We start from the raw sequence: 144,179 nt of genomic DNA on the forward strand, positions 1-144,179 counted from the left end.
CACCACACACACATACACACACACACACACAGGCATGCACACACACACATGCACACACACACATGCACACACACACTGCCACCCCAGCAGCAGGTAGATCAGATGCTCGATCTTCAAATTCAGAGTCAAAGGCATAGACAGGAGCTGAGGGTAGGGTCAGGAGGAGGAGCATGCACCGTCTCTACCAAGGTATCTAAAGTGCAGCCGTCAAGAAATTTGGAAAGAGTGACTTTAATTTTAAAAGATGAGCATTCTCAATCATTCTCCAAAGGACGGACTGTTCTGATCTAGTGCGGGATAGGAAAGTTGTCTAAATGTGTCGAACCTCTAAGGCTCTTAATTCAGAGCCGACGGTTTATAAAGTCAAGTGTCCGCTGTGCGATCATGTCCTACGGCTGCCACTGGCACTTGGAGTGACTAACTCATCAGTTACTCACAGACTCATCTGCGTATCTGAAGGAATATAACCAAAATCACAAGGCACTTAGCCCTTCTCCTAACTCCTCTCCCCGAGTACTGAACCCCTCACTGTTAGAGTGTGCTTCCTTGCCCCACCCATGATAGAGGCCTTTGTTGGAAAGAAAGTGTGGAGCTCCCAGGATAAAGCAGATGCCCTCTTGTGGCCAAAACGTGATGCACTCAGAATGCATCTGAGTGCTTTTGTGCCTTTCTCTATGCTCCAGATTAAGTCCACAGGCTGTAATATCTCAGTTTGCTATACACACACACACACAGATAATTTGACACATATCCTGTAAAGCCAACAAAGACACAGTTTTTGAGGAATACACAGAATAATTGCAACTGGATTGCAGAGAAAATAAAACATACATAGTACTACTGTAAAAGCAAAAGCAAATGTTTTATTCTATTTCCTGAAGAAGTGGCAGCCATAAGTTACCACACTCCACCTGTATCTCCTCACTTTGGAAACACCAGGAGATGGAGGAGAGAAGCCTTGGTCTCATACAGTTTGGGTCATTGGAAGCAAACAAAATTGCTGGTTACAATGTAACTAACAAGTTATCCAATATTTGTAAACTTTAGGACAGAGTCTAAAGGTTTTTCCCCCCTCTGGAAGACAGATTTAAACTTTAACAGTGAAGAAAAAAAGCTGAATTTTGAAGAAAAAAAAACTTTCCATATATATTTATATAGGAATATTGAAATTATATTATAATTGAGTTCTTTGTGCTAAGAATAAACAATAAGCAATATGTATTTGGTAACCGTACACATCAGTCACTCTTAGCACACCAATTTTTATTCTCAGTCAAATATATTTCAGGCATTTTACAAAATTCCCCAAGTGACTTAATTCTTCATAACTAAAAAAGAAAAAGAAAAAAGAAAGAGAAAGGAACGTGAACCATCCTTTTTTAAGTTGTTAAGTATAATGAAAATGATGTGTTTCCCTTCAGCCCACCCCTTTATTTTTAGAAAATAATCATCTACAGTTTGTCAACACAGTAAATCCGTTTTAGCATCCCAAGTGAATAGACTCACCTCCTCTTTCCCACTGTTTGGTACTTTGCAGTACACTTCCCCTGTCGACGGATCATAAGAATCTATATACGAGTTACAGGGTAAAAATTTTCCACCTATAAAGTTCTCCAACATCAAAAGTTCCCTTTTTCCGGCCATGTTAGGAGAATGCTCTCAGCCTGTACTCAGCTCACTGTGACTGCCCTCGGGACTTTGTTTGGACACCTCCTTCCCTGGCCCAGTGTCCTCATTTGCATATCAGGCACTGGGAGGAGACCTGATGCTCTCCAGAACATTCCTGATTCCACACTCTCCACAGTTCTTGAAGGCAACTGTTGGCCCATTCTGAGAAATGGGTACTGTGTTAGACTAGCATCAAGTTACATACACACAACATCTTCAGATTGCCCTCTCATATCAACCATGTGTGCAGATGATTTCATCAGTGACACAACGTACATGTCCACTGTTTAAACAAAGTGCAAAGCATAAAGTTGGTTCCACAGAATAATTCCCCAGGAAGCAAGTATCCTTACTTCCCTTTCTAGAGAAGGAATTGAGCCTCTGGGAGGGAAGGCAATGTGTTTAAGGTCACATGAGCAAGGGATTGACATTCTCATCAGTGCCTCACCGCCTTGAACCCGGGGCAGATGGAGGACAGAGAGATTCTGCTCATCAGTCTGCCTTCATCTCGGCGGCCTCCTCCCTGAAATGTGTCCTCCGTCTCCAGATGAGGGCTGCAATGATAACTTCCCTGTTGTAGATATGCCAAGAAAATGAAGATGCAAACCAAAATGCATCTGACATGTACAGCAAAACCTAGACCCTTCTCAGTTCTGCAAACTGATAAATGAATCTGGGGGAAGGGATGGGTCTGTAACGAGAGCCATGTATCTGAGAGGACAGTTGGCCGTGAATGCATTAACAGATGTTGGGCTAATTGTAAATCAAGAAAAGGGGCTCACAGAAAGGTTCTGCATTGGCTCACTGGACGAGAGAGTATTTTACACTTTAATATCGGTCTGGGAATGTGAAAGGAACACATGCTGGCAGGATACACAAAACACTTCTTGAAGCAACTTGTCATTGTCAACACATTAACACACCTACTTTGGGTCTAGTGATTTCCCTTCCACAGATCTCTCCTTTAAGAAACATTTGTTCATGGACAGGAAGATGAATTCTATGACATTATTATAATACTGAATACTGAAGCTAAGGGCACACTCTGTATCCATCCCAGCCCATGGAAGCCACGTCAGGCTTCTCAAGGTTGAAGACAAGGAAGTGTCTGCACGGGTGCATAGGCATTGGAGATCAGAAAGGGCTCCCAGACGGCTATCATGATTTCTTGGTCTGTTTTCTGTGTGGCATGATAGTCAAAAACGTCTTATCTGTAAGAAAAGTAAGTAGAATGTCCCATAAATAATTAGACAAACACATGCATGGAATACCGCGCAGCAAAATCAGAAAACATGCTAACTTGGATGGATCTCAAGGACATTCTATTTGATTACCAAGCACAACAGTGGTCATGAAGTGGAGCCGACGTGACCCTATGAGACAATCTGTGTGAGTTGTGAATGGCACAGGTCAGAGTGGAACTGGCTGTCCAGGCCCTTTGGCACCTGGAGGCCGGTGTTGGATCCTCTGTCAAGCACTGAACTTCATACAGTTGAACTTTGGTTCTTCCCTCTGGGGAAGAAATTACTTGTTCGTTTTATAGAAGCCCACAGTTGACACTTGGCACTTTTAAAGGGACTTTGGAGTTGTAGAGAGATGTTGGTGATTTTAGAGAACCTGGATTTTTTACAGACTTGGACATTTGTAATGTTTTATATTGATATTAGTGTCGCCTTGGGGACAAATGAGATAGGAAAGTTTCTAGCTGAAAAGTGGTGCTGTGCGTCAAGTTGAACAAGGGGTCAGTTGTGCTGGCTAGTCTTATGTCAACTTGACACAGCTAGAGTGACCTGAGGGGAGGAAACCTCAATTGGGAAAATGCCCCCACAAGATTGGGATGTAGGCAAGACTAAAGGGCATTTTCTAAATTAGCAGTGGATGTGTGAGGGCCCTGGGTGCTGTAAGAAAGCAGCTGAGCAAACCCGTGAGGAACAAACCAGTAAGCAGCACTCCTCCATGGAGTGGCCCCAGTTCCTGCCTCAGGGTTCCTGCCCTGACTTCCTTTGATGATGGGGTACCCACGTGGAGCTGTAAGATTGAAATAAGCCCTTTCCTCCCCAAGTTGCTTATGGGTGTGGTGTTTTATCACAGCATAGAAACTGCATCCCTGGTATCCCCGAATCCACTCTTCTTTCTGGGGATCTAATGTAGGTCAGGAGGCTTGGTGGGAAGCACTTTTCCCACTGAGACATGCTACCTGTCCTGAGAGTGTTATTTTTGTTTTCCAGTTGTCCCATCTACAGCTTTATTTCAGGTATTATTATTATGTTATCATTGTAAGTAGTATCTCACTGCAGTTCGAGTCTACCACTAACAGCTTACATCGCATAGGTTTGCCAACACTGAGACCTTATTAACAAAACCAGTGCACTCACACTTCCTTAGTTTTTAACCTCGTTCCTTCTCCTGCAGGACACCATTCCTGACCCCACGTGACATTTGCTGTGTTTGGCAATGAGTTTGATTTTTCTTGTCCGATGACCTCAGTTTTGGTGTCAAGGATTTCATACAACAGCCTTCTAACAGAACTTGATGTTTTCCTCAAGATTAGACTGGTATCATGGCTTTCTGAGGGGAAGACCACAGTGGTCATCATCACATGCAGTGGTACCCGTGATTTCACTAAACCTAAACATTTCACGGGTGTTGACCCTGACCACCTGGCTAACGTAGTACTTAACAGGTTTCTCCAGCCAGAAGTATTATTTTTAAACCATTTTCCAAGAATGTATTCATTAGAAAACGGTTGCAAGCTTAGCCAGTGGTGAGGACTGAGGAGATGTCTCATTGGCAAAATGCTAGCCTGAGTTTGGATACCCAGAGCCTACGGACAACTCAGAGCACACGCTGTGTGCACACACTGGACCCCCGGTGCCTGGAAGCCTACCAGGCTAACCAAATCAGGGAGCCCTTACTAAAGGAGATGCCTCGAATAAGGAAGAGGAGAGTAAGGACAGATGACACCAACCTCCGGCCTTCACGGGCACCTGTACACACACAGAAAAGGGAGGAGCCATGCTCTAGGCTCCTTGAGGGAAGAACACCAACACTAATGACTTGGAGTGTTGCTTCCCACCCTGCCCAGCTTTGCCCCTCAGCCTGTCTCTATAGCAGGACACAGGATGTTGTTTCCTGAGAAAGTGATTTGCTTTTCTAATTTTTAAGAGGAAATGTTTATTTAGCTGATTTTTTTTCTTTTTGTCAAATTAAGGCTATACTTTCTACTATAGACAAATGTCATACACACATGCATGTACACTATATGTGTACACAATTTAAATATATAATACAGGCAACATACATGGATTGCTACATGCATGTTCTGATGGTTTATACTTTTGCATTCCACAAGTAACCTGGGGTGACATTCTTAGTGCAAAGCACAAACACAGCAAGTTGTAAGCGATAAGGATATGGAACAGAATATAAAAGGCCAACAAGAGAAAGTCAGAGAGCAGTCATTTGTAAAATTCTGGTTTGAGAGCTGAGCATATGAATTTGGCGTGAGCAGCCCAAGAAGCCATGAGTCGTAGCAGGTGCTAGGGGAGCCTGTTTCTACCTAAATGTTCTATTGCAGAGAAATGTTCTAATGGCCAACCTGACTTATCTCACCTAACACTAAGTCCGGCAGAGTCAACACCACTGGCTTGGCTGCTTGACCTTGTAAAGCCTCACAAACAGAAGAGCCCCAGGGCCTCCCACGGGGCTTCACAGACAGTGGGTTCCTGGCAGTCACAATCAAGTAAGCAAACCCAATTCTAATGCCAGACCCCGATGTCATCACTGCAGCTATGGAGGTTCCAGCACCAGTAAACTCGACTGCTGTGTCAATGTCCCAGAAGACAGCGCTGGTCAGGAACTTCCATCCCGACCTGGAGAGTGGAGCTGCTGCAGGATGGCTGTGGAAGCAGGAGGCAGGCATGGGCTGGCTGAGATCCCAGAACAGGAGCTGACTGCAGATGGAGAGTGAACAGTGCTTCCATGGATGCTCCTCTTCAATCTGCAACCAACTCCTCCAAGGCCCTGCTCAGCCCACGGCGCTCAGTTATTTCAGAGTTTGCATTGTTACGGTAACCATTCTTCTCTTACATAGAACCTGTGGAGATTAAGCTGTCTATAACCCAAGGTTTCCTTCATCACTGATGATATAGTGCTCCTTTACAAACACACATTTAGGTGTGTCAGAAGATAAACCTAATCTCAGATGACAATGTCGGTGTGTGGGTCGCCCATAAGGCATCCATAATGTGCCCCAGGGTTACTCACTCTGTTGAGATTAACCACCTTATTTGCACAGAGGTCTGATACTATCAGTGCACCAACAGGCCTATTTAACAAGTATGTGAAATAGCTGTTTTAATGTTAATTTCCCTACCTGCTTATGAGATATGAGAATTAGGAATCTCAGCCTAGAACGCTCCCTTATCTGGCCAAGTTATAATTATGACATTAAACTTGGAGAGTAAATATGCAAAGTCTCCACACTGGCACTTCTGGTCTCACTTTAGGTAGAACAACGCAGGAAGCTCAGAGATAACAAAACACTGAAACACTGACAGCGAAGAAGAGACCTGAGCTACATTAATACCTAACAGCATCTGAGTCCATCTCAGCAGGACACATTGGTGTCCTTGTAGGGACTGGCCACGGGAGCTGTTCTTCTCCACCTGGAGATGCTGTGGTTCAAATGTGGTTCAGAATTCAGGTTCAAGTTTACGCTCCAGTGGCGGTATTGAGCGGGCGCTCCTGGAGCTGAGTAGGGTGCTGCTCCTGGCCTCGCCAATGCCCTTGCAATGTTGTCTGTGCCTTCTGCCACCAGAGCACAGTTGCTCGGCCTGGTATGGAGGTGGCAAGAGACAACTGGAGGCAGGGATTATTTACCATACACCATCTCCTGGCACCAACATCGTGGTCTTCCCGGACTCTACAGCAAGAATTCTGCTCTTTCAAGTGACCTAACTTCAGTTATTCTGTCGCAGCTGAACAGACCAGCACAGCGCCCGAGTGGACAGGACATGCCACAGTTCACTCTGCAGAGGCTCCGTGATAGCCAAACTCTCTTGTGCATCACGACTTTTGTTTGTAAGTTAACCCTCTGAAGATATTCTGTTCTCCACGTTGCTACCTCCCGTCCCTTCATGTACTTCATGTCTCTGCCCAACTGAAGGCTGCTCTCTTTGGTGTCCTGGTTCTGCCACAGTGCATCTGGTAAGGATTTGGGACAGGCTGCCTTCCACTACTGACTTGAGTCCTTCACCTGCTGTGGGGATGCTTGGCTGCTCTAACTCTGTATTCCTGTGTGACCATTCTCTGTATTTCTACTTCCTAGACCATTTAAAATGTAAACAGAGCTTCTTCAATTTCATACTGACCATGAATCCCCACCCTCTCTGTCTCTTTCTCTGTCTCTCTCTCTCTCTCTCTCTCTCTCTCTCTCTCTCTCTCTCTCTCTCTCTCACACACACACACACACACACACACACACACACACACACACACCTGTCTGGGTAGGTTTTCTGATCTCTATTTCAGGTTCTGATGTCCGTGTTCACCTAACCTGTTTAAACAGCAATATTATAGTTTTAATTATGTAACTTAGCCCTCTAGAAGAGCAGTTTTCAACCTGTGGGTCGCCCTACCTTTGGGGTTCAAATGGCCCTTTCATGGGGGTCACATAAGACCATCAGAAAACATAGATACTTACATTACAATTCACAACAGTAGCAAACTTACTGTTTGAAGTAGCAATGAAGTAATTCTGTGGTTTGGGGTCACCACCACAGGATTAAAGGATATGAGCAGTAGGAAAGCTGAGAACTGCTGCTCCAGAAAATAACTTTGTAAATCACGCCTGGCCTTATTTTAATAGCTTCTTGCTTGCAGCTCTGCCTTGTGAATGAATACAGGTTTATGGCATTTTGACCAGTTACCTAACTCTTCAGCCAACACTTCCACATCTGCAGTAAGTGAGGAGGCCTAAAACCTACTGGAGGCATTTCAAAGCTTAATTTTTCTTGCAAGTCTACTGGACCAGAGTTGGTACTGTAGCATTTAACTCCTTGCTACTCCTGGTTCTGACTCACCAGAACCAGGTTTTTGCTTTTATCGGTGTGCTTTCTACTTGGATAAGAGATTCCTCTACAAACTTTATTTACATGATTTGTAAGGCAGTATGAGAACTTAAGCAGCCTTAATTATATTACTTAATAATTTTTCATTATGGGGCTGGAGAGATGGCTCAGCGGTTAAGAGCACCCGACTGCTCTTCCAGAGGTCCTGAGTTCAATTCCCAGCAACCACATGGTGGCTCACAACCACCTGTAAAGAGATCCGATGCCCTCTTCTGGTGTATCTGAAGACAGCTACAGTGTACTTATATATAATAAATGAATAAATAAATAAATAAATAAATAAATAAATAAATAAAAAAAAAGAAAGTTAAGCTACTCCTTTAAAAAAAAAGGGGGGGGGGTTGGGGATTTAGCTCAGTGGTAGAGCGCTTGCCTAGGAAGCGCAAGGCCCTGGGTTCGGTCCCCAGCTCCGAAAAAAAAAAAATAATTTTTCATTATGCATTTTTGAGGGGGAAATAAGCGTTGGGCTATAATTTAAACCAGTCTTAATTCATGATCTTTTGTGAGTCTCACTAAATTTGATTGCTTTTTGATTAATTAATTCAATTAGAGATTACCCCAAATCATCATGCTATGGGTGTCAGAATAAACTTAGTCCTGTGGTCACAATGTTCCCCATCTGGAATCAGCTTACTCATTTCAGTCATGGCCTTTTAAGCTGTATTTTACAACTATGATTACATCACTAGTCACATCTTAAGGTAGTCTCCCTAGGAGAGGATGAGGCATCTTACAGGCAAGAGCTGGCCTGGTGCTTGCCACAGACTGGAGTTTTGGTGAATACTTAGAATTCTCAAAAAAAGGAAAGTCATTAGGCCCCTTCATTTTGCTACTTATGCTAAATTCTTAATTTAAAATGTTAACTTTGTTTCTATATAATATACATATAAGTATACCAAACCACTATTTAGTAGAACCCTGAATTTCAGCACCCTACAATTCTCAGCTCTGCCCTTAGCTATATTCACTTCACACTGCTATGAACATGACCCAGGGAAAACCCCAATCACTGGCAGTGAGTGGATGGGTTGGGGATTCCCCCATACGCCCTCCTCTTCTGTCCCTGCTGAGAATACAGCCTACAACCACCATGTTCTGTCTGCAGCCTGTCACTACAGAAGAGTCTACAGATCTCAGAGGCGAATGATCAACCACTAGAGCAGGGCAGGCAGGACGAGCAAGGCAGGCAGCATAGGGATAACCTCTTATGCAGTGTGTAGAAGCACCACCTGTCAATAAAAAGCTGATGACCAATGAGGTCAGGCAGGATTAGAAGGTGGGACATCCGGTAGTGATTGGAACTCTGGGAGTTAAAGTGGGAAGATTTCCCCTGGAACTGAGGAGACAAACACATGAAACAGACGTAACCAGCCGTGGGGCACACACAGAATAAGTAACTGTAAGCTACGGTTGGTCAGGGAACAAGCCTAAGCTTATGGCACACTCATTTATTCATAAATAGTTCTCAGAAGGAACTGGAATGTGGATAGAAAAGACTTGGTTACAAATGGCTCACTGAATGTTGACTAGAAATCCAAGCTTAGAGACTGAGAACTCCCAGGTGGAAGATGGTTTCTTAGCTAAGTAGCAGAAAACTGCAGAGAGGCAAAGCAAAAAGGCAACTTTTTGTTTTGTTTTGTTTTGTTTTGTTTTTTTAAAGCCGCTGCTGAATAGAAAAGCTGGCTCTTCTACCAGGGCCTCAAGGCACAGTAGCTGTGGCTTCTCCCAACAGCACGGTTCCAGAAAAGGGTTGGAAAGGGAGCTAGAGAGAGCTAGGTGTCCCACGGGAAAACTGCAGCCCAATTCAGCTTCACCCAGAGAAGGGGACCAACCCAAGAAGGGCACAGCCAGGGCAACATGTGGCCTGAGGAGCCTGCAGACGCACAGAACAGCCGGAAAGACATTTTCGTGGTGCTGCCTTACGACTGAGGGGCTCCAGACTTCTAAATTGGTAATGTATGAGTTTGAAAACAGTAAGAGAGAAACAAATATTTAGTTTCAAAAAAAATAAAATAAAATGAAGTCCATAGAGAATTAAATAATATTAAAAAGAATTCCCCAGAGGAAAGAATATAGATGAAATATAGAAAAAATATTAAATTTAGAAAACATTAAAAGAGAAATAAATACACATAGCAAACAGTCTCCAAAGAAAGGAGAGAAAAAATAAAAAATAAAGCCTCATTTTTTCCATTTTTGTGAAGAGACACCATGACCAAGGCAACTCTTACAAAGGTCAACATTTAACTGGGGCCGGCTTACAGGTTCAGAGGCTCAGTCCTTATCATCATGGCAGGAAGCATGGCAGCGTCCAGGCAGGCATGGTGTAAAAGGAGCTGAGAGGTCTACACCTTCATCTGAGGCAGCCAGGAGGAGGCTCGCTCTTCCACACTGGGTAGAGCTTGAGCACAGGAGACCTCGAAGCTTGTCTACACAGTGACGCACTTCCTCCAACAGGGCCACACCTCCTAATACTGCCACTTTCCATGGGCCAAGCATATGCAAACCCCCACAGCCTCCAAAGGAGGGTAGGAAAATAAGTCTCCAAAGGACAGGGCACTCGAGCAGAATGGAAAAATTATAGAAGGCATTTGGAGCCCAGGGTTTGGTTTTGACCATCAGTATAAAAACAATTATATATTCGGTAATGATTACGATGTTATAGATCCTCTCTAAGATTGGAATAAAGCAGACTGAGATAAGGGCAGGATTGAAAGATGGATCCTAGCTTAAGCAGACCTTAAGAGGATTATTTTAATCAGAATAGACAATCTTCAGAAGAATCCAATCTGAAACCAAACGGCAGATGAGAAAATGCACGAAGGCTTGAGGAATTAGAATGGCAATCTGTAGAGATGGTATATTCCAAGTTACGAATCCAGATCTGCTCAATGCTACCTTAGAGCAATGTCACACAGTAGCCTGTGTTCTATGTTATGGAGTTTGGAGAATTAAGATATGTACATATGTTAATACATCATCAATTGATACTCAAGATTTCAATATTCCTGCCATGAGTTCTGAAAAGGCTGATTCTGAGACTGTACACTTATTAGAGGTGATGGCTATCTTGGAGATGCCTTGAATTTTTTTGAATGCTAATAATAAAAACCAACTGCTGCTGAGAAACACTGGATTATGGGAAAACTGCTCAACTAAAAATCAACTTGTCTATATTGAGAATGTCTTAAGCTCAGAACGGAAGGCAGGGGATGGACTGTGTTGGGGAAGAGAATACTCTCGTGTTTTAGCAGGAGAAGACAAACTATGGATTCATCAAAATCAATAAAAATGAGATTTGACCAGGGGAGAACTCCTGAAAACTCTGACTACAGCAGGAAGAATGAAATCCAGAAGATCAACAAAGCAGGTAACTTACATTGCTGATCCCCTACATGACAACAGCTCTGAGAGCAGCTGAGACATTTTCGTTTTCTCTGTGCACAGCCAATAAATCATGTTGGGTACAGAATCTTCAAGACTTACGCCATCATTTCAAACGGCATGGATGGAAATCTATATTGCTGTTTGGTCGTACGGTCCAAGTGAACTTATAAATTGATCCTGTTGGAACTAGAGCAGAGAATTATCTTTCTGTGAGTCGGGCACACTGCATGCAGCATGTACATGCTAACGCAGAGATGCATTACCTTTGAACGCTTACACGTTTGGAAAGTAAAGGACATTGAAAGAGACAGGCAGCCCAGATGACTCAAACTCACAGATTGCCTCAATCACTGCTTCTTGCATGAAACAATTATGATCTCTACTTCTGGGAAAGCGTCTATAAGGCTGACCAAGCCTCCAACTGAAACAACTGATGCTCTCCACTTCCGGGAAAGCTTCTATAAGGCTGACCAAGTCATCCAACATCACAGCTCCAGCCAGGACATCAGGCTAGCCCTGCACCTTCCCATGACACAGAGGCTAGGTAACAAATGAGGCAATCACCTAGCTTTCTCAGGGTCCCCAAAAGAGAATGACGTCCCAGACAGGAGGAAGTAACCTTAGGGAACACCCCGTTGCCAGGACGTGGTAATGGATGGTTGTTGTGATCTGGGGGGTTGGTAAGGGAACAAGGTGTTAACCACCTTTGTCAGGGAGGAAACAAAGTGAGGAGCTTAGATTCAGGGATCTCTTTTTCTCTTGCTTTTTCTTTTCTCTATCCTTCTTTTTCTCCTATGTGTATTACAGGGAAAGAAGGGAGAAAGGATAAAAGGAAAAAGAGGGTGTAGGAATGATATAGGCGTAATAGGATAAAAGAGTAGATTACTGAAATCTACATTTAGACCAAAGAACAAAATCAAGCCAAATAATTTTACATTGGTAAATACCTAGGATCACAGGAGAGGCCACATCTGCCCCAAGGATCCAGAGATGCAGGAACCCCTTGCTCAGCCAGTGACATGGGATCCTTCCAGTCTGAACCTGTGCCCTGAGTGAACCATGGCCGTTGGCTCTACAACCAGCCCTACAACCCCACAAGGAAGACCAACTCCCAGGTACTCTAAGACGCCCAGGACCACAGTTTGAACCTGCACCCGGAGTAGACCCGGGGTGCTGGCTCTGCATCCACTCTTAAACACCCAGAGCAAGCCTGACTGCCAGGTGTTCTGAAACACCCAGGATAACAGGACCAGAGGATCACAGAGGAAGCTCAGGAGATTGGACATACCCAGGAGCACTGGAGCTCTGACACACTCAAGATAAAAATTGAGGCCACAACATGTTTCCCAACAATGACCCTGTGACCCCCACAGGAACCATGGGAACACAATCCCTGCCAGCCAGAGGCACAGGTTCCTTCCAGCTTGTACCTGTGCCTGGAACAAACCCAGAGCTCAGGCTCCCCATCCACTCCTGCATCACCCAGTGGTAGCTTGACTCCCAGGAGCTCTAACATACCCAGGCTCTCAGAATCACAGGATCACAGAGACAGCTAGACTCTGAGAAGTTCTGACACAGCTAGGATCCCAGGAGGGACAGGCTCCAATCAGTGACAGCCAGGGCAGGAGCACGAGACAGAATCAAATGTCAAAAGGCTAAGCCCAAGAACACCAGCAACAGAAACCAAGGCCACATGGCCTCATCAGAACCCAGTTCTCCACCACAGCAAGTACTGGAAAAACAAGTTACTGGTTTAAAATCACATCTCAAGATGATGTTAGAGGACTTTAAGAAGGACATAAATAACTATCTTAAAGAAGTAAAGGACAACACAGATAAACAGATAGAAGCCCTTAAGGAGGAAACACAAAAATCCCTTAAAGAGTTACAGGAGAAAAAAAAAGTTACAGGAAAACACAAGCAAACAGGTGAAGGAATGGAACAAAACCATCCAGGATTTAAAATTGGAAATAGAAACAATAAAGAAAGCACAAAGGGAGACAACCCTGGAGATAGAAAACCTAGGGAAAAGATCAGGAGTCATAGATGTGAGCATCACCAACAGAATACAAGAGATAGAAGAGAGAATCTCAGGAGCAGAAGATACCATAGAAAACATTGACAAAATCATCAAAGATAATGTAAAACGGAAAAGCTCCTAACCCGAAACATGCAAGAAATCCAGGACACAATGAGAAGATCAAACCTAAGGATAATAGGTATAGAAGAGAGGGAAGACTCCCAACTTAGAGGGCCAGTAAGTATCTTCAACAAAATTATAGAAGGAAACTTCCCTAACCTAAAGAAAGAGATGCCCATAAACATACAAGAAGACTACAGAACTGCAAATAGATTGGACCAGAAAAGAAACTCCTCCCATCACATAATAGTCAAAACACCAAATGCACAAAACAAAGAAAGAATATTAAAAGCAGTAAGGGAAAAAGGTCAAGTGACATATAAAGGCAGACCTATCAGAATCACACCAGACTTCTCACCAGAGATTATAAAAGCCAGAAGATCCTGGACAGATGTCATACAGACCCGAAGAGAACACAAATGCCGCCCAGGTTACTGTATCCTGCAAATCTCTCAATTAACATATATGGAGAAACCAAGATACTCCATGAGAAGACCAAATTAACACATATTTTTCCACAAATCCAGGCCTACAAAGGATAATAGACGGAAAACTCCAACACAACAAGGGAAACTACACCCTAGAAAAAAGCAAGAAAATAATCTTCTGTCAACTAATGCAAAGGAAGATAGTCACACAAACAATTCCACCTCTAACAACAAAAATAACAGGAAGCAACAATCACTATTCCTTAATATCTCTCAACATCAGTGAACTCAATTCCCCAATAAAAAGACATAGACTAACAGCCTAGATACGTAAAGAGGACCCAGCACTTTGCTGCATGCAGGAAAGACAGTTCAGAGACAAAGACCTCAGAGTAAAAAGCTGGAAAAAAATTTTTTTTCCGAGCAATTGGTCCCAAGAAACAAGCTAGAGTAGCCATTCTAATGTAGAATAAAATTGACTTTCAACCAAAAGTTATCAAAAAAGATAAGGACACTTCATATTCATCAAAAGAAAAAAATCTACCAAGATAAGGGCACCCACATTCATTAAAGACACTTTACTAAAGCTCAAAGCATGCATTGCACCTCACACAATAATAGTGGGAGACCTCAACACCCCACTCTCATCAATGGACAGATCATGGAAACAGAACTGAACAGAGACACAGTGAAACCAACAGAAGTTATGAACCAAATGGACTTAACAGATGTCTATAGAACATTTCATCCTAAAAGAAAATACTACTATCTTCTTCTCAGCACCTCATGGCACCTAATTGGTCATAAACTAGGCCTCGACAGATACAAGAAGACTGAAATAACGCCATCCATCCTGTCAGATCACCACAGACTAAAGCTGGTACACGGGTGGAAAAGGCTGTGGTTACAATCAGAGCAAAGGTCATGAACGTTTTTCCCTCCCAGACTAACTCAAAGGTAGGATAAACTCAGCTTCGACTGAGTCAAAATGTTTTGATACCTAAGTCAACTTAAGGTTGTTTTCTATGAGATCTATAAAGTTTCTGAGTAACCTAGGAATAGAATGTTCTTAGCAAGTTTCACCTCAGCTGACAGCCACACAGTGCTTCTGATTAAAGGATCATGGTATGAGAGCTATCACGGGGCCGTGCACCCCGCAGAACATTCAGGGTCTATTCAGCAGACTGCGAGGCTGGGATTCTTCAGCAGGGCAGCAGGGGAGGAGGTGCGCACCTGCAATCCCGGGGTCTGGAGGACTTTGCTACACGGCAAGTTCAAGGCCAGCCTCAGCTATACAGCGAAACCCTAAAAAATGAATCAAGGAAAAGAGCCAGAAAAGAGGGTCTATGAAATGTGGGAAGTCCTGCCTTTTCTAACTTCTAAAATGTCTGAAGTCCTTCAGTCCCAGCTCGGCTAAGGCATCAGATAACCTAAATGTCTTTGACTTGAGAAATGGCCCAATGAATCATCATTAAATCAATAACACTTTCAAGTCTGTTGTTGACACTTTGAAGGAAATTGGAGTCTTATTCATAAAAGAGTACAGCCTGTCTGTATAGAAGACATGGTCAATAATCAATTCCAAAGGAATGAAAACCCAAGGTGGGTTAGAAGTGGCTAAGACTAAACTTGGCTCACCATTAGCATAAAAAGCAAAACAATTCTCACTACTGAGAAAACTCTTGGGTGAAAAGGTCCCCCAGTGTCCAAGGCTCATCTGCTGATGGGGCAGAGACCCCCTCATAGATGTTTAAGAAATGAGACACATTTTTGCAAGGCATTCAAACTAAGGCATTTTATTAGCTGGCTTTTCAACTTAAATAGTATCTTTGTGACCTAAGAACAGGTGTCCGTCACTTCCCATCACACTCCAGAAGGCAGACTAGATGGACGGTTTCATTTTCAGCACAAAATAGCTTTACTCTGTTACCTTCACTAAATCTTTTCTTAGTGTTAACCAAAAAAAGCACCAGGTCACAGATGGACTCTCCCAGCCCCAGTAAGAGAGGCTTCCTTAGAACACACAGCAGGAGAGAAAACAGAGGCTTCTGGTTTTGGCTTGGCTGGAGGTTGAGTCCACTGAGTTAAGTGTCTTCTGATCTTCACAGTCTCAGCACAACAAACGCATTTACTGCCACCGCAAAAGGAAGGAACGAGAGTCCAACGCTGGCAGCCTGGAAGCCGTGCGGGAGTGATCGTTAATACTGGTGGGCAGCTACCTGAACTTTAGTTTCTCTCATCTACACAATCATGACTGCATGCCGTTTCCTTAGCTGCACCACTGAGTGCCTCAGGGGCTGTCTCATCTGGAAACGTGGGGAGGACTGGACCGTCACTCTTTTATCTGTAAAATGAAGAAGAAGAAAATAATGCCGCTAGCATTTGACTCTTTACAACAACTGCGTGAGCCATTCCTCCCCTCACAAGTTCTCCCCACCGCTGGCCTGATACTTAGGCTTTTTTATTTTAAGATAAAATATTCATATTGCTTATGAGAATGTAGAAAAAATTCCAACTACTGAAACTTCATGGTTTAGTTCTGGCTATCGACTTCAAATGTCACTGCATTTGTCATATACAAGAGACATGTTTCAGAAAATGTTTATAGCTACATTAATTCAGTTCTTTTGGATGAATTATTTAAAATCACTGGAAGCCAGTAATTTAAAGAAATATGGCTTCTACTAAGTAAAATCGGGACTCCATTCATCTGCCTGTAATGAGAAAAGCATTTGATACTTTTCTCCTCTTATCATTTAAAAACTATTTTAGTATAAATTTTAATTCCTTGTTCCAATATCGTATATTCCCTTAAGCCATAAAACACCTCAGCAATGACCTTTGCAAGGTGAAACAGACAGAGATAACTGGACACAGCAGATACCTCAGTGACAACGCCAGCAGCTACCGTGGAGCCACCATAACGCAGCATAAACCGCCCCAGTTCCTTGAAGTCTTTGTAGAGCTCGAGAGCCACTGGTCTTTGTGTCTGCAGCTCTACCAAGGCATTCTGGCCCTTGGTCAACAACCTGTTAGGAGTACAGGGGAAAAGAAGGGACAGATGAGCACTGGAAAGGTGAGCAGTTCACACTCAGTCTTCCAAATCCAGGAGAAAAAGTTGCATACGTGTATGTTTTAAAAGGCAAGCATATGCCTTTGAATTTTTCTGGGGTAAAAGGAACTAAAGTAATTCTAGATTTAAGAACCATTAGGGAGGCTGGGGACTTAGCTCAGTGGTAGAGCGCTTTCCTAGAAAGCGCAAGGCCCTGGGTTCGATCCCCAGCTCCAAAAAAAAAAAAAGAACCATTAGGTAGATCTCAGGGGTGTGTGTGTGTGTGTGTGTGTGTGTGTGTGTGTGTGTGTGTGTGTGTGTGTGTGTGTGTAAGCCAATCTTAAAATACACCTCTCTCCCCTCTTCAGGCCCACTATATCCTATCCCCATAATGCTCGAACACCCATCTCAATCCAAGCTACGTTACCATTCCCTGGGGAAATCTAGAAGTTTAGCTGTCTAATAAAGTAAGTGATACCAGTTTAATATCAGGATGCTAACACTTAATCCTTTTTATAAATGTACTATTTAATTTTGCAGTTTGGGGATTCACCCATGGGCTTCACACATGCTAAGTGTATTGTACTAGACCTTGTAGCAGATATAGGGGAAAACTCAAGAGTAGACACATGAGCCAACATCGACTAAAAAGACCTCCACATACTTGTCTGGGTCACACAGGCCAGACACAACCGCACATGCAAGAGCCTATGTGTCACTGCGTCAGGTAAGAATCCTACTTCAGAGCCCAGCATGGCTGTCCTTTAGGGGCTCTTCCCAGCAGCTGACTCAGAGGACTGCAGAGACTCACAGCCAAACAGTGCAAGGAGCGTGGGACTCTTATGGAAGACCAGGGGGAAGGACTGCAGGCCCTGAGGGACATAGGAACTCCACAGGAAGACGGACAGAGTCAACTAACCTGGACCCTTGGGGCTCTCAGAGACTGAGCCACCAACCAAAGAACACACCCACGCTGGACCTTGGCCTCCCTGCACATAGCAGGCGTGTACTCTGGTTTTCATGAGAGTCCTGAACAACCGGAGTGAGAGCTGCCCTACAGTTATTGCCTGTCTGGGGGATATGTGCTCCCAGCCGTGCTGCCTTGTCTGGTCTCAGTGGGAGAGGAAGCGCCTAGCCCTGCAGAGACCTGATGTGGGAGGGCCAGGGGAGGACACCCAGGGGGCCTCCACCCTCAGAGGACAAGGGGAGGGAGGAGGAAAGGAAGGATTGTTGGAGGGGGAGACTGGGAGGAGCAGTGAGCAGGATATAAAGTGAATAAAGAAAAAGAAAATATGGCACAGTTGCCATTAAAAGAAAAAGGAAAAAGGAAAAAGGAAAAAGGAAAGAATCCTGTCTCTGTGCCTTGTAAGGCGTGTCACTTCCCTGCTTCGTGTGGTGCTGAGGATATAACACGCAGAAGACACTCACGACAGCCTAGAAAACACGGATCTTCTGGTGTAGTGCTTCCCAGGTCACTGGCGTGAGAAGCTAAGGACTCCTTCAGGAGAGAGGCGGAGCAGCCCTTCCCTCTCCTCCTGAGTGTGGAGACTGTCTCCACAGGCGGCCAGCACGGTACCAGGCCTTGCACAGGTGCAGAAGGTGAGAGAGGAAGGGGATTTTGGGTGGGATTCCCCATGGGCTCAAGATGAGGGAAACTCCAAATTGCAGGCAGCCAAGCAAACTGGGATGGTCTGAACTTGTACCAAGTAAGAGTCTGTATTCTGCAATATGTACTCGCATTTATTTTATTTTTATTACAGTTGGCTTAGTTTCTCAGAAAGTACTTCCTGTGTCAGTCAAAGAACTGTGCAGCCTCAGACTAGACACTAGGCAATAATCTGAAAACCGACATGGAGGTGATCACTGCAGTGGAAGGGTATGTGGACCGGGGCAAACTTCCTCCCAGGGTGGAAAAGGAAGGTGCTAGGGACATGCAGAGACCCTTCTCTTACACTAGGGGACAAGCTCACAGCGCAGCTGACAGAGGCAAGGGAAGCACAAGACTGAAATCTAAAACAAGGGGCAACAAAGTGAAATTCATCTTTAAGAACGTAGGACTTGGGGGTGCAGAGACGGCTCGGTGGTTAAGGACCAGACTCGGGTCCCCGTCCTTACACAGCAAGCGCACAGTACATCAGCTGAGCCATCGCTGGTCCCTGAGAGAGTTATTTATGTATATTTTTTAATCAGTCACTAAAAGTGACCAGTAGAAAAGGTGATTTGGACCCCACTTACCCCAGCACACACTCAGCGTCCCTGTAAGGAAGTGCTTACACGTTAGTGTCTGTCTACGGTTTCTGCATTAGAACACTCACTTGGGCTTCTTCTTTGTGACTTCACCGGTACTTTTGTTTAGGACACTAATCAATCGCTTAATAACAGCAGGCTCACTGACGGTTTGGTAGTGTAACAGCACCTAAAACAGACAGACAGACAGAATGGGAATACTGAAGACTTGCTATAGCAGTTCCAGCCTTTGGAACTCACCAGTCACCACAGCTCCGTCAAGTCCTACGCTAGTGAGGGGCTCCTTCCCATCTCTAGCCTGCACCCAGAGTGAACTTCAGTGGGCTATACAGATAGCCTTGCTGCCCCCTTCCCTCGGGATAGCTGAAGAGGACAGGACCTGGGGATCATGGGAAAGGTGAAGAGCGGCTGCTGTTTCTAACACTCACCACCATGGTGGCATCACAAGGAGCCGCAGGTAAAGGCTCTAAGAGGCTAAGCTTTCCTTCCCATCTGTCTGCAGCCCAGTTCCCCTGGCCTGTGCTTTCACAGCACTGGGACAGGGTGAGAGGAGGGGCTTAGAAAGAAGCACAGATGTTTAGCAACTGAACTGCTTCATCGCGGGCTCCGAGGGAGGGAGGAGGAGCCATCATGTTCAGCACTGATCACTACACCATTCTTGGGCAACAAGAATAAAATACCCCATATGCAGACACAATGAAGGAGAGCATCCCTGAGTACCAAGCACCGTGGGACAGAATGTATAGGCAATGGTTTTATTTATATAGGAGATTAGACAGGGTTTAAAGTGTAACAAACGAGGGTTCATCACTTTCACCTGGACAAAGTCCCTTAGTTTATCCACTTAAGGTTCCACACACTGAAATGAAGACGCTCGGACGTCACGTGGCATCAAGAGCAGCCAGCACAGGGGAATGCCCACATCCAGGAGACCATCTCTGACCACCCGCCCTGTCAGCTGACCTTAGATGATGACATCACACACTGACTATTGCGGACTGCGTTTTAACATGAAGGGAAACAGCAGAACCTGGTCAGTTACTTGGCTATGGAACTTATGTCGCCTGAAGCAGCTGAAGCTACGAGCCCCTGGCTCTTCCCACGTTGGCTCACTGAGAGTCCTACAGAAATAACATGGGCACAATCCTCTATTCTATAAAGAAACTTTTACGAAGGAAAAAAGAGGAAGCTTTGGCAGTCAAAGTCAAAACACAGGTGACTATCCTTCCTCAAATAACCTGCTTTGAGTGTTAGCAGCCTGCCTAACGTCTGAGAACAGTGCAGACCACATTCTCAGAAAACAGCAAAGCCACCACACTTTAAATGCTTTCTGAGCATCATTTGGGCCATTCGGTTTGGGGAAGCAGACATGTTACATCTGGAATTTCCGAACCACAATGGTGTGCATTTGTGGAAAGGAGAAGCCAGCCAGAGACGCAGCTGGCGGTAGAGGGCTTGCACACCGTGCACTAGGCATTGGGTCCCTCCCCCATCCTGGAAGAAGAGTGAATAAAGGAGATAACAACTGTGAGGGGTGTGGATGTCAAGCCTAGACTTTGGGAATCTTCTATAAGTCATATCAAGAGCAGTAATGGCACCGAAACTCTAGTACTCCAAAAAGGTAAAACACCTTTCTTCCTTAATGGTACTGCATGATGTGAGGTGCAAAGAGTGCAAAGGAAGTAATTCCTCAGCAGGCAGATGGCAGCCACATGCTGCAAAGAGGAGGTCGATTCCAAGAATTCAATGGCTATAGGTCTTAACGTGTACACTGAGAGGTAAGTGCAAGATCTCTTCAGGACCAAAGAGTCCCCACTAGCCTCACACAGGACTAGGTCTTCATGGCCTCCCCAACAGCAGAGAAAAGACACATGTGACCTCCCTCCCACCACCTGCTGAGCTGTATGTGGGTCCTAGAGTAACCCCAGGACTGACCAACGGGCTGTGAACAGACGGGCTTGGGTTCCATGTTTCCGTCTTTCTCTACAGCATCGTGTATTATCTAAGACGGAAACCTGTCAGACATAGCTGAGATATCTATTTGCAAACAAGAGAATTTACTGTATATCACTTTGATGTATAAATATCATGTATAAGAGCAAGCTCATTCATAATGCAGGAGTTCACAATCTGCAGCACTGTGTTAATGGGAAAGTGCATCGTGTCTCATGGTGAAAGACGATAGCCTGGGTCCTGGTCACCCAGTGACAACCAAACATGAGTCTCTACTTTGTCTGTAAATATGGACAATGCTAACACAGGTGCAGAATCTCTACTCAATTCTCAGAGCCCCCAAATCTGAAAACTGCAAAGTCCTTCTCCTAAATCTACTACAAACCTATTCATGCAATTAGGTGCAGGGTGTTTCATGTGTAACTGACATTAGTAAGTTACAACAGAAGCAGTATGTTTCAGACACGGTGTTGGGTGTTGCCTCATGTTGTCTCTTCCTATGAAGAGTTCTAAACAGCATGTGTGCATTCAGTGTTCTGATAAAATCCTTAGTATTTCTGAATTCTGAAAGACTGGCCTGAGAGCGTCAGGGATTGACCTTTGCTTCATCCGTGATTATGTCGCCTGCTTTACTATGTGCTTTACTATGCTTTTATGTTAGGCAACAAAATAAATAATCTTCCTCAAGTAGCCTTTAAAAAAAACAATCAGCAAATATATGCTCATCTGATATTGCACAAAGGTGCGGACATTGTTCACTGGGGAACTAACAAGTTGTTTTCTTTTCTTTTTCTTTGAACAGATGCTGCTAGGAAACTGCATGAGCGAACTGAAAGAACTGAGTGGCAGTGCAGCTCTGCTCAGCAGCACACGACCAACCACAAAGGGACCTTGGCCTAACGCACAAGACAAACCACAGCGCTGGTAAAGAAAACCCAGGCAAAGGCTTCGTGATGCTGCCTTCGTGATGGTGGCTTTGACACTGAGCTCATGGACTTGCCACCAAAGGGCACAGCTGAGAAAAAGAAACGATTTCTTCAAAACTAAAAGTGTATCACACTGCAGACACTAAGAGAGTGAGAAGACAACTGCTTACTAGAATATCCTCCAGAACTATGCTCAGGCTTTGCACCAAGATGGCGCCAAGATGGAGGAAGGAAGCTCCTGCCCCTCCTGAAGCCGAAGCCAAAGCAAAGGCCTTGAAATCTAAGAAAGCAGAGCTGAAAGACGTCCAGGGCCACAAAAAGAAGATCCGAACGTCACCCACTTTCCAGCAGCCCAAGACCCTGCGGCTCAGAGGCAGCCAAAATATCCTTGAAAGGGTGCACCCAGGAGAAACACGCTTGACCACCATGCTATCATCAAATCCCCCTGACCACCGAGTCAGCCATGAAGACAGGGCACAACAACACGCTTGTGCTCATTGTGGATGTCAAGGCCAACAAACACCAGATCACATAGGCCATGAAGAGACTCTGACATTGATGTGGCCAAAGTCAACACCCTGATACGGCCTGACAGAGAGAAGGAGGTGCCACTTGACTCCTGGTTATGATGCTCTACATGGTGCTAATAAGACTGGAATCATCATCCGGACAGACGGCCTCCCAGTTCCTGAGACGCATGACTCCACCGCTGGCCTTCTCTTCCCCAGCTGGAGAATGCAGGCCTTCTATTTGCTGCCCTCACGGAGAGCTGAAACCCAGCCCCAAGAAGCGAGTTCAGGCCTGAGACTACAGGTAAGACCAACTTTTCTGCTCCAAGTGATCTGCCTGGTGGACTCAGAACACACAAAGGCAAAATTCCTCTGGGACCAGACACTTCCGGTTTCTAGCTGGCGCCTGAAGCTCGCTGATCCTGGCCCACAGCTCCTGAACCCTGTGGGAGAGAGAACTCATTGGCCAGGTGTGTGGGCAATCCTGAGACTGCAGGCCTGGAGTGACCGCCACTTCTGCCCACCTTTGCCCACATCCCTGGCCCAAGAGGAAACTGTATAGGGCCTCTGGGAACAGAAAGATAGGGGCAGTCACGCTGCAGGAGCCCTGCAGTCCAGACTGCGCCCAGATCTGAACTGACCCAGTCAAACAGCTCCCTGCACCCAAATCCCATGGGAGGGAGAGTTAAATCTTCAGAGGGGCAGACATGGCTAGAAAACCAGAAGAGACTACTCCCTATCCACATTTCTGACTGTAGAGGAAAACACCTAACGCCATCGGCTCCCCATCCCCACCCCCCACCCCCCACCCCCATGCTCAGGACCCAGAAGTAGAGGCAGGCCCTTCTGGTTATTGCCCTCATGGAGAGCTAAAACCCAGCCCCAAGGAGCAACTTCAGGCCCAAGATCAGAGGTAAGACCAACTTTTCTGCTCCAAGTGACCTGCCCGGTAGACTCAGGACACATGCTCATAGGAACAGCTGAAGACCGGTAGACAGGAAAGACTACACACCTGAAAGCAGAACACTCTGTTGCCATAACTGGCTGAAAGAAAACAGGAAAACAGGTCAACAGCACTCCTGACACACAGTCCTATAGGACAGTCTAGCCACTGTCAGAAATAACAGAACAAGGTAACACCAGAGACAACCTTTTGGCGAGAGACAAGCACAGGAACCCAAGCAACAGAAACCAAGACTACATGGCATCATCAGAGCCCAATTCTCCCACCAAAGCAAACACTGAACATCCAAACACACCAGAAAAGCAAGATCTAGATTTAAAATCACATTTGATCATGATGGTGGAGGACTTTAAGAAGGACATAAAGAACTCCCTTAGAGAAATGCAGGAAAACACAAGTAAACAAGTAGAAGCCCTTAGAGAGGAAAAACAAACATCCCTGAAAGAATTCCAGGAAAACATAATCAAATAGATGAAGGAATTGAAAATGTAATTAGAAACAATAAAGAAAGCACAAAGGGAGACAACCCTGGATACAGAAAACCAAATGAAAAGATAAGGAGCCATTGATACAAGCATCACCAACAGAATACAAGAGATAGAAGAGAGAATCTCAGGGGCAGAAGATTCTATAGAAATCATCGACACAATTGTCAAAGATAATGTAAAACAGAAAAAGCTCCTAACCCAAAACATGCAAGAAATCCTGGACACAATGAGAAGATCAAACCTAAGGATAATAGGTATAGAAGAGAGGGAAGACTCCCAACTTAGAGGGCCAGTAAATATCTTCAACAAAATTATAGAAGGAAACTTCCCTAACCTAAAGAAAGAGATGCCCATAAACATACAAGAAGCCTACAGAACTGCAAACAGATTGGACCAGAAAAGAAACTCCTCCCATCACATAATAGTCAAAACACCAAATGCACAAAACAAAGAAAGAATATTAAAAGCAGTAAGGGAAAAAGGACAAGTAACATATAAAGGCAGACCTATCAGAATCACACCAGACTTCTCACCAGAGACTATGAAAGGCCAGAAGATCCTGGACTGATGTCATACAGACCCTAAGAGAACACAAACGCCAGCACAGGTTACTGTATCCTGCAAAACTCGCAATTAACAGAGATGGAGAAACCAAGATGTTCCATGAAAAAACCAAATTTATACAATATCTTTCTACAAATCCAGCATTACAAAGGATAATAAATGGTAAAGCCCAACACAAGGAGGCAAGCTATACACTAGAAAAAACAAGAAACTAATCGTGTTCCTTTCCTTGCAACAAAACAAAGAGAAGAGAAGCACACAAACATAATCTCACATCCAAATACGATGATAACAGGAAGCAACAATCACTATTCCTTAATATCTCTCAACATCAATAAACTCAATTCCCCAATAAAAAGACACAGATTAACAAACTGGATACATAATGACGACCCAGCATTTTGTTGCCAAGAGGAAACTCACCTCAGAAACTATCTCAGAGAAAGGCTGGAAAACACCTTTCCAAGCAAATGGTCTGAAGAAGCAAGCTGGAGTAGTGAGTCTAATATTTAATAAAATCAATTTTCAGCCAAAAGTCACCAAAAAAGATAAGGAAGGACACTTCATATTCACAAAAAAAATAATAATAATAATAAAAAAATCCACCAAGATGAACTCTCAATCCTAAATATCTATGCTCCAAATACAAGGGCGCCTACATACATAAAAGAAACCTTACTAAAGTTCAAAGCACACACTGCACCTCACACAATAATAGTAGATTTCAACACCCCACTCTCATCAATGGACAGTTCATGGAAACAGAAATTAAACAGAGACATAGACAGACTAAGAGAAGTCATGAACCAAATGGACTTAACAGATATTTATAGAACATTCTATCCTAAAACAAAAGGATATACCTTCTTCTCACCACCTCATGGTACTTTCTCCAAAATTGCCCATATAATCAGGCACAAAACAGGCCTGAACAGATACAGAAAGATAGAAATAATCCTATGCGTCCTATCAGACCACATGGGCTAAAGCTGGTCTTCAATAACAATAAGGGAAAAACGCCCACATATACATGGAAGTTGAACAATGCTCTACTCAATGATAACCTGGTCAAGGAAGAAATAAAGAAAGAAAGTAAAGACTTCCTAGAATTTTAGAAAATGAGGGTACAACATACCCAAACTTATGGGACACAATGAAAGCTGTGCTCAGAGGAAAACTCATAGCTCTGAGTCCTTGCAAAAAGTAACAGGAGAGAGCATACATCAGCAGCTTGACAGCACACCTAAAAGCTCTAGAACAAAAAGAAGCAAATAAACCCAGGAGGAGTAGAAGGCAGGAAATAATCAAACTCAGAGCTGAAATCAACCAAGCAGAAACAAAAACGACCATAGAAAGAATCAACAGAACCAAGAGCTGGTTCTTTGAGAAAATCAACAAGATAGATAAACCCTTAGCCAGACTAACAAGAGAACACAGAGAGTGTGTCCAAATTAACAAAATCAGAAATGAAAAGGGAGACATAACTACAGAGTCAGAGGAAGTTCAAAAAATCATCAGATCTTACTATAAAAGCCTATATTCAACGAAACTTGAAAATCTGGAGGAAATGGACAATTTCCTAGACAGATACCAGGTACCAAAGTTAAATCAAGAACAGATAAACCATTTAAACAATCCCATAACTCCTAAAGAAACAGAAGCAGTCATTAAAAGTCTCCCAAGCAAAAAGTGCAGAATTCTATCAGACCTTCATAGAAGACCTCGTACCAATATTATCCAAACTATTCCACAAAATTGAAACAGATGGAGCACTACCGAATTCCTTCTATGAAGCCACAATTACTCTTATACCTAAACCACACAAAGACCCAACAAAGAAAAGAGAACTTCAGACCAATTTCCCTTATGAATATCGACGCTTAAAAATACTCATTAAATTCTTGCAAATTGAATCCAAGAACACATCAAAACAATCATCCATCATGATCAAGTAGGCTTCATCCCAGGCATGCAGGGATGGTTTAATATACGGAAAGCCATCAACATAATGCACTATATAAACAAACTGAAAGATAAAAACCACATGATCATTTCATTAGATGCTGAGAAAGCATTTGACAAAATTCAACACCCCTTCATGATAAAAGTCCTGGAAAGAATAGGAATTCAAGGCCCATACCTAAACATAGTAAAAGCCATATACAGCAAACCAGTAGCTAATATTAAACTAAATGGAGAGAAGCTTGAAGCAATCCCACTAAAATCAGGGACTAGACAAGGCTGCCCACTTTCTCCATACTTAGTCAATATAGTTCTCGAAGTCCTAGGCAGAGCAATCAGACAACAAAAGGAGATTAAAGGGATACAAATTGGAAAAGAAGAAGTCAAAATATCACTATTTGCAGATGATATGATAGTATATTTAAGTGATCCCAAAAGTTCCACCAGAGAACGACAAAACCTGATAAACACCTTCAGCAAAGTGGCTGGGTATAAAATTAAATCAAATAATTCAGTAGCCTTCCTCTACACAAAAGAGAAACAAGCTGAGAAAGAAATTAGGGAAATGACACCCTTCATAATAGTCCCAAATAATATAAAATACCTCGGTGACTTTAAACAAGCAAGTGAAAGATCTGTATGGTAAGAACTTCAAGCCTCTGAAGAGAGAAATTGAAGATCTCAAAAAATGGAAAGATCTCCCATGCTCATGGATTGGTAGGATTAATATAGCAAAAATGGACATTTTACAAAAAGTGATCTACAGATTCAATGCAATCCCCATCAAAATTCCAATCCAATTCTTCATAGAGATAGACAGAACAATTTGCAAATTCATCTGGGATAACAAAAAACCCAGGATAGCTAAAAACTATCCTCAACAATAAAAGGACTTCCGGGGGAATCACTATTCCTGAACTCAAGCAGTATTATAGAGCAATATTGATTAAAAACTGCATGGTATTGGTATAGAGACAGACAGATAGACCAGTGGAATAGAATTGAAGACCCAGAAATGAATCCATACACCTATGGTCACTTGATTTTTGACAAAGGAGCCAAAACCATCCAATGGAAAAAAGATAGCATTTTCAGTAAATGGTGCTGGTTCAACTTGAGATTAGCATGTAGAAGAATGCAGATCGATCCATTCTTATCACCCTGTACAAAGCTTAGGTCCAAGTGGATCAAGGACCTCCACATCAAACCAGATACACTCAAACTAACAGAAGAAAAAGTGGGGAAGAATCTTGAACACATGGGCACTGGAGAAAATTTCCTGGACAAAACACCAATGGCTTATGCTCTAAGATCAAGAATCGACAAATGGGATCTCATAAAACTACAAAGCTTCTATAAGGCAAAGGACACTGTTGTTAGGACAAAACGGCAACCAACAGATTGGGAAAAGATATTTACCAATCCTACAACTAACAGAGGGCTTATATGTAAAATATACAAAGAACTCAAGAAGTTAGACTGCAGGGAGTCAAATAACCCTATTAAAAAATGGGGTTCAGAGCTAAACAAAGAATTTACAGCTGAGGAATGTCGAGCGGCTGAGAAGCACCTAAAGAAATGTTCAACATTTTTAGTCATAAGGGAAATGCAAATCAAAACAACCCTGAGATTCCACCTCACACCAGTCAGAATGGCTGAGATCAAAAACTCCGGCGACAGCAGATGCTGGCGAGGATGCGGAGAAAGAGGAACACTCCTCCATTGTTGGTGGGATTGCAGACTGGTACAACCATTCTGGAAATCAGTCTGGAGGTTCCTCAGAAAACTGGACATTGCCCTACCTGAAGACCCAGTTATACCTCTCTTGGTCATATACCCAAAAGATGCCCCAACATATAACAAAGACACATGCTCCACTATGTTCACAGCAGCCTTATTTATAATAGCCAGAAGCTGGAAAGAACCCAGATGCCCTTCAACAGAGGAATGGATACAGAAAATGTGGTACATCTACACAATGGAATACTACTTGGCTATCAAAAACAATGACTTCATGAAATTCATAGCCAAATGGTTAGAACTGGAAAATATCATCCTGAGTGAGGTAACCCAATCACAGAAAAACACACTTGGTGTGCACTCATTGATAAGTGGATATTAGCCCAAATGCTCGAATTATCCTAGATGCATAGGACACGTGAAACTCAAGAAGGATGACCAAAATGCGGATGCTTCACTCCTTCTTTAAAAAGGGAACAAGAATACCCTTGGCAGGGAATAGGGAGGCAAAGTTTAGAACAGAGGCTGAAGGAATGCCCATTCAAAGCCTGCCCCACATGTGGCCCATACATATACAGCCACCCAATTAGACAAGATGGATGAAGCAAAAGAAGTGCAGGCCGTCAGGAACGGATGTAGATCTCTCCTGAGAGACACAGCCAGAATACAGCAAATACATAGGCGAATGCCAGCAGCAAACCAGGGAACTGAGAACGGGACCCCCGTTGAAGGAATCTTAGAAAGGACTGGAAGAGCTTGAAGGGGCTTGAGACCCCATATGAACAACAACGCCAACCAACCAGAGCTTCCAGGGACTAAGCCACTACCCAAAGACTATACATGGACTGACCCTGGGCTCCAACCTCATAGGTAGCAATGAATAGCCTAGTAAGGGCACCAGTGGAAGGGGAAGCCCTGGGTCCTGCCAAGGCTGGACCCCCAGTGAACGGGATTGTTGGGGGGAGGGCGGTAATGGGAGGAAGATGGGGAGGGGAACGCCCATAGAGAAGGGGAGGGAGAGAGGTTAGGGGGATGTTGGCCTAGAAACTAGGAAATGGAATAACATTTGAAATGTAAATAATTCCCAATTTAATAAAGATGGGGAAAAAAATCAGAAAAAAAACAAAAGACTAGAATCATTTAAAGTGAGTCCAGATGGCTAATTCTAAATATATCCTTTTGTTCACCATAAAAAAATTATAGTCAGAACAAGGTCTTTGGTTTGGGATGACAGATGGACAGCAGTAATGGTTAAACAATACAGAGTATACAGAACCATACAATTAGTGATGCAAATTTTCTTTGATGTAGTAACTACAAAAATATAAATTAAATTTAATGTATCTTATAATTTCCTCTTTAAAAGTGTACAGCTCACTATAAATTTACACATACCTGTGCACGCATCATTGCAGAATTAAGTGCTAACTAAAAGAACTTTAATTGTTTAAGAAGGATTATCTTAATTTTCTTCTACCGCTGCAAGTAGATATGAGCACTTTTCTCATTCCAATTTGATCCCGATAGGCAGTACCACAGTGGTTCTCAACCTGTGGGTCGTGACACCTCTGGAATGGAGTGCCCCTTTGACTAGGGTCCCATATCAGATGTCCTGTATATCAGATACTTACATTATGATTGATAACAGCAGCAAAATTATAGTTATGAAGTAGCAACTAAAATAATTCTAGGTTGGGGTCCCCACAGCAGGAGGAACTGTATTAAGGGTCTCAGTGTTAGGAAGGTGAGAACCACTGCTGTATAGGCAGGAAGACAGTGTTACTCTTCAAAGTAAATGCTGCCATCTTGCCCTGCCTCCACTGGTAAACACGAACTACTCCGTGGGCAAGCACAGACCCAATGACCTTGCTTTCCAGGAATCTGCTTCATTCATAAGTCCTAAATGGCTAACCACAGAATACTCAATTATAACAACTCTTTTGGTGAAACTCTTTTTAAAAAGTGAAAAAAATACAATATGCTTATTAAAGTATGTAAATGCCTAATAAACACAATGAGTATTTATACAGAAATAAGAATCATACATAAGTGAATCAATGTCCTTAAGTAAGTTTCTTCTGATTCCTCAAACACCATCAAAGCTTTAGCAAGTTGAAAGCAATTCCTATTCCTACTTTACTTCACTTCTCGTGAGAGTTCCCAGGCTCAAGATCAAAATAAAAAGTAAAATTAGAATGATTAGTAAATTTGGGCTGCACGACTTTCTAGATTGGAATACGGTGTCAGTCTGACACACAATAGCACATACTTACATAAGTAATAACTTTTCTGGATTTATAAAAACAAGGGCTCTGTGCAGTGCCGTCAAGGCTGGGGACAAACCCTCTGAGAAGCCCTCTCTGCTGTCATGGAGCATCTGCACACTGACCTGACGGGGAAGGAACTGCCTGACTGTTAAGCTACAAATGCAGAGAACGGCATGAGAGTGCGGTCTTAAGTCCATGAGGACAAAGAAATCCACAAGTAACATCTTTCTGGGATAAGAGACACTATTAAAAAACCCCCGTCCCACACTAAAACTGCAAGTGATTGGTGAGTATTACCCTGCAGACCAGTCACCTCACGCAGGGTCTGAAGGGGCTGCTTTAGCACAACTGGAGCTCACCGCTGTGCAGAGAGCTCCCTCTGGGCACACCTGAAATCTGTGCACACATGCAGGGAGTGGTTCTGATGCTAAGGGCCTGCTCCCCAAGTGGTTTTTGATCTGTCAGTAAAGAAAGCCAGGGGCCAGTTGCTGAGTGGAAGGTAGAGGTGAGGGGTCCCAGGACAGGCTAGGTGTGAATAGTCACTGAAGTTTAGGGCAGGTGGGAGGAGCAGAGACAAGAATTTTATTAAGGGCATGCTTTTCTAGGAAGGAGATAGCAATGCTCAGCAATTGTGCCCTAAGGCAAGTTGAAAAGGAACAAACTCTGTGTGAGTGTGTGTGTGTGTGTGTGCGTGTGTGTGCGTGTGTGCCTTTTATCTGTGGATTCAAGGGAAGCTGGGAGGGGCCAGTCGCAAAGAAGGTATTGTAAAACTACAGGCAACAAACACATGCTGGGTTGATAGCATGTGAGCATGAAACAGGCTATCTACATATTAACAGAAGGTATCTATAGATTATGCAATTACTATTTTCTATATTTCTATGGCTTTGTAACTGTTAATCTCTCACTTTTGTAATCAAAAATACTGAAGACATATTAAACAAGCCAGAATTTAAAAATACTAGTAAGCCTTACTATCCCAAAAAAAGTCTATCATTCCCCAGCCCCCAAAAACTACATTATCAGCAGTTTGAATCAACTTATTATGAAAAAATACCTTCCCTTGAAAAAGTTCTCAAACTCAAGAATGAAATGTCTTCAGGGTTAAAAGCACTGGCTGCTCTTCCAGAGGACTGGGGTTCTACTGGGGGTGGCCCTGTTTCTATGTATAAAATGCTAAATTCTGAACCCTCAAATCCAGACCAGTGGATGCCCACGTACACTGCCTGGCCTTTGCTGTGCAAACCTTGCTCCCAGTTTAAAGTGACTGGTTAGTAAAAGGCCCGTGACTGGGCAGAGAGAAAGTGACTGGTTAGTAAAAGGCCCGTGACTGGGCAGAGAGAAAGTGACTGGTTAGTGAAAGGCCCGTGACTGGGCAGAGAGAAAGTGACTGGTTAGTGAAAGGCCCGTGACTGGGCAGAGAGAAAGTGACTGGTTAGTGAAAGGCCCGTGACTGGGCAGAGAGAAAGTGACTGGTTAGTGAAAGGCCCGTGACTGGGCAGAGAGAAAGTGACTGGTTAGTAAAAGGCCTGTGACTGGGCAGAGAGAAATGCAGGACCCGAGAAGCAAGTGAGGGATCTTGAGAGCCCACAGGGGAAAAGGAAAGAGCGGGTGGAGAGGGGAGGAGGCCGCTGGGCCAGGAGCGTGTGGTCGGAAGTGCATCCTGAGGACAGGCTGATGGAGCAAGAGTGGCCCAGGTGACACTCACACACAAGGTGACAAGGGCCATGGCTTGGATCCAGGTGAGAATAGCATAGAGCCTGCCCAATCTAGGCTCACGGCTAGTAAATAAAACGCTGTGTTTCTGTGTCTTTTACATGGGCTAGCTAGAACAAATGTTTCATTAACAGATTTGAGTCCCACAACTTCCTGCAACTCCGGTGCCAGGGACCTCATGCTCTTCTTACCTCTGTGGGCACACACATGGTATACCAACATACATGAGGACACGCACCCACACATAGAAAATAAGTGATATAGATAATATATAGAGAGATGTATAGAATGTATCTATAGAATTATAATATATATACTATATATAAAATATATAGAGAATAGTGCATGCATGCATATATACATATACATATACACATACACATACATATATATATTAAAGAATCAAAAGAAGAAACCAAAAAATTACTTTCGAATCCTAACTTCTTTTGCTAACTTAGAAAAGTCATTCGGGTGAAACAAGCAGCACCTTTTGGGGTGAGTTAGGACTTCCCTGAGTCCACAGAAGCAAGGGCAAAGCACTGGACACTTACAGGAAAGCCTTTAGTGATGGGAACTTCAATATTGAAGATGAGAATCCGGGCTCTGAAGCGAGTGCAAGCTTTAATGGGTTCTTTGGGTCCACAAAATATGCAGCCAACACTGTGACAACAGAGACCGAGGTGAGAGTGAGCCGAGATGACAAAGTCCCCGTAGAGAAAGAACAACAACTAAGCCAACTATGGACTGCAAACCCATGCGCTCTGACACCGTGTACCTGATAGGAAGACTGCTTAAACCTGTTTTCTTACTCACTTGATTTTGATGATATCCATCCCAACCAAAGTAAGACTAACGTGATCTCCTGCTGCTGCCCAATCGACAGGTTCGTCGTGCAGAGTGATTCCTGGAAATGAGTAAAAGCTGAAGCCTATGGTGAAACCTCTCTGCAGAGCCGTTCACCACAGAGCCCCCTCACTAGGTCACATTTGCTCTGAGTGGTCAGCGTGAGAAGTGGAACCCAGCGTGGACGGAGCACCGCTCGTCACAGCTCAGGCCCTAGAGCTTCTCCTTGAACACAATGGCGAATGCCCACGGGAGGCTGGGTGCCCCACTTAATCAATACTCATTTACACAATGAAGCTAGTTTCTCGGTGGGCTTTGTTTAAACACTGCTATTAACAGGCACAGGCAGGTAAGGCATATGGTCCAAACAACTGATATTATTAAATTATTCCTAATGGCAGGAAGACAGGACTGGCAACGGTGTTGGCACTGGTTTATTCCCCTGGGCTTCCCTGCGCTTCCCTGAAGCCCTGGGTTCTGGGCTCCTAGAGTATACCCTATCCTGGACAAGCGGGTTTCATCTAGAGAGTGACCTAACGGAGGCCATGTGCTTGGAGCTGGGTGGGGTCTGTGGAGCACTGGTGTTCAGTCGAAGGCCCACTCAGCAAGCCCTTACCATTCTTGCTCAAAGACGCCTTCTTCCCAGAGTCTGCATCCCACTCTCATTACAGGAGGGAGAAGTAAAGAAACAGCAGTAAAATCTAACTTGAGAACAGTGTGGGGCAGCACCACGTCCTATAAACCTGTACACTGCACACCCACTCATTCCGACAGTCCCGAAGGGCAGCTCCTGTGGCAGTGCTCCATTTCCTTGTTACATAGCTTCACGGGATAGGTTATACTTAGGGGTTAAATGACTTTTCCCTGGAGGTGGGCTTGTGGCGAAGACAGTGAACAGACCAGCCATGGGAGGACTGCTCTAGACTGACATGTTTTTAATAAATCATAATCCTCTCATTTTCTTATGAAACCATACTTCCCCGTCTTGTGACATGTTATTTTAAGACAATATTCTTAGCTTCAAAAAAAATTAGATATAAAATTGACAAATTTAAATATTAGTCAAACATCAACTAGTTAAATTTAACTTTTAAATGCAACTGAAAATGGCCATACCTATATTTACTAGGAAACAGGGATTTGAAAAATACAAGGTAGTTAATTTAATAAAGTAAAAATAGTCTTTGAACAATCTTTTTTAAGAGCTTTTCCTTTCTATTGACAAGTTTCCTAAAGTGGTTATCATGGTTTCCTCCCGAGCATCTTCCTATTTCACACCTACTCTTTCCAGGCTCTCTCCATGGCCAATAATTACAACAAGGGGCTTCCTTTTCCTTCTAACACTCCAGACACTTGCTAAGTTTTGTCAGACAGCCCCGGCTGGCCACCATGTAAGCCAAAGTGTATTCTAAAATGGCCCAGAAGTAACAGCAGTCCTCTCGCCTCAGCTTCTCCAATGCTGGGATTGAGGCCCACGCCATTCACTAAAGTCTGATGTCAGTAAAGTGAACGAGTGACTTTGAGTTGCTACTTAATGGCCGTCAAGCCTCCCTTCTTGAGGGACATCATACATGCACTTCACGTATTCCGACAAAGAACACACAGATCCTCACGTGGGCCTAGTGAAAACAGTGGTCAGAGCCCTGGGCTGGGACTGCTATGAGCCCAGGCAAGCCCCTCAGAGCGGGAACTTCTCTGAACAAGTGCAATAAGAGGAAATGCTCAGTCTCCAGATGGAGAAGATACCAGTAAGAAACGCAGGGCTTTCAAAGGCACTCAGTATTAGGCACTCAATATTAAGACCTAAAATTTCCAAAATGGAAATTTAGTTCCACGTTCTTAATTAACAACTGTGATTATTTACTTTTTAAAAATCTTATTCTTAAAAAAGTGCATTAACATAGACAGTAATTAGTATTTCCAAGTGTTCCAGCTCTCTCTCTCTCTCTCTCTCTCTCTCTCTCTCTCTCTCTCTCTCCCCCCCCCCCCCTCCGTGTGTGTGTGTGTGTGTGTGTGTGTGTGTGTGTGTGTGTGTGCATGCATGTGAGGACAGAAGTCCACCTCAGGTACTTGTCATCAGGAACCAATCACCTCATCTGTTCTGCTGCCTGTTCTGAGGCAGGACTGTGCCAGGCAGGGCTGGTCTGGCTGCTAGTGAAACCCAGAGCTGCCTGCCTGCTCCTCCAGCTCTGGGACTGTTGCTATGTGGGCTCCAGAGGCTGAGGCGAGCTCTCCCTGCTGGCGAGGTAGAGTCTGACCAGCTGAGCCACCTCTGTAAACAACAGAGCAATAGAAAGTAGGTCTTCTTAAAACACACACGCCATGGTCTCTGTCAGGCGAGAAGACAGGGGTCAAAGGGAAACAGAATATACTTCCATACCATAGGATCTTTAAATACAGCTTCAGCGTATTACCTAACAGACACTGACTCATTTCTTAAGCTCCCTACGGTGGCTCACACACGGACCTCGGCACCTCCCTAACGGGAATTCAGACTCAGCGTCCACACCTGAGGGCGTGGGGTCAGGAAGAGAAGAGCAAACAGCAGCATCGAAGCCTTAAAGGACCTCACATGTAAGACTGAGAGCACACACTAAAAAGGTAGAGGACCTCACATGAGACTGAGGCACCTAAGAGGGACCTCACATGTGGATTGAGACACCTAAGGGTAAGAGCCGTGGGGAGGACCTCACAGACTGAGAACACACACCTGAGGCGTGGGGAGGAATGTAAGACTGAGAACAAGCCGTGGGGAGGGACCTCAAACACACACAGCGGGGGAGGACCTCACATGTAAGACTGAGAGCACACACCAGGGTAAGAGCCGTCGGGGGAGGACCTCACATGTAAGACTGAGAGCACACACTAAGGTAAGAGCCGTCGGGGGAGGACCTCACATGTAAGACTGAGAGCACACACCAGGGTAAGAGCCGTCGGGGGAGGACCTCACATGTAAGACTGAGAGCACACACTAAGGTAAGAGCCGTCGGGGGAGGACCTCACATGTGAGACTGAGAGCACACACTAAGGTAAGAGCCGTCGGGGGAGGACCTCACATGTGAGACAAGGTAAGAGCCGTCGGGGGAGGACCTCACATGTAAGACAGCACACACTAAGGTAAGAGCCGTCGGGGGAGGACCTCACATGTGAGACTGAGAGCACACACTAAGGTAAGAGCCGTCGGGGGAGGACCTCACATGTAAGACTGAGAGCACACACTAAGGTAAGAGCCGTCGGGGGAGGACCTCACATGTAAGACTGAGAGCACACACTAAGGTAAGAGCCGTCGGGGGAGGACCTCACATGTAAGACTGAGAGCACACACTAAGGTAAGAGCCGTCGGGGGAGGACCTCACATGTGAGACTGAGAGCACACACTAAGGTAAGAGCCGTCGGGGAGGTGTTAGCATTTCCATAGCTGCACTTCTGCTCACACTGGTTACAAACAGCATTACTCCACCATGACACACCCTCCATCTCACCCTGAACTCAGAAAGCCAGACCAAGGCTAAGCAGAACTGAGAGCTTTTTAAGCCACATTTAGATGAGAGCCTATACACAGGAAAGGCTAAACCCGGGCTGGGAATGGAATGGTTATCATCAGCCAGCACAGCGCCTCTGGAAAAGCAGCGGAGGGGGCACCGTAACCGGCTTCAACTGTATGCCTTTCGCGCTGGGCTCTTACTTAGGTCTTCCTCTATTTACCTCTCTCTCACACACACACACACACACACACACACACACCCACACACACACACACACACACACACACACACAGAGACAGAGACAGACAGAGACAGACAGAGACAGAGACAGAGAGACAACCAAAGGTATCACATATACATATAAACATCATCAAAGCTGCTAACGGGTTCTGAATGCAGATTCTGTGGTGACAAGTAGCCTGCTACTGACTAGCTACTATTGGGCTGGATTCTTGACTCTCCTCTACAAATTATAATTTTATAAGACTATGTCTGGTGTGTATATGACAGGTTCGGTCTTAAACCAGATTTTATGACTCAGTGCACAAAAGAGAATGTTGCCAGGGTTAGAATGTTTCATGTACACATAGACGTATACCACAACAGGAAAAATCGTTTAATGTTTTTATATTTAGTGTTCAACAGTTAGTATCATTTTGACAGTTAGTTACAATTTCAGTAAGAGACATTTACTCTAGAGCTCTCAGTGGACTGCTGAAGAAGAAACCCGCTGTCTAGGCCTGCCCGCTGTCCCGGCCTGCCCGCTGTCTCAGGCCCGCCCGCTGTCCCGACCTGTTAGCAAAAGCAGGTGGCAGGCGTCTCAGTACCTTTGGCAGTACAGGTTTCATTGGGCGGCATGGCTAACAGTCGGTCACCAGTCTGGACATAGCCGGCTTCAATCTTACCAGTCACACAAAAGCCAGATCCTTGATCTGTAAAACATACCAACATCATATATGAAACACATAGTAACATTCTCTGGTAGTTAATACTGCGGCATTTGTTTCCTACATAATTTATGAAAGGCCAGGAGTCAAATGAACACAAGCAATGGTAAGGTCAGAAGTTTCAATACCTCTACTAAACACGGCACTCCATATCCAGTTTTTCTAGCAAATAGAATTACTCAGATTACAAAAACTGAAGGTTCATTTCTTTCCAGATATTGACTGACTAGTAAAGACCAGGCATTCTGTAAGCTCAGGGGTAAGAGAGGGAAACAGAGTCATTTATTAAGAAACATGAGCCAGTAAAGAGACAGACAAGAGCGGTGCCCCCCAGGGCCACAAGTGTGACTTAAACTGTGCAGCCAAGAATCCACAGCGGCACACTGGGGTAAGGCCGCTGGCCCGACACACGAAAGGCTCTGGGTGAGGGACGGTGGGAGACAGAGAACTAAGGAGAGATGCTAACAGCCTCAGCTAACTTCATGTCTGAGACTCAGGTGGCCGGACACCCTACAGCCACTATTCTGAGGCAGAGGTGACATTTGGGAAGAAGCATCAGGACGTGAGCAGTACGTGAGCAGGACGTGAAAGCAGGCAGAGCGAGAGCAATGAGGCGTGAGAACGTTCTTTCAGAGCCTGGAGAGGAAGCCCACACAGCCAGGGACAGGCCACAAAAATGAGGTGGCAGGAGAAAGTGGGCCACAGAAAACCAGGGAGAAAACTGTCAGGATGGGTATGATGATACTGTCATCAAAATGCAAATGTCAGTGCCCAGGAGTCAGACCCAGAGAGCGTTGCCTCAGCAGGACAGCTGAGGGAACAAGCAGAGGCAGAAGCCAGCCAGGAAGCTGCCCAGAGACAGAGCAGGAGGTCAAGACCCCAGTTAGAGACACCGACTGCTTGCTCTGTTTTCCAACAGATAACAGGCATGTCAAAAGCACTGCTTTACCCCGTACCTCCACCCCTCTGGAAGCCAGTCACGGTGATGGGACTTCAATTCCGTCACTTCCTTTCCCACTCACAATCACTTCCTACTCTGCATTAAATGTACACTGTGCCAGGTACTGGACTAGATTCTCCAAAATCGGATACCAAAGACTTTGCTTGCCCTTGAGGGCTCATGATAGAGATGGGAAAGAAACCACTGTACAGAGCAACACTGCAGAGGGAGGAAGGGATGCATGGGTGCTGTGTGCTGGGCACAGCACCATCAGAGTAGGACCTGCACAGCGCAAAAGCATTCCTTATCTTCCCTGAGATAGCGGAGACTTAGGAGACGACGGACATCTTTATAAAATCAATTATTCTAAGGTATCGATATACTTTAGTTTCTATCTTTTGCCCTAGTGCCCTTCTATGGTTCTAAACAGGCCTTCTACACGGTTTTAGACGCGTTCTCGGGTATCTGCACAACACCTTCTTCTCTATCTCACTCGGAACCTTTGCCTTCCTCAGCGCTAAGGCACAGGCTTCCTGGTACCTTAGTCATTAATCTTTCATCATAGTTAATGGTTCTGATTGTTCACATTAAATTTCCCACTGACGTCTACGTGATACCATGTCCTACCCAGACTGACACAGATGGGTGGAAACAGGCAAGGATAGGAAGGAACACTTAAGCACAGAAACACGGGTAAACACAGTGCTGATCAGGATCTCAAAAGGTGTGTGTGCGTGCACATGTGTGTACATAAATATCTCATACATATATGTTTCATTATTTTTAAGAGTACATTTATGTAGTTTCTCTGTGTGCAGCCGGTCACTCACCACAGCGCAAATGTGTGAACACCAGAAGAAAACCGTTAGGGGTTGATTCTCTCCTTCTGCCACATGGGAAGGACCAGGGATCAAACTCAAGCTGTTAAGGCTTGGTGGCAATTGCCTTTACCTAGTGGCCAGCTTGCCAGCCCGTTACTCTGGATGTTAAGAAATGGTGAATTATCCGATTTGTCTAAGGTCAGAAAGATGAAGCTTAGGGCTCTCTGCCCCTGACAGGTAACTAAGGTGGGAGGTGGTTGTGAACTGAAGGGTGTTCAGGAGCCTGGGTCTGGCTCTGTGGTGACCAAGTGCCTGCTGTCTATCCTGCTGTCCATCCTGCTGTCCATCCTTACATTGCGGCAGACATTCCACCGTCCAGTGTCCCAACATAACAGTCCCAGAAAGCAAGACACGGAGCAGACAGGCGCACCATGCAGAGCAGCACTCACCTTTGAAGACATCAGACACACATAACCTGAAAGGTTTGTCAATGGAACGCTGAGGGGGCTTGAAGGAATCTGGTAGAAAAGGCAAAGAGCAAGGTTGAGTTTCAGTGATGGGGCTGCGAATACTGCTCCACAGAGGAGCACACGCAGAGCTCAGGGCTGTTCTCCATTCCTGCACCCTCAAACCCGAACAGGACTTTTCCACCACCTCCACTGTGCCCATCACTCTCTCTTCCTCTAGAAAAAGAGTTTATTTTGTACATACTAACAATTAACAACTACCAGACTACACATTTACAAACTATATTTCCCACATGCTTCATTTAATTTCAACTAGTCAAGTCAGGTAGGGAAAGTTCTAAACTCAACGTGGCTTCAGAAAAACTGAGTATTACTTTAAATAGTCCACATAATTTCAAAACTGAGCACCTAGTTCATCTGATTACAAATCCTACGCTTTTTCACATGCACTCTGTCTCTTTTGAAGAACTCTAGATAATAAATATTGCGTCTACAGCACATTAACAGAGTGGTCGCAGCATACATACCAATCTGCTCCAATAAGCAGAGCCCTTTGTACCACTTCGTGAGGTCACTGGACTGTGACCTTGAAGTTAAATTCTCGCCACTCAGACCGCTGGTTGGGATAAAAGCTACATCACTCTCCTGTGAGAAGACAGAGGACAGATTTAGTCACAACAGCAAACACTGCAAAGACCCAGCAGCTCAAACCTGCAAAATGAACAGCAGACTGAAGACCTCTGCACAATCTATAGTTCTCTGAAATCACATGTAACACAGGTAAGTACATGCACATGCACAGAGCTTCAATGAAGTCATACCACTTGGGGCGATAACTCTCTCAGGAGACACAGGCCGTCTGACAAAAGCTCCAGTACTAGATATGAGAAACCTCCTCTCAAAGTCCTTGTAAGGGAAAAGTCCAAGAGATCCCCAAAACAACACACAGTACTTCTGTTGCCCCTGGTTGTCTCCCGGAAGTTGCAAATGTGACCCTTTGCTAAAGACACCACACATTTTAAACACAAGACCAAGTGGAATTGAGCTGGATTGTCCTGAAAGCCTCCTCCCTGAGGACTAACAAGCTACCAAGGGAGGGACACATCAACAACAGTCCTTCCCAGGTGACGCCTCTGACCCACAGCAACAAGCAGCCGGGAAGAGAGCCCCAAAGGTGCAACAGCAGCACGTGTGTCCTGGCAGCAACCGACGGCTGTATGGCCTCACTCAGCCAGCTTACCCGGAGAGAAACCACGCCCAGCACTGGAAAACCGTGGAGTCATGGACTTAGAGGAGAAATGACCTCTGCCACTTACTAAACTGGTCTATTTCCTAAGAGCGTTCTAAGTATTTATGGTTTGATTTAGAGCTAAGTGTAGCTTCTCATCCCTCACCCTAGAAGCTTCTCGCTGATGCAAACAGAGCCCAGGACAGAAACTCACAACTGATGAAAGTGCAGAGGACAGTCAATTATGGTCAGCTACCTCCAACAGACACTGACGGGACATGAGGGAAGAGAGGGACAAAGACCTTAAGTCAGAGCCAGATGCCACCTTCGACAGGCAGGACAGATGGCCAACCCTCCCACCCCACCCCAGGTCATGGGAATGGGAGAGCTGGCCCTGTCCCCTTGCTAGCTCCGGCCCTAGGCAGCACAGTAGACCGGCCCCAGTGGCATGAGCGTGTGTGAGCTAGTCCCACGGGCACAAAAGCAACAGAGCTGGCCCTGCCCCTTGCTGGCTGCAGCACTTGGTGAGAATGCTGAAGCCTTCAAAGGACCCGGGCAATGACAGATACATTAACAGGGACGGGAGGCGATGCTTGGGGTGCTGAGGGCTACCCTGACAAGAGCATGCAGCTGAGTGATGCTGAGAAGAGGACTAGTCTTCCCCAAGGGTGAGCCTCCTAGTGGATTAACCAATACCAAATGATCAGCCCTGGTATCCTACACATGGAAGCAGCACCTCAGAGACCCCGCAGGCTGAACTCACATATCTATATACACAGTCGTCAAAACAACAGCAGTCCAAGAAAAAGAGGCCATGAATATGAGAACAAGCAAAAGGAGTGTGTGATGGTTTGCATAGGTTGGCCCAGGGAGTGGCACTATTAGAGGTGTGGCCTTGTTGGAGGAAGTGTGTCACTGTGGGGTGGGCTTGGAGACCTTCCTCCTAGCTGCCTGAAGATGCTCAGTCTGTCCCTGGCTTCCTTCAGATGAAGATGTAGAACTCAGCTCCTCCTGCACCATGCCTGCCTGGATGCTGCCATGCTCCCGCCTTGATGATAATGGACTGAACCTCTGAACCTGTAAGCCAGCCCCAATTAAATGTTGTCCTTATAAAAGTGGACTTGGTCATGGTGTCTGTTCACAACAATAAGACCCTAATTAAGACAGAGTGGTTATGGAGAAGCTGGAAGGGACAGAGGATGAGGACATGACATAATTACGTTTTAACGTTAAAAACTATAATAACTTTAAAAATTAAAAGACTAAAGAAGAATATTAATATATTAGCTTTTTTCTACTATAAGTAAAATGATATAGAAAAATAAACTAATTTTATTTAAAATTATCATACCTTAAAACCTGCTTGCTTGAGAAAGTGCCCAAGTTTTCCAGTAATCTCTTGAAATCTTTCTTGTTGCCAATTTACCTGATAAAGATCCAATTTACACACAGAATTATACTTGAGAAGACATAGTCAGAATTTCCACAGTAAAATGTACATAGTCAAAATTATATCAAATATAAATTAAAATTAAAACTCAGGGAAAAAAAACTTTACCACTAATGTGGTAAGCTGCTCTGTTCCTAGACTAGGAAGCCAACGGAGAACCCCTCACAGTTAGAGCCCACTAGCCATGCTAAAGGTGACTTGGAACTCGGTGAGGAGAGGGCAGTTTGTTCGGTTGTGCTGCGACCACACACTGGACCACAGTAAGGGCACCGACACGCACCTCAGCCCCACAGTAAGCGAGCATGTAACACCAGCTCTAGGCAAAGGGCAGAGCCTAGGTCTACGTACAGCCGTGTCTACAGCGTATGCACACATGCACACGGTAAAAGGGGAAATGTATGAGCATAGAGTCTACATACAGTCTTAGGCAACGGCTCCAATATGAGCGTTTTCCAAAAAGTTTCTCCATTTTCTCTACATTTGAAATATTTCATGCAAAAATTATAGAGAAAATTTAAAGCTACAGATGTAATAATAAACTACAGAGGAACCAACAGAGAATATTGGTGAATATTTATCAGATGCTAGGGTGAAGAAATATGTAAATGTAAAATTAAGTAGAATGCCTATTTGTATATGACCATATAACCAAAACGGATAACGAGTAAACTATACAAAGAATTGCCAGGAAAATACACTTAAATATTGTTACTGTTCACAAAACAATGTTTGAATATGTTATATTAATAACATAGGCTAATATAAAGCCACTAATTTTTTTTTTTACCCAAGTAAGCATGCATAAAAGTACTGCCAACTTTTTGGAAAGGATCATATATCGTAATCCACTGACTGTGATGGAGAGGAAAAATAGAAAAAATTCATTTCTATAAAAATAAAACTGGTCAATGTACAACGAAATGGCTATTATACTTTCATTTTACAGTGGTGCATATTATTTTATAACTGAGATGTTTTAAGTTCTAAAAAGCCATTTCAAAATAAGATATTCCTGCTTTAAAATTACTATTACCATGTTCAGTTAACCAGTAGATAGCAAATTTATTTTTCTTGATATGGTAACTAGACTAATAGAGTAGTTCCATCTGTGGGCCTCTATGTGGGCTGAACAGAATCTATTTTAAAATGACTTAGGTTTGTTTATTTTGTGTGCATGAATATTTTGTCTCACGTATGTACGTGCACCACATGAGTGTCTGGTGCTTGCAGAAGCCAGGAGACAGCGTGGAATCTCTGGAACTGCGGTTCCGAATGGCTGTGAGCCCCCTGAAAGCACAAGTGCTCTACCCCTGCGCCATCTCTCCTGCTCCCAGCATCCCCTCACCAACACTCAGCCCGTCAGTACCTGATCCATCTTATTGACAGCCACAGCAAGCTGCGTCACTCCAAGAGATCGGACCAAAAGGCCATGCTCTCGGGTCTGCCCTCCCGTCTCAAATCCAGCTTCAAATTCTCCCCTGCTGGCATCAACAACCAAGACTGCGACGTCGGCCTGAGGAAGAAGAATCACAGCTAGAAGTGAGGCCATGCCTCCTTCAAAGGCCAGCTCACACAGTTCACAGCGTGGTCAGACTTAAGGCAGCCACACAGAGCACACAGCAGCGCACATGAAGAATACCACGGCAGGTTACAAGTCTCAATGATGGTTATGACAGAGGACTGGAAGCTGCTCAGCAGGTAGAAGTACTTCCTGCACAGCCTGAGTAGATGGGTTCAGTCTCCTGGACCCACATGGCGGCAGGCGAGAACGGACTTCCAGGAGCTGCTCCATATGAGTGTTGTCACTCGGAAACAGCCACACTGATACCACATAAACAAGCCTGATAAAAAGCCTGTCCATGATAGTAAACGCCTGGCTACAGGCGGAGGGAACGGTAAAAGTCAAACAAAGTTGGCCAATATTCTCACAGGTCATTTTTCTCAAAACAGACTATTAGTTAAGATAAAATTCACAGATTTTTCTCAAGAAATGAAAACAGGCAAAATTTAAATTTATTAATGACCCCCACTTTGAAAAAAATATCAAAGCGCATATTCCCAGACCCTACTTTTAGATGTCACAGGTGATCTAAGAGACACAATGATTTCTCAGATGTTGCTGGAGGACATAACCTCCAGAAGGACATTTTGAAAGTAACCATCAAGAGTCCTAAGTTATGCATATATTACTTTCTATCAATTCCACATTTTGGAATTTATCTTACAAAAACAGTTACGATACAAAACTGTCAGAATGTTATCTATAGTGAGAAAAAGTGTGACACAAATCACCAAAGGTCACACATTCGTCTGCTGCAGCTACTAACAGAGATCCTGGTAACACAAGCGTCTCACATTTCTCCTTTCATCCTCAAATCCACAAAACACAAGAAAAAGGCAGCTCTGGCTGGGCACGATCGCTGAAGGCCTCAGGCCCCTGAGCCTTGGGCTGACCATTCTTTATGGGATTCTACTCCATCTTGAGGAAATGATTTACAAAAGTTTGCAAAAGACTCTGCAGCACAGCTGTTCTTCCAAATCCATTTTTAATCAACGTTTTCTGTCAATACCCTGTCTGGATATGTCCAAAGGATGCCATTCATTCTCCCATATACAGTCTTAGCGGTATAACTGCCCTCGGAGACACCTGGGTAATGGGACTGAATGCCTTGTCTCCCTCCAGAACCATCTGAGACTGCTGAGACTGTCTCTCCAAGGGCTGCTGATGACCACTCATGACTTTACGTGCTCTGGGCTCTCGATCCTGAGTCCACCACTCTGTTTTAGCTGTTTGACAGTTTTTGTTGTTTTCTGTCCTGTCTGGTTTATAGAGCATTTTACAAAGTTTAATCATGTAATCCTTACCATACATAAAGGGAGATAAAATGGTGATAAAATAGAACATTCCGTACAGAACGTCATCGTGTGGATTACAGTTGCACCCCTAAGCTTGGCGTGGTAGTACCGACACCTGCACTCGCAGCACGTGGGAGTAAAACGAAGACAGTTTGCGGCCATGTGGTGAATGAGAACTCGGCTGCTTAGAAACTCTAGGTGAGTTTGAACTCACTGCAAGTTCCAGTCTCAAAAACCCCAGTCAACAACAAAAGTGGTCTTCAGGTACTGGGGGGGACAGCTCACATGGCTTTCTTCTTTTATTCTTACTTGACTCAAATACTCTTTCAGCTTCGTTCTACTTTAAAGTGTTTGCTATCATGCCAGACTTTAATTTTAGCAGTGAGGGAAAAAAGGAGGGAAAAGGGGCAAGAAATCCACACTTGTGCCATCATTTTAACACCTAACACACTCCTGCCTGATGAGTCCACAGCTGTCACATCAGGATCCTCAGACAAGTAAGCGGGGTCTAACTACTCCATTTTAAAACATTTTATGAGTTTAAAGCCTAGAATTGCAAGCTGGGTGGGTTTCAAGGACTGACGACACAGTCAGCTGAAGTAGCAGGTACCTGGGCTGCTCCTGTGATCATGTTTGGAATGAAATCCTTATGGCCTGGAGCATCCATTAAGGTAACAACTTTGGTTGTGGTTTCAAACTTCGTCATGCCAACATCCATTGTTACTCCCCTTGAACAAAACACAGAGGTTAAAGCCTACTGTATAAGTACATAACCACTGCTGTGGGCTACATCTCTTAGTAGTAGGCTAAGTGGCAACCTAAATCCGTCACAATAACGAATCAGTTTGGGATGGAAATATCAGCTATAACTCAACATCCCTGTATGCTTTGAAACAAGGTCGCATAGACAGTAAGCTCTATCAAAATGATAGGGATTTCCCATTCCCTTAATGTTTGTAAGAAACTATAATTTATGAACAAAGAAAGCTATATACACATATCTCTAGATGAGAGAAATAAATACTACACATGAAGAAAAGATAACAAATGGTTACTTTCAAGAATTGGCTTTTCTAAAGTTCCATTGTGCTTCACTAATTATAGAAAGAAACACATAAAACTTTCCCTTGCAAAGCTGGTCAACAGTTACAATTTGAAAAAAAGGGGTATGACAGATAACCAATTTTAAATTTCATTCCATCCTTCTTAGAGACCAAGTCAGGACCTCTTTTCAGTCAAAACAAGGATTCCAATGATAAGAACTCCCTAGGAATAGCTACAAGAGCCTAAGTCATGTGACCTTGAAAATTTAAAAGGAGAAACAGGTAGACCACAGGTTTGCTCTAGTGGTTCTCAACTTATGGGTGGTGACCCCCACAGGGGTTAAATATCAGATATTTACATTAGGAATAATTAACAGTAGCAAAATAACTTCATAGCTGGGGGTCACCACAACACGAGGAAGTAAGGGGTCACGGTGTTAGGAAGGTTGACAACTCCTGCTCTAGACCATTCAAATGAAGAAACTCGGCCTGCCTTTAAGGAGCAACAGTGCTACCACCACGACCGTCAACTAAGTTTGCCAAGGCAGTCAGGAAAGTAGGTTCCTTAGTCGAGCCATTTGAGCTTGCCACAGTGATGCCCAATCCTGCTTAATGTTCTCCAACACCCAGTGGCCACAGGCAACTTTACAACACTTAGGGGTCAAGACTTATTCTCAGCTCCTCCCTGAAGTGTTTGATCCAGTGCAGTGCTGACTCAGCACTTGTCTGTATTGAACCTTTTGTATCCTTCTGTGAGGATACGAAAATGTCTCCCAGTCTATTAACATCTATTCTTCAACATAGATTTGCCAGTATTTAACATTTCAAATATATTTAAAGAACACAAAAATACCATTCTGTAGTATACTGTGGAGTGAGCTATAAGCTTGTAACTTGTTCAAGCTGTCTACAGAAGTCTAAATTCTATGGTGGTGAAAAAGACAGACCAGCGACCACAGTATCACCACAATCAGCAGGTGTTAAGCTGGAAGCTCAAACACGTGGCATTGAGGAACTGGTGCATTTAGCTCGCTAGCAGCTCAACTCACAGAAGTAAGTAAATTTGCCTATGCCCTTACAGCTTAGACCACATTCTTCTCAGTCTATTAATCTCCACCATCAGGCTACACGAAGAAAATAAAAGCTGTATATTTGATAGTCTGTTTGTTATCCATGTGGGAATTACTTTGGGCTCCACTGTTTCTCTGTGAACTCACAGGTTAAGCTTTTGTGTGAGGGTAGAAAGCAGGTTCACAATAATATACAGAGAAAAAGATATGTAAGGGAGAAATACCATGGTGATGCAAATACCCAGCTACCAGAAGCACTAAAGACTCGTGCAGCCTGCCTTAGAGAACCAGCTTACATATAACAGAGACAAGGACTGCAAACCCAGGTGCACTCTCTAATCATAATCAGATTAAAGACTTGAGAGATGTTCTGGCCTGTTAACTTACGACTTTGACTTAGTCATTCTGTTTCTGCCATACCACCTTATGTAGATAGACCTTGCTTCTGAGAGCCTTAAATTACACGCTTATACTTTAAAATACCTCTTCATCCTTCTGCTAGAATCCACCCAAATCAGCACTAAGTCCTGAGAGACGCAGAAGGAACAACTGACAAGATAGTTCAGTCATCTCTTTCTGGGCTGTGTCTCGGGACAATGGAATTGGGAAGGTCGCAGTCTGTACCCGCTGGGCAGCAGACAGTTTACCCTTTGCTGCTCCTTTATAACCTGGTGCAAGACTGAGTCAGATCCAACTTTAACTCAAAGTCCACACAGCAGGATATGCTGAGGGAGCAACAACGGCCCACTCCGCTCACAGCGAGACCAACTCCGAGACCCCTCCCTCGAAGCCACCACTGCTTGTCTGGCCATGCTGTCCTTGTCTGGTTAGGGACAAGTATTCTCTTAATCTTCTCACAGAATAACGCATGCCCAGTGTACAATCAAAAGGATTTTTAAGTCTCCTCTGCTGATGCATTTTAGCTGTTTCACATATCAACATACATTGCAACTTATTTTAAAGGACTCTATCATTTCAAACTGAAAATTTTGAAATATAGCGACTACCTTTCCCTTTCTTCTCCAGTTTCATCCAAGACCCATGCATATGCAAATGAAGCCTTGCCAGCCTTTTTAGATTCTTGCTCATACTTATGCATAGTTCTTTTGTTTACATTACCCAGAAGATAAAGCATATGGCCCATCAGAGTACTTTTCCCAGCATCAACATGACCTAAGGAAAATTGATTCAGGATTAATACTAGGTACATTTCAGATGTGGTTCACATTGAGGCATTGCAACACTAATTCAATAGCTTGTGTCAATATTTAGCGTAATAAATAACAATTTTTATCAAGGTTAAACACACAAATGGGGGAGGGGGTAAGGACTGCGCATTGTTTTAAGGAGGGCAAGTTTTCCCACTTTTTGGGAAATGCACCCCATTTTAAAAATGTTCACCAAATGAATCTGCCACAAGCCAAGTCTGATGATGCCCTCCTTGGTAACGTGGGACCACTTCACCCCGGGTGACGAGAATGCATTATGATGCAATGCCTCTCTGCTTTAAGTCTATGCTGCCCCCAGAGGCTGTGGGCCTCCTCACATGCGCCTGCTGACCCGGCAGAGCAAGGGCGTACCAATGACCACGAGGTTGAGGAGCTGCTTCCCGCCCTGCCGCTTCTCCAACCCCGCTTTCACGTCTATCCGCTGCCTCAGCTTGCCAGACTTCCTCCCTGCTGTCGGAGTGCAGCCCAGCTCCTCTGACGTCGGGAGGGAGGCAGGGTGGGCGGTGGCTTTCGGAGTGCCGGTCTCAGGGACATTAGGAGAGGCGATGCTCACATCATCACCAGGAGGCCCTCTGTAAGGAGCACGCACATTGTGTCCATTTTCCTCAGAAGTTAAGCTGCAGAAAGTAGATCAGAAAAACTGTGAGAAAGCCATTGAGATGCTGCCCAGCTGAAGCAGAGGGTAGCGGTCTCTTCGCATCCCTTTACATTTTGGGTCTCGCCTGTCTGTCAAGCTAGAAAGGAAAAGGACCAAAGGCAATCCACGCAATGAAGACTTGGAATCCTAGGTGCCTACTGAACATGACGACGAGCCAGGAGTGGTGTGCACTGTCGCAAAGCTCCTGCACCCGATGAGGTAAACGCTGCTGTTTTAAACTTTCAAGTGTCTCTAAGATCTGAAAATGTCCACTCTTAGCCCAGGCTTATACCCACAGCTAACACTGAAAGAATAAATTGGTAACAATATTTCACTTTTTCATATCACTTTATGATCTTAATTAACTTGATTTCTTATTTCTAAATGACCTTTCCAAAAGTGAGTCCATCCATTTAGAAATCTAAAGGATTCATCTTGACTTGGGCACTTACCACTAACTAATTCTTACCAGACTGAGTATAGAGTATTTGTCCTGCATTCGACGTCTGAATCGCTTCTCCTAGCCTGTGTTTAGAGGTATAGATAGTTACAGTTCTCAGTGCTAATAAACTGTGCTCCAAGCAGTGAGCTACCTCTTACACATGCACTTTATGTTCTCTCATCCAGTCAGAATCAGGAATGTATATGTGTGATGTTAGGGCCAGGCCTGGGTATATAATGCAATGGTACAGCCAAAAACAAATTTCTGGATCAACTGGGCTTCCAAGAAAATTCAATACATTATGAATGAGATTCCTTAAATTCTTGGTAACCTTTTTTTTTTTCACATTTGTGTGTGTGTGTGTGTGTGTGTGTGTGTGTGTGTGTGTGTGTGTGTGTGTGTGTGTAGGTCAGAGAACACCTAAAGGGTGGTGTTGGTTACTGGGAATTATAGGCAGCGAGGCTTATTAGGAGCAAACAGTGTTACCTTCTCCCTAGGCCATCTTCATGGTTTTAGGTTCTATACTTTTGAGAAAGTATAAATGTTATATGCTTTTCTCTGCTGCATTTACTTGGAGTTGTTCTGAGACAGAATCTGTTCAGTCCCATGCTGACCTGACACTGACACAGTCAGTCTGTCCAGAGCATATGGAGACTGCCTCCTCCTCTGAAACACTGGCGTCGATGAGGTGCGCCTGCTCCCTCTGGCCTCACACCTGACTTAATATGGAAAGTAATTTGCTCACTTAAAAGTCACAAAAAGATTGAACTCAAGTTAAACAACCTATATGGTTTAAATTTTTCATGTTCCATTTTTCAAGAAACACTTGTCCAGTATTTTTTGTGTGTCCACATCTGTCTGTCTATGTTCTGAAGGTAGTCTAATCATGCAGCCAAAGCTGGTCTAAATCCAGGATCCCCTGCTACGACCTCTAGAATATTAGGACTGCAACTGTGTAGAATGCCTGGCTTCAGTAGAATATACTGTCAGCTGTCTGTCTACCAAAAGCACTCCAATAAACTAGCTCTTTGTTAGACGATATTTCAAACCGTTTGACCTGAGGAGATTCTGTCAATCAGAAACACTATATTATATTGTTTTTATTATCTAAAAGCCAGAAGGAGAAAAAGGAGGAGGAGGAAGAGAAGAAGAGGAGGAAGAGGAGGAAGAGGATGAGGAAAAGGAGGAAGAGGAAGAGGACGAGGTGGAAGAGGAAGAGGAGGAGGAGGAGGAGGAAGAGGACGACAACAACAACAAGAATACAGTGTATGTTTTGATTAACTGGTACACAAATGTTCAACCACTCTCAAAGGCTGGGACCCCAGTGTCTAGACATAGTGCCGAGACATGAAACTTGAAAGCATGCATCTACTAGAATAGTCTAAGACAGAGCGTTAGGACATGGTGGCACATGCGATCTCAAGCCCTACAGAGAAACGAGTTGTCAATGTTAGAGCTATGGACCATGACAGTGAATAGAGACCTTAGCATAGGTGGTCATTTAAAGGCTACTTGTTTCAGCCTGTGCTTTTCTTACTCTGTGCTTTCCTTATAGACAGCATTAGGAGTCAAGCCTCACACAGCTGAAATCAATGTGAGAGCCTCCTTGTCTATGGTTGGTTGTTCTGTTTTGGAGTCTGACCTAGGCAGGCCAAGACTTTATCCAGAGTGAGTCCTACAAAGTAGCCCACATGTCTCCATCTTCTATTGGACATTTCATACTCTAATGACTTTTCCCACTGGGCCTTGTCAAAATGATGCCTCAAGACTTAAAAAAAAAGGGGGGGGGGAGCTTTACTACATTTGGGAATGTATTTTAAATCCTCTGTGTTCCCAAGGATCCTATTATTGCCTATGGTGGGCATGAGCACACCATCTTCATGACGCATCTAACGAGCACTGTGGGAGCTCCCAGCCAGTGTCTGGGTCTCATACGAGCTGTCCGTGGACACAGCTTCTGCGGTCACTGTGTACTGAACCCCACCCTTGTCCTTCTGCCCACTGTCTCACAGGCACTCTGCGTACTCCCAATACAATGCACTACTTAAAGCTCATCTGCGAGCGGTTAAGGCTTCAGATACTCTCCACATCATGACTGTGGTCCCCTTAACATAAGAGTTGTGTGTTGTATTTGGTCAATAAAAGTCCCCCTAGCTGGACACAATGGTGCACACCTTTAATCCCAGCACTCAGGGTAGAGGCAGGTGGACCTTTGTGAATTCATGGCCAGCTTGGTATATGTAGTGAGTTCCACACCCTGTTTCAAACAAAACAAAACAAAACAAGAGACTTCCACAACAGAATTAAGTAGAACTCAACACATTAAGGATAAAAAGGGTATTCGTGTTAATTCAACTCTATGAGAGAAAAGGACAACTTTTAAAATTGAATCAGAACTTAAAATTATCTGACTATTTAAAGTCACATGACAAAGATTATCTCGCCCATCATTAACCTAATCTGTACTGGAGGAATTCTGTCTCCTAGACCTGAGTTATTCTCATGCTCAACTTGAAATCAAGTGAATAAAGTCTCACTTTTAAATCCAAACTCTGAACTGGGAGACCATTAAACAAGAGGACATAGATCCCTATTACCACAGGTTTTTATATAACAAGTTAAGTTCTGAGACCGAACTTCATATGGCTAAAAGCGAAATCCATCTGTGTGCACCTGCTGGTTATCAGTCTGTCCTACGATGGCTCCTGACATCTAATGACTTTTTCCTTCTATGCTTTGATAAATGAAGCACACATACCTTATAAGTAGCACTTTTTATTTGTATGCTCTTTTATAACAGACTCGTATAGCCTAGGCTGGCCCAGACCTCTGTGTAGCCAAGGATGACCCTGAACTCCTGGTCCTCCAGTTTCTACCTCCCAAGTGTTATCTAACAGCAGGTTCATGCCACAAGCCCAGCAAAAGTGGTTATTTAGAGAATAAAAATTGTGAACAACTTTAAAGAGGTTAAATATTTTATAAATTGAGATACACATAATTCATTTCCCTTCTCTACTAAAAACTACTAGAAAAATTCTAGAGATTGATTTTAAAAGAACAGGTATTACCTAGAAGAAGGAGAAAGAGGAGGAAGAGGAAGAGGAGGAGGAAGAGGAGGAAGAAGAGGAGGAGGAGGAGAACAACAACAGCAAAAAGAATACAGTATATGTTTTGATTAACTTGTACTTGTAGATATCCCAAATTCTAGGAGTTTTGAATTACATGAGTGACTGATACAATGAACCATTTTATTTGACAAGAGACATAGCTTATGGTGTACAAAGTGCTTGCTGTATAAACTCGAGGGCCTGAGTTCAGATCCCCAGCACTGAGGTAAAAGCTAGGCATGGTGATCCATTAGTAATCTTGCTGCTGGGACGCAGCACTCCACCCCATGGCTCACTAACAGCAGTCTCGTCTCCACAGAGACAGCAACTGAGAGCACGCACAGCTCTTCAGAGGACCCGAGTCCACTTCCCAGCATCAACCAGGGCAGCGTCCTCCAGCTTCGTCTCCTGACCTCCACAGGCACATCTGTGTGCACACAACCCACACAGGCACATTTACACAAAGTTAAAAAAATGTAAATCTTTATAATAAAAATAGGTGAGGAGTAAGCAAAGAAGGCAGCCATCTAATCTCTGGCCGTATGTTTACACTGGTGAGTGCACATACACAAACACACACTACACAGACACACAAGTACGTACACATACTACATCCATACACAAAACTTTGCAAGCACACACAAGCATTCTTATACTTACTACATCTACACACACAAATGTGCAAACACACAAACAGTTGTACAAAAACTTCAAGGCAGTATTTTTACTTTATTTTTAATTTTTTTCCTTTAATGTACGGGCACATTTATGTGCTTTAAGTGTGTGCAATGCCTGCAAAGACCAGAAGAGGGTGCCAGATCTCCTAGAACTGGAGTTACACAGGGTTGGGAGCCATCATTTGGGTGCTGGGATTTGAACACGACTACTCTGCTAAAACAGCCAGTGAGTGTGGTTAACCACTGAGCCATGTCTCCACCCCCAAAGCAGTATTTTAATTAGTGAGTCATATAAAGACAAGGCTAGAATCAAAACTAATTTCTCAGCCCTGTCTGTCCTTTGCTATATACAAAATCCATGAGATAGCTGAATTCCAGTGCTTTATTATGCAAACAAATGAAAACAATGCTCTAATCAACCCATGTCCACGGGTGCTTTGTAAGGGTGCAGGCTGGAAAGTCTTACCCAGGCACTTCGAATCCCATGCTCTGCTTCTTCCCCGACACAGTCATCTTTGCAACTTTTGGCACAATTTCAGATTCACTCTGGGATGACCGAGATATAACTGATTTTCCTAGTTAAGGAGTAAAATATAAAAGGACAATTAATTTCCAGAAACATATGGCATATTATAGAGACTGTGATTAACTTACACAGAATTCATGTCTTATAGATATATCTTCTCTTTAAACAGTGAGATAAAGACTCCAAAAGACTAAAACCTGTTCTGGGAAATCCCCAGCCGTCTGGACACCCATATTCAACCCCACCAGATCGCTTTCAAATTTTGAGCTGACTGTTAAGTTTCAGTATTAAGAAACAAGGTGGTTTCTGCTCTGAGCCTTATTCTGACATTCTACCTAGATCCTCTCCCTACCTCTGTGACCACACCCTTTCACAACACTAAAACTGTCTGGTCAGTTAGCAGATGGCTAAACTATTTTTGATCCCCTGAGATTTATCAACTGATGAACAAGTCGAAAGTCTGCTAAAATTTGCTGGTGTTCGGTGCACAGAACATTAGATACTGTAAGGTCTATGCTATCCAGAAATACAGGAGACAAGGACAATGCAGAAAAATTAAAAGCATGGGGGATAAGCCATGAGCCAGAGTAAAGTGTGTGCATTTGACTCTTTATACATAACTCTCTAGTTTTCAAAATTAATCTTCAAGGAGTACCAACAGGACTGGGTTCACGAAAACATGGAGTTACCCTAGTAAACACACACCCAGAAAGTGCCACTTTAATCAGGAAAGATCATTAATGTACATGATGATGAAACATGGATGTGCTCACTGAAAGCCAGGCTTGCTTGAAATGCAAAGGGGAACAAGAAGAAAAGTACTCAGTGAGTCCAGACAGGGAACACAAAATGTCAAGTCAAACCATTGTCACTGCTAGGAGGAGCTCATATGTGTAAGGTGTGTTGGCAGCACCCGTGAATGAGAGAGAGCCTCCCTACACAAGTGAGAGCTGAGCTCATGACAATCAATCACTGGTCAGTCAATGGAGAACAGGAGCCTACAGCAGAAACCAAAGCACACCCTAGAAGGTGGCTGGTCACTGACCGAGCTGTAGGAGAAAGCTGTCTGAGTGCAGAAAGAGCACCATGTGAAGCTGAAGATACCAACCACACAGGACCACTGGGCCAGCCACCAGCCCCTACTCCTTCCTGTTCTACAAGTGGACAGCACGGAGACAAGAGAGACAATACAGTAGCAATACGTGAAGACAACCGTCTGAGGATAAGGAAAATGATAACATTACAGTCAGAAACCTGATCATCCAACAGCTTCAAATGGCAAGGCTTAAACTGGAGCACGCCTGCCTTTGTGAGCACACCACGGTGAGTGTGCAGGAGTAACCTATCCCCTAGGCACACACACTGTTTCAAATGGCCTGTAGGTGTGCCTTTGTATTTTCAATTGTTAACTGCGATGCTGACAGAGCTAAATGCTAGCAGGATAGTTTGTATTGTCATTTCCTAGGCCCATCACCTGCTTTCTATATGAAAATGCTTGTCCTACCTCACCTGCCCAAAAAGAGGATTCTCTGAGATTCACATGTTAAACTCAATTCAGGCCAAAAGGTAACACATTTGGACCAGGCACTGCCTTGCTGCTGACTGGCTCAGACTGGATGAGTAAGGAAGAGGGTCTGTAGCATAGAGCTGACAGATGAGGCTGGGTTAGAAGGGCCACTATCTACAGGGGCAGGGAGGACAGAAGAAAGAACATGAGAAAGGCAGGGAGGCTGAGCAGACAGAGCCCCATGAGGAGACACAAGGGCGGAGACTTAAGTAGCTTTCCTTAGGTGGGCTACATGAGAGACTGCCCAGCAGACAGGCCAACAGCCTTTTACCACATCTCCGCGCCTTTATTATTAAAACCCAAGGGGGACATATAAAGCCCTGCACTAGAAGAGCATCTGAATAAAGAGATGAGGGAACAGACCAGAGTGGTCCCATTACAAAGCCCTGAAAGTACTTTCCACTGGAGCCAGGGGAAGCCAGGGAAAGGTGACAGCAGGAAAGGAAGAGAGGGGCCTGCAGCACCCCAGGACCCAAGGCTACTGACCAATCAGGTGATAAGAGGCTGAAAACTCAGAACAGGGTGACTTTATATAAGGGTCACTGGTCGTTTACAAGAGCATTAAAAGCAAAAGAAGTAAAAGCCAGAATGAACCCAACAGCAGAAGGCCTGTGAGAAAGCAGAGACATGAGTCCCTATCTCTTCATCTGTGACTAGGAAGTCGCCATTGCGGACATCTTTCAAGTTTAGTAATTCATCTGGAAGCAGAATCTGGCATGAACGAACACGAGGGTATTTACCAACAGCCTTTCTTTCAGACAGCTCCATTCCAGGGTGGGAGGAGCAATGAGCTTGAGGACAGTCTGTCTGTTACTCATCCGCAGGCTGGCAGGGCAGGCCAGGCTGGCAGGGCAGGCCAGGCTGGCGGGGCAGGCCAGGCTGGCAGGGCAGGCCAGGCTGTGCACACTGATGTTTCTGTAAACCCACGAGTTTCTGATATTCTGAAGCCAACCTGGCCATAAAGACCTGAGATGAGGATCCCAGGTGTGCAGTGACGAGACTGCATGGCAGAAAAGGGAGGTGTCAGAGCCTGGACAGGCGTCCAGGATCCCACTGGAAAGGAAACGGCTCCCTGGACACACCGCCAGCACTGACACATCTAAGAGGGCAGGAAGAGCGGGGCGCAAAGCACGGCAGACACCGAGCGAGGTAGAGCTGAAAGTGCTAACAGTGCAGCAGGCAGACATGGATGTCTAGGAACTAAACAATTAGCCTTTCTCCTGGATAACTTCCTTTTTTGTTTGTTTTAGTATAATAGCTACTTCCCTGGTGACACAGGAGAAAATGAGAAATAAAAAGAATTTTTAGTAACAAAGGAATAGTGTTACACATAAACAGAAATGCATCTGGGCATGGTGGCACACAATTTTAATCCCAGATTAATTTTGAGGCCAGCCTGGTCTATATAGTGAGTTCCAGAACAGCCAGAGCTATGTAGAGACTGTTTCAAAAATAACAAAATAAACAAAAGACAGGTGCTCAGAACCACGATGAGACAGAACGTGCAGCATTTGCCTTTCTGGGTCTGCCTTACCTCACACAGTACACTCTTTTCTAGGTCCATTTACCTACAAATGCCATGTTCTTTTTAACAGTATTAGTACTAATACTATTCCACTGTGACTATGTTGGACATTTTCACTGTCTGTCTGTGACAGGACATGTAGATGTAGATAGGGCAGTTATGAGCATGGCCGAGCAGGGGTCTGAGCAGTGCGCTTTGCAGAGTGGTGTAGCTGGATCATGTGGTTGAAGATTCTCCAGACTGATTCGTAGAGTGACTGCACCGTCTGCATTCCCAGTACTAAGGAGCAAGTGTCCTCTTCCTCCCCCACTCCCAGCAGGTGCTGTCCGGTCGTTTTGTTCATCTTAGCTATTCTGACTGGGATGAGATGGAATCTCCAACTGTTTTAATTTGCACTTACATCTTTAGGTATTTACCAACCACTTTTATTTTCTCTATCAACAACCGTTTCGATTCCTAGCCCATTTTTAAATTGGATTATTTGTTTCCCTTAAATCTTTTTTAAAATTCTTTGTATATTCTGGATATTAATCCTCTTTGATTGTCTGGTGAAGACTTCTTACTCATTGTTTCATTAGCTGTAAGGAGACTTTCAGCTCCATGTCCTCAAACGTTAATATCTAACATGGAGCACACAACAATGCTGGAAACCAAGAGTCCAAAGGCCCATAGAGGCGGGGGCAGCCAACACAGGAGACGTGAGGTAGGAAACAGTCAAGGAGACGGTGAGAGGTCAGTGAAGAAGAGATGAGGGCAGGTGAACACCAAGCCAAAAGGAGTCATTTAAATTACACTCAGACACACACACACACACACACACACGCGCGCGCGCGCGCACACACACACACACACACACACACACACACAGAGGCACACATACATACACCTTAAAGTTAAGTCACTTGAACTATGCTCCCCTTAAAGACCACAGACTAACAAAAACACTGGTACCAATCTGAAAAACTTCTGAAATGGTTGGTTGGGGAACCCAAATGACCCCAAGATAACACAGACTATAAATGTAGCTCTCGGTTGTTTCTCAGGGATCTGGGTGGCTCTCTTGCCACAGACAGCACACACTGTGGACACAGGCTCAGCTGATAGGAGCTGGGTCTGACCCACAAGCCTCTGTCCTTTGACCTAGCTTCCATGGTTCCAGAAAGTCCTAAGCAAGCTGACCAAGAGCAGAGGAGAGCAACTAGACCCAGCTCCAACCCCTGTGGGCAGGGCCACAGCGGTCCTACCCGGCTCCAAGCCCTGTGGACCACAGCGGTCCTACCCGGCTCCAAGCCCTGTGGACCACAGCGGTCCTACCCGGCTCCAAGCCCTGTGGAGCACGCAGTCACAAGCGCGGCTAGATATGCTAGATATGCATGAAGCTGCAGTAGCTGCTGGCATCCATATCCTGGTGGCGATCAAAATCTGCCTTAATAGACTTACAGCCCACTCAACAAGAGGGAAATCATGTCTGCACTGAAAACCTAATCAGCTTCCCAGGGCTTAGGAGGTCATGAACCAAAACCATAAAAAATCAAATCTATTCTCACCATTTTACTAGACTAGTTTAATTCCTTACTAATTCTAAATCTCATCTGTATACCCTCTTCACAGAAGCCCCTTTTCACAGCAAATGGAGACATGACAGCAAAGCACAACTGGACACAATGCAGAGACCAGGGATCAGCAGCAGCAGATATGTGTATACCACAGCTCCGGCATCCTATGGTGCACACTACAGTCCAGGAACACTGTAGAGGAGGAGAGGAAAGACTGTAAGAGTCCCTGAGACAGCCTCTCCTAAAATGGCTGCATGAACAATGCTGTAACTGGTATGTTAAGGTGAGAGGGGGAATCTCTCAGGGTCCAACACCTAGACACACATCTACAGGCAACCATGGCTGCTGAGAGAAGTCCCGGGATAAGTCCCCCTTTGGTTGTTCAGTAGAGTGGCCGGCCTGGAAACTATATGCACACACAACAGCAAGAGCACACTCATCAAAGGCACAGCAAAAGCAGTAGGTTCATATATTTGCACATACACATATGCACATACATGTACATGTACATAACAATTATAAAAGGAAAGGAGTTTTCAACTCAGGATTCATAGTTCAAGGGACAATATGGGGAGAGGCTGGAGGGAAGGGATGGGGAAACTGATCTGATTCTCTTTCAATTAAAAACATTTAAAACAAAGAATCAGGAGGTATCACAGCCTTTTTACACTTGTGGTTATTGATGAGACACTCACAGAAAAGGCACTGCCTGCTGCATGTGAGGTCAAGGTTCTACCCAGCAGGCACCAGGACAAAGTGAAACCTTAAGATATTCCCCTCTGAACACTGATGTGCTTAGAGACAGGACCTCTCAGCTGGACATGAGGAATGGAGAATGCCGAATGAGTCTGAGGGTCAAGCCAAGGCCATGGAGGCCATGGGAGGCAGTGGCTGCTAAAGTGGATCCTGGACTTGGTGAGGCACCACCGCAGGGCACGGTCATCAAGACCTCAGGAGGCAGAAGACAACCGAAGGCCAACGGCCAAGGTCTTTAATGACAAGGAAAGGAGCTGTGAGGTTGTAGAGCAGCCAGGTGCACAAGAACCTGCAGAGGCCCAACTAACACAGGCAAAAGGAAACCACCACCGAGCAGACAGAGGAAAGAGTTCCAGCAAGGAGGCTGGGCAGGCAGGAAAGGAAGGGTTGGTTTCCTCCGTCCTGAGGGTAAGAACGAAGTGAAACAAGCGGATACATCCCAGGAAAGACCGGGGCAGTGCTATGGAGGGGCTGGCATCTGTGAGGAAAGCAAGGTCTAGAGTTCCCAGAGTGAAGAGTGAGGGAAGATGGACAGCGATGACGACAGTGACTGTAATGGTGCTGCTGCTCCCGCTGGTGGTGCTGCTGCTGCTGCTGAGGGTGAGGGTGAGGGTGAGGGGTGGTGTGAGGGTGAGGGGTGGGGGGGTGTGAGGGTGAGGTGAGGGTGGTGTGAGGGGTGAGGGTGGTGTGAAGGTGAGGGTGAGGTGGGGGGTGGTGTGGGGTGGGTGAGGGTGGTGTGGGGTGGGGGTGAGGGTGAGGGGTGGTGGGAGGGGTGGTGTGGGGTGGGGTGGTGTGGGGTTGGGGGGTGGGGTGGGGTGGGTGTGAGGGGTGGGGGTGGTGTGGGGTGTTGGGTGGGTGTGGGGGTGGGGTGGTGGAGGGGTGGTGTGGGGTGGTGTGGGGGTGGGGGGTGGGTGGGGTGGGGTGAAGGTGGTGTGGGGGGGGGGGGTGGGGGGTGGTGGTGTGGGGTGGTGTGGGGGTGGGGGTGAGGTGAGGGGTGGTGTGGGGGTGATGGTGGTGGTGCTGCTGCAGCTGGTAATGGTGACTGTGTCAGGATGACCTTGTGATGATGCCAATGGTAGTGATGATGGGGATGATGCTATAGTAGTAGGTAAGGAGGGAGGAGACACCTGACTGGGTGAAACAAAAGGAGACAAGGTAGACTTGGACTTCTAAGAACAAGAAAAAATACAAGTCTCACTCCGAGGCCCACAAGATTCATGAAAAACATCGATTATTACACTATTTACTACATCATAATAACATAATTTTTACTTGTAAAGGTTGTGTAAGCATAGAGAAGTCAATGTGATAATCTTACACTATTTTTAGGGATGCAGCAAATTACTTTGGTGTGTGTTTACATTTCAACTTTTTGATTAATTGAAAATAAACACAAAGATGCCAGTATTGTGTGCAAGAATACACTGAATGCACAGCACTAGCCTTCCTGTCTTCCTTCCTTCTAAGTCCTTAGGACTAACAAACCCAAGGTCGCTCCTAACGAAAGCATTCAGAGAGTTCACGCTCATCCCCATCCTGGCTGGATGGGAAACAAATCCTACTGAGATCAGAAATACACACACACACACACACACACACAGAGAGAGAGAGAGAGAGAGAGAGAGAGAGAGAGAGAGAGAGAGAGAGAGAGAGAGAGACCAAGCAAATGGAAATCCACTCAGTGTGCATACATGTCCGTAAATCTCAGTGCAGCAGCAGGAAAGGGGCATTGAATAGAGGAAGAACAGGCCTGTTGCCCAGCCCCACCCTTCTGCTAACTAGCTGGTGCTTTGCACCTTTATAACTCTCCTCTCAATCTTTTATCGGTGGTCACAGGCTGCACCAGTGGGGAATTAGCCCTTCCTGTGACATGCCTTCCAGCTGGCCCTTCTCCTAGTTTCTACTCACACAGTGAGGTGACATAAACGGTCCCCAGCTCGCTTGGTAGCTGTGTATAGATCACCTCACCTCCGAACACTAACAAGTTCCTCACTTCCAACAGGCCACTAGGAGGTGAAAGTCAAATGTGTCATTCATTCTAAAAGAGCACCAAGCCCCACGCTCCAGCCTCCACTCGGGGCCGTGCAAAGGTGCACGTCCTGAAGGTGCGCGTCCTGAAGGTGCATATGCAATGGTTAGCACTGAGTTCCTGGAAGAACGGGAAGAACTGCACTTGTGCTCTGTGCTTCAGTGAAACTAAATGACTCAGTTCATCAAACCTGGTTTTCCCATTTTATAGATACATAAGGACATAACTAAATGATTTCACAGTGATGACAGCGTCTATGCCCTAAGCCAATCACCTGCACGCATCCCAGTTCACCTTCATGCTCCAGTTCCATCTGCAATAAAGCACTCTTGGGAAATGGCACTTCCTGTCCCTTCTCGTCACCCTGATTCATGCCTCCTCCAGAACTGCCTGCGTCCTGGTTAGATACTGTGGGACCTAACCACAGACTCTCTCAGTGAGTACTTTCGAAAAGGACACAAACGGGGAGCACTGTGGCATCGTGGGAGTGTTCCAGACTCCTGCTGGATTTAATAGTGGGTCTTCTCAAAAACATAGAAACCACTCTGAGACACAAACTACAAAACTGTGAAATGGATGTGATAAAAGTATGTGCCTGATAACAAAAGGCTTCACTTTTAATCTGGCCCCAAACGGGGGGGTGGGGGGGGGGAAGCACAACAGAACTAAAACTCTAACGAACCAATAAACTTATAAACTTCAAAAAAAAGATTTATTTATTTTATTTATTATGCATACAGCACTCAGCCTCTATGTATGTCTGCCTGCCAGAAGAGGGCATCAGATCTCATTACTGATGGCTGTGAGCCACCATGTGGTTGCTGAAATTGAACTCAGGACCTCTGGAAGAACAGTCAGTGCTCTTAACCACTGAGCCATCTCTCCAGCCCCCATGAATCAAAACTTTGAAGAAATGTTTATGCATCTGGTCCTTGTCTCCCTCCCTCATCACACACTCACACACACACACACAGAGAGAGAGAGAGAGAGAGAGAGAGAGAGCGTGAGAGAGCGAGCTTTGGAAGAACTTTTCCATTTACTAAATATAGAGTAAAATAAGTATCATTAGAAAAATTACTAAAAACTGAGAAAAATAGTCATGAAAACCCGTGTGTCAATGTTTACACTTCCTTTACCTTCTCTACACCATTATAAAGGAATTTTCAAGTCTCTGCCTTAGGATCTCACTTATACTCCATAGATACATAGTTTCCTCACAGTGGCTATCGATTTAAACAAGTTTCATATGATTGAAAAGAAATCTAACATGCTACCAGAAACTATACAGGGCACAGCTGTTGTCACACCCACAAAATGAGTATCTGCTTCAGGATGAAGGTCAAATGCACGTTTTTTGCAAGAACACAAAAAAGCAAAATTCCCAAATAAAGCTAAGAAATCAGATTCTCATTATGTAGATAGATTACCATTGAATCCGATGTGGACGTTTCTATGCCCGTTTAGCTTCTTCAGTTCTTATAACTACAATGACAGGATGAAGAAATACGAGAACAAACAGGAACCATGCCACAAGACAGGAACTCAAAAGTACGTTTACCTTCTCTTGAACCCAGCTTTATTTGCTTAAGAATAATGCAATTAAGTCTCTAGAATACAAAACAAAAATAGTATAAACCCGATGGTATGAATCCAGGAGACTATGCTGGGACATGAGTGAGGGAAGGAGCAATAGCATATGTAAATCTGAACAAGGACAGGAAACAGGTACAGCTATCAATCAAGACTCTCTGTACAGTACCCGGAGTAAATTAAAAATCAGGAAATGTCACTAGAATAGCTCAATAAATTGGAGAATCAGAATTACTCCAACCAGGAGGGATGCATTCCTGTGTTAGAAACGGGAACATACACCGGTCAGACATTTCCTGACAGCTCTTTCATGGTTCTGATATTCTGCTGGAGGAATGAAGGCTGAGGGAAGTGTCCCCTCTTACAGAGCAGTATAAAATCAGGGTAAAATCTATTCTGGACTCATCCAGTTCTCAGAAAGGATTGTTCAGTGTTCCGGACATTGTGGATGTGATGCTCCGCTGCTGAGAAGACACTGTCCTCAGCGTTCGTTATCAGGTATTTGGCGCCACTGCCCAAATTTCTGCAGACAGTGGAACAGAATTCCTTCAGTGGAGAACCCCAGCTATTGAGAATAATTAGCAAAGGAATTAAGTGCACAGCCATACTTTATATAAAACCGCTTCCCCTCAAACCAGCAATTCTAATAATCTTTTCCTATCAGCCAACCATGACTTCAGACATTTACTGCTGGTTCCTTTCTTCAGTTTATTTTCTATCCAACTAACAACACTTCCTTTCCTTTTCTTCTCAGGAATCCCACTCAGATTTGTTCCTTCCTTTCTAACTACCGAGGACCAGATGTCTGCAGTGTCTGATAGTGTCTTATCGTCTAGCCCTTGTTCAACAAACCATCTCTTCCCTTTGTCACCCCCATGTTCACACTAAAATATATTCAGTGTCTCCATATAAGGAAAAAGCAAAACAAAGACCAAAATCCTATATTATCCTTTGCAACATGGCCCCAATCTTTCAAAACCCACCTTCTAGCTGGCTACTCCTGTCTGCAGACCGGGTTCTTCAGCATCAACAATTGGTTTCCTCATTTGTATAGCAATGGTTCACACCATGTCAGTGTTCCATACAAATGTCCTTTCATGAAAACTAGATTATTCTTCCAACATTTATGGATATGAAATCAAGGAAGTTGACTTCTACACTCACAGCTCTGCTGATGTTATGCTATAAAGACTACAGACTGTCTGCTCTAAGTGACAAGGAACAGGACACAGCACGTAACCCTGCATGCACTTCTGCTGCCCCACGTCAAAGACTCCAACCAATCTCTGGGAGGTTATCTCTGTGCCTAGCTTTCCTATCGGTAAAACAGTATGTGGTCTACATAGTGGGAATCTCTGAGGAACTGAAAGAATCCAGATACCTGCAATGCCATAACAAGGCATTCTACCAACAGAACGGAGACAACCGGAATCAGACACTCATGATGGGAAGAAAAACTTCAACTGTGGCACTGTGGTAGGAACTGGATAAAAACAGGTCACAGAGGAAGGCCATGATTCAATGCAAAAGGAACTCAGCAAAAGGAGTAAAAGAGAAATAATAAAAGGGGATCAGGAAGCATGACAGCAGTCCATGGAGGAGCCCCACCTCAACAGGTGATGCCAACAGCGTCCCTCACTACACCCTACCTGCACACCGACAGCGTCCCTCACTACACCCTACCTGCACACCGACAGCGTCCCTCACCACACCCTACCTGCACACCGGTGTTTCAGAGCTTGGCAGGCTAGATTCTGACATCATCCTGACACTGGGAACACCAGCAGGGCAGTAGTTGTAGACAGACTGATTCTAAGAGATGTGTCTGACACCAAGACAAACAAGATGGGAAGAAGTAGAGCAGTTAGAGTTCGGAGAAATGGACGAGCACCGTGGCCTGCAGGAAACCAGGAACTGCGGTGGTCACTAAGACTAACCAGATGCACTATTAGAATACGGGTAAACTGAGTGTGGGGAAGGGATCCATGAAAGCAGGAACCCGTGACTGCTGAGACTAACCAGATACATTAATTAACAGACTCTGGTGATGATTAATCAACCTGCTGGTAATGAAGACAGATGCGTAGGCTGACGGGCTGAGACTCCACATCAAACACCAGACTATAGGCTGCACAACAGAATTAGTGCACTCTTAGTCGCTAAGACACACATATCTAATACACAGTGAAGGACAAGGAAGCGGGCAAGTGAAGAATACTCAGCAGGGAACACTCACTCACTTTCCTTACAGACCAACTGAGGCCCAACTCAAATATGGAACCCGAGCTTCACATACCATGAACTTTGATGTGGTCAAACCCAACATTTTATAGACGAATATTACATGACTACTCAAAACTGTGCTCATCTTCTCCAGGCTTTTCTCAAAGCACCATCTCTCCAGTCCCACTGTATCCAGACTGCACCTCCTCAAAATGAAGACGTGTTCCCAAGACAACTGAATCAGGGTCATTCTGAAGTAAAAAGCCTCGAGTCGAGTACCTCTAGGAACTGAACATGTGTTGCCCATATCTGATTCTGTAAGTTCATTGAGGCAGATGATGACTTACTATCTGAGACACTTCTGAGAAGGAAATAATGCTCGAGTCAGACCTTCTGCCAGGCAGGGTAGTGCATGCCTTTAATTCAGCACTGGGGAGGCAGAGGTGGTTACTCAGTCTGAGGCCAGCCTGTCTGCAAAGCAAGCTCAAGGACATCCAGCAGGGCTGAGGCCAGCCTGTCTACAAAGCAAGCTCAAGGACATCCAGCAGGGCTAATACCTGGGCAGTCTCTGTTCATGCCGATTTTTAGGAGGTTGGAAAAAGGTATACATTCTAGTGAGACGCTTTTAGACCACAGATAAAAGCAAAAACTATCTGAGCAATTTATGGGTTAGATTTGAAAGGCCTTTACTCTGTGTGTGTGTGTGTGTGTGTGTGTGTGTGTGTGTGTGTGTGTGTGTGTTTCATATGTACTATAGTAAAATATTAAAATATAGAATGTGCCTTTTCAAACTGGTCTGTATTAGTCCCAGTTGCTTTTTTAAAAAAGAATATCCTACACAATACACAGTCCAGTGAATGAAATCCCATAGGCATTCAAGTGTTTAATGAAACTGTATAATTCTGTATATGGAATGAAACACAAACTCTGACCTAGTGGTGCTCACATCAGGAGATGTGGACGGACAGAATAACAGACATAAGAAAATGCTTATGTGGGTACATCCAAGTGTGGATCCTAAGCACTACGTGTGACCACATGTGTTTTTAACTCAGTACTGAGGTTGTAGATGGGGCACCCTGGGGAAGCACTGACATCCAGTAACGAGCAGCCTAGGTTCAACGAGAGATCCCTCTCAAAAGGCAAGGAGGAAAAGCAACTGAGGACGGTAACCTAAACACCAGCCTTTGGCCTCCACAGTGCCCACACAGGAAGTACACCTGCATGCACACAGGTACATACACCATGCACACAGATCACACGCATGCACACGAATATCTCATACATACAGACACACACAGACACATGTGCATGGATATCACACACTCGCAGATACATGCCCCTCACAGACACATGCACATTTCAGACACAGCTGACACAGACACACACAGACATGCACACCTCACACCTAAGATACACAAACATACACAACCCTGATACAGACACAAACTTCACACACATACACACACCCTTCTCTTCACATACTTACACAAGCTTCACAGACACACACGCACACACATTTCATACACAAACATACACCAGAAGACAGAAGGAAAACACTGCACTCCTGCTCCCCTCCCCGCTCTGAAAATGTTCTCACCAGGAGATGCTGATGCTGACCGGCACCTTTCTCTAAGGAAAGAAAAAGTAATTGAGAAGCACCACATCTGTGACCTAGTATAAAACCAACTCTACACACAGCGAAGCGGGCCTCGGAGAAGTTAACCCACAGACTAACACCTTTTGCCAGTATAAGCAAGCACCCACCATGTCAGTTTGTGGTTTCTGGTTCATCACAGGTATATGCAATTCCACCCAAGAAAGAAAGGTTTGTTCCCTTAGGGTTTTAAATTTAAAAATAACTACTTAGCCTGCTCATTAGGAATCTCTCTTCTTGCCACAGACATTAATCTTCAACATGACTGCAAAAATGCCTGAACATTCACTATCACTACAAAGTACTAAACAAATAAAAACTGTTATCTATGAGAAAAATCTTACTAAAACGAACTGAAAAACCAGGGACCCTCTCCCCCCCCATCCCACAACTAAAATGCAAGGGACAATTTCTAAATACAAGCCTGTAGTTATCAGAGGAATTTTAACTTAGACCAGCTGTCAGGCATGAGTGAGAGCCCTGGATTTACTACCAGCATCACCAGAGCAAAGAGAGAGAGAGAGAGAGAGAGAGAGAGAGAGAGACAGACAGACAGACAGACAGACAGACAGACAGACAGACAGACAGACAGGGGGGGGCAGAGATTGATGTATTCAAATGTGAAGCGTTCACAGGAAGATGAGAAGACACTATAAATAACACTAATTTTTGCTTTAAACTAAAAATGACTTTGCCAGAAAAGGCACCTGTTGCTCAGTTCCACCCCAGGACCGTTGCTGGAATGTGGACTTTGGACCTAGGAAAGCAATTGTTTTCACGGGGGATTAACAAGCGGCTGACAGAAGCAATGGAGAGAGCAGTGCTGTGGAGAATGGAGATCATGAGGCCTGGCACAGAGGAAGAATATTTGTCAGGGCCTAGAGGTCACTGGGCCATATTTTGGCAAAGAAGGTAGCTGCTTTTCTCTTTGTCAACAAAGACAGAGATTAAATCGGAGAGTTTGGGATAGTGGAGGTTTCAGAAGTCCAGTATTGACTGTGTCACATGGTTATTAGGGGCCAATCTTATGCAGATCTTTAAAGAAAAGCAAGCTGACCTCCATGTAGCACCCAGCCCCCCACATCAATAACTATAGAAAAAGGGGGTTAAAATGCAGTTATGTTTCCCTAATGGTTTAAATGTACAGTAATTAGGGTCTAACAGTTCATTTCCTTATTTAAAACACATATCAAAAAAGAAAGTAGGACACAAAACTGTAAGGCAAGCATGACATTGTACCAGAAAGAACACACAATTAACGCAGACACCCCTCCCCCAACCCAACCTGCCTTGTTCTTCACCTGAGGCAGGGTCTCACTAACGGACTGAGAGGTCAACATCCTCCTGCTTCTGTTTGCAGACTCCTCCTCCAGGACCCTGAGCTCTCCCACCTCAGTCTACATTAAAACTACACTGCTTTCCCATCACAGACAGTGAGAATTTCAAAAGGAGGGACGCTTCAAGCTAAATTCACAATAAACTCCTTTCATGTGAAACAAATTCTCAACCTTAAATCATTCATAACACAACACACTATAAATTTAAAAACATTTAAGATTAAAAAAAAAAAAAAATCAGGGCTTTCCAGCCGAGTCCATGTTCTGACACCAATCATGTTCCTGTAAGTACATTTCAACATACCATAAAGTCCAAACACTTTCATACACATTAACATGTTCAAAATTTCAAGAAACCAGTGTTAATTTTCAAAAGAAAAACTTCAAATAAATCACTTCGCTGAATCAAACCCAACATTAAAATTCTAGTTATCAGATGTACACTGACAAAGTACATCTTTGAGGCTAGACTAGACCACTTCCTTCAGCAGTACGGCTGCTCTGGTCTGAACAATTCCCCATCAAACCCACCACTCAGCACCCGTCTCCAATAGTGAGAAAGGAACCACAAGACAGAATCACTGGGACCAGGTTTCAACTTTATGGAAATAACACCGACTCCATTAACTTGAGAAAACAGAATCTTCGAGCTCAGAGGTTGAACTGCTTGCTGCACAAGCTTAAGGACCAGAGTTCAGATCCCCAGAAACCACTAACATGTCTGTGGATATGACAGCCCACATGTAATTATAGGGTCAGAATCAACCCTGGGCATCCACATGCACAGCACATAGGTACATGTGCACCTACTTTGTATACATACACACATGCATAACATGGACACATGCAGGCATACTGTACACACATGCATTCATACACACAGTAAGTAGATTTCAATGTGTGCTATATACCTTGACATAAAATAACGATGTAGTACACAGAGTACAAGCCATTAATGTAGCCATTAGAACAGTAACAACTTCTGGTCTCTTGGGAAGTAACTGGTACTGTGCTGCATAAATTATTTCTTACGTCACTACATTTGGGCTTGGGGAGACAGGAGTTGGTAAGCAGGGAGTTGCAAAGCAGGGAGACCAGGTTTTAACCCTCAGGATCCACATAAGAAGCCAAGCCGAGGAGGAGAGAGCAGACCCTAGCTAAGTGGTCAGGCAGCCCCTGCACCTGAGTGAGGCACATTCCAAATCAGAGGGTGGGCAACACCTGAGATGACACCGAAGACCGACCTTTGGCCTCCATATGTGAATATGTGAATATGTACAAAGAAAACACACACATGCACACAAATAAACTCACTTATCTAAACAGAAAACATTTATTAATACTATTGCTGTGACCAAAAATTTGTTTGTTTGTACAAAAATTACAACAGCCTGAAAAGTGTTTCTTAGGTTGTAGATCAAACAGTTTAAACTCTCGCCCTTGCCCTCGCCCTCGTCCTCCCGGGACGCCCTCTTGGCGAGCACACTGTTCCTCCTCATCAGCCCTCTAGCCTGGCTGTTATTTCATTTATTTTCAACTCCAGGTTTCTCACACGGCCCATGAATCTCCTGCTTTGAGTAGCTAACACTTCACACTGATCTAATATCACAACTACCCTAAGAACTGTGTGTGCGCAGACTGCTTTCAAAACTGAAGTGAACTTGGGACTGAAGAAACGACTGCATGGTTAACAGCATGAGCCACAGGATCTGAGTTGCGTGCCCAGCAGCCACACAGTAGGTAGCTCCCAACCATTTCCCTGAGGGGTAAAAACATCCCTGTATATTTCTGAGTATGTTAAAGAACACAGTTTAGACTGCTAAAAGATGGGCAAGTGAGGGAAGTTAGCGGATCATTCATGACTAAATTCTGAGGTGGTCAGCTGGGTCCAGCAAGTGCCTCAGTTCCCTAAAGGGGACTCTGAGAAGCGAGTGAGGCTGCCTTGTCTTGGGCGCTTTCCCTCTGAGACGCTGTGCTCCCAGTATCCAGGGCGCTTACTTCTCAGACACTTGTGAAGCAGATGCTGTCCTCTCAGATAATGGCACTGTGACGATGCTAATACAGCAAACCACCCCAGGTACACAGTTTTGAGGCACACTGACAGCTGGTGTCACGACTGCCCACAACGGCCCCCTCCCAGGTAACAACATCCATACAAATCAGCGCCCATCAGTGTGACATGAAGCCCTCCTAAGAGCTCACCGATGCCACTGGGTGAGAACTCCATGGAAGAGGGAGATCAGTTTAACACACACCTTACAATGGCGCACTGTCACCTCTCACGCCTTCCGTGAAACAGTTGAGACTGTACAACTATACATTTTTATACTAGCAACTTAAATTCATGGGGTATTCGGTTAAATAAAATCACCAGACACCTCCTCAGTGGGATACTACAAAGCTCGCAGGGGCAAAGCCCCCACACACCCCTCTCAGGTCTTGAGTCCAGGTCCCAGCACCCACTTAAGAAAAGTGGCTCATAACCTCGTGAAACTCCAATCACAGAGGCCCCGAGGCTCTTTCTGGCCTCTGTAAATCACAGTCACACGTGTGTGCATGCACACACACACACACACACATAATTACTAATATAATCTTAGAAACACCATGCTAAGGAAGCTAGATGGAGTGGTACCTGCCTACAATTCCAGCATCTGTGAGGCAGAGACAGGAGTGAGAAGCCATCCCAGACTTCCCACCACGGCTCTCAAAACTCAGAAGAGAGGCTGTGCTTTCACGTTTTATATGATCCTAACACCAACGCATTTTTCTGAAATCTTTCTATAAAAGGAATACAAAGTAATTAAATGCCAGCTTAACCGAATAGATTTCTCCATTCCTTCCACTGTGTCCCTCACTGAAGTACTTAGTATAAGTAGCATGTATTCAAGTTACTCTACTAAAACTTATCATTGCCACAGAATGAAATAACTGTATGTAAATATATGATCTAATTTTAATCTTGATAATTTTTAAAAACAAAGTTATTAGGGTTAAAAGGAAAATCTATGTAATATTCAACAACTCATATGCTATATTAAATAAAAAGCTTTAAGGCTCTAAAGTAAATTACTTTTAAATTAAGCAATTCGTGTCTCAATTTTTCCAGTGTAGGTGTATACATGAAGAGAATCTGAGAACATTACAGAGTACTTAAGCTTCTTCACTGAATTCAACCACTTCCTCTCAAAAACTCCCACATATTATTAAGCACAAAGCCAATTCATTCTTAGTTATCTTTATAAGATGTACAAATCTTACTGTTTGAATAAAAATAAGCAGTAATAGATAAATCAGTGAAAATTTTCCAAGAAAATTCATCTACAATGGACAACTAGAAAAGTTACTTATGTCAATATTAACAGCCTGCAAAAAACAAAACTATAGTAAAATGAAATATATTTCTTGCATTACTATGGCCACATAAACTGAGAAGTAGTCAGACTCCTCATCTTAGCCCATCAGTATAGTAGTCTTCCCACCAATCACAGGATACTTACAGGACACTGTGAGAGAGGAGAGAGGCTGCAGCTCCTACCAACAGCCCACGTCCCATCTCCACGTCTAAGGGAGCAGAGCACACGGAGAAGCAAGGGATCTCAGACAGAAGCTCGACGCTCATAGGAAACACCTCAACTCAGCCCTGGGCTAGGATACTTTTAAACAACGCCGTCTAGGCAGGCACACTTGTTACAGATACACTACATGGGGGCTGCATAATAAATAAACAAAGCCACTGTCAATACATGCTTTTTTTTTTTTTTTTTTTTTGGAACAAGGTCCCTGTATGTATAGCCCTGACTGTCCTGGATGGAACTCACTATGTAGACCAGGCTGGCTTAGAATTCAGAGATCTGCCCGCTTCTGGCCTCCAGAGTACTGTGATTGAAGGTATGAGCCACCCCAGATGGGACAACTGTCAGAAAACTGACAGATTATCCTGACCGAAATCTTTTCTCATCTGCTCTTTTAACAGCTCACTCCTACAAACTGGATGGATAACCCATTCTTAGGCTATGCATATTCTCTACCAGCATGTTTTAATACACATGTTAACAGTTCTCAAAATTAAAAAGATAACATTTAATACACTATTTTAGAAATTACACAAATTACTATTAAAGGTAAGGGGTTTATGCTACGTCTCCAAGGAAGAAAATGAAATATTTCTAACACCGTGCTGAACATGAACCCAGAGTGGAATATAGCAAGGTCAAGAATACAAGACGGTCTGAGTTCAGCCCTGCACTCCCCGACGCTCTTCAATGGTGCTGTGGAAAGTGAACTTCCAGCAGCTGCAGAGAGGCTCAGCAGTAAGCGTGCCCTGCCCTTGTATGGACGAAAGCTCTGCTGTGAGCACACACACTGCATAAACCACTTCAGCTCCAGGGGATTTTGATGCCATCTTCTGGCTCCCGGGCAGCTGTATTCATGTATACATACAACCCCACACACATACGAAATTTAAAATATGAAATATATTTTTTAAGCTAAATAGATTTCCCTCTTCCTCAAATAAAAAGTATTCAAATGGGCCAAAACAGAGGTTACAGGGAGATACTCTGAGAAAAAATATAGAAAACTTAACAGCAGATGAAGAATACAGAATATAAATGAGAAAAGAAACTACTTAAGTCTAATTTATTTTCATTTTATGTACATTGGTGACTTGATTATAATGACTGAGCCATCTCTCCAACCCCCAAGAACTACTTTTATATTTAGCACATGGCCACAGTGGAGAACGACAGTGAGAAGAGCTTAGAGGACAGAAAGAGGGGGCTGGAGAAATAAATGTCTCCGCAGTGAATGAACACTTTTGCTCTTCTGGAGGACCTAGGTCTGAGCCCCAGCACCCACATGGTGGCTTGTTCCAGATCTTCCCCTGACCTCAGCAAGGGACCAGGCAGCCCACACACAGAGCTAACATACTCAAACGTGAAAAGGAAGACAAAATCAACAGGATAGAGAAAAAGATCAGGAGGAAAGCTCCTAGGCAAAGAGGAGACTCGGACTACCTAGCTGTGTAGACTTGAGATAATCCCAGACTCCTCTGTGTAAACACAGTCCCCAGCTGGTGACGGGGCTTTGAAAGGGTTTGAAACTTTCACAAGGTGCAGCCTCAATGAAAAAGTGGGTCGCACAGAGACAGGAAGGAGCAGGCTTTTATAACTTGACCCTTGTGCTCCTGGCCTCATGGGTTTTACCCCCAAACAATGAGTCCAAATGCTCCCCAAGGTGCTAAGCAGGCTCATCGCAGCAATAAAGTCAGTAAGGAATAGACTAGTGACACACAAGAGCAGAAGACAGAAAGGCACTCCAGCAAACAAGGGGATCCAACCTGCTGTCGGCCATGACAGTACAAGGTACAAAAGTCACAATCGTACTAGTAACTCAAACACTAGTCTGTGATGTTCTGAAAAAAGAGAAGATAAAGTACTCAGTAAAAAGAACACAACAAGGGGTCTAATCACAAACCGTCAATGCGTGTAAAATGGCTGAGACCTGGAAACAGTGGCACAGACCTGTAAGTCCAGCACTGAGAAGGCTCAGGCAGGAGGATCCTAAGTTTGAACCAGTCCTGGATTCAGAGCAAGTTCTAAACCAACAATATAAACTAATGCTATGTGTGGATATCATCTTACAATGATGGCAAACAGAATCCAGCATGGCAGACAGGATTCAAGGGGCTGCACATCACACTAAACTCTACTAAAAACCTAGGAGAACACTAATACACTATCAAAGCCTTCTGTATCCATGGAAACTGTTTTCTTGACTCCAAAGACGCTTTATAATCACGAAACATCCATTCTCTAAACTTAAAGAGGGGAAGAAAGTTACTTGAAAATAATTCAGAAAAACAAAGTCTGCAAAAATATTAAAACCTAAAAGAAATTCAAAAGTATTAGTAGAGCCCCAAGATAAAGAACAACTTAGTTTATGTCCTAACAGGGCTAATAATAAACCTACCTTTCTATAAAAGGTAAAGATGTTGGTGGGGAGACCAAATTTATTATGTTAGCACTTAGTGTCATTCAATCAAAGACATAAAGCTAAAAATCTGGCTGAATTAGAATAAATTACTTCATATTAATTAATATAATGAATCAGAACTTTCGAACAAAGTATCTTGAAAAGACTTACAAACTTGATTTAAAAACTGAAAATTCTAAAATATAATCCAAGAGCTGAGAGCAGTGGTGCGCACCTTGTCAACCCAGCAACTGGGCCAGCGAGGAGGACAGTACAAGCCGCAGTCAGCACCGGCTACACAGTGAATGGTGGGCCAACAAGGGTGACAGAAGAAAGACTCTCCAAACTAAGCCAAAATTTAAGAAACGGCAAAATAGGAATCAGGAACAACAATTACTATAAGGACTAATTTCTATAGCCTATAAATGCACATATAATTCTGCTGATAGGTAAATACACACACATATATTGCTAAAACTTGCTGAAGTTAAAACAGAAAAAAAAAGTAGACAAAAAGTAAGAATTAAAACTTCTAGGAAGAACAGGGATAATTTTAAATATGAAAAAGGCAAGAGAAAAAGTCTGCAGGAGTAGTAAGAGTTCCTCCCGTGAGGTGGAAATAAAAACTATTTGTGTCTGCAGATGTACTAACAACTCCTATGCGGTAGGACTAAGAAACAGCCAGCCCCGACACGGGAAAACACAGTGACTCCAACCTGAAGCCCGGACACGGGAAAACACAGTGACTCCAACCTGAAGAGAGTGGAGCCAGGTACAAGGGGAGAAGGGAAGGGAGAAGAGGAAGCTCAAGGACATGTGGCCATGAAACTGCACAATGGATGAAGTAAACACATAGCTACAGAGACTTAGAAAATAAAGGCTGAACAATTAGGCCAAAAAGAAGAAATTCTATGACCATCTCAGAAGAATTACACTGGGTCTGCTGTATGGAATATTTTAAGAGGAAATGCACTCAATCGAGAAACTCCTTAATGTTTCTACAGTTCTTGCTAAAGCTAACAGCCTTTAAGAGAACAGTAAAGATGGGAACTAGGGGCCACATGATGTGTGTCAAATCGCCTTGATTCATGGACCAAAACCTGGGTATACCAATGTTCATTAACATGCATTTGTAACTCCCACATCACATTTCTCAGGGCACTGTGGCCATCATTTAGAGACCTACACAGAACATTGGACAATTTGAGTAATCAACAAGCTAACTCCCAGGCAAGGCCATACGCAGCAACAGTATTTTTTTGTGTCAGCTCTCATACTGTATAAACACGTGCTTCTGATGGTTGATTTGGTGTCGTGGTTGTCTGTTTGACTTCTTAGAAGCAGAATGCTGACATGCCTACAGTCCCGAGCACCAGACAACCATGAGGAGCACTGTGGATACGGTGCACAGTGGATGAGGTGTTATGCTAAACTACCATCTGTGGGCTCAATGCCAAGGCCATACGTAATGAGACACAATGACACATAGTCAGCAGTCGCTCTGCAACAGATGCATGTGTAAAACCAAGCTACACCTGAGTGGCTGGCATGCACGCAACCAGTAGCTCATCGGTTACAGTGATCATGCATGTCCCATACAAAGAGTGTCTCAGTATATCCAGTAGCTCATCGGTTACAGTAATCATGCACAGTGATCATGTATGTCCCATACAAAGAGTGCCTCAGTACATCCAGTAGCTCATCGGTTACAGTAATCATGCATAGTGATCATGTATGTCTCATACAAAGAGTGTCTCAGTACATCCTGGTTCAGTATTTCAGTCACTTTATGCAATGTAATTAACCCAAAGAATAAGAACTAGTTATCTGCACACATGCACTTATAAACAAATGCTCACTCCTACGTTAGACATAAGAATGGCAATCAAGGGGTTGGGGATTTAGCTCAGTGGTAGAGCGCTTGCCTAGGAAGCACAAAGCCCTGGGTTCGATCCCCAGCTCCAAAAAAAAGAACCAAAAAAAAAAAGAATGGCATTCAATTATTAAGTAGCAGGTGGGGAAGAGAGGCGTCAAAGGTGATGCTGGGTTTCTGACCTAAGCAAGAGGTTAATACTAAAGATAGGAAAAAAGCAAGAAGTAGCAGTTCAGATGAGGAACAGAAAGAGATCAACTTTTGAGTTACAAGTGTTGCAACTTGTAAGGAGATCCTATATCCACCTTCCTCTTTGAAGAATCCTCAGGCTGTTCACTTCGGTGTAGCCTGCATCTAAAACATTCTGCTTAAACAGCAAAATACAAGTCATATACAGCAAGATAGGAAGTGTGTACTCAAGTCTTTCTCCGCCCACCACTGCCTCAGAAACCAACATTCAGTAACCTGTATGAATGCTTATGTTTCTATATGAGGCATAAATTATTAAATCACAAATACACACACACACACACACACACACACACGCACAATCCCATGGTGGGGAAAACTATAAATGATGAATACATTGGAAGAAATTCTTCAACACCCAAGTGGATTGTATCTAATTTGTCTATAGAAAGATAAAAGAGTAGAACTTTCTGGATAAATTATCAAAATACCATTCTGAAGTACCAAATTTCTCTAGAAACTTCTAATGAGTAAACAAAGTTTTCATATTTAAGAAAACCTCAGAATTGTAATTTCTTTCAATGTAGCTTTTATAAAAATATATATATACACACTCAAAATGTGACAAGTTTCCACAGTCTGAAAATTAGTTATACAATTACAGTCTTATATAATTACAAGTATAAATATTTAAGAAACAATCATAGAAATTCCTATTGACTCTTCCCATTCTATCCACAATTATCTTTGCTTATACACATTCCATTATTAAAATACAGAAAACAATTTCTAAGCTACTATAGAACTCATTTTATAAACAAATATATGTATACATATATATATACATTTGTGTACATAAAAAGTTGACAATACATAATTCGTATTCACTATGTAGCGATCCAAATACATGTTGTTCCAGGCCAACCTAGAAGACAGCAGCCATTTTACAAATGCGTTCTTTTTCTCTGCACTGTACTATCTGAAGTGCTTCCTTTTATAGTCAAAGCCCTTCTGTGAAGTCGTCACGATAGCCCCTACCAATATCAACTACAACAGCTATTCCTGTTTCTTTGAGAAAGAGTGAAAGAAAGGACGGTTCAAAGCAGAGGGCACACAGGTGAAAAGGCAGGTGGGAAAGCAGGACACAACATCAGTGCTCTGTACTGACAGGGTTGGGGATTCTAGACAATTCTGAGGAGCGTGTCCTTTACAAGGAGAATGACAAAATGCCCATGGGCACAACAGATCCTGTAAAGCTCGAAGAGAACAAAGAACCAAAGGGATCATTCTGAACACCTTTTACATCACTACGAACTAATTTTATTGTATTCCTATGTAAATGGAGGCATTTGATCACAGCACAAAGATGGCTCTGTGTGTCAATATGGATGTTTGAAATCGGAAATAAAGTAGACCTAACACAGTCAACATCCCTGAGCTACTCAGACAGCAGCAGCTGGTACACAGCACACTTACTGTACACATACAACGGCCTATTACCCATAAACACACCCTGTTCTTCACCAAGGACCACAGTAAGGGTGACAGCAGACTCTCAGCCTCACTCTGAGTCTCAAAAACTGGGACATTCCCAGTCAGAGGGACAAGACCTTGGTAAGCCAGACAGACAGACCAGGAGCAAGTCAAGAGAAACAGGAAGGAAGGCTAGGAAGTTAATTTTTAAAAGAAATGTTATATATGTATATATAAATACATGTATCCTATATATCATGAAATGTAATTACACATACACACACACACACACACACACACACACACACACACACACACACAAGAACCTTTTCTGCACAAGAAAAAAAAATCTAAGTGGTAGTTTCGATGTTCCTCAGCCAACAAGGGCACACAGCCCACCTAACTAAGTGTAGCTCACAAAGCACTGTTTCTCTTCTCTGTGACAAAGGGTGAATAATACTTTCATGCTCTTCAGTATGGATCAAGTATGAATACCAGGCTTTCTGTGGAAAGAGAATCACATAGAGCTTAAGCTATGAGGAGGAATTCCACATTACAAACTCTCAGAATACATTCAACTCTAAACTGGACACTACCTGCACGTAAATCCAGTTGGTAAATCGTCTAAACCATTGGGCTACTAAACTACAAGAGGTAAAGACTAGAAAATCAAAGACAGTAGCTAAGGGTAACCCAAACTTTAATGCTAGTCCTAAAATGCATGTTGTGGTTTTTATAATCTCCTAAACATTTATGAAATATTCAGTTACAAACATATTATGGGACTTGTATTGTGGCTCAGTAAAATACTGAATATGGCAGTATCACGTACAGCTGAAACTATTAAAAAAATCAATCTGAATACACACACACACACACACACACACACACACACACACACATCAAAGAATAGTGAAGCACCTGACAGGGAAAAAAACACTTAGTGGGCAGCTACTCAATACTTAAGAAGAAATAACTTGTCCTTGATATCACTGATTATTAGAAATTAACTTGGTCTAATATATTTGGCATTTTCCTCCAGGAAAAGCAGACATATGTATCACGTGAGTATCATCTAGAAAATACATTCCCAAGGGCCTTCCACAGAAACCTACTCAGCCAGTCTTGAAAAGCAGTAACAGTGACTATGTTTAGAAAATATTCTCTGGTGACTCCCAATTCTAGCTACCCATGTTGTAGAAGTGTCTTTACTCCGCTGACCATAAGCACACTCAGGGCGTGGCCACTGTGGAACTCTGGGACTGCTGGGCACACAGCCATCAGGAACAAAATGGAAAGGATCCACATCTCATTACTCACTCTACAGCAACTATCAGAGATCTGGTAAAACTATTTAAATAACATGCAAACATACTTCCAAATACGTTCTATATGTTTATTTTTAAAGAGGATGCCTTAAAACCTATAAAATATATAATGTATAAAAATAATTTATATGTTAATCCAATTCCAGTATATACATGGTCCCTTCAAAGATTTTCATTACATCATCAAAAATTCACCTAACCAGATTTCATAGTACTTGCAAAAATCAAGAACTGTACGTTTGTCTAGTAGGAAAGTTTTAGTGGTCACCTAAGTAGAATAATAAACAAGGAATGATTCAATACTAGCTGAAAATACGAGCTTGCCTCAGCTATGCTACATGTCCTCAGAACAGTCTTCAAACTGTGACAATCCAAGGAGATGACTTTCATTTAAGAAAAAAAGACAAAAATATTTCATAGAGAAAACTTAAGAAAGTTGGATATCAAATGAAATATCTGAGGTCCAAGTCACAATATCATGTTTTCCATATGCATTGTAAACATACACTCTTATGAGCTGGCAACTTAAATGAAGTCACTACTCCAAGACATCGTTAAAAAAAATTCTCAGTGCAAAAATCCTTAAGTTGTTATAATGAACTTAAGACAATTTTAATAAAAATCACAATTTGAATCCCATAATATAAAATGATCCTACAAAAACTTTACATTGAGATAAAAAGCTTACAACAGTAGCCAAGTTTCCCTTCTGTTCCTATTCTCTAGTAAATGCTCTCTTTTGATTAGCTTTGACAATGTCATCGGGAGACGCCGATTTGAAGTCAAACGGCGTTATTGCCACAAGAGGACTTATTTCCTTGTCCGATACATCTTGAACTTGTCTGCTATAAAGGAACGTCTTGTAGAGCTCAAGAGTGCGCCTCTTGCAGCTTCTCAGTGGGTAACGAAGACACAGCGTTGAGGCGAAGGCTGAAGGCCTAGCAGCAAGGGCCTTGGTCCACGGCAGAGAGAGAGGAGCTTCCCTGGCAAGGCAGGCTCTCTTGGCTTTCTTACTACCCTGAGGAGGATTGCAAGGTTTCCCTAACTTAGAACTCAGAACTTTAGTGTCTGGTGTTAGAGCAACTGATGGGTCAACTACAGGCTTTGGGACAAACTCTGGAGTTTTTATCAAGACACTAAGATCAATATTTGAATCAACTTCAGGACTCATTTCAGATAAACTAAGCTCAAAGGAATCTTTCTTAATCTGAGAATTGTCTAGTTCAATCGTTTTTGCAATCAAATCAGAAAGGGATAAATTCTCCAGGTCTCTCGTGGGAGCAGTTTTACAAAATGCCAAAGATGACAGAGACCCTGTTAATTCTGACACTCCGTTAGCAGACTGAGAGCGGCTGGCCAGCTGTGACAGGGAAAGGGAGCCCAAGCTGGCAGACGACTGGTTACACAGGGCAGACAAAGTAAAGCACTGGCCAGGGCTGTTTTCTCTGTGTTGCTCAAACAGTTCAGCTAGGGATGGACTTTGATGCTGGGAAAATGGTAAACTGTTATTCTTTACGATGTTATTCGTGGCACTTTGCTCAACTTCAGTGTTTATCCTGGGATTCTTTTCCACTGGGCTATACATGTGCAATGGATTATTTAAGCTTCCCAAGCCGTGCTGAACTGGAATGCTTTGCAAATCAGGTAGCGAGCTGCTCTGAACACCCACAGGACCACTAGCTGCGGTGTCCCCCCTCATTAGGGACTCTAAGTCTGGTATTCCTTTGAGGGTAAAGTCCTCTCCAGGAGCACACACAGATGCAGCAGCTCCCACCACAGCAGCATCCAGACTCCTAAGGAGCCCACTGTGCCCACTGTGTGAGGGCAGCAGCCTGGCCGACGGCTGGCCTGCACAGGAATCCCGTGGCGCGTCACAGATCAGGTGAGCTAGAGCCAGTTCTTTCGTTAACTTACATGATCCTAGTTCCTTTTCCCTTTGGGGTCTGACAGGTTTCTCTCTGCTGTGAAGTAAATAGTGACGTGGCTCAAGGGAAGAGCTATGGGATCCATACCCTGCCACTGAGCTACAACAGTCACAAGTTGTGCTACTGCTACCCAAGCGACTGTCTGACTGAGCATAAGAAGGCTGCACAGTTTTGGGTGAAACTTCAAAGGAAGAAAATAAGACTCCTTACCTTACAGGAGCCATTAATATTCAGATGCATGAGTTGACATTTGCAGGAGACAGTCACAGCAACCAAAAGGAAACATGAAATGAGGCATTTAATTACTAAGTGCTTCTATTGATCATGATCTAAATAAAATACTTGTTCCTTATTTAGTAATAGGGACCATGAGGAAAACAAAAACAGAATTACTACCCCTAACAACGTGGCCTTCTTACTCTGTTCACTGCGTACGTAACGCTAAGTACCAAGGTTCTAATTGTCATGAATTTACTGAATCAAAGTTCATGAATGTGAAGGTCTATCACAGTAAAATTATCAGGATTACCTTTTTGTGTTCTAAGGGCACATTATTAATACGGAAGGCATTATCATCATGGTCAATTCAAAGTACATGTTTCAGTCCCCTCCCCCCACCAGAAAAATACTGATTTCAAAGAAGTAGGCTAGGCAATTTTGCAGACGTCTAATCCAAAGATTAAAGGACATCAATACCGTTAACAAACGATCACGCTCCCACTAACAGGAATCATAACAATTAATACATGTGCACCACAATTCTCCAAGTCCACAAAACTCTATACCCCAAACCCTGTAATTTTAGCATTAAAGATCTACCATTTTCTTACGTTAGCTAAAAATGAAAGCTAAAAATGAAAATGTGACGAGTACAATTCCAGTATTTAATATTAGCTAATGATACTTAAATAACATGAAATTATAATCATCCACAAATGCTATAAACAGAGGAATATTTTAACATTAATAGCTAGGTTCTCATTTCTATCTCATCTCACTAGGATTTTTAAAAGGCAACAGTTCAGTAAGAAACTAACAAGAAGGAGGAGGATGTCTTTTATCTGACTTTACTGCCTCTGTGCTGGTGCTATGCACACACTTTAACAGGAGGGAACACAGTGCTCAGGCTGAGGAGGCGGCTCAGTGGTTAGGGGCGTTAATCCCTCTACTCTGGCAGACAATCAAGGTCCGGCTCCCAGCACCACGCTCACGACCGTCCTTCCCCCAGTCCTAGGGCCTGCACACCCTCTTCTGACCTCCTGCAGCATTACACACGGGGGGGGAACAGATATAAATGCAGGCAAACACCCATGCACATAAAATCAGAAGGTTGCAAGCTAGCAGCTGACCGACGTGAGCCAAGCCCAGCGTCTGGGCACCCCAGGAGGCAGACAGAGCAGGTGAAGGCATACCTTTTGAAGGCTGTCCTGCACACACTGCTCGCTCACTCTTCTCCTTCAAAGTCTGCACACCATCTTGTTCCAGAACCACCGACAACGCCTTCTGCACATCAAACTTATGTTTCAGAATTGCCTCAGTCAGTATGTCATCAGGCACGGCGTCCCCCAGTACCTCTCTCATGTGATCAAGGCATGAATAAAGGCGAGCTAGAACACACAACAGAGCAGAAAGCTGAACTATACAGTGTCTTGAAAGAGCTCTACATCGTCACATTTGAGAATCTGAAACTACACTAGAATACTCAAACCTTCCTTCTCTTTGGTAGAAGTTACAACAGTTACATTTTTCTACTATGCACCTGTCTCCATAAGTCTCCTTAGTGAAGAAATCAATGTTTCTGAATAACACCTGGAAAATACAGACAACATGTGTATAACAATGCCCGTTCTCAATACAAGACGATGTTCTATGTCTCCAGAACAATACTGCCTTTTGCTTTAAAAATACCAGTGGACGGAGCTGGAGAGACGGTTCAGAGGGTAAGAGCAGCACTGTTCCTACAGAACAGTTTACTCCCAATCACCATGCTGGGTAGATCAGGTCAGCCTGTGACTCCAGCTCCAGAGGATCTAATATCCTCTTTAGAGGTCGACAGGCACCTTTACTCACATGCACAAGCCAATCACAGACATGCACAAATGCACATAATTAAAAACAACAACAAAAAACTATAAAATTTCAAATGGCACACTAACATTTTTAGACAGTGACGGTGGAATTTATACTCAATACTTTTAGTATGCCTCAAAAGGGAAAGGGACTGTGAACTACTTTGAACTTGGTGAACCCAGTTAATCACTAACTATATCTCTTACGTATTATAAATTACTACTTTTAAGGGTTTTTTCAAACTAATGAGCTCTCCACAGCCAACAAAAATTATCCTTTAAAGTTATCAAAACAATTTAGCATAAAATAATGAAGTCCATAAAACTAAGACAGAAGGGAACACTCATTTTTAAAACTATATTTAATCCTGAGATTGCAATGTTTAAAGATTTTCAGTATTCTTATAATATAAAGTCAGTATTACACTCATCTGAGTTTTCATAACCTTAAGAGCTAAAAACGGGACTAGGTACCTAGGGGCTTAAGAATAGAAAAACACACATTTGCACACTGCAGCATGTGGCTGTTCCGCACTGATCATATCCAATCCTCACAGGAACTCCGTAAGCAGACACCTCGGAACGCAGTCTTCATGCACCCGAGAGGCTGCTGTGCCCACATCTACTCGGAGGCGTCTCCTGTCCAGACTCCTGTGTAAACGCTGCATTACACGCCTAGCTGCAGTTTTGATTATTACAAGAATCTCCTTAAACACCAGCACAAGTCTGCTTTCTATCTGTGTAAGGTTTGCTTTAAAAGGTGTGCGGCTTCCCCATGACTAGGGAAGCAATGTGGTGGATTAATACATGAACCACTGAAACTGGAAGTCAGCAGTCAGCAGAGAGAGCATGAAAGTCTCTAAGATCCTACAGGATCTACATCCCTAACCACTCATAAAGAGCAACTGTGGTAATGGGTGAAAAGTGGAGACCATCTGGGTAGACTGGTCTAACTGATCCATATCCTACTTGTGTCCCTATGCAATAAGACTGACGGATAAGCCAATCACATTCAGGGTGTTGGTACAGTGCCAGCAAAGCACCTGGTAAATACATGACTGTATACAGACAGCTGCATGCCCGGCCGGACAACCAGCCTTCCTTCTCAGACATGACTGGACTTTATAAGTCCCTAACCACCAACCAGAAGCAGGCGTAGCAGACTTGTAGCCGACTTCTACCGTCTTGGCCCTCAAGACTCTGCTCAGAGTACAAAGAGAACTGCAGAGCGCACAGACCAGCTCGGCATTCCACCAGATGGTCAAGTGAGCCTACCAAGAAAAATTTAATTTCTTATGTCTTTACTGTTTCTAATCTCTAATTTTATATACTTTTGTCTTCTTTCCATTTATCCTGATTTTGTTAGCACCTGGCATTAAAAGTATATTAATTTATTTATAAACTTTGTATGTGATGAGTGTTTGCCTGTAATGTATGTATGTATGTATGTACGTGCGTGCGTGCGTGCCTGCATGCCTGCGTGCCTGCGTGCCTGCGTGCCTGCGTGCCTGCGTGCCTGCGTGCACCAAGTCCAGGCCTGGTGGCACAGAGGCAGAGGAGAGAACTGGATTGATGGGTGCGTGTGAGGCACCATGTGGGTACTGAGAGCAGGCCCCAGGCCTCCTAGGAGAGCAGCAAGTGCTCTTAAGCACTGAGCCGTCTCCCAGCCCAGCAGTTGCTGTTTTATTCAAAGATCAGCTTACAGACTCACTCACCCTCGCGTCCTACTTTCAGATGGATCATAAGCTCACAAGTTAGAAACATGAACAGAAAGGAGTCCACCCCAAAGGAAGAGTGAGCATCTCAGCCCCTCCCTCCCTCCCACAGACAGCACCACGCACGCCCCGGCCAGCTCAGTGCTCCTTCAGTCTGTGGCTTGGGTGACACTGAAGCAGTGGCAATGAGAAATACACTTGTAAAAGGAAGCCAAAATATAGTCACCCCTTTTCAAATGTTTAAGGGCTGAAACAAGCAGTCGGCCGCTGCTGCTGCTTCCTGGATCTCCTGAAGCTCCTGTCAGGCAGGCAGCAGAGCCGCGGCAGCCTGCTACTCTGCTCTTCAGTGCTTTCTTCCGTAGGCCTCCTGGAAGCCATGCTCTTGTCATTTCATCAGCTGCCCCATGAAAGCTCACGATCGCTAATTCTTTCCATGTTCTTCTAACCAATCATTGGACGCTCTCCTCCATAAAAAGAGGAAGAGAAACTCACAGTCCACAGCCCTGTGACTGAGCAGCTGCGGTGCTCAATGTAATCGATTTCTTGACACACAATTAAACAGACTCTTAAAAATACAGCAAATAAAATGGATGTGCTTTTATTATTAATGTCTATAAACATTACCATGAATAACTTCCATAAAATTACAAATTCTTACTCAGTGATTAATCACTTCAGCCAATGAAGACATGCTATTTTTTAAAAAGCCATACCTTGGTCGATTTCACTTAATTGGTGATTCAAAAGAGAATTAGAAGACTCTTTCAGATCTTCATAACCATATTCTTCTTCAGGGTTGTCACGTCGTGAGTAAATGAACTGAGCAGCTAGAATAGAAAATGAAAAATGCTGTAATATAGCCAATTCCCAATATTTTCTTAGTTTTTCCTAACACAAGCTAAGATAAAGGAGATGTGGTTATAGCTCACTGGTAAAGTGCTTCCCTAGTATATGCAAGGTCCTAGAGGTTTGCCTCTCAGTACTGAAAACAAAAAAGCTAAAAATTAAAAACCCTGTGGCTAAGAAGCTGCCTTGGGGCATAGAGTGCTTGTTCTGCAACCATGGTAAATCAGCTGGGAATACCCAGCACCCACGGAGAAAAGCGACAGGCCACACATGCCTGTATCCCTATGCTGCAGGGACAAAGTCCAGCAGCTAGCCAGCCAGTGGCCTAGCCTAAACAGCAAATTTCCAGCCCAGTGAGAAATCCTGTCTAAAGGCACTAAAGAGAGAAACAGGAAAATACCAGGATGTCCTGCTCTGGCCTGTTTATGCTCATACATAGGGTGCAGGTATCTGCATATTCACATGCGTGCATCTCACATACACACACAGGCAAACATGCACATGGACAGACATGCACAAACTCGCATGAATGAATACACACACACAGCCAGCTGTCCACGTCTGGCAAGAGTGATGAATTAGCAATGTCCCAGGATGGTATAAATCCACCCAGATTCTACCCAAATCCTCAGACTAAGGATTTACTAATCTCCTGCTGGTCTCCTCCTTTCCCCTAATCTCCAAGACCATTCCATTCATCTAGTTTCATCCTTGCCCACAATCATGCTCCTTTATTTTCGTGGTACTGAGATTTTAAAGCACACATCAAACTCATTTACTTAAGAAAGCACTCCAATTATTTCCACAGGGAAGCAAACATTTAACTTCTACTACCTAAGAAACACTAATTTTGACAGAATCCAAAAAGTTACTGAGAGCATTAAATTCAGTTCGTGTTTTTATTTACTATGAATGTATGAATATGCTGCTCCAGTATGCATCTGTGCAGCACAAGCATGCTACGTGCCCTTGCAGGTGCCCTCGCACATCAGCAGGGGCATTGGATCCTCTGGAACTGAGGTGATGGGTGGTGCCCCATAGTAGTGTGCTTAACCGCTGAGCCATCATCTCTCCACGCCTCAACAGGCCTCAAACTTTGAACAACTCATTTTTCAATCATACAAAGGCACAATAAACCAGTCAGTCACACAGACATATGCACACACACAAATTTGTTGCTCTAATACATGGCTTAAGCCATTCATTAAGGACAGAAACACAAACGCAGCACCGCAGAACAGGGTCCTCACAGTATTTCACTTTCCTAAGAACATATTAAGCCCACTGAACAGAATTCCTACATTGGACTTGTGTGCAGGTATTAACTGAAGGAGAAACTACCTCCAAAATGTACTGATAATGCAGAAAATATGAAGTTACAGCTCATATGTAATATCTATATCCAGAAATCAGAAGGCCATAAGTCAATGACCATATAGATTAGCAGGAAAGACGGAAGAAAATTGTACTGTTGTGTTTTAAAGTCCAAATGAGTAACATATGAGTACTGGAGAAACAAAGTACTCACTGGAGACTGAGGCAGTTCCAATAAAGGAGGTCAGAGCATAGAAAAATTGGAAGATTGAACAAGAAGTCAATACACGCAAGGAAACTGAGAACTAAAAGCAAGTGTAGTAATTAGTAGAAAAGGGTGTGAAGAGGGTGTCACAGCAGAGATGCTTTAGTCTAGACAATGCCACCAACACGTCAGTATTCTTTGGAAGTCTGACTTCTACTGCACCTGTAGGTACACTGACCAACGCCTTCTTTCTCAGTTTAGCTACAGCCTTGTTCCAGGAATATTTAATATGCACATTAATATAATGCTGCCTTTGCAACATTACCCATTAGTCATCATCCTTACACCTCTTCCAATCAAGCATTTGCCCTTTAGAGGTAAAAAGTCCTGAACCCATATTCTTTATTAGAGACTAATATCCCTCTCCAAATGTGCAAGCATTTCCAGTAAGATGGTTACTGGTTCTGTGAGTGATCCACAGGTTGAAAGACATGTCCTAATTTTATTTTCCCTGTAATTATTCTTAATTTTATTTTTGAACACCACAAAGTATTTCAAGGATGCACATATTATTGACATATATGTGTATTCTTCCCCATCTTATGGCAAGGAAATAAAATTATTACAGAAGAAACATTCTGTTTCAGATTCTCCAAGAATAAATTTTCCACAGTTAAAATCACAGACCAGAGATGTCTTATACCCATCAAGTAATACTTAGATTGACAGTCTTTTATTTCTAGTGATCTGTAAATCTTTAAAATCCTGGCATTTTAGATTCACTCTGTCAGCCTAAAAATACAAATGGTGCTGTTTTCTACCTAGAGATTTCCAACGGTTTTCCAGGTTTTCGTGAACTGTATTTTGCTTAGCTCAACGTTAACTGTGTATATTCTCCAAGTGTCTACTAGTACTGCAACCCGAGAAACTGAAGACTGGTCAATGCTGACTGAGGTGAAAATCAGACACTTCCCTCAACAAATTTCACTAGGGAGAGCAAAGCGGAAGTTAAAGCTTATAAGTGCCTGTACCATCTACTAGAAGCTTCTGTTTCTGGGGATGGTCCCTACTTCCCAAACCAAAAGAAAAGGAAAGAAAAGAAAGTCCAACTTGCAGACTTGTACTATGGCCGTTGTTACAGAAGTCCTTGCTAGTGGTTTGACCACGTAGGTCAATAGATTAAGGGACCATAGAGGCTGAGGTTAGGAAGGGGACAGAGGTGGCAGAAGACGAGGGGCAGTCCAAACCTCAAAGCTGAACTCAAAATCCAAATTAAACAAGAAACCTGCACTGAGCAGTCACTCTGCTGTTCCCTACTACAGAAGAGCTTAAGACACTGTCCTGCTCGGAGTAGTGGTGCACATCTGTAATGCCAGCTTCTGGGGGGCAGAGGCAAGCTCAAGACCAGCCTGGTCTACAGAGTGAGTTCCAGGACAGCCAGTCTAGTTTGTACCTCATCAGTCACCTCCCCTCCCTGCTCAGATATCTCCAGTTAAAGCTGACACAGACACAAATGACAAAGACTTTTCACAACTGGTTCCTGTGTCCCACCCATTATTTTATGCTGTGACTTGCATGAATTCCGTGAGTCTCCCAAAACCAACATCACTCAGTGGCCATTGCTCTACCTACATACGCCCCAGCGTACCAGCCCTACTCCCCCTTCCTGGCAAGCATGCTCAGACCTAAGTCAAGATTATGCTCTACCCATCAGACTACAGCAGCAAACTATCAGAACAGGACCTTACACAGCTACTTTATAGTAAAAGAAAAAAATAGGGCTTTTCTTACACATAAATTAATGATGAGTAAAAGTTCAGAACAATATATAAAAAAAAAGCTACTTCCACTCACTTTAATTGAACAAAATAGACTATTCAAGTTGCTTTTCCTGGTTCTTTTGCTGTTAGTGTCCTGACATTCACTCAATAATCAGTATGAAAAAAATCTTTGTAAAGAAAATTTTTAAAGAGCTTACATTTAAAGAAAAACAATTTTTAATCAATAAAAAAAAAAAAGCATGCATCCATGGCTAAAGTTGAGGTCTCTATTGATTGGTAAAGCAGCTCAATTACAGGCTTCACTAGCCCATGAGTAGAGTATGTTCACCTCCTGAATGAATCAAAAGGGAGACTGTTATTCCCTGAGCTCCTCACGACATCATGTGTTCATTCATCCTCAAAGGAGAAGTATCTTCTGAAGGGTGTGCGGCAGTGTGGTGCCTGATCCTGCTGTGAAGACGGAACCCCAGCTGAGGAACTGTCACCAGCACAGTGACCCATGAGCATGTCTCTTGTGGCATTTCTGTTACACAAACCTGTCCTACCAAGTTGCTTTTGGTCATGATATTTGATTAATTTCAATGAAGGAAAAAACTAGGACAGATACCAACAATGACCCAGTAACAAGGATGAGTCTGCTTCACAAAGCAGCCAGAAAGGCCCAGCAGCTATTCTGCTGCCCTGCCACGGCAGGCTACTGCTCTAAGTAACAGAACTAGTCCAAAGCTCTCACTTCTCATTGCCAGTTTCCTGACAGTGCACACGAAGAAAATAACCTAGGCCAAGCACAGGGCACACGGGCCAGTGATCCCAACATCAGGGACACTGAAGCAGGGACTCCCAGACTGTAGGCTAGCCTGTGGTACAAGTGAAGTTCAAGCCAGGCTAGTTTCCACTCTGATGCGACGGCTGGGCCACACACTTTCCTTCCCTATATTGCTTTTGGTGGTGGTGTTTTTGTCACTGCTGTCAGGGTGACGATGGTGATCACATCCTGGATCTCTTGCATGCCTACTAAGCACCCTGAAAATGTTCTAGAAAATAAACAATTCAAATTTACATGCTTTTGTTAAAATTAAGTTTATCAAAAAGGGGAAAGCATTTAACTACCTCCTGGGTGGTGATGTCAACAGATTTTCAAAAAGTTCAACAGTAACTCATAGCTAGGATGTCAGGAACATGAACAATACAAGATGCAAGTCAAGCCATGAGAGAGACACGGAAGTCTGTGACCAACCATCAAGTAAGTCAGGCCACACGTGTAACTCTCAGGAGAACAAGTTCTGAAAGAGTAACTTTTGTGCTGTTAGCACACCAGGTAAATGCTGCCTATCTAGAGAGAGACCTTGAATTTGCACTATTCGTAAGCAAACTCTGCTGTATGAACAATCCACTTCAAACTATATTCAGCAAACCTTGAAGATCTCAAAACACACACAGAAGGGGGGGGCACGTATACACAGACAGGGTCTCTGTGGCTCTGGCTGGCCTGATTTGTATATACATATACCAAAGTGGCCTTAAACTCACTGAGATCAGCCTGCTTCAGACTGATCCCCTGAGTCCTGGGAGGAAAGGCATATACCACCACACCTAGTAGACCTCAACTCTTGTGAGCCTCCCTAATCTGTCTAAATATTACTATTCTTTCCCTAAATAAATTGTTCCCAGATGCCAGTCTAATATTCAAAATATTCCTGATATAAAATTTATTACTACCTGCCTTCAGAGGTCTAAGAATTTCACTAATCATCAAGTATTTTAGTGAATTTATATAACTACATGTTACAGGGATTATTAGAAAAACAAAGGCACCAAAGCTTTTCTTAAACTGCTTCATTTTTCCTTAACACATCTCAGCTCTTACTGCACAAAGCATGAAGGCCTGAATTCAGTCCCTAATAGCCATCGAAATCAGGTGTAGTCATGTGCGTGTCTGTGACCACAGCGCTTTGAATGGCAGACACAGGGTCTCTGAAGCTTGCTGGTCACCGTCTTAGACCACAGTTCAGTGAGAAATCCTGGCATAAAGAACTAAGAGGGAGAATGGTACAAGATTCCCGAGGTCCCTGTGCACTCCCATGTATGTGCAGAAGCAGCGTGCACCTAAACAGAGGCAAACAAGACATATGCACACAGGCGTGGCGCTCTCTCTCTCTCTCTCTCTCTCTCTCTCTCTCTCTCTCTCCCTCCCTCCTCCTCCTTCCCCCTCCTTCCCTCCCTCCCTCCCTCACACGCGCACTCGCGCGCAGAAAACAAAAACTATTCATGGGTAAAGAAAGTCTTGCAGGTGAACTTGGTGGGGCATACTTACTTACAGTCCATCCAAGTATGACCAAAGCTGGAGGACCACCAGGAGTTCAGGGCCACCCTGGCCTATATAACAGCTATTTTTTGTTTTCAAATAATCCATTATAAAAACTTTAAATATTAACATGTGCATATATAAAGACATACACACATATACATATCTTTTCAACATTACATATTACAGTCTCATGAACATTCTGGTCCAGGATGACAATTATACTTAGTTGACATTGTAGACAGCGAAATCAAAGAAACCATTTTTAACACTTACCTGTTGATGGTGAGATGCAATAGTCATCCTCCACAGACTGGCCGTACAAGTCATCATCTTCAAAATCTAAAAAGAAAAAACTCTGTTACAAGCCCAATCAGCCTTGTGTATTAGTGAAGAAACATCTGAATTACCTACAAAGTAAGTTAACATACCACCTTGGAAGGAAGCTGAAATGTCCACCTTTCCATAAATTCTAAGAGCTCTTCCCACAGAGAAGGCATGCATTAACAATCTATGTTACTGACAATCTATACTTAAAAGACATACCTATGTCTTACGCTTTTAAGTTAAGTGGGCTTTATTTAATTTTCTCACATTACCTCCCTCCTCCCCTCCAGCCATGCATCTTTATAGAACCGGTAAGCACAGGGTAAATACATCAACCATACGGACATTCTTTGTGGGGAACCAGGATGCCTAACTTTGGTGATCATTAGCTGACCTCAATGAATATGTTCTTTGTTGAGATTTTTCCTAAGGTTGCTTCTTTTTCTAGGTAAGCTCCCAGAAGTCTTCCTGCTACCTTTACCTTCCAAGAGCCACCTCTAATTTCTTGTCTTCCAAGTACAACAGGTTTCAATACATGAGAAATCACAGTTTCTTTCTGGCATACATAGGCCGCTAAATTAGTGTGTTTACAGGTTAACAAAACTGCTTTAAAACTGCAAGGAACACATATAATTTTATACCAGGGCCTACTATGGAGACATTTTTTAGACATTGGAAGTGTGCATACATTCCCAGCTCTCTTAATGCCAGAGCTCTAACAAACCAGAATAGAGTGATTACAAATTCCATGACAATTAGGCAGCATGAGGAAATACTGAGCAAGCTGGGAACACATGTGAGCGAAACGTGAAATTCCCCAGGAAGAAAACATTCAAACCAATTCTAAAGGAGGGAGAAGGCCAGTTTTCTAGGGCAAGCAGGCAGCAGGAAAACCATGCTTAAAGGCCAAGACCTAATGCTGTGGCAAAGGAAAGTTGTATGACTGCTTTAACTGGATTAAAAGAAAAAGTAAGATTAAGTGAAATCAGAATGTAACCTCAAATTTAAAATTGCATTCACAATCTTTAGACATTACAAATCACTTTTGCTAGTTTGGTTGGCTTCAAGCAAGACAAAATATAAATATGAAGAGAACTCTTCCTGACGTTTCCCTAAAAGTGCTTCACTTATTCAACAAAACATTGGAGGGATTTACTACACCTAAGGCTGAACTATTTACTGAACTATTGTGCACAGTCCTAGGTCCCAACAGCCAGTACTGTATAAACCAGGCCTGCCAGTCCATGCCTGTCACCTGATCAGAGGCAGGAGGATCATTCATTCATCATCCTTGGCTACACCTTGAATATAAGTCCAACAGGGGCTACATGAAATTGTCTCAAAACAAAAACCTAGTGGTGGAGGCAGTCGTGAAAAGTACAGTAACACAGGGGTTACACAGAGGAACCAACAGGTTTTTGCCCATAGACTAACTATAATGAAATTAGAATACTTCGGTGAAGCTTTAATTATTGAAAGCCTAAGGGGAAGCCTAACTGGGAAGAAGAAAACTGAAAATAAATTGAACTTTTATAAACAGGAAGGGAGGACCATCCCAGGACAGGCTAGGCTCCGTTATGATGTCACCGATTGTTACAAAGAAATAAAACCTGACCTCAGCTGGCCAAGGTAAGAAGGACTCAGAAGACACAAGGAATCCCAAGCCCTTCTAATTTACACCCTCTCTTTCACACCCTTCCTATGTTACTGTCATGACACTGTGTGGAAGCTCTCAGGCTTTAACCAGCTGTTACTTTAAAACAGTCAGTATGTTAAGGAGTACTCTTAATTATCACTGGATAAGGAAAGAAATTAACAAACGTCCTTTATTTCACAGCTACAAAACGTCTTCCAGTCTAAAGTCATTTCTTTGTGGTAGTGGTCCACCGGGGCATTTTATACAGTCACTACATATTCTTACAGTGAATGTCTGCCAAGGAAGATATTCCAGGCAGACTGGGTCCAAGTCTCCAAATGCAGCCCAGAGTGTTAGATGCCAAAGCCTGTTGCCGATGTTGAAACTCACAACCCTACCCCACCACCCCACCCACCACCACCCCACCCACCACCACCCGCACTCCTGCCAAAGGGGGTTAATAACAACCATCTTCTTAAAACATTACATATTCTCCGTTTTAAAAAGCAGCAGGTCTAGGATTTTTGCATTAGTTTACATTTGTGTTTATTTTAGTTTCTATGATGCTTAATAATGCTTATTATTTTCCCCTCAGTGCATGATGTTTTTTTCCTAAAACCACTTCAACCCGTAGAGTGCATTCATATACACATTTTTCATTAAAAAAAAAAAAAGCAAACTGCGAGTCCCTTTCTCACGACCTCCCCGCTAGTGTTGTTTTCCATTTCCTTTTAAAAATAAATGTACATTAAGCGTTATCAGCCAATAACTGAGTGTGTATACACCTGAAGACCAGCAAATCGACCTAATTTCTTGACCCTTTTAAACAAGACTCTTTTCTGTTTCTCACGTCGCCAGTTTTGAAATTCTTTGAAAAATTCGGAAGGGGTTAAGTTCTGCAGTCAAAACGCACGGACACGGGGGGAAAAAAAAACCCTAAATGAATCTGACGTTTGTAGCAGGCCGGCTGCAGGTAAGCGCTAAGCCAGCCTGTTTTAATAACTAAGTAACGCCTTATGGTTACATCTGAAGGAGTGCTTATGCAACAGAAGTCAGAAACAGAAGTGGGGGGTCCCTGAATGAAACAAGGAGAGAGGCGGTGATGCTCGGATGCGAACAACATCGGATCCCGACCTCGCCACACCAGTGGGCCCTGGAGATGCTACACTCTTGCCCCGTCCGTAAACCTGCTCAGTCAGAAGACAGACAACACGCCGACTTCCTCCCCGGGGCTCTCAGGTCCTATCCTCCGCCTGGTCCCCCCAAACCGTAGACACCAATGCGAACGTGACTCCGGGATCCGAGCTCGAATCCAGGCGGACGTAAGAGCGGCCAGGGCGGCAGCTGGAAGATCTAAGATGACGGCCGGCGCGGCCCTGCCACCCACCTTCATCATAGTTATAGCCCCGGACGTTCCGATGCCGGGCCATCGCGCATAGAGGGCGTCTGCCGCCGTCCCTTCCAGAAGAACTCGGCTCAGACACCGACGAGACGCGGACCGCAGGAGGGACACCTCTGTCGCGCCATCTTGCCTTCCGCCAGGCCTCTGCGCCGAGCGTCCGCGCATGCGCAACGTCATACCTGCGCACTACGCGACCGCTTGCTCTCGGGGTCACGGCCAGCGCCCCGGGGACGCATGCGCTCTCGCGAGCTGCCCGGTGGCGCGAGGTCCCGCCCACAGCGAGTTGACTGACGTGTACTTACCGGCCAGAAATCTAGAAACCACCGCGCTATTGAACTGGAATCTCTGACCTACACCGGTTTTTAGAATTATTTCCCAACTTTGGTTTTTGATCATCTGAAAAGCTGCCTATTTCGCTCATTAAAGCAAGGACTTTATTTCAGCTTTTAAGCCTTAGTGAACACGATAGGCAGTCAACAAACGTGTAACTTTGGCATAATAATTAGTCCAAGCTGGAGAGGGAGACTTCTTAAACGAGTAATTTTAAGTTTGAAATGTAGCCATACTGGGTCAATATTCTTTGCATGTAACTCATGGGTTCAGGTATGGGCTCCATATTAAATTCATTAACAGCTCTGGTAAGCAACTGTCTGACCTTAGCTTTGTAAAATATTTCATTAGCACGGATTAATTAAGAAGGAAGCCTTAGGCATTGATTGAATACACAAACATGTGAACTTGCTAAGGGTGTTTAGTACAGGTTTTCAGACACAGAACTAGCCTTGGGTGCTTATGATGTAATAGTAACACATAAATCTATAACCTGTTATTAAACATCCTCGTTTTGTACAACATAAGGCTAATAATGCTGTGTAAAAGAAAACATCAACCTTATTATCATACTGAGCAAACCACTTTGTTGTAGCTTGTGTTTTCAATGCCAAGACCTTGTATCAAAGGTATGTGTCAAATTCTGCCTTACTCAGCTTTTCTTATCCACAACAATGAAAATAACACATTAAATTCATATTTGTAAATGGCTCAGATTTCAGTTCTGATTACCCAATGGTTGTTCTTAACTATCTTTGTTTCCTATGACTCCAAGGCAAAATTTTATGGACAAAAAAAAAAAGTAGATGCTAATTTTATATGATTTTTAAGTGTTTTGTTTTACACCTTTAAGTAATTTCCACATTGCAGCCTATCTGTTTGTAAGTGAAGATATTATCTTACACATATTTGCCCATGTAAGAGGACTTAGCACTGAACATTAAGTGCTAAAACATATCAAATGTGCTCCACCTGGTGGCTCACTCCTTTAATCCTGGTATTGGTAGATAGAGGCAGGAGGATCAGGAGTTCAAGGTCACCCTTGGCTACACAGGGACCAGCCAGCCCACCAGCACTATTTGAGCCCCTGTCTCAGCTTCATATACATAAAACTTAAAAACAAAGGGCAGCTTCTATCCCACTGTAATCGTGAACGCTGCTAATTACAAGTCACTGACGCTGCTCTTGCAGTAAATGAGTTATAAACCGACCACTTAACGAGTTCGATGAACAAGAAAACAATCCTGCCTCAGATGTGATGCATAATTTGGGTCTGTGCACCAGTTCATTTTGTATTGACTCATGAAAATAGTCTATTATTTACACGTGCTAGTTTCACTGGCAAGTCGACATAACTTAGAGTCACCTGGAAGTCTCCGTATCAGATTGTCCTATGAGGCACTGTCTTGATTGACAATTGACACAAGAGGTTCCAGGCTACTCTACAGCCTCCTTAGTAGGCAGGCCTGGGATGTAAGGGAAAGCTTAGCGGAGCATGAGCGAGCATGAGCGGAAGAGTGGGCCTGCAAGGGAAAGGTAGCCGAGCATGAGCAGAAGAGTGGCCCTGTAAGCAGTTTCTTCTACAGTCTCGGCTTCCATTTCTGCTTTGCTTTCTGCCCTGACGTCCCTCAGTGATGGATTATAACTTGGAAGTGTAAGCCCAATAAACCCTTTCCTCCTACCAGTTGATTTTTGTCAGTCACTGTACTGGCTGGTTTCATATCAGAGTCATCAAAGAGAAAGGATCCTCAGTTGAGGAAATGTCTCCATGAGATCCAGCTATAAGACATTTTCTCAACTATGGCGAGAGTCCAGCCCATTGTGGGTGGTGCTATCCCTGGGCAGGCTGAGCAAGTCAGGGAAAACAAGTCAGTAAGAGGCACCCTCCATGGCCTCTGCATCAGCTTCTGCCTCCAGGATTCTGCCCTGTTTGAGTTCCTGTCCTGACTCTCTTTTGGTGATGATCAGCAATGTGGAAGTGTAAGCTGAATAATCCTTTTTCCCCAACTTGCCTTTTGGTCCTGGTTTTTTGCTGCAGCTATAAAACCCTAACTAAGACACACAGCAAAAGATGAAACTCGAAAGGTACCTATTGATAGTGATACTGGAGTGACTTTGCAAACCACAACGGGACATGCTCTAAGTCTACAACCTGGGATGTTTGCACATATGTAAACACCAGCAACGCCTCCAACCCAACCAAGGCAACATATGCAGACTCTCAAGCATTTATATGCAGAATATAAAAATGTGAAAAGGTCCTGGCATCCTCCTGCTCTCTGTGGCTCCCTAACACGGCCTTCGGCAACAGCAAATCAGCTTTCTGTCACTAAAACTCCATTTGTATTTTTTAAACCTTCACGTAGACAAAACACGACAGTGTGTGTGTTCTTTCTTATATCTTCATTTACTCAACTATTTTGAGGTTCAGCCATATTGGTCCGCGAATCAACAGCTCATTCCTTTTTCTCTCAGAAAGAATTCCATGTAGGAGCATAGGAGGAAATGCCAGCGTGACCTGACGGCCAGCCTACTTGGCGGACTGCAATTCTAAATAAGAAGCATGGCGCACCACACTCCCCAAGTCAGAACACGGGGCTCTCAAGTAGCATGAAGAAGCTGGTAGCTGTCCTTGAAGAGTCTGAACTCTCCATGTCTCCTTTGTGTGCATCTTCTGCATAGAGACCCTGGGGGTGTGAGCGCTCACTATTCAGTCCAAGGTAATGTGCCAGCCAGTCACAGGCCACAGGCTTCCGCTCATGCTCAAAGCAGATGTGTTCCCTGAAACTGTCCCCAGAGTGGTTTATCTCCACGCCTTTTAGCAACCCTCAGCCACTGCTGTCTTGTCGAGGGATGCCCCAGGAACGAAAGCATGGAGACACCATGATTTGGATTACTTCCATTAATCTATTGAAACCCATTTTGGTTATTTCCAGTGTTGACTACTACAAATTAGACTACTATGAGTATTCATTACAAATTCTTCTGTGAAAATAGCATCTCTATTCCCTGAATAAATACTAGACCACAAAATGGTTAGACGGGGTGATTGTCATTTACCTTTTAGCAGTGCTGAGGATATAGTTCAATGGTAGAACCCTTGCCTCATGTGCACAAAAGCACTGTGACTATGCCCAGCATTATAAAAGGAAAAAGACAGGAAGTGCCCAGCAGTTGGCAAAGCGGTTGGACAATTCTACACATCCCTGAGTGGTGGTCCTGCATCAGCCTTCCAAAACGTCTCCCTGTCTGAAGACACTTGATTTTCTGATGAGCTCTCAGAAAGTGTCTGACTCGTTCAGTGCTTCCTAATGAAGGTTTGCCTTCTTACCTCTGAGTCCGGACAATATTTTTGATATTCATAATACAATTCCTTTGTATAATTGTGCAACATTTCTCCCAGTGTGTGACCGATGGCTGCAGTTCTTCTTGTAGGGTAGGAGATGAAACGTGGGGTCTTGAGGGTTCTAGACAAGCACTGTACCGCTGAGCGTCTTCAACCATTTTTATTCTTTTAATAGTGTCTTTTTTAACATTTTTTTTATTTTGGCGAAATCCCGTTTATTCATTTTTGGGCTTTCATGAATGATGCTAACGATTTCCCATCTAAGAAATCTTTACCAGAACAAAAGTCACACATGTTTTTTCTCCAGCTTTTACGGTTTACCGTGGCTGGCGTTAAATTTAGGTTCCTGATGCATTTTCAGTTGAGCTTTTGAAAGAATGAAAAATGCAGCCAAGAAGTCAGAAGTTTAGAAATGCTAAAATGCTATCTCACCCCCAGGAAGCCCTAAATATCTCAAATTCCAGACCCTGCTCTCTGCCAGTCAATAGGTAAAAAGTCACATTTCTTGAGCCTGCTCTCTGTATATAACTAGGTGAAAGAGCTCAAGATAGGCCCTTAAGTACATGATCCCGACCTAGTCAGATAACAGGAATCTTCTCCCAGGAACTAGCTGACCATAAAGTTAGACTACAATCTTGAAAACAATCTTGAGAAACAGGAGGCTCCTCCTTGTGATCTTTCACTGGTATTCTCGACATTTTCCAATGACGCCATCCCTACCCCCTTGGGTTGTGGTTTCTTCCTTTAAATACCCCTTCTCCCAGCTACTCGGGGTCGAACTCCTCTACTCCTGCGTGGGATATGAGTCTCAACCCCAGTGCATTGGTTCCTATCAATAAACCTTGTATGATTACAGCAAAGATGGTTTCTCGTGAGTTCTTGGGGGGTTGAGTCATCCCAAGACTTGAGTGAGAGTCTCCTGGCTCCGGGGGTCTTTCACTTTGTGTATAGTGAAGATTTAGAGCACAGTCCATTTCTTGAAAAATGGCTGTTTACAGCACCAAATGTTGTGTTTTATAAAAAGATAAGGGGAGAAGGAATATGTTTGGGGGTCAGGGTGCCTCCGAGAGCACATGATGAGGCATCTCTTCCTCCTGAGGAACTAACAACATGATGGTATAGTATAGAATAGAGTTTATTTAGGGGAGGGGAGTTGAGAGGGTAGGAGAGACGGGGGCGGGGGGGGAGTAGAGGCTGGCCATGAACATGTGGAGAGAGAGGGAGAGGGGAATGGGTAGAGAAGGGGAAGGAGTGAGAAGACAAAGCAAGAGAGTGGGAAGGAGGCCAGCAGCCACTTTTATAGTGAGTCAGGCACACCTGGCTATTGCCAGGTAACGGTGGGGCAGACAAAATGCCAACAATTGTGATGGAAATTACGAATCGTATTCTGAATATGTTCGGTTCTGTGACGGGGATTGAACACAGGGTCTTGAGCACTTTGGGTAAGTACACTCTACCATTCAGCTTCCACCTGGGAAGGTTAACAATCAGATTCCTGTAACTTAAGTTTTGTAATTTAAATGTAATTTCTGGGGCCGGGAAGATGACCCAAAACAAAGTATTTGGAGCCCCAGAACACACATAAAAACCCAGACAGCAGCTGCAATGTGCATCTGTACTCTCAGGACTGAAGACAAAGATTGGGGAGAGGGGGGCAATCCTTGGAGCTCACTGCCCAGCCAGCTCAGCGGGCAAGTTCCAGCTTCAGTGAGAGTCCCTGTCACAAAAACTAAGACAAAAAGCAACTAAAGAATACACACGACATAGATCTCAGCCTCAGCCTATATACATACACATACACACACACAAACTTACACATACTCTCATACTACTCAGAGACATATACACACATACATGTACACAAATACATACATTCAAACTACACAGAGACACGCATACACATGCACACATACACTCACACCACACGGAGACATACACACATAAACGCATACACCTTTGGAGCCGCATGGCACTGCCAGGTACCCTTTTCTCTCTCTCATGCCAGCACCCGGTAAAATCAGGGCTCTATAAGTCCAGCATGGGCTGGCCTATCATGGCTCCCTGCCGTAGCCTCTGCTCACATTCCCAACAATCGAGTGAAATCATGACTCAATAAACTGTAATTAATCAATCAGATTTATATGTTAAGTTTTCAATCCACAGTACATCCTCACAATGAACTCGCAACCAATTGATGAGGATAAGATAAATTTGCCTACAGAGATCCAACCCAACTAACTACCTTGGGAATTCAAGATCACGCAGACCTGGATCATCCTTCTCATCTCCATCTTGATTCTCCTTCCTTTCCCTTCTCTCCTACCTTACAAAAATTTCATCCCTGCCTCATTTTTTTTTTTACTGACCAATCATGACCTTGACCTAACCTGTGCCAGCCCTCACCTGCAAATGGACATCAACCTACAACAAAGAATGGCGCTGGACGAGTTACATTGTCTACACAGAGTCTGCACATATACAAACAGGGCGACACTGAACAAGTCTCAGACACGTTATGAACAAGGACCCAGGCATTGGATCCCTGTAGAGCCTTGCAGAACAAGCCAAACTGTTTTACTGAGGCAGGAAACAGATTATTGGAATATTTGAGATCAATGTGAATAAGGCTAGGGAGAAAGAACTAAACAGAGCTCTGTGGAGTCATGTATGGTCACACACTCTTTCAACCCCAGCACTCAGGGAGCTCAACCAGGGGGATTACAACTTGGAAGTATACCTGGGCCACACAGCGACCCAGGTCTCAACAATAAATACATAAATGTATAGTTAGTTATATTGGAGTCTGACGTGCTCTGTACACGACTATGAGTGAGTTAAATGGTCTTACAGGTCTGTAAATTGTATTATGCTAGACATCTAAGGCTTATGAACCTTGTGTCACATAAGTTATACCCAAGGTAAGTTTATAAGTGTAGAGTGCAAAAACTAAAGAAAATGTAAAAAAAAAAAAAAACCTAAGTAAAACTTTCCTGTCTCATGAATTATACATACATGTGTTTTTGCCTATTTCAAGTATACATTTATTTTAAATACTTTGCTTGTGACTCCTAGCATACAATTTTGGACATACAAATAAACCTTAAGTCAAGTAACAGACTATGTCATATTACAGTGTGCTTCTTTTTTCTGCTCTGAGGTGAGCAGTCATTATCCACAGAACTTAAATTAAAATGGCTTTGTTATGGCTGAAATAATCCTACGCTTGCCAGGCACTTAAATACCCTTATGCTTTTTCATGAATTACAGTGATTTCTGTTATCTGTAATTATTACAGTGAGATGGGATTGATTTTGATCATTGGAAAGGAAGTGGAGGTAATTAATAACTGTGACATTAGACATGATAGATCTCAAGAGTTCTAGAGATTGATAAATATGTAGGGATGTTTAGTCTGCACTACAAACTATCAAATGCCCTGAGTGTTGGGCCTAGGGAGTTAGCCTAAGTCTGTAAAGGACTTGCTCTGCAAACCAGGAGGACCTGAGTTCAGGTGTCCCGCACCCACATTGAAAGTCTGGTGAGACAGGTATCTATGATCCCAGCATTGGGAAGGTGGAGAGAGGACCCCTGGAGCAGCCTGGCCAGTTAGTCTAACTAAATTGGTAAGTTCCAGATTCCTTGAGAGCTCCTGTCTCAGAAATAGGGTGGAGAGCAATTGAAAAAGACACCCAAATCCAGCCTCTGACTCCCCAGTGTGAACAGATACTCATATGTATACACCTGAATTCAGACACCCAGACACACATATGCACATATCACACACACACACACACACACACAGAGAGAGAGAGAGAGAGAGAGAGAGAGAGAGACAGAGACAGAGACAGAGACAGAGACAGAGAGGGAGACAGAGACAGAGACAGAGAGGGAGACAGAGAGACAGAGACAGAGACACTGGCCTACATCCTTCAAGTCTTTTATTGTCCATTGCAGATTATTTTAGGACTTGTAATTACACAGTAATAAAATCCATTCATCTTTGCTATGGTTGACAAACACCTGTAAAGCTAACGATATTTTTATCCTCCGTGGAATTTCTCCTCCTGTTCCTTATGCTACTGGTTTTCTAACAACGTTTTCTCTTTCCCTTTTATATTTTTAAAAGGCAGAATGTTTCAAGAGTCTGTGAATAGATCTTCAAAAGGTGCAGTTCTCACCCCCAAAGCACCACGCAGGGGATCTGCGTTTGACAGAAGCGCTGACCGCACACCTAAACAAACACAGCAATGTGTGGATCTCTTCAAAGAAGACTCCGGGGTTTTTTTCTCATTTCTTTGTGGTATTGTGGAGCAAATACAGAATGTAGTAAGAGGGTGGAAGGGGGACAGCGTGAGTCATGGACTTATCAAGCGGTATGATCCCCGCAAGGACAAAACAGAACTCTGAGTTCCATACGGAGACACGCAGACGGGCGTTTGCAGGGGAATGCCAGCAAAGCAGTTAGCACCTGCGCGCAGCCTTCTACGGTCCCTCTTTCAAGACCCCGCCCATGCTGTCTAGCTGTCAATCATGTTATCATGAAGCATAATAGTAAAGCTACTTCACAAGTTCTTTACAAGACTCACTTTTCAAAAGTTCATGTCGTTCTAAATGCTCTAGTAAGAATTTTAATCCTCCCGATTAAAATCTTTCAGTGGAAGCATTTCAAGCCCAAACCCCTAGAAAGACAGGATTTCCACGATGATTTCAACCCTGCCTGGCTTCTCACCTCACCTGCCCTTACTCTGTTACCCAGTCAGTGGCACTGCAGGTCGCAGATCCTACTTTTAAGGTTTCAAGTCTGGTTATGTCCCCTGCCCCAGGGCAGTAGGACATATTGTTCCTTCAGGCTAGACTTATCACATCCTCTTTTATTTCTCGGGGTAATGTCACCAGGGTCATGCATAGTGTAACATGTGCCTTGAGAATAAGAACATCCCTTCTATGCCCTCCAAATACTCTCCGATTGCGTTAGAGTGCATATGAGAGATACTCTAACTCTGCCTTTGCCCCAGTCAACCTCCTCGCTGGACAAGAGTTCCTCAGAGACAGGGACAGTCATCAGATCATTGTCCCTCTAGCAGCTATCACAGCGACTGGTACAAAACTGGACTAAATTAACTAAAATGCTGAGTAGTGACTCTTGAAAGTGTGTATGACATGTAAATAAGTATGCTTTGTAAAATATTAAAATTAGAACCTAGAAACATTAATATAAACAGGATTCTGGGAAAAGAAACTATTTGAAAAGAATAAGAAAGTGAATAGAGGCTATTCCATTGTTAGTGTCTCACGGTAATGTGCTGGAATTCCAGGTTGGCACTAACAAGATCCACCCTGAGGGATGCTTTCACATAAATCTGTGGCATGTGAACATTTCAAACCAAGTGGGCTGGACTTAGTGGGGAAAAGAGTTTTACATGTACATCCTCAAGAAATGAAAATATATGTCCACATAGAAGTTTCACACCAATATCCATAGAAGCTTTATTCACAGGAGTCAAAAAGTAGGTTTAAAACCTCCATTAACTGACCACTAAATACATAAAATGGTGGCTATTTATATAGTAGACTATAGCATTGGGTAGGGAAAAGGAATAAAGTTATGAGGATACGTTGTAATGTGGATGAACCTCAAAACGAATACACTAAGAGAAGGAAGTGGGTTAACAAAGACCACACATTGCTTGGTTCCATTGACACTTTGTTTCTTACATGATACAAAGTACACCAGCCCAGTTCAGGGCTGGAGAGACTGGGCCAGGGTGACATTCAAGGGTGGGCAGGAATAGAGAGAGACAGGTAAATCAGTAGAGGTTGTTCCAGGGCTGATGGAAACATTCTAAAAGTGTCGAGGTAGAGGTTACACAGCCCTATACATATAACAAAAATTACTTTTAAAACTGCATACTTAACTGAGTAACTTGGGTGTGTTGGTTATTTAGTAATAGGGTTATTAACACTTTTTAAAAAAAATTTAGTCCTTTTCAAGAAAGCATAATGATTACTCAGTCCATTTGAAGGCACAGTGTCTGCTACGTGCGTAAGTGAAATGAGTAGTTTCTGTAACTTGGAGCAGAGGGGACCTGCCCTGCACAGTGACCATTAACTGAAGTGGTTATGGGCCATCTAAGTCACACAGCCCATGCTTCCCTTTGCCAACCATAGGGCTGTGTGCCAGTCTCCATCACTTGTCTTTGTTATCATCCCTCAGGATGAAAGGGTGGGGGCTAGGATGCCTTCCTTGGCTAATGATGTCATCGCTAATGACACTCATAAGAGTGTCCCAGCAATGTACATGTTCCCTGTTCCCTGCCTCCCTGATTTCCATGGTGGTAAGACAAACCCTGTCAGTTCTGGGCTGGTGCTTGGTGCTGAAGTCCCCTCCAAGGTCCTTGAGCTATATGCTGTTTCTGTAGGTGTAATGATGGTTCTCATTGCTTTCTCAGCTCTCTGAGGCAGTGTGTGACACTCAGAGATCCTTCCTCCATCACCACAGTCCACAGCCAGGGACCACACCGCCTCCTGCCTAGCGCTCAACATTACTTCTGCGCCATGGCAAGTGAGGGATTTGGTAAGGAACCTTGGACAAAGGAGGTTAAGGCAAGACAAAACCACTTCCAAGAGCTCCAGGATGTATCGAACCCATCTCGATTCTATCAACTCTCTCTCTCTCTCTCTCTCTCTCTCTCTCTCTCTCTCTCTCTCTCCCTCCCTCTGATGACATCTTGCTGTGTGACCTTTGCTGGTCTCACACTTCTAGGCACAAGTCATCTCTTGACACATCCTCCTGAACTACAAGTTTGCCACACTAGCCTTCTCCATCTGGAAAGCTCAGCTGCTGCTACTCGGGTTAAAGAGAACTTCTCTACATGAATGTGATATTCTTTCTAAAAAGAGTACTTCAGTGAAAGCCGGAATGTAAATTTGTGTTCTGTCCTGGTCTGAATCCATACTGGGTGCATATCCCCTTGTTAGTGTATACCCAAATTCTAGGTGTCTAATCCGCCTACCTGTGGGTGTCATTGTGAACACCTTCTGTGTACACATCACTTAGGGTCCCACAAGGTCCTTTAGCGATGAGAAAGAATTATATCCACAGGGCAGACTATTTCAAGTCATCAACAGAATATTAGTGGGGGAAAAAATCAAAGGGAATGGCATTTTTAAACCCCATAAAAAAATACAAAGTAAAGAAAATTTGTGAACAAAAAATTGAACGCATAAAAGGTAGGGTTTAAAAGGCGTAAAAGGGCCTCCGCTCTTGTGAGAAGTCATTTAAAACAGGGAGCTGTTGGAGGAATTTCCCCTCCTTGCCCAGTCTTGCTCTGCGTCTTTTGAAAGTCAGATGGCGTGTACTGTCAATGTGTCATGAAACCTGGAGAAACTCTGAAAAGGCAAGAGGAAGATCGTGTCCGTGAGAAACCTCTCCGCCTCTGCACAGGTCTCTGACTCGATTGTCCTAAGAGGAGTGCAGTGTGAAATGTGTGCTGGGATGACAGTAGTGCTCATCTTGAAATCAGGTCATAGGTCATTCGCACGGCAGTGTGATCTCAGAACTGACCGGAGATTTGGCAAACTCTCCCCAAACAGTCACAGGGGAATGAGGTCACTCGGTACTGATGTTACACGTGTGAGACGAATCATTTCGAAGACTTTGCTTTTCATTTCTATTTCTCTCGAGGAAGCAGTCAATCTAGTTAGACTTTTCTATCCTTTTTCATAAAAATAAAACAACAACAACAACAACAACAACAACAACAACAACAAAAAACCTCTCCTTATTTCACAACTTTTGATTTTAGAGTTAGCCAGGGACGAATTGTTTCCGAACCTAGTTAAGAGATACATTACTACACTGGGGTAACTGAAAGGTTTATATCCACATCGAAATATAAATAAGTAGATAGAAATAGAAATATAGATAAATACATATGATATGTATAAAAATAACAAAATAAAATGTAATGAAAAGAAAGATAGATTATAGGTGGAAATAGATAAATATAGATGACAGATAGATGATAGATAGTTAAATAGATGATTGATTGATAGATAGATGATAGATAAATAGATAGATAAATAGATAGGAAGAGAGATAAATAGATGATAGATAGAAAGATAGAAAAATAGATGATTGATAGATGTAGATGACAAATACAAAGATAGATAATAGATAGATGATAGACAAATAGATGATAGATAGATAGATAGATAGATAGATAGATAGATAGATAGATGATAGACAGATAGACAGACAGATAGATGATAGACAGTCAGACAGACAGACAGACCTAGTGAGCCCCCCAGTCCTTCTGCCGCAGAACTCTGGCAGCAATGAGTCTTACGATTTCCAATCGGCACTGTGGCGGAGAATCTCTTTCTATGTTGACCATTCAGCGTATCCTATCCAGAATGTTTCCACCCCGTGATGCTGGTACATCCTGCACTGAAAGATGGGAACACTCACTTACTGAGAGACGCCTCCTCCTGCCAACCCTGGGACATCCCATGACTACAGTGGCAGCAACGCCATGCACCTGCTAAGGCTAAGCTACAAGATGGTCCATCTTCCACCTGGGAAAGCTCACTCTGGAAAAACCAGCCACTCTATAGCAAGATTCTGTACAGTGTTTTGGCAGCGCCTCAGTTAAGGACCGAGTGACACTCAGCGTCTATGACCAGATGTGCCCATTGACAAGGCTTCAGATGGTCACCGGTCTTTCAGCCGCTGTTCGGCGGAAGAGAGGCAGTCAAGCCTCATCAACCCCATCACAATGAAGCCTTAGGAACAGTATAATTGTGATCTACAGAATCGATTTCTACCGTGATTTGGTATGTGATAATCTATAACTCGAATTATTATTAATACAAAAAATCATAGGTGATGAATATCTACCTGTGATAATAAAAAGCTTTCTGCTTATAGACTCATGGTTTATAAAGATGTCAATTGAGTCAATGGTTAAAAAGAATACAGCTGGCTGTGATCATTTGTGGGGCAGGAATCAAAGAGTAGGAAGTGGCTTTCCCATGACATTTGCTTCAGTCACAGGTCTGAAAGCTGCCTCCTGGGTACACCGTGGGACTCACAGAAGAGCTCTTTATTCTATCCTATGGAAATGTAAGACTAGAACGACCCAGGAAGGTGAGTGTATAACGAAGACTTGGTTTTCTGACTAGAAAACTCACATTATGAAATTCTGTAGTCTCTGCCCTTTCACATTACCCAACACATCAACTGTCTGAAAGGTTCAAGAAACAGTTTTATTCTTTTTTAAAAAGCCACAGCTCAACAATGAAACTTTTGATAGACTTTTCCCTTCCCAGGATAGAACGTGAGCGCTGGTTATTATTTTTTTTTAATTACTATGGGGTTTCTTCATTCTGATTGTGCTGATAACTGATCCCAATCTACCTTAAGGACTGCCTGTTCCTTAGGCTACCTTTTGATTAGTAATTGAGAAAGAACAGGAAATTAAACAACAGGTGACTCATCATGTCACCAGGGCCGTCCTGATCAAATTTAATAAACACAGCCATTCTCCGTGAGAGTTTTCAAATGTTCCGAAAAATTCCAAAGAATTAATTATTCCCTCCCAGGTATTTTAGGACAAGCAAAGACAGAGGGCGAGCTTGTTCCCATGCTCAAAAAACACTGGTACATGTTGACGAGCTTCAATGTATAGAAACAAACTCTCTTCTCTGCTATAAAGCTTATTGCTGTTTGAGCAAGACCAGTAGTGTGCTTATCAGGAAAATGATATTAGACATTACGACCCCAGGCACTGCGATTGACAAGAACGCAGAAAGAGCCAGCCATAGACCGCCATCATCCCTGCGCTCTCTCTTCCCCACCCTGGATTTAGGAGTGTCCGCTTGATGAAGTCGGAATGGTTTATAAAGAGACTGAATATTCTCACCAGCTCATCCTGCTTTGGCAAATGTTGGTAGGGTGTGCTAATGCTTAGAAAGGAAGTGTCTCAGAGGAAGGAGACTGGGAACGTTCTTCAGATGTGGGGATCAATATAGAGCAGTGGGTAAAAAAATAAACCAAGAGATTTAGAAAGAATCCATTACTGTGAGACTGTGATGTCCCTCAAGTCATGACAAATGTCCAACGTATGTCCCAGGCACCCTAAAATAAAACTACACATCGCTTACTAGTGTAGACAGCGTAAACTGGTAACAGTGGCTGGTGATTTCTTAATAAGGATAAGAAAGTCAGGACAATTTCATGTTTGCCTCCTTTTAAGATCAATTTAATTTAAATAGAAGGAATATCTGACTATAATTTACAGACTCTGATTCTTCTTCGGTTGCTAATCCACAGTGACTCTCTTTTGTCCCTCTCCGCTCGGTTATTTGTGTTTAAACAATTTTATTCCTAGTCTCTACGTTCCTTCCGAGTCGAGCGTTTCTGCGGCTCTGGGACTGCAGCATCCATTACCTCTGAATGTAAAAGCAGGAAGCACTTGGTTATACTCTGGATATAAAGAGTTCCCTGCTGTGCGATCCCTTCAGTAGAATTCAGAGACGGAACCATGAGGGGCTTGAGTTCACCGACTGGTGAATAATCCACTCGTACAGTCATAGCCGAATAAACAATTAGGATGTATGACCCACTTAAAGGAAAGAGATCACTTGTGGGTGACCATGGAGTGTGTGTCACATCCCCTGCCCCTCCCTACCCCCACCGAGAGGTGAGCACCCCAGCACCATCATATCTTTCTCTACCACATTTGTCTTATCTCAGTTCCCGAGGTGGCTGATGTCAGAGCCAGGCCCCAACATAAGCCTCTCCCCTTTAGGTTGGTCCTTCCTGCATATCACATTCCTAGAACTGAAGCAGCACACGCACACACAGAGTTTTCCACTAGCTCTGAAAATATAAATACATTCCTAGTCTTTCACTGCTTAAACTAACCACGCAGTCTGTCCAAAAAGCCTTAGAGGTTACAACAAACAAAACATGGGCAATTAGAGATGCTAATTTTCCACATAGAAAGTTGCCTTAAATTCCCCGTCTCGACATCTACCTTGACAATTATTTTAGAAGAAACTACTTCCCAAATCTTCTCCATTGTTTAATGTGTTACATTTGTGGGATGTAAGGCCTGGAGCCTGGGAAAACGGCTCACTTGGAAAAGCGCTCTCTAAGTAGCAATTCGGACCTGGGTTTGACTGCCAGCATTTACAGGAAAGGCTGGGCCAGCAGTAAGTCCTCCAGTGCTGCGGTCAGGGTAGAGGTGGGGGTGGGGGTGAAAGAAAGGAAGCAGGCTGAGCCTCAGGCTCAAGGCTTGTCAGTCCAGACAGATCAGTAAGATTGTCTCAAAAGACAAGGTAGACAGTGCCTAAGAAATTTCATGAGGTTGAGCCCTGGCCTACGCATGCACGTACACACATGGACACTCTGTCTCTGTCAGGGTTTCTACTGCTGCGATGAGACCCCGTGACCACAAAGCAAGTAGGGACAAAGAGGTTGATTTAACGTAACCCTTCCACATCATTGAAGGAAGCCAGAACAGGAACTCAAATTGGGCAGGAACCTGAAGGCAGGAGCTGGTGCAGAGACCATGGAGGGGTGCTGCTTACTGGTTTGCTCCTCCTGGCTTTTTTTCTGGTAGAACACAGGACTACCAGCTCAGGAATGGCACCATTCACAAAGGGTTGGGCCCTCCCCACTCATCACTAAGGAAATGCCCTACACATTTGGCTGCAGCCAACCTTCCGGTGGTATCTCCTTGAGGCCCTTTCCCTTGGATGACTCTAGCTTGTGTCAAGCAGACACAAAAGTAGCCAGCACACATGCACATATGTGGGAACGTATACTCACAGACCTGCACACGAAAGAAGGAGACCTAAGGGGCAATGGAATCTCTGTAACCAAATTGTTACAAGCAGTGTGTCCAGGTTTGAAACATCTAAAAGCTAAACAACCAGATAAGGAAGGTGAAGAAAGAAAACGTCACATTGGATGCTTATGCGTCATTCAGATTGGTATGCTGAGAGTCTAATCTCAGAGGTAGAGACCTTGAAAGATAATTAACTGAGAACGATAGAACCGAGGCCTGGCACCCTCTACTCTCGATATGAGGACTCAGGAAAGGAGGGGCATCTATAGACTAAGAGATAGGTCCCACCTGACCCTGAGTCATTGCTTCCTGTTAGAATAGCCCAAATGAACCGAAGCATGAAGACTTGGGTCCTGTGTGATCACGCACCGTCACGGAGAGTAAGGAACCAAGCATAAGCTAGCTCGCCCAGAGAAGAGAAAGACAGTGCAGGTAGGAACGCAGTGGGCAGGTACTGTAAGAACTGCTCCGTGGTTGAAAGATCGCTTATTTTGTGTTATTACAGAAGAGTGGCCTTTGTTAGGGGATGGTCTCTCTCAAACACGGGGATAGCGTAAAAAGGTTTCCCAGCAACAAAATAAAGGAATTAGGAAACAGTGAATTTTCCATTGCGAAAAACTGTTTAAAAAAAAATAAAATAAAAAGTAAGCATTTTGGATTTGGGGTCAGGATTGAACTAGTCCTTCTAAGAGAAACTCTTCTAGCCAGTCTTGAGTTTTATCTTTAGACAGCAAGCTGGAGAGTCAGCAGCCATTGCTTCCTGTGGTTCACAACCACCTGTAACTCCAGGTCCAGGGAATCCACAGCTTTTTTCTGGTCTCCAGGGACAGGTAGACACGCATGCACACGCCTATGCACACGCACAAATAACGATAAACAAAACAGACCTTCATAAATGATAACCTAGGACAGGAAGACACTTCAAGTATAAAACAGAGAGAGTGGAAGGAGTTAATGAGTGTTCAGAAGAGTAAACAGAAAACACGTAATAGAGCAAGGTAAGGTCAGTAAGGATAGTCGGCCAACTAGTCTCCTCACAGGGGACTCTACTTGTGGTTTGCCCTGGAGTTATCTGTATTTTGATGCTAATTCCACTGCCCCAAGGACAGCTGCCTAGTCATGTATCAGAACTCAGGTGACTTCACCAGAACCACCTCCCCATTGAATTTGTAAAATACAGGAGACGGGCAGGTACATGATAGAAGGAGGCCTGTCATTGGAGGAGAAGGAAGGATGGGCGGGAGAGAAGTTTGAAGGAAGAGGAGGGGACTAGGAGAGAAAGGAAGAGATGGGAGACAAGAGAGGGTGAGAAGCCATGGCAGGTGATGTTAAGATTCTGCTCTGTGTATTTACAGGTTGTTTTTAATGTTCTCTAGGGATGGATGGTACCGGGTTTTGTATGTTTAAGTGGGCAATTATAATCTTATCAATTGGACCTAAGATTATTGTGTTGTGTGTTCTTTTATGTGATGGTTTGAGTGTAGGAAAGTGTGCGGCGGCTGGAGACACTGGGCCGCTGAGGAGTTGGGATGTGTTTCCTCCAAGATATCTAGCAGACATCTTGGGGCACCGTGGTGCGGACCTAGCGGGGTAAAAGACAACTATACTTTTTTTATTTTTATATTTATACAGCAACATCCACTGTGCTCCGTCCTCACAGGGGACCCCACCATGCTCCATCTCAGCACCGAGCAGTCAGTGACTGACACCATAGGAGTTTAGATGAAAGAAGACTTGGATACGGACTAAATCACTGGGCATTTTCTTTTGTTAATTTTGGGATGTATGCCAGTGGGAGGTGTGGTAGAGAAGGAGGAAGAAGCTGAGAAGCTGGAGACACAAGCAGACAAGATATGTGGGACTATCAGTCAGATGGGGAGCTAACGCTCCAACGAGCCTGTAGTTTACATGTAAGGTATTCATTGACACAGTGTTCCTAGACGTCGGTCGAAGGGAGGCCCTCTCTGACAAGTAAAACAGGCACTCACGTGCAGACATTAATGTTAATGGACTATTTCAAGAAGATGGCGTGCTGATACTATCCTCACATCCCAGCTAAATTCCAAATCAGTTACATCCCACTTCCCGAATTCTCTGTGTGTGACCACAGCAAGTCAGACTTCACTTCCTTAAAACCTAATAAAACAAGTCTAGAGTCATGTATGTAATTACTGTGCATAGGATAATATGAGTCTTAGATATTCTTAAAAATAGATACAGAACTCCTTACATCTCTGTAACAAAGTCCCCCCCCCTCTCTCTCTCTCTCTCTATATATATATATATATAATCATGACTAGGAGATATAATTAATTTTACATAGCAGTATGGTTTCTGATGCACAGAACACATGAAACTCAAGAAGGATGACCAAAATGCGAATGCTTCACTCCTTCTTTAAAAGGGGAACAAGAATACCCTTGGCAGGGAATAGAGAGGCAAAGATTAAAACAGAGGCAGAAGGAACACCCATTCAAAGCCTGCCCCACATGTGGCTCATACATATACAGCCACCCAATTAGACAAGATGGATGAAGCAAAGAAGTGCAGACCGACAGGAGCCGGATGTAGATCGCTCCTGAGAGACACAGCCAGAATACAGCAAATACAGAGGCGAATGTCAGCAGCAAACCACTGAACTGAGAATAGGACCCCCATTGAAGGAATCAGAGAAAGGACTAGAAGAGCTTGTAGGGGCTCGAGACCCCATATGAACAATGCCAAGCAACCAGAGCTTCCAGGGACTAAGCCACTACCCAAAGACTACATGGACTGACCCTGGTCTCCAACTGCATAGGTAGCAATGAATAGCCTAGTAAGGGCACTAGTGGAAGGGGAAGCCCTTGGTCCTGCCAAGACTGAACCCCCAGTGAATGGGATTGTTGGGGGGAGGGTGGTAATGGGGGGAGGATGGGGAGGGGAACAGCCATATAGAAGGGGAGGGGGAAGGGTTAGGGGGATGTTGGCCCGGAAACCGGGAAAGGTAATAGCAATTTAAATGTAAATAAGAAATACCCAATTTAATAAAGATGGAGAAAAAAAGATAGATTAGTAAAAAGTATCCTTCCAAATTTTCTTGTGTTTTGTATGGTTCTCTGTGGAGTAATATTTAGGTTCACAATGGTAGCATTATGGATCACAGTGGCACATCCCAATGCTTGGAAGCTGAGTTTAAGGCCAGCCTGGGTAATGCAATGGAACCTCATCTCGGCTGGGATGTACACATCGTTGGTAGTGGAGTGGGTGTCTGCACACTGTTCCTCAAACCGGTGGGCCATAACCCCTTCGGGAGTCTGACTACTTTCTCACAAGAGTCACATATCAGACATCCTGCACATCAAATATTTATATTACAATTCACAACAGTAATAAAATTACAGTTATGAAATAGTTAGGAAATAATTTTATGGTTGGGGGTGGGTCACCACAACATAAGGAACTGTGTTAAGAGGCCACACCATTAGGAAGTTTGAGAACTGCTGCTCTGGTATCGGTGAAGCCCTGTGTTTGAAATCCGTCACCAGCAAGGATTAGATAAATAAATACATATGTACATACAAAGAAAGAAGAAAATCAAAAGAGGAAAGAAAAAAGGGAAGGAGGTGGGGGAGGGAGGGAACGCGGAGGAGGAACGAATATCGGCCTCGACCTGCGTCTTCACTTCTCAGATGCCAGGAGCTTTCTGACTTCTCCCTCGATCAAGACAAGACCTAACTTGGCTTCGTTGTCAGAAATCCTGGCATCATGGGAAGGTGGGACTCTGGCCCTGGTCCAGTAAACTCTCACAGTAATATTCTTTCAGCTTCATTCTGGCTTAACCTGATAACCAGGAAGAAAAGAACTGCTTAGCAGCATGTCCGCTCACTAGCTAGGGAGCTTCATGTGTGGAGAATGCAAAATCCCATCACCCATTGCGAGGATGGATGTCATATCGTACAAAGACTAATCTTGTCCAACGGATGCTCTTTTAAAATGCCCAAATCTACTTGAGAACCAACCTGGTAAGAAAGCCATGGCCACAGAGACATTTCAGTTCCATCAATGTGCTTGTCACACACGACGTCGACGAAGAAAATAACGTGATGGGGGCAGGTGGCTGTTAAGAGCGTGCTCAGTCTTGATCATAGGAAGACATTGGCAAAAATGAAAACTTTCCTAAAAGTCCACACAACCGTGTTTTTAAGACTCTGTGGCATGAACGCAAGGAGACAAGCTGTCAGCTTGCCTGAAAAATTAGTGAGTGTTATTAAATCTTTCCTTTGCTCTGGCTGCAATCGTGATTGTTTTATACCGAGGCTATACATTTTGAACTGCCACATTCTTAAATTTAAGCGGACAGAACAAATTTTTAAAATTGGAATTATACCGTTCCCATGTTTCAAGTACTATATTTAGTTTATATAACAGTAGGAAGCGAGGGCCAATTCTTAAATGCACCTTCAGAAATTATAGTCCACCTCCTCGCTTTCCCTGGATTCTTCTTACTTTCTTGCCCCAGCTACTTTCATTATTTGTGAGGACAGCTTATGAATGATATGGTTTTACTTATATAAACTATTATCCAGGTTAACTAGACTAAAACTGAAGCCAATGGCTACTATTTACATGTTCTTTTGTAATTTGTTAACATGCTTTGGTTGTGTGCATTTCCATAGGAGAAACTTCCTTTGAAACCTAATTAAATAATACTGAGGAAGGAACATTTGGAATGTTTCGTTAAGTCCTGCCCTTAAGAAACCAGATTTTATTACTCTATCTAGTGGTTGACTGAGAGTACACATGTAATCCTAGCATTCAGGAAGTTGAAGCAGAAGAGCTGAATATCTTGGCCAACCCAGTCTATACAGTGAATTTTAGGCCATCCTGTCTTAAAAGTTAAATTTCATTTTAAAAAACATAACCAACACCTCTGTCTCAGTCACTGTTCTACTGCTGTGAAGAGATACCAAGACACAGAAACTCTTTTCTTTTCTTTTTTTTTTTTTTTTTTCCTTTTTTTTTTTTTTTTTTTGGGGGGAGGGGGTGCAGCGAACTTTATTGATGGTATTCAAGAGAGAAGGGAGGGCTCCCTAGGCCCCTCCTGTTATTATGGGGCCTGGGATGGAATTGTGAGGGAGATGCTCAGTGTTGGGGGCTGAGTTGGGATGGGGACTCCTCAGCAACTGAGGGCCTCTCTCTTGCTCTCAGATCCTTGCTGGGCTGGGTGGTCCAGGGTTTCTTACTCCTTGGAGGGCATGTAGGCCATGAGGTCCACCACCCTGTTGCTGTAGCCGCATTCATTGTCATAGCAGGAAATGAGCTTTACAAAGTTGTCATTGAGAGCAATGCCAGCCCCAGCATCAAAGGTGGAAGAGTGGGAGTTGCTGTTGAAGTCGCAGGAGACAACCTGGTCCTCAGTGTAGCCCAGGATGCCCTTTAGTGGGCCCTCAGACGCCTGCTTCACCACCTTCTTGATGTCATCATACTTGGCAGGTTTCTCCAGGCGGCATGTCAGATCCACAATGGATACATTGGGGGTAGGAACATGGAAGGCCATGCCAGTGAGTTTCCCGTTAAGCTCTGGGATGACCTTGCCCACAGCCTTGGCAGCACCAGTGGATGCAGGGATGATGTTCTGGGCTGCCCCACGGCCATCACGCCACAGCTTTCTAGAGGGGCCATCCACAGTCTCTGAGTGGCAGCGATGGCATGGACTGTGGTCATGAGCCCTCCCATGATGCCAAAGTTGTCATGGATGACCTTGGCAGGGGGGCTAAGCAGTGGGTGGTGCAGGATGCATTGCTGACAATATTGAGTGAGTTGTCATATTTCTTGTGGTTCACACCCATCACAAACATGGGGGCATCGGCTGAAGGGGCGGAGATGATGACCCTTTTGGCCCCACCCTTCAGGTGAGCCCCAGCCTTCTCCATGGTGGTGAAGACACCAGTAGACTCCATGACATACTCAGCACCAGTGTCACCCCATTTGATGTTAGCGGGATCTCCCTCCTGGAAGATGGTGATGGGTTTCCCGTTGATGACAAGCTTCCCATTCTCAGCCTTGACTGTGCTGTTGAACTTGCCATGGGTAGAGTCATACTGGAACATGTAGACCATGTAGTTGAGATCAACGAAGGGGTCGTTGATGGCAACAATGTGCACTTTGCCAGACACAGAGCAGAAGGCAGCCCTGGTAACCAGGCACCCAATACAGCCAAATCCGTTCACACCAACCTTCACCATCTTGTCTATGAGACGAGGCTGGCACTGCATGAGAAGATGTGGCTGTCTCTGGAACAGGGAGGAGCAGAGTGCCAACACAGCAACTCTTATGAAGGAAAGCATTTAACAGGGAGCTTGCTGACAGTTTCAGAAGTTTAGTTCATTATCATGAAGGAGAGCATGGGAGCATTGAGGAAGGCACTGGTGCAGTAGCTGAGAGCTATATTCTGATCTGGAGATAGACACACAGAGAGAGAGACACACACACACACACACACACACACACACACACACAGAGAGAGAGAGAGAGAGAGAGAGAGAGAGAGAGAGAGAGAGAGAGCCTCAAAGCCCACCCCAATGACACACCTCCAACAAGGCCACACCTCATAATCCTTCTAATCCTTTCAAACAGTCCCACTCCGTAATAACCGATCATTCAAATATATGAGCCTATAGGGACCATTCTCATTCAAACAACCACACTCCATCCCTGGCCCTCGTAGTCTTATAGCCATAACATAATGAAAAGCAATGCATTCGGTTCAACTTCAAAAGTTCCATACTCTATCACAATCTCAACACTGTCTAAAAGTCCGAGGTCTCTTTTGAGATTTGAGACAATCTCTTGGTTTTAATCCCTTGAAACTAAAACTAAAAAGACAGATCACATACTTACAACGTTCAATGGCAAAACATATCCATTACCATTACAAAGGGGAAGGAAGGCTCACAGTAAAGAAATACTGGACCAAATCGAGACCTAACACCAGCAGAGCAAACTCTAAATTCTACATCTCCGTGTCTGATGTCAAAGGGCTTCTCATCAGATCTCCAACTCCTTTCAGTTTTGCTCACTGCAACACTCTTCTCTTTCCTGAACTGGTTCCACACTGTTAGAAGCTCTCCTTGGCAGGAATCCCATGGCTCTGGTATCTCTAACATGTTGGGGTCTCCAAGGCAACCCAGGCTTCATCTTCATAGTATTATGCAATGGTCTCTCTGGGCCTCCGTGCAAGGACACCTCTGACACATGCCTGGTCTTGGAGGTTTTCCTTAGCCACAGAGAAAGATTCCACAGCCCCTGTATTGTATCCTTGACTCTAAATACAGAACCACAAGGCCAAATCTTCCAAGTTCTGCCACTTGATGGAACTAGAGTTTGATCCCCTCTGCTTTCTAATAACCACAGCAGTTGGTACTGAAAACACAGCAGGCTGTCTTGAAATCTCCAATGCTAAGTGGAAATGCCAAAGCCGTTAATCCAACAACTCCTCCATTTAGCCTTGGGATTTTTAGGACAAGGGCATAAGGCAGCCATGTTCTTTCCCAAAATACCACAAGAACAGTCTCTAGGTCACTGACTGATATTCTTCCCCTCTGAAACTTCTTGTCATAATTTACAGTCCTCTAAGCATCAATGTCTTCCACACTCCTTAATGACCCATTAAGGCCTACAAAGGTGTTAAATTGCTTTCCTAATCCGAAGTCCCAAAGTCCACATTCTGTCAACATGCCGCGTAGCCTGGCAACATCCAAACTCTTGTATTGATACCCAACTTGGTACCCTTCGCACCAACTCCTGTCCTAGTCACTGTTCTATTGCTGTGAGGAGACACCATGGCCAAGACAACTCTTATTTAACTGACAAAAGCTTGTAATCGGGGGGGCTTAGAGTTTCAGAGGGTTAGTTGTTTAGTTGTTTAGTCCATCTTGATAGAGGGGAACATGGCGGCAGGCACTGGAGCAGTAGCTGAGAGCTGTATCCTGATCTATAGACACAGGGAAGGATGGACGGAGGGAGGGAAGGAGGGGCGGGGGAGACAGAGATAGAGACAAAGCCATAGACAGACAGAAAGAGACAGAGACAGAGAGACAGAGAGAAAGAGAGAAAGAGAGACAGAGACAGAGACAGAGAGACAGAGACAGAGAAGGGAAAAAGAGAGAGACTGGGTCTGGCTGGCGTGGGCATTTGAAACCTCAAAACCCACCAGTGACTTACTCCAGCAAGTCCACACCTCCTAATCCTTATAATTCAAACATCCCAAACATTTAAACAGAGGAGTCTGTGGGGGCCATTCTTATTCAAATATATATATATATATATATATATATATATATATATATATATATATATATATATATATATATATCCTCTAAAGCAGGCAAGCATAAGAGATAGTTCAGTTTGGCTATTTTGTTTTGTTTATGCACACACACACACACACAAACACACACACACACACACACACACACACCTTACACTTGGCAGTCTGCACAGGTTCCCCAAACAATGCACCTACCAACCCCTACCAACCTTAGACTCTTAACACCCACACTGGCATCGGGTTTCGTATGTTTCCATTTCTGAAGAACAGTATAAGTTTCCCCTACCCTAATAAGAAACAAAATTGAAAAGTTTCTAGTTAAGTATATTTCCATTGTATGCTTTAGGAAGACCAGAAGGGCTAATCCAGTCTGAACTGGTTTGGGGTGCACATGCAGCGAAGTGAAACTGCATCCTCTAGTAAAACTTTAGGGAGAACCCCTACTTAGCATCTTATGCTTATTCATAGAATTGGTTGTGCATATCATTAAAATCAGATGCATTGTGGGAAGGGAAATGTACAGTAGAAAAAAAATGAATAAACAATTAGTCCATTAACCATAACAGAGGTTGACCCAGACTATTTTATTCCCTTAGTAACCATCCCTCCTTTTGAACCTTATAAATAGAAGAGCTGAACAATACTTGGGACTTTTAAATACTGGTCCTCTTGTTGCACACTTTCAGCCTTCACAGTGTATCTATCAGCAATCCATTCCTTTGCTGTGAGTACTTTGTTTCTTTTGCAAAGCCTTGTGAACCCTTGTTTTCAACTCTTTGGACCAGAGGCCAAGAACCTGGAAAAACCTACCTCAGACTGGCCTACACACCAGTAACATCCCCCTACATTAGAAAGCACACAGGGCCAAACAAAGGACTATCCCGTTATCTGACAGATTGCTTAGTGACTTTTATTGTTCCTGAAACCTGAGTTACATAGAATAAATTAGCAACTTTACTCGTAACATGCAATCGTCTATCAATTTATATTTTTTCTTTCAAACTTGCATTTGAGTAAGATATAGAAGTAGAATTATTTTTCCTTTTTTCTTTAGTATACCAGGAGACAAATAACATAGCAACTTAGTTTAAAGATTAAAGTTGGCTTTATTTTGGTTTCTAGTGATGTGTGTTCTTGGAGCATGAACAGCTCTTACTGGGCTTAACTTGAGGAGCTGGGTCACCAAAGACACCAAGTCAATGGCTTTCAAATTCATTGTCTCGCCACAAACAAGGGGATGGGTAAAAGGAGAAGGCAGAGCAAGGGTAGGTTTGTTAAGAAAACTAAGAACTGAGCACTCAATGGTGGGAGGGCTTCCGATGGAATGTCATTGTGCTGCCCGGATCAGGAGGTGACTGCAGCCGTTTGGAGACTTCAGTCATCTCTACTGGGATTGGTCATGTGTGATGGCAAGTTGACCCAGGAGTACTTTTTCTAGCTGCAGACACTTAGAATAATACTTTCGCTATTTCCATATAACAACGCCCAGTGCTATTTCTGTACACTTTGCTCAATGCCCATCCCGGGGGGATTTGAGAGCAGGAAATGTCTTGATTTTTATTTGCTGCCATATTTCTAATGCCTTCCACATAAAGCCAAGGCCCTAGGAGGTGCCCGTAAGCACTTTCTAGTTGAATACATTGAAATGAAGATAGGAATATGAGAGCACCTGATGTGGTGATGGAACTTGGCTGTGCACTGTGTGAAGTCCATAGGCATTTTCGGGACGCACCCCAAGTCGCCCTTTGTGATGCTGGGATGGAGATTGTGAAGCACTTTGCTCCTTTACTATCTGATTCCTGATAAAGCTCAATTAATAGAAGATGCTAGAAGGATATAAGAAGACTAGGGTTGAAAAAAATGATGCTTTCTTTTTCCTTCCTTCCTTCCTTGACAAGGTCACACTACATACCCCTGGTTGGCCTGGAACTCACTATGTAAACTCACAGAATTCCGTCTGTCTTTGCCTCCTGGGCCCTGAGTTTGAAGGCAAACAATGAAAGACCCCACCAAGCTCTTGCTTACTTTTCTATGTCCACCAAATCCTCAGCCTAGAAGACAGGATTTTTTTTTCCTACCTTTCCAAACCCTCCTGGAACTAGTTTCATGGTGGCTCCACATTGGCTCTATGAGAGCTCACTCAGGAAAACAAGGGTGTCCATCTTTGAAAACTATTAGTATAGTAGATAAGAAACTCATCAAATATTAGAGACTGGGGTGAAAGTGTGCTAGCTTGGAGAGGCAGAGAAAGAAACCCAGTTGACTTTCTGCCTCTACCTACATCCCAGAAAGAAAAAGCTTCTTCTCCATGCTGACTTAAATACCCTTCGACTCAAAGATCCTCCTTTCTCTTTCCTGGGTTTTCTTGTATTCACTCCCTGTCAACTGGTTGCTTGCTCTGCCTCTTAACCTAGAGTTGACTTCATTTAGGTCTTGTTTACAGAAAGCTCTTGGGCTTAAATGTGTATGTTAGGGCTATGCCACACCACAGCAAGAAACACTTTTCCAGTTCCCAATCCAGGGTTCACAAGGTGATCAAATAGTCTGCAACCGGAAACCAACACCCAAAAGCTGGACTGGTCAAAACCTTGAAGCCTAGCACGGTTGGGGCTCAGTCTCAGAGGAGAGGCCCTGCCTAGCTGGTACAGGTCCCTGGAGCTCAAGGGCACTGGAAAGCATGGGACTGGAGCTCAGACATAAGAAGCGCTGCCTCCCTGGTGGGTACTCGCATGCTGAGCTCAGCTTCTTTGACTGTGTTTACTGCTGTGACTCAAACAGCTAAAACAAACAAACAAACAACATGTTTACCGAGCTTGTGAGATGACAAAGAAAATCCATGTTCATCCGTGGATACAGTCATTGTTGTAATGATTTACTTCCTGGTCTGCCAGAGTCCTTCCTCTCTCCTTTCCTCCTTCTCTCTTTACTTTCCTCCCCAACCCCTTCCTTGCACTTCTCTCCAGTCCCCCGCCCCCTCCTTTCCCCTCTCCTTCTCTGCCTTGGTCTCTGTCTCTCTGTGTCTCTCTATTTCCCTCCCCAAACCCCACATGCTCAAAACAGAGGATATGAACCACCAAGTACCAACCCAGAAAGAATGAAAAGGGGAAAAAAAACCCTGATATTTAATTGTTAGCCTAAGAAAAGAAACTCTAAACAGTGCTAAGACACCGTTTCCATATGGATTGTTATAGAGTTCAGAGTGTTGGGGGCATCTCTTAGGTCTCCTAAGTCCAGGTGGATCATAAATTGTACAATAGATTACCCTTGCTATCACAGAGATACAGAAATTGTCACCACACTGTGGTGAAAGTTCCCACCCAGTGAGATAAAGCCAGTGTGTCAGGGTTAAAGGCATAGCTTAGAAAACATGTTTTTACACAAATATTAGATCCTTCCCTCATTGTTGTTGTGTGTGTGTGTGTGTGTGTGTGTGTGTGTTGTTGTTGTTGTTGTTGTTGTTGTACTAGGGCCTTGTTCTTGTGCATGTAAAGCAGGCACTTTAATACTTCTCCATTTCTCTAGCCCTACCCTAGAGGTTAGTTTTTGATTTCATGAGGTTACTCATTAACTAGCTATTGATATTTTCTGATTAAAATACAAACCCTCGCGTGTGATCCTGAAACATGTGTATGTACTCATGGATAACACAATGGTACATAACCCCCGACTGAAAAGAAGAATTGGTTTGTTTAAACTGTGTGCCGATTTAACCAGGCATTGCTGGCTGTGTGACATGTGGAAAACACAAGTCACAAATATTGAAAGTAATTTAATGTGATGGTGATGTTTATATTCACAGAATCCCTTTACGATCATTCTCCCACTTGACCTCTTGAGTATAGAACTAAAAGTCAGCAATTCAACTTGTGTTTCGTTACTTAAAAAAAAAAAAAAAAAGAGGTGTCTAAAAAAAAGAAGAGAAATCGGGTCACCAGATTCTATCCACAAATTTCACTTGAAACCTTTTACCTTAAATTAGATTAAATACCACTTTATGGATACTCCTCATAGTTAGAGTCTTTAGCAGTTTCATTGATACTAAAGAACACTAGTTGTCTAATCATGATGCACACAAATGATGTCGAATGCAGAGGAGTGTTTTTAAAGGCCTTGAAAACCACCACTGCATATGCTGCAGGCGCCCTGCAGTACGGTAGTACAGCCTTGCAACTCTGATTCACAGTAGCCATGTTTTATATCAAAATATTATGTATATCTTAAGTGCCCCATCTGTTCAATGTTTCTGTCTGTTTAATTATTTACACGGTAAGTATAATGTAAGCATGGCACGTCTGCTATGAACAGCAGTGTTTTCTATGGAGAAGAGTTTGTAAGCTTTGCGACATGGTAAGGGAGGCTGGTGGCTTTGTTTGTTTGGTGCGTTTCTTGAGATAGGGTTCCTCCGTGTAGCCCTGGCTGTCCCTGAACTGTAGACCAGGCTGTCCTCAAACTCAGATCAGCCTGTCCTGCCTCGGCCTCCTGAGTGGTAGGACTAAAGATGTGTGCTGCCACTCCCTGGCTATATTTATTTATTTAAGCTGTTATTTTTAAATTGGAAAACAATGTTTGCAAAAACTAGAAAGAAGAAATACTGAGTTTTACATGAAAAAATACTCTGGGAGTTGAAAGTGTGGCACAGGGACATGGACACACACACAGAGACAGAGAAAGAGACAGAGAGAGACAGAGACAGAGACAGAGAGAGAGAGAGAGAGACAGAGAGAGACAGAGAGAGACAGAGACAGAGAGAGACAGAGACAGAGAGAGACAGAGACAGAGAGAGACAGAGACAGAGAGAGACAGAGACAGAGACAGAGACAGAGACAGAGAAAGAGAGGGAGAGAGAGAGGGAGAGAGAGAGAGGAGAGAGAGAGAGAGAGAGTCATTCAGCAATGGTAGAACTGCAAGGCCCTGGGTTCGGTCCCCAGCTCAAAAAAAAAAAAAAAAAAAAAAAAAAAGCAATGGTAGAACTGTACAAGGAACTTAGGGAAGCCCTGCTCAGTAATTAGCTGACCAGTGGGCTAAGCAACTAAGACAGGTATAACAAGAATTTTCAGACTTTACAGAATGACCTGGGAAACTTATTAAGCAAGCCGACTTCAGCCACAGCAAGACACCCTGAGCAAGGGGAGAATGTGATTTCTGGAGCTCTTATGTTATAATATTTTTAACAACTGATTTTAAACAGCAGAGCCAAAAGTACCAGGGACACAAAGAAATGATGCTTGGCCACTGTTACAGACAACGACAGCCAGTAGACGTTGCCCTTGAGGAAAAACAGAATTTAAACGTCCATTAAGAACAAATCAAAACTCAAGGCCGGGGAGATGCCTCAGCAGTTAAGAGCACCGGCTGCTCTTCTAGGAGATCTTAGTTTAATTCCTTTCATCCACATAACAGCCCACGACCATCTGTAACTCAAGTTTCAGAAATTCTGACGTCCTCTTCTGGCCTCCAAAGGCACCAGGTGCACCTGCAGTAACATTGACACACATGCAGGTGAAATACCCATAGAAATAAAACAATTTAAAAAAAGAACCTTCAAATCAGCTATAGTGCCAGTACACAACGAGCTGAGAAACATCCTGGCTAAAGAGTAAGCAAGGTATAAGGGTGGGTGCCTGCAGTTCTAGCTTCCTGGGTCAGGAAGAGTGCTTGATCCCTGAGTTAAAGCTCACCCGGGGCAACAGAGAGACGAGTGATTTCTTTAAAAATAAATAAATAAATACATAGAATGGTATAGCATAGCGTTGTATCGCATAGCACAGCACAGCATAGCATAACACGAAGGGGGGAAATACAAGAATAGTATGCCATCGATTTCTAGCTGACCCAGGCTAGCCTCAAAATCATGATTTCCCTCCTACCCTAGCCTCCAAAGTTCTAGGAGTAGAGGTTGTACCACCACATAGAGATTAAAGTGGGTTCAGGGTGATCTAAATATACGGCACAGCGGTTCATACCTACACCAGTTGCTCAAGGGATGAGATAGAAAGACTTCCTGAGTCCATACGTTTAGGGCCAGATTGGGTATCACGTGTCTCCAGATAAAAACAAGCAAGCAGATAAACAAGCAAGAACCACAGAACCCTATGTAGAAGCCCTAACCTCTAAAGATGAAAAGGACAACAATGAGATCTTCACCGTATGCACGGACAGCAAATTTAAAGAGGCAGAAGAGAGAACTTACTAACTTGGGACTATGGAACTGAGGAGCAGAAATTTTATAAAGGGCCATCGACCAAGAGGCAGGGGCATGTAGGCCACTGTAAGTTCAAGGACGGCCTGGCCTACATAATGAGTTCCTGGACAGCCAGAGTGAAACCTGTTTCACACATTCACATACTTCCTGTCACAGATGAAAGGGGAACAAGGATAGAGATGGTGGGAGGGAGGATGAAAGATGAAAGGAAGGGAGGGGGGAGGGAGGGGGAAGGAAGAAGAAGAAAGGAAGAAGAAAGACAGGAGAAGGAAAATGAAAGGAGGAAGGAGGAAGGAAGGAAGGAAGGAGAGAGGAAAAGGAGAAAGAAGGAAAGGAGAAAAGGGGAAGAAGGGCTGGAGAGATGGCTCAGAGGTTTAGAGCACGGACTGCTCTTCCAGAGGTCCTGAGTTCAATTCCCAGCAACCACAGGGTGGCTCACAACCATCTGTAATAAGATCTGATGCCCTCTTCTGGTGTGTCTGAAGACAGCTACAGTGTACTCATATAAATTAAATAAAATAAATCTTCAGAAAGAAGGAAGAAGGGAGGAAGAAGGGAAGAGGAAGAGAGAAAGAAGGAGGAAGGAAGAAGGAAAAGGGAGGAAAAGGAAGGAAGAAGGGAGAGAGGAAGAAGGAAGGTCCTGACCAACTTATAGGGCATCAATGATAACAATAAACATGTACTGATGGACTTCTGACAAGGCTTATGGCCACTAAGAATGTATAACAAGAATGTCACAACGGAAGAGTGTTACAGGTGGGTGAACTAGGAACTGTTCCCTAACAAACTCATTGTGTTGACTTTGTCCCCTACCGATGGTGCTGCTTTGGGAGGTCCTGGACGTGTTAGGAATTGGGTCCTGGCTGGAGGAAACGGGACACAGGCGGTGTCTTCTTACAGGCTGTCTCTGGTCAAGAGCCTGTTTATTTCTCTCTCTGCCTGGTGCCTGCTGGGAGGGAACGGCTTCCTCCACAGGTTCCAGCCTCCAGGGTGTTCTCCCTCAATGTGGACTCCAAATCAACAGAGCCAAGGACTGAAGACTGAAATTTCTGAATACATGAGCCATAAGTAAATACCACAGTAAAGTAAATCCTTACCCCTTAAGTTCTTTCTCTCAGGCGTTTGCTCACAACTAAACAAAGTGACAAATACAGAGAAGGAAGAGTCTCATTGGAGCAAACTATTTGTATACTATTTAAATTAAGTCACTAGGTTGTTTTAAATTTGCATTTTTAAAGAAATGTTTTAAATAAATAATAGAAGTAGATTATATTTTTTATAATCCTTAGGAAAATCAGTAAGAAGTGTAGCTCATGGAGCTGGAGAGATTACTCCAAGGTTAAGACCACACACTGTCAGGGAAGTACATCTCTTGGCCCTAATTATATACAAATGTTTTGGATTTTTTTCCCCAAAATGGGGTCTCACCATATAGACCTGGCTATCCTGGAACTCGCTTTGTAGCCTTGACTGGCCTGGAACTCACTATGTAGCCCAGGCTAGCCCTCAGACCTGGTTGTCCCAGAGACGACAGAGTCTGCAAGTAGACCCACGTGATGGTATGAGACCATCGGCCAATAGCTGGGTAGAAGAGACATAGGCAGGTTTTGGGGTTCCCAGGCCTGGCGGGGAAAGGGGACAGGTATCATGAGAGAGCCACAAGGGAGAGAAGAAGGTGAAGGGAGGAAGGAGACGCCATGGGTTAGGTGAGTCATGAGAACGTGGCCCTGAGGGCTGGTCAACTGGAGTTAAGAGCAGCTCAGGTGAAACACAGTAAGTAGTAACTCAGGGTTATCGATAGGAAAGTAGGTATCTGCCCAGTTCTTTTGCTGCTAAAGGCTTATTGTAAGTATAAAGGTGGTGTGTGTGTGTGTGTGTGTGTGTGTGTGTGTGTGTGTGTGTGTGTGTGTGTTACAGACCATAGGACAGTTTCTGCTATTGTGCTTATACAGTCTGAATTATAAGGTCCCGCAGGTTACCGTAGTTGTGGGAGATTCTGCTTAAATATCCCAGGAGCAAGAACTTATCAAGGATAACTTCCACTTGAATACACCAGGCAACCTAAAGAGGGGTCCAAGCAGGAGTTCTGGATTCCTCTGACTTGAAACTTCCATAATAATCAGTCCTTAGTGTCCCATAAACGAAGACCATTCTTGTATCAGAAATCCACTTGTGTGGAACGTCTTTGATTTTCTGTTGCAACTGTACATCTATAAGAGAGCAGGAAGTAAAATCTACGTCATAAGCCTGAAGAGGACGCAGGAAGCCTTCGCTGTCCATACATCAGCATACGGGAATCCTGGCCAGCAACCTGTACCGAACTTGACTGCTGTGGTCAGAGCCATTCCTACTGCCTGCGCTCACTCCTGAGGCATCCTGGGTAATGTTCCCGGAACTATAACTTCTGGTGGTGACTGACGATCTTTCATGTGGTGTCTTATGACAAACAACTTAACCAGCGTTCTGTGCAACAGCCTCCTCCACACTCCATGTCCATCGGCATCCCCAGTAACAGCAAGGGAGCGCCCTCCTCAGGTTTGAGCCGGTGGATGCTGGTCTGGGAAGTTCTGCACATTCGTGGCCCCATGTCCTGTGAGCACGCGGGGAAGTCATACCTGATCTGTAAAGATCTTGAACAGTTTAGAAAAGAAGAGCGGGCTGTACCAAAGAGGAATGTCAGGGCGACTGGACTCCTCTACGCTGAGCGCCCTTGTCCCTGAGCTCACAGCCTGGTCCGAAAGCAGATAGGAACTATCTTTGCCTGTTCAGTATCTCCCTAATGACTTGGTGTCCAGCTTGCTACCAGAGATTGTCGGTAGCTTCCAGTGTTAAGCTATTTGGCAAAATGAAGATAAGACTAGTAGAAAACAAATACCAGTTTCTTAAAAAATAAAATAAAATAAAGCCGGCTTTATATGTAAGCAATGCTTTTCATTTGTTTTGAGACAGTGTCTCACCATGAAGCCTTAATGATCTGGGACTCACTATGTCGACCAGCCTGGCTTTGAACTCACTGAGATCCACTTGCCTTTGCCTTCCAAACACAGTGCGACAATTAGATGCATGAGCAACCACGCCCAGTGTAAACCATGCATTTTAAAGAATAGCACTGCGGCTGGAGAGATGGCTCAGCGGTTAAGAGCCCTGACTGCTGTTCCAGAGGTCCTGAGTTCAATTCCCAGTAACCACATGGTGGCTCACAACCATCTGTAATGGGATCCAGTGCCCTCTTCTGGTGTGTCTGAAGACAGAGACAGTGTACTCACACACATGAAATAAATAAGGTAATCTTTTTTTTTTTTTAAATAGTACTTCTCTTTACTTATTTTTAGCCACGTTTGGAAGAAGACAAGGAAGCTTATTAATTTGTTGAAAATGGGAAATTAGTCTGAGATTTAGAAGAGTACTATAAAGTAGCCGTCCGTTACTTCCTATTCACAATGCTAGACGAAGACGAGAAAAAGAAGGAAAAAAAAAAAAACCCACAAAACCAAAAATAGGCACCTCCCTTAGGGCATCCTGAGAGGATTCAATCATGATAGGCAAATTAGCAGACTTATAAATGATATGTGGTCAATATAAGAGCACCTAACAGTGTAAGGAGGATTGTTATGTGGTTGGTCTTTTTGATCATGGTCATACCAAGGAATTTATGATGGCATGCTAAACAACTTTCTAGTCTGTGGACAAAAATCCCTAAAAGAAAAAAACTCCAAATGAGAAAAAGTTTATTTTAGTTTACTATTTAAATGGTTCCAGTCCTCCGTGGTTGCCTGGCCATGTGACAATTGGGCTTGTGACAGATCTTTTCCATGGCTCTGACTTCCGGAAACAAAGAAAAAGAAAAACAAAACAAAGAACAACCAACAACAACAACAAAAGCACCTGGATCCTAAGAGCGCCTTTGCTTAGTAGCTTCAGAGACAACTTTCCTTCCACTAAATCCACCCAGTGGATCCACAGGCTCGAGTCAAACCGGTAACATACAGACCCCTTGATGGCTACTCAAGATTATGCACAGGGCTTTGCTTTCTGTAAGGATGGCATAATCATGCAAATTTGGAATGGGAAATTCTTTTCGCTTGTTTGTTTGTGGTTAAGACAATGTCTCCTTACGTAGCACACAACCCTCCTCCCTACTAACCTGTGAAATTCTTTTCCCGTTGTGAAAGTCAGTGAAAAAGGAAGAGCGAGGGAGGTTGAGATGATTAGATAGCACAGCCGGAGGAGGAGTGAGGACAACCTTCCTCTTATCCTTTCCCAACCGAGAGATTTACTCCAGTGCGCCCCCTAGTGTGTGCCTTGAGCCTTTTTGCTTGAGGCCACTAGGATTTCCAACAACAGGTCCCTGAAGGTGTTTCCATAGCAGATTTCACAAAGGTACGTTTGTGTCCCGCAGTTTTTGCCTTGCCTCTTCCTTATCAGCACCTCTCCGAAGCACCTTTAACTAGTATTAGAGTAAGGTTTTATTGCTCAGAGCAAAATATGCTGACATTGCATTCAAAGACCTACATATATGTCCCTTGCATGTCTAATGCTCAAGGAAACCGGAAGAGGGCATCAAATCCCCTGAAACGGAAGCTAAAGATGTCCATGAGCATGTGAGTGCTGGGAACGGAACCTAAGTCCCCTGGAAGAGCCCCCAGTCCTCTTAGCCACTGAGCCATCCTCAAGTGCTACTACTTTAAGCCCGCTCCTGTGCCTGCGTTCTTTTTTCACTGAGAAAATTTTTCCGTTGACAACTGCAGAGCAAAGGGACAAGATGCAACACGAGTCGCAAGTACGCACGAACACAATATCCAGACGTGAAAGTCGACAGCGTCACAGCCCCGCGGCTTGCCAGTTTCTGGGCTTTTAAAGTAGAACCGTCCCTGCCCCCCCCCCTTAACTGGGCAAACCACAGCGACTTGCGTGGTTGCTGTGTAGCTACAGGCCTCCGCTCTCCCGTGTGTGATCTCACAGAGAGCTGGAGCTCTTCCAGCCAGCAGGTGCTAACGGTCCCTGGAAACCAGCTTTTAAGAGAGAACGTAGAGGGGTCAAAAAGACATCTCCGGCTGAAAACAGTTTTGAAATCTAAGAACCCTGCGTTCTCCAGATCACGGCTGTCAAAGCTCTTTGAGGATTCCAGTACGGAAGCAGATACGATTTACCTCCCCACCTTTTCCCCCTGAGCACCTACTGTGTGCCATGCAGGTGCTCTTAACCACTGAGCCTCTAACACCTCTGCCTGTGATCACTTTCTTAGAAAAGCGTTTCTGTCCTTCCCCAAGTCCATTCCTCCTTTTACCTACTCCACGCTCTCCTAGCCATGTCTCCTAACCAGCTAGAGTTTCCCTCACGTGGGTTCTTCTTCGGTGGCTCTCTGGCTTCCCTACTGAGCTGTAGCTGCCAGGAGTTGAAGGGCTGTACCTCCCTGCATCTCCCCTGACTTTACAGTTCCTGAAACACACTAAGGTATTATTCAGAACCCCGTTTTGTGTGCTGTCTTATGGGTTCTGGAGTTGTGTCTGAGCGGATCCAGCTTAGAGTCTGCTGAGATAACAACTAGATGTTAATTGAGTATAGAGTGTTCATTTATCCCTCTGGGAGGTATAAATTAGGGAGATAGTTCTGATTTATGTTCTGTTTCAAATTCCACGGAGTAAACACTTTCACCAAATCCAACTCACGCTATGAGCACCGTATCCTGAACCTGAACTAGAAGGAAATGCTCCCACAAGCTCTCATAGGCTGGACTGGCAGGCACTAGCATACTGTAGCTTTACACACACACACACACACACACACACACACACACACACACACAGAGAGAGAGAGAGAGAGAGAGAGAGAGAGAGAGAGAGAGAGAGAGAGAGAGAAACCCATGCACATAAAAAAGTAAATTTAAAAATAGAGTTTACTCCTGTTGTCTAGGCCTATAATTACCTAAAAGTTGGCTTGATAAATTTTTCTTAAAGGATTTATTCTAGGAATTTGTTTTCCTTTTCTGTTTGCTTGTGCTCTTTAGGGAACCCAGGATATCACACATGCCAGCTAAGTGTCCTACCTGAGTCGAAACCTAGCCTCCCCGCCCCCCAATCCAGCAGGAAGTCTCTGCCCTAGTCTCTGTTCCTGATATTCCACTAGAGGTTCAGTTCTTTGGTTGTTTTGAAACCATAGTAGTACTTTAAGGTCTCTATAAAAATTGGTATTCCTGATACAGATGAGGATGCTTGCAACTATCAGACTGAGCACAGGGACCCCAATGGAGGAGTTAGAGAAAGGACTGAAGGAGCTGAAGGGGTTTGCAACCCCATAGGAAGAGCAACAATAACAACCAACCAGACTCCCCAGAGCTCCCAGGGACTAAACCACTAACCAAAGAGTGGAGGGACCCATGGCTCCAGCTGCATATGTAGCAGAGGATGGCATTGTCTGGTATCAATAGGAGGAGAAGCCCTTGGTCCTGCGAAGGCTCGTTTCCCCAGTGTAGGGGAATGCCAGGGCATTGAGGTGGGAATGGGAAGGTGGGTGGAAAGAAGAGCATCCCCACAGAAGCAGGGGGAGGGGGAGTGGGAGAGGGGGTAACCAGGAAAGGGGATAACATTTGAAACATAAATACATAAAATATCCAATAAAAAATGAAAAAAAAAAAAACCCTGGCATTCCAGCACCATGTCTTTTAGTTTATTATCAGCCAATCCCTCTTTGGTGCCTGAGGAAAGGGCTGGTAGAAATGGGGCCCAAGAGGATGGAAGCAGATGTTTGGGAAGAGGACCTGGAATTTTGCATAAACCAGTTAAATAACTTGTTTTATTTATTTTATTTACCTATGTCCAACCTAAGCAACTAATTCATTTTTTTCCAGTGCCTAATATTTTCTTTTTAGACATGTGCTTGTACTATCCTTTAGGGAACACTTGGATTTATTGAGAAAATCAAAAGGGGCTAGAGAATAAGATATAAAGAATGGTTATCTTTAGCTGCAATTTCTACAATATTACTTTTAAAAGCCTTTTCTGTCTTAAGTAAAAATAAGAAGGCCCAGTTGTGTAAATGACTGTCATTGTTGGGGGCTCTGAAAACATTATAATATTGCTTACATCTACCTAAGCACAGGCATCTTCATATTGACAGATCTTTGGTGATTGAAGAGGGTTTGATATAGCTAATTATGACCAATATTAAACACAGCTAAGCCTCATCTGCAGGGTGGAGAGTGATACCCTGGAGGGTATGACTGAGAGAAAAGAAGCTCAGCTTGCAGGGCTGGCATTTGTGGCCCCAGGATGTACTCTGGGGGATTAAATGCAATGTGTCAACACACATTGAAGCCTCCTGTGCAGGTCTGACATGGGTAGTTAGTGGGGGGAAAGCCTTTCTTTAATTAACTGAAGACATAAGTGTATGAAAGAAGACCTCTGTGAAAGATCTTAAGGTTGAGAACCTCTTACATAATAGCCATGAAGCAGAAGCAAGTGGGGGTACTGGTGACAAGAGAGCCTTTGATGTTGATAGAAAAAGCAAACTGGAAATATTCATTCAACCTTCAGAACCTCAGATCCACCCACACTGGAAATTGTCACTAACGTACTCTGGCCCAGGAATAACACGTACCCGGACTTGTTATTTGAGTCTTATAATAGAAAGAGGTCAAGAGCCAAAAAGAGGAGTTTCATGAAAGTGAAATATAAATGTAGCAATAACGAAGTGGCCACCAATGAACTAATTCAGACTGCAGCTGACAAGATACAGTGCTCAGGTAGTTGTCAATGCTGTGATAGGCTGTGCCCCTAAGACAAGAGCCTCCAGATTTGTAACTGTCCATAATCTTTCCCAAGGATGACGGCATTCCTGCCTTACCTTGGTATACTGTTTGGTTTTCAGTAAAATCTAATAAAATATAAAGAGAGAGAGAGAGTGTGTGTGTGTGTGTGTGTGTACTTTGTGATGATCCATATTTGTGGTTGCATAAGATGCTGGTCATTGCTTTGAAAGAAAACATGAGGCGGTTCATCTTCAGAAGAACATTGCTTTGCAACATGTTGAACAGGGTAACAGCTTCTCCGGGTGTCCAGTTCCTGTGTTCTGAGTGTTAGAAGACACAAGGAAGGGAACTTTGCCTGTGTGATTAAAATGTAGGACTTTGAGATGTGAAGAGTGTCCTGGTTTTTTTCTTTCTGTGTTTGTTTTGGTTCTGTCATTTGTTTGTTTGGTTGGTAGGTGCTTGTTTGGTTGTGGGTTGGTTAGCTGGTTGGCTTTGTGTGTTTAGCTGGTTGGCTGTTGGTTGTTGGCATTGGTTGACTCTTTGGTTGGTTGTTGATTGGTTCATTGCTGTTTGTTGATGGTTGGTTGGTCCGTCGGTCAGTTATTGTTTGGTGTTGGCTTTCTTTTGTCCTTTGGTTTTTTTTATTAGGTGATTTTTTAACCCAATCACGTGAGTTCTTAAAAGCAGAGAACCCTCTCAGGCTAAGGTCAGAATCAGAGGAAGATGCTTGAATGGCAGATAGCAGAAGGATTATAAAGACGTGACTTCCGTAGCCTGTCTGCTACTGTGGGTTTTAAAGGTGGAGGAAGAGACAGTGAACCAAGGAATATGGACAAAGCCTAGAAGCTGCAAATGTCGAAGAAACAGGTTCTACGTCAGGGCTTTGGGAAGCTGAATGCAGCATACCAACATCCTAAATGTTAGCCTGGCGAAGCCTCTCAGACTTCTGATCTATACAAATATATGGTAATAAATGCGTGCTGGCTTAAACCAGCAAGTTTGTATACATCTGTCACACAAGCCAAGGAAAGAAATATAATCAAGATTGGGTGTTTTCTTTGCTGTTGTTTATATTCTTCTTCTTCTTCGTGCACACTTTCACTTATCTCAATGCTAAATCATAGCACACATTTTTTAAGACACCATCTCATATTTCACACATCACCATTAAAAACGTATGTAAAGGGCTGGAGAGATGGCTCAGTGGTTAAGAGCACTGACTGCTCTTCCAGAGGTCCTGAGTTCAATTCCCAGCAACCACATGGTGGCTCACAACCATCTGTAATGGGATCTGATGTGTGATGTGTGTAATGGGATCTTCTGATGTGTCTGAAGACAGCTACAGTGTACTTATATATAATCAATGAATAAAATCTTAAAAAAAAAGTATGTAAATGATATTGACTCAGCCACAACGTAAACGTCTTCCACCAGTTAATGTTTACGCTAGCAGTGACAAGTGCAGTGTGATTGTTATGTCACTGCCAATGGCTTGAGGATAATAAGCTGCACTCCAGTTTTAGAAATCTCAAGATATCAAACAAACAAAATTTATGGGAAATGGAAGATGGGCATTAGGCAGGTCAGTTGAATGCACTCCTTCTTTTGTAGACAGGAAAACAATAATACCCTCCCATAACTTCATCATTAAGGTCTTGCCACCTCCCTTGTCATTCTCCTCCTTCCTCTATATCCTGTAGGTCCTAGATCTCTCCACTGACCTGTTTTGTTTCCTGTGCCAAACGTATACTTTTTAAAGCTTGGTTTCTCCAACACCCTCCCTATTCCAGTCCTAGCTGATGCTTCTCTCCTTCCCTTGGCCTTGTCGATGGCGTGTGGCTGACTTTGTAACGTCTGATCTGCATCATTGTTACTGAAGCATCACTTCCTAAGCATTCACAGAAGTCTCTCTTTCCATTACTCCTGGAGATTGAATCCAGTGTTAACACTTGGTGTCAAGATTGGGTGTTTCCCACCGAGCCACATCCCGGGCCCATTTCCCCCAAATTTTAACTCTTAGCAGTTTTTCTAAAGCACTCAAACATGTTAGCCTGGTCTGTAAGCATAACATTGACGCTGTCGACTGCTAAACCATGCCGTCAAGTCACAGAGGTTTACCTGGTTGATCTTTCTTCCTCTCTGCCTAAGTTCTAAGATTCCACTCAAAGTGAGTGTGAGATTTGGTGTCTCCATGAAACCTATATCAGCCAGTACAGTCCTCTGTGGGTACCTCTAACCCCCTGGGCCTCATGTTGATATCTCTCCAGCATTTCTGAAGGACGTAGCTTCATGCCCTTAACTACAGCAAGCAGTCAATCTCAGTGGCTGTGAGACTCTTCCGTGGCTTATAGAATTCTCCGATGATGTCACGTTCACCCTTGTGCTACTTACCTGGGAAAGGTCATCTGAAGATCTCCACTCCCATAAGAACTCTATTGTACTGCATATACTGTTCATACGTCTGAATGGCTGCGTGAGCTCTGGGCTTTTCCTCATTTCAAGCTCTTTGAGATAAGATTTTTTTTTTTTCATCCTAGTTTTTGAGCAATTCCTGTGGTGCCGTGGGGGCCTGAGAAAAGCCACTCGGCAACTAGGAACTCCTATTTCCTCGTTTGTAAAACAGAAAGCCGTCTGAGAAGGGGCCGAGTAAAGTGCCTGGCGAGAAGTCGGTCCTCGTTAAATGTTTACTGTTTACATAATATTCATTTATAAGCTTTGATCACATCTAGTCCCCGCCACTCTGTCCACATGTACACAGAGGCGGCTTGTTACATTAATTATTCCAACCCTAAACTGGCGTAAGTCTAATCTTGGGACTGGTTTGTTGCTCACCACAGTGACCACAGCTAATGATATGCTCTCCAGTTGACAGACGCTCCCACAGGCTGCTGCTTCGTTACTGAGATACTGAAGGAAAACACCGTCATCTCTTCACTCTGCCCTTTCTTTGCCCACCTAGTAATGCCTGACCCTTAACAAGGGCTCTGTGAGGTGCGAGTGAGGCAAACTGTGAGTGCACCTTGCGTGCAGTGTCAAGTATTTTAAGCACGCGTTCTGCCCACTCAACAGTTCCTACTCACAACGCTACTTTAATTCGCTGCTTTCTCTCAAATGCAATGAGCAAGGGTCTTCAGACCATCCTCAAAGGGCCATCGTTTGCTGTGTGGTGGGGAAGTTGGTATTGACTTTTTAGTCAAAGGGAGCATGCCCGGATACGGCAACCTTCCCTCACAGAAGTTCAGTTTGCCTCGTCTTCTTGCTTTTCACACCAGGCCATCCTGTTTGTGTACTGAACGTCTTCTGTGTCTACACACGAGACAGGATGGAGTGGGAAAGGAGCTGAGGAGGGCACATGACAGAGGACTCATGTACATGTACCATCAACCCCGTGTAGCATGTAGACCACCAGGGTTATATCTCTGCTGTGGAGAATCTTCTAGAGACAAAAGCCCCAGCCCCAGAAAGTAATGGAAATTTGTGAAAAGTCGGGAGGCAGAAGAAAACCACCAAAGGATATCTTTTTTTTTTTTTTTTTTAAAAAAGTATACCTCTGACCGCACAGCATTGTGACTCACAGTAAAATGGCTCTTGGTGATTCTCACTACTACATACTCTTTAAGTAATTATCTTTACTGCCTAAATTAAGCTTTTCTTATTTCCAAAAACAATCTTTGAAAACGCTCGGGGCTTTGTTGGATTTTTTTTTTTAATTCCATTGTTTAATGTAAACAAGATTAAATATCCTTAGCCTTTCAAGTCTAACCTGAGACCTGGTTACGGTTTTGTAATGTGGGATGTCTGCTTAAGTTTCCATTCTAGGTCAGTTTTGGAAGAACAAAACCTTCTTCTTCTTCTTCTTCTTTTTTTTTTTTTTAAAGTTCACATTAGCTATAAGGTACACTATTTCAAGATGTGGTGTAGCAATGAGATTTCAAAGCACTTCAGATACAGAGCACGGAAGAAAGCAGAGAAAGGAGGGGTGGGTGTTGCATCTTGGAGACATTTTCAATGCCTTTTCTTAAACAAGTACTAACCAATTTCAAAACCACTATCAATTTCATACTAAATGAGTTTTGACATGTGTGTGATTAAGGTTGTATTTTCAGGGAAAATGGCCTGGCCTGGGGCAGAATTCAAACTCTAACCACTTGAGCTATTCTCCTGTATTAGATCTTTAATGAGTTAATTCATTGGCTAGGTGATTGTGATGTAACTGAACTCTCGACTAAATAATGACTCTATGCTTCAAAATCTGGAGAGTCTCCCACCAGGGAAAGAAGCTCGCATGCACGTTCTAAGAGTAGCGAAAGCTGCCCTCCGTGTCCCGGCAGCCCCAGACCAGCAGGACACCTGGCAGGTAGCTCATTGCTCTTTCTGAATTGCAATGAAGAAATATAATCAACAAAATGGGGGGACATGGATGTCCGTGCACGTTCATCTCAACACTCCCATCTGACCCTTATTTTGCCAAGAGTTTCATTATTTAATTAGTCAGCATTTCGCAACCTAGCAGCAGATATTTCACTATTTAATTAATTAGCATGTGCGTACTCATTCGGGTTAGTGCGCCTACTGGTATTTCCTCCTAAAACAGGACTGTGTTTTCTGACTTTAAAAGCACCTAATGCATGTTTTATACCTGTCAACCTAGGCAGGTGTGTGTGTGTGTGTGTGTGTGTGTGTGTGTGTGTGTGTGTGTGAGAGAGAGAGAGAGAGAGAGAGAGAGAGAGAGAGAGAGAGAGAGAAAGATCAGAACTTCGTGTGCTGTTACAAGGAGATCGAAGTGCTAAATACAGAGTGTTAATATTGGAGCACTTGAAAGTGACAATTCCAGAAAAGCATCCATTACTGTCTTGTGTGACAGCATTTTGTTTTGCACTGCTGTGCAAGCCCAGAACCTTGCACACGCTAGTCTAAGGCTCTGTATTTGCCAGACAAGCAATGTACTTGAAAGAGTTAAGGCACTTAGAAGATCGTTATGTTTCCAGTATTGTTTTTAGATTTGTCCCTAGTTATTCGTGGGCCCTTTAATTCTTTAATCTCTATTACAGAATGCTTAGTGAGACGATAATGGCGGGGTAATAAAAAAATAGCATTTTTAAATGAAATGCTTTCCAATACTCCCCATCATTTAACTGAGCCGTGAATGGTGAGAAAGGTGACACCTCATTGATTGATTTTCAGGTTAATATAAATTAAAGGGAACACCGGGTGACAGACAGTCCTAAGATTTTAGTAGATACACAGGGACCCTCCTTAGAGGTGTGGGCCTGGTTGCAAGGAACCACGTGTGAACTGAACGTGCAGAAACAGAGCACTGGCTCCTTGGTGACCACCACGGTGATAAGGAATTAGCCATGCCTGTCTGCATGTTCTTTGATGAGCGCATGTGGCACTAAAGAGGCACTAGATTCACCGGAGAGATGGCTCCGTGGTTAAGTGTGCTTATTGCCCTCACAGAGGACTCATGCCCCGTAGCCAACACCCACAGCAGGCAGCTCAGAACCCCCTGCAACTCTCGTTCCAAGGGATCTGATGCCCTCTGGCCTTTGAGGACACCATGATGCAGGCAGGCACAAACACGGACACGTTATAATAAATGTTTTCAAAGTGCCAAAGGCTGCTTTAAACACACTACATACGATTCCCCTAAATACCCCTAATAAACAGTGAATTAGGCTTTGGTCTAGTCCCATCATACAGATAAAGAGGCAGGGACCCAGAGAAACTAAAGCCGATGTCCCCACAGTTAGTACGTGCAGGAGCTAGGGTCTGGACGCAGAATTTTGGATTTTTGCATTTCTAAATTGCGGTAATGAATGTAGCACCCTGTATCCGGCAAACTAAAGGTTTGAGGAAGAGGCTCACAGCACCCACGGACGGTTTTCTTTTGGTAAGCCGCCCCAGTAAGTCACTGCCTCCAAAACGAACTGAAGCCTTCCATTTGCGTTCGCTGGGCATGGCTAGTCCGTCAGTGGACTAAACAAACCAGAAACATCATGACGCCTCACTCTCCAGCTTAGAAGCCAGCAGCTTGGAGAGGTCGGGAAGCTCCCTGATCCTCTGTTCCTTCATCAATGAAATGGGGGTATTTAATAGCCTGAGAAAAGAAGTTATGAGGACTGCGGGTAATAAAGCACCACAGAGAGCAGTGCATGGTCGTCACGTGGTTAATAATAACACTGGTAATTATGATTATGATTCTCATTAGCTCCAAAGCACACCTGTAGCTGAGGGAACAAACGGGGCCGGAACCCCAGTCTTCAGATCTCTAAGCCAGCCCATCCAGACGCTCACTGTTGCTCTCCGGCATAATTGGAGGGGATTATGTAAGTCCGCGCCCTCTAATAGGCGCACCACACTCCAGCGCGCACCATTTTCACAGTTCTGTTTGGAAGGCGGTTGTGAAACCCATTTCTGTAATGTCGCAGGAGAACAAAGCAATTTGGTCTTTCTGATTAAGGACGCCCCTGACAGGACATCAGGATTATATTCACCCTGGAAAGCAGATGTTCCTATATCAAAACCACAGAATGTTATCAGGGCGGTGCCCTCTGAGGACACTCGCTGGCAGACCCTTCTGACATGCGCTATCGAAATTTCAACGTTCCTTTCACTTGGGGGAAGTTTATGCTAGAGAAAAATGGAGAAAATAAAAAGTGTCAAACGAAAGACGTAAACATATCCAGAAATGGAGTCTTATTGTGTATCCCCAGCTGGCCTGGGCCTCACTATGTAGAGTTTTCATTGTAGATAAAGGTGGGCCCAGACTCATAGATCTGCCTGCCTCTGCCTCCCAAGTACCAGGATGAAAGGGGTCAGCAGATACTCTTCTACCTGTGTCCCTAAAAGGCTGTGTAGAGGGCTCCTCTAGAGGTATCCTTGAATCTTCTTCACACGTGGCTGTCTGTGACTTTTTCCACTGTATATTCACAATATTGGTGTAAAGATTCCTGTATAAAAATATAATTATGAGTCAGGATAAATGCTGCAAGTGGAATCACATGCTTCTTGGGCTGATTATGTTTTGGAACAGTAAATATTCTTGCAGAAATAGTCTCCAGCCAGTTGTTGCTTTTCTTACTTGGTTTTTTTTAAATCCATACAGTAAGAAGAGAGAGTCGACAAAAGGGTTTTGCAACACAGAACAGGTTTTCAAGACAAAACTCGGCATTTCCTTGCTTATTACCAATAAGCCAGAAATTTTATAGTCCAAAGGCGTGTGGAAGGGCTGTTCTGGGATCTGCCTTATTCTTCAATATTTTCCTCAGAAATCTTTATAAGTAGGGATTCCTACATGAACTGTACCACTGCAAAGTGCCATTGTTCAATTAGGAGAGCTGCAGTATTTAAAACAAACGAGTGTCACAGTAAGGAAAGATCAGTGTGTTGTTCTCTATAACAAAAAGCTATGACTAATGCAGTTGTGACTGTCTGTACCACCCCCATCTTTTGGCATGCCTGTTTGTGAGCTACTTCGCTCTGATGCTAGAACATTACTCTTTTTCCTGGACTGCTTACCGGGGTGATTGTTGTAAATACAGTTCTATTTCAACAATTCCCCCTCCTCCTCGAGGGCTGAGAATCAAGCCCAAGGCTGTGAGCTTGCTAGGCAAGCACTCTAGCACTGTTACATCCACAGTCTGGTGGGCTTTTTTTTTTTTTTTTTTTTTTTTTTAGAACAGGCCTCAGCATATAGCCCTGCCTGATCTTGAATTCGTGTATACCCCAAGCTGGCCTCCAACTGGTGGTGTTTATTATGCCCCTGCCTCCAGGTTACTGGGATTACAGATATACACCACTGTAACCAACTAGTCTTTTGGTTTTGGTTTTTAATTTTTGATGCTTTAACCCCATCCCAAATACCCTCCAGGTTTTAATTTTCATATAACTGTTAACTTTAATGCCAAACGTAGAAAGTGTTATCCTATCTGAAGGGTATATAAATTGTTAAGTTGTTTTCTGGCACATCAGTTTTAGTTTTAGCATCAAGGGGCCATGATGTTTGCTTGGTGGTATTGCTTGAAGTAGGTGTATACACATAGGGAGGTGTGTGTGTGTGTGTGTGTGTGTGTGTGTGTGTGTGTTGTGTGTGTGTATGGTGGGTATGTGTGTGTGTGTATGGGGTTTGTATAGTGTGGGTAGGTATGGTTTGTTTATGGTGTGTGTGTGTGTATATGTGTGTGTGTGTATGTATATGTATGTGTGTGTATATGTGTGTATGTGTATGTGTGTGTTTATGTGTGTGTGTATGTGTGTATGTATGTGTATGTATGTGTATGTATGTGTGTATGTGTACGTGTGTATGTATGTGTGTGTGTATGTGTATGTATTTGTGTGTATGTGTGTGTATGTGTATGAGTGTGTGTGTATGTGTGTGTATGTGTGTATGTATGTGTGTGTGTATGTGTGTGTGTGTGTGTGTGTGTGTGCACGCACGCATATCATAAAGGCTCTATGGGCCATGTGCTCTAGTTCAGACATTTGTCATTGACATTGGATTTCTCTTCTTGCCCCATTGACGGAAGCATGCAGTGTTCCAGCCTTCTCTCTGCTGTGTCTGTTTACAGATGTTCTGTTAGCATTCTGCTCATCTCTGCATCGGCTGCACGTGACTTTAATTACGACAGGTTTGGGTTCCTCTGGAAACGTTCACTGACAAACTTATTTTCTAAAATTTCTGAGCAAAAAAAATTTTTTCCATTTCCTTCTAAGTAAATTTAAAATATTATTTGACCAACTTTTAGAGCCAAGGATCCACAATTTGCACCTTTGTGACATAAAGAGACACCGTCGGTCCACAGGTTGCTTACAAATCCCTAGTGAAAGAATGTTCGTGTTTTCCATAATATTTTTAAATATTCATGAAACTCGCCACCCAAATTAAGCTACACTTAAAATAGAGCAGTTTGTGAACCATGGAGTCTTTAAACTCAGAGACCCATAAACTACATCCAACTAGCATTCAAGGTTCCGATAACATCCTATTACTGACAGAAGGGTCTGTTCTCTCTAGACATTACCTTCCTGTCTTTCACTGAGAGGTGGAATCAGGCTATCTCCTGGCATGTAGAGCCCTTTATTACACAGGGCTCTGGGTGTTCAGTGCTCCGGGGCAGAGACTGCACATCCTCCCAGTTCAGACGTAATTCAGTCAACACACACCTTTCAGTCTTGTGAGTCCATAGTTTTTCTCTGTTTGCCCCAATGCATTTCCTGTTTAACTAGCCGTAACTTTTGTTATAGAGAACAGTACACTGATCCTTCCATCTTGTGACACTTAAAATATTGTAGCTCTCCTAATTGACCAACGGCACTTTGCAGTGGTACAGTTCCTGTAGGAGTCTCTGCTTATGAAACTTTCTGAGGGAAATGTTGAAGGATAAGGCAGATCACAGAGCAACCCTTCCACACACTGACCCAAATGGCTTGTCTTCCGACTGCTAAGTTCCAAAGGCCAGTTTTGATAATGGCACATCAGCAGCCTTGCTAGATCATCTTGCTGTTTCCCAGGCAATCAGGAAAGACCTACGAACCGAATGTCCCAGAAGTTTGTAGGGTCAGCTAAGTCGGGGTGTCTGTTGCTGGCTGAGGGAACAGTCAAGGGAAACTCAGGAGCAGAAACAGCAGAAGTTAACGCAGACCTTAATGAGATAGAAGGCTACCCCACCCCATCACTTTCCCCTCTTATGTCCCAGGCAGTGTCGGGGATACGATGGAGCACATACACGGGACATGACCTTGTGCGGTGAAGTGGACCACAGGTTGGGTCATTTGTAACCTCATGAGACACTGAGGGATGTCTCCCCCACCAAGACTGCCCTGCTCCCATTAAACACTCTCTTCTCCCCTTTCATTTGTCAGTCTGTTGCAGGGAGGGAATGGTGGATTGAAAGATTAAAACTATCACTGAGCACTAGAATCGCAATACTAGCTAGGTGTCCGGGGAGTGGAAAGAAACCTATGAAAACCTACCCTGCAGTGCTTGTGCCAAATCAAACATGAGCAAAAAGGGACGGAACCAACTCACCACCATAGCAGCTTTCACGTACACGATTCTGCGTCACATGGGTATCTTACAGCTCTCCATCCACACGGCCTTTCAATATCCCAGACTGAAACTCTATTAAATGTTCTCCAGCCCAGTCTTCTTGATACGTCAGCAACCACGCACCTCCTTGTCTCTGTGAATTTGACTATTTCAGATCTCCTCACGTAAACGGACTCATACACTATTCACTGTACTGTGTTCGGTTTCCTTCTCTTAGCAGGGCACTTCCAGGATTTATTCATGTAACTATCAATTCACCCTCCCGCTTGTGTGTGTGTGTGTGTGTGTGTGTGTGTGTGTGTGTGTGTGTGTGTGTGTGTGTGCCTGTGTGTGTCTGTGCCCATTTATCTCTTCATAGACATTGGAATGTCTCCTGTCTTTTAGGCAGTGACTAATGCAGTCAATAAACACTGCTGAGGTAACTGAGGTAAAGAGAGTTCCTTTCCAGCATGAAATTGTCATCTCCTGTGGAAGGTTTGCTTAGCTGTTTTAGGACCTGCCATATTGTTTTCCAAGTGTCCACGCGAACTGGTGTTTCCAGCAGAGATGTACAGATGTTCCAGTTCCTGCCCTTCCCTGTTCATGCTTTGCCCTTTCCTGTCCATGACTGTGCTTTCTAGCGGTCACGAAGCTCATCTCCGGGTTTGGCTCTGTGTTTTCCTGGTGCCTACAGCCATTTAGCATCTTTTCACGTGCTGTGTTTGTCACTCGTATGTCACCATCACAGAAAGTGTCTGGTCATGTCCCCTAGACACATTTTTGTTTTAGTAGCAAAGGCATTAGAAATACGTGAAATTTTCTGCATTTATTGGGTACCATGTGATTTGGTCTCTACACACATTATGTAATTTTAAAATTACACAGTGTCAGTTTATGTATTTCTTCAAGCGTCAGTATGTTCTTGAGTAAAACTCAAGAAATCTCTTCTAGCCTTTTGCAATTTATGCTGCATTATTATTTATGGTCACCAGACTGAACAATAAATCACGTGAAAGTTTTGGTACTAATGAGCTATCATTTATTACACACTATTCGATCTTCCCCCCTCCCTCCTCCACACCATTCCCAGCCTCTGCTAGCCTCTGTTTGCAGCTCCTGCTGGATCAATTACTTTGGAACCCATGCATACATGTACTTCTGTGTGTGACTTATTTCATTAAAAATCGTGTCCCTCCGTCCCGTGCATCTTGCAAGTTGCAGCACTTCCAGGTTTCCACTGGCAGAAAGGAAGCTGGGTGTTTGCACCACATTTTCTTCAGCCAGTGAAACTCAGGCTTGTGCTTTCTTGGACAGTGTGAGGAATGCCGCAATCACGGAGTGCACGTGTGTGTAACCTGGAGAACGGTCAGGGGTGCACATGTGTGTGTATACCCTGGAGGAGAACTGTCAGGTGCATACATGTGTGTACCCCAGAGGAGAACTGTCGGGGGTGCACATGTGTGTACCTTGAAGGGGACTGTCAGAGGTGCACATGTGTGTGTGTACACTAGAGGAAAACTGTCAGGGGTGCACATGTGTGTGTACCCTTGAGGAGATCTATCAGGGGTGCACATGTATGTACACCCTGAAGGAAATCTGTCAGGTATACACATGTCTGTGTACCCTGGAGGACTTTGGTCAGGGGTGCACTTGTGTACACTCTGGAGTACTGTCAGGGGTGCACATTTGTGTGTGCCCTGGAGGAGAACTATCAGGGGTGCACATGGGTGTACCTTGAAGGGAACTGTCAAGGGTGCACATGTGTGTACACCTTGGAGGAGAACTGTCAGGGGTATACATGTGTGTACATCTTGGAAGAGAACTGTCATGGGTGCACATATGTGTAC

The 144,179-nt window shown here is 43.8% G+C and overlaps 2 protein-coding genes and 1 pseudogene across 5 annotated transcripts in view; all 3 read right to left on the bottom strand.

The window, feature by feature from the left end:
• Nucleotides 1-1,697, bottom strand: part of Aldh8a1 (aldehyde dehydrogenase 8 family member A1) — a 19,217-nt gene extending 17,520 nt beyond the window's left edge. For all 3 annotated transcript variants that reach the window (XM_032896391.1, XM_032896392.1, XM_032896393.1), the window contains exon 1: nt 1,507-1,697. In XM_032896391.1, the coding sequence (XP_032752282.1) occupies nt 1,507-1,644 (138 nt within the window). In that variant the 5' untranslated portion in view covers nt 1,645-1,697. The remainder of the gene's footprint in view (nt 1-1,506) is intronic.
• Nucleotides 1,698-15,521: 13,824 nt separating this feature from the next.
• On the bottom strand, nt 15,522-94,684 carry Hbs1l (HBS1 like translational GTPase). 2 transcript variants are annotated; one of them, XM_032894922.1, is made up of 18 exons: nt 94,500-94,679; nt 91,426-91,491; nt 85,412-85,525; nt 82,327-82,521; nt 53,851-53,959; nt 48,873-49,138; nt 48,300-48,465; nt 45,790-45,907; nt 43,690-43,836; nt 42,225-42,299; nt 40,173-40,290; nt 39,628-39,696; nt 37,298-37,402; nt 32,956-33,046; nt 32,694-32,802; nt 19,122-19,222; nt 16,639-16,783; nt 15,522-16,098 (listed from the first exon to the last, which is right to left on the bottom strand). In XM_032894922.1, the coding sequence occupies exons 1-18, from the start codon at nt 94,540-94,542 to the stop codon at nt 16,087-16,089; spliced, it is 2,049 nt and encodes a 682-aa protein (XP_032750813.1). In that variant the 5' UTR covers nt 94,543-94,679; the 3' UTR covers nt 15,522-16,086. The 2 variants fall into 2 exon arrangements, with proteins under 2 accessions (XP_032750813.1, XP_032750812.1); XM_032894921.1 differs by lacking the exons at nt 15,522-16,098; nt 16,639-16,783; nt 19,122-19,222; ... (9 more) ...; nt 48,873-49,138; nt 53,851-53,959 and adding an exon at nt 79,044-81,119 and having other exon boundaries at nt 94,500-94,684.
• A 20,579-nt stretch (nt 94,685-115,263) lies between these two features.
• Nucleotides 115,264-116,269, bottom strand: LOC116894694 (annotated as a pseudogene).
• Between the last annotated feature and the right edge of the window lie 27,910 nt (nt 116,270-144,179).

This window comes from Rattus rattus, chromosome 2 (genome assembly GCF_011064425.1).
Source record: "Rattus rattus isolate New Zealand chromosome 2, Rrattus_CSIRO_v1, whole genome shotgun sequence".
In the NCBI taxonomy this organism is placed as follows: domain Eukaryota; kingdom Metazoa; phylum Chordata; class Mammalia; order Rodentia; family Muridae; genus Rattus; species Rattus rattus.

Coding starts and splice junctions, on each gene's coding strand:
- Hbs1l (XM_032894922.1), bottom strand. CDS start 94,542: ATGGCCCGGCATCGGAACGTCCGGGGCTATAACTATGATGAAG. Junction 37,403..39,627: donor TGTGTCTGATGTCTTCAAAG/GTGAGTGCTGCT, acceptor TATGTTTTACAG/ATCAAGGATCTGGCTTTTGT. Junction 32,803..32,955: donor ATGGATATCATCAAAATCAA/GTGAGTAAGAAA, acceptor CTGTTGTCACAG/TGTTGGCTGCATATTTTGTG.